The sequence below is a fragment of the Phyllobates terribilis genome, unplaced genomic scaffold (genome assembly GCF_046119375.1).
Source record: "Phyllobates terribilis strain yellow unplaced genomic scaffold, ASM4611937v1 Scaffold_2__4_contigs__length_985480577, whole genome shotgun sequence".
Taxonomy (NCBI): domain Eukaryota; kingdom Metazoa; phylum Chordata; class Amphibia; order Anura; family Dendrobatidae; genus Phyllobates; species Phyllobates terribilis.
The window spans coordinates 408,950,438-409,094,616 of record NW_027362762.1 but is presented as its reverse complement, the minus strand read 5'-3'; positions in this window follow the sequence as shown (position 1 = coordinate 409,094,616).

Below are 144,179 nucleotides of genomic sequence, written 5' to 3'. Positions count from 1 at the left end.
ATATTTCTAAGCATGTATTTCGCATTGTTCAGATGTGCTAACTTTGTTTTTATAACTGTAAATTTGGAGGTGGTGACTGCTTCCCTCTCATTTATAAACTTGTTCCTATCTGTCCAAGCAGAGGCGCAACTATGTGTCTGGTCCCCCCAAAAATCAGGCCATTTTTTTTTAGCAGTGCAGGTAACCAATCATTACTTCCTATGTCGTTCACAGTTGAGTGCATGAAAGACTTCACTGCGTGGGAGTGTCTGATGGGAGGTAAGATGAGTTTTTTTCTTGTGTTTTTTTTCAATTCAGCGGACACAGTGTGGCTAATATTATACTCAGGGGTCACAGTGGCGACCAAGATTACATCCAGGGGGCACAATGGCACAGTGGTGCCAAATATTATACTCAAATGGCACAATGGCAGCTAAAATTATATTCAAAGGTAAAGTTGAGCAGATCTTTTGAAATTCAAATTCTCTGGCCTTGCCAAATTTTACCTCAAAATTTGCTTTGCTGCAAATAAAGTCACACAAATCTCAATACTGGGAAACTTAGAATTGCTCGGAAAATACAAGTGGGGGAGAGGAGAGAGAGAACAAGAGAATGAGAGAGAGATAACGAGAGATAGAGTGAGAACAAGAGAGAGAAAGAAATTTAGCATGGCTAAATATATAAGCTATCTGACATATATTGATAGATTTTAAACTGAAAAGAGAAATACTAGTTCAAAGCAATAAGGTTTTATTTAAAGTCTCTAAAAGTGTGTTGCATTTGATCAATAGTGTCCATTAAAGTGAGAGTTCACATACTCTGCTGTATTAAGTGCATTGATTTATGCAGCTATGTAGGTTTGGTCAATGTCACCATTGCTAGACTAATGCTATCTTTCTCGTAAGTTCCTTTGTTCTACTGACATGCCTTCAATTCAGCAGTCCTTTTTCACAGACATGTTAAAAGCAAATTAGAGACAAAACCTAATAGAATAAATCAGAAAACTATGAATTATTTTGGTATAAAATATGAGAAATAAAAACATTACCTTGGGAACAAAACAAAAATTGCTTAGTGTGTATGTCTATGACGGACATCATTTTGATTTTTTATCTAATTAAGTAAAAAATTTGTGTAGATTAAAATTTAATAATATATCAATTAAATGCTTTACAATCTCTATATCCAGATCAGCAACTAACCAGGGATTCGGGTTAATAAGTAGGTGATATCGGGTCCAGCGGGGTAGATGTATGGTGCTGGGGGTTGGAGGAGAGAATTGAAAGTGTTGAATAGCTGTTTAGGGTTGTGAGACAGGGAGGATATGAGAGATGAAAAGTAGGTTTATCCTGCTGCAGTGAATGTGGACTTGAAAGTAGTGATGGACTGTTTGAATGTGATGCAAGGCTCATTGGAGTGGGATCTTTTTCATCTCCGCTCAGCAATCCTGGAAGCCCGCCTCAGTTGTTTAATCAGGCTGGTGTGCCAGGGTTGCCTGTTGTGCGATTTTTGGTATGTGTGAAGGGGGTGACCAATTCGAGAGCTGCAGCTGTTGTGGTATTATATAAAGTGGCAGCAGCATCTGCATTGTGTATGGAACTTATGTTTGCGAGAGGGAGAAGGGATTAAGAGAGAGAATGTAGATCAAAGTGTTTAAGATTTCTGCAGCAGTGAGGAGGAGAAAAGAAAGTGTTAGTTGGGAGCAGAAGAGGGCATGAGGTGGCTGTCTGTGTTTGGAGACACAGGATTGTATGTTGAGGAACAGATCCAGTGAGATGGATGGGGAGGATGGAGGGAGCGATGACCAGTTCATTACTAGGTGTAGGAATTAGGATACGTCATTTTTATCTAATTAGGTAAAAAAAATTGTGTAGATTAAAATGTAATAAATAATACAGGTGCATCTCACTAGATTAGAATATCATCAAAAAGTTAATTTATTTCAGTTCTTCAATACAAAAAGTGAAACTCGTATATTATATAGTCATTACAAACAGTGATCTATTTCAAGTGTTTATTTCTGCTAATGTTGATGATTATGGCTTACAGCCAATGAAAACATAAAAGTCATTATCTCAGTAAATTAAAATAATTAACAAAAAACACCTGCAAAGGCTTCCTAAGCTTTTAAAAAGGCCCCTTAGTCTGTTTCAGTAGGCTCCACAATCATGGGGAAGACTGCTGACTTGACAGATGTCCAGAAGGCAGTTATTGACACACTTCACAAGGTCCCAGAGTTCCAATCTTCATTTGGAAATCAAGGTCACAGACTCTGGAGGAAGAGAGGCACACAATCCAAGCTGCTTGAGGTCTAGTGTGAAGTTTTCACAATCAGTGATGGTTTGGGGAGCCATGTCATCTGCTGGTGTAGGTCCACTGTGTTTTATCAAGACAGCGCAGCCGTCTACCAGGAAATTTTAGAGCACTCCATGCTTCCCTCTGCCGACAAGCTTTTTGGAGATGGAAATTTCATTCTTCAGCAGGACTTGGCACCTTTCTGCACTGCCAAAAGTACCAATACCTGATTTAAAAACAACATTATCACTGTGCTTGATTGGCCAGCAAACTCGCCTGACCTTAACCCCATAGAGAATCTATGGGGTATTGTCAAGAGGAAGATGAGAGACACCAGACCCAACAATGCAGACGAGCTGAAGGCTGCTATCAAAGCAACCTGGACTTCCATAAAACCTCAGCAGTGCCACAGTCTGATCGCCGCCATGCCATGCCACATTAATGCAGTAATTGATGCTAAAGGAGTCCCAACCAAGTATTGAGAGCATTTACTGAAGATACATTTCAGTAGGCCAACATTTCGGATTTTAAAACATTTTTCAAACTGGTGTTATAAAGTATTCTAATTTACTGAGATAATGACTTTTGTGTTTTCATTGGCTGTAAGCCATAATCATCAACATTAACAGAAATTATCAGATCACTCTGTTTGTAATGGCTCTATATAATATTTGAGTTTCACTTTTTGTATTGAAGAACAGAAATAAATTAACTTTTTGATGATTTTCTAATTTTGTGAGAAGCACCTGTATATCAATGAATGCATTACAATCTCTATATCCAGATCAGCAACTTTTTTTAATTAGTTGCTGTTGCATAGTGTGCATATATACATCTATATAAAAAGTTGAAGACCTTATTTCAAATATTACTATTGGTGTTTGGTGCCATGGGTAGGTCAGATGTAATAGACAGACGCTCTGGATCTGGCTGTAGAAGGTCACTGCACTTGGCATTGCAGACACCTTTCTAATACTTCTTCCTTTAAGACCCAGCGGTGACCTCCCTCCTACTGCTGACTGACACATCCTTGCATGGGAGTTAAAAACTCTAAGTTTGCTCCAGGCAATTGCTGGTGAAACTTCTTTGTTCCTTTGTGCATTCTTGGAGCACTAGCTGTTGGCTGGCTTCTTCTCTGGTGCCCTTGGAGGACAGTTGGCGTTACTCCTCTGGTGTCTGCTCAAGGTAAGTTAATCCCCTTTGTTTGTCTACCTTGTTGTCTTTAGTTTGTAGTGGGGCCTGACCAGTGCTCATCCCTCACCCTCCCTATCTAGAGCTAAGCTCTAGGGATATACAGAGTTTAGGGTTTAGCGTCCTGCTTGACAATTGGTGTGGAACCAATATAGGGATGGTAGGGTAGGCAAGTGTTATTATCACCGGCCGTACATTAACAAAAAAAAAACAACTGACACATGGTTTTATTTGTGTGTGTTTTTTTTTCTTTTCCCTTGGTTCATAGATTCTGTTGCAGAGCAGGCAGAGCAGCTGCGCAGGCTGTCTCTGGAGATGACTGACCTCCACTATGAGATTCAGCAGTAGCAACAGCATCTGCAGGTTTCTAATGTAGGGGTCTCTGCGGGCAACCCAAAGTTGCCCTCTGGAAAGGTTTTCAGGAGGTAAGGACAAGTTTTTTGTGCTCGAGGAAGCTTGCAAACTGTATTTTAAAAGTCGTCCTTACTCCTCTGGAGAGGAGGAACAGCGAGTGGGAATTGTGATCTCACTACTGAAAGGAGATCCTCAATCCTATGCTTTCTCTTTGCCACAGGATTTGGTTTGTCTCCAGTCTGTAGTGTGTTTTTTTGGGGCTCAAGCCCTCATCTATGATTACCCTGACCGAATCTCCTTGGCTGATTCCAGGCTGCTTCACCTTCAGCAGGGAAATAGGTCAGTAGAGATGTACAGCTCTGAATTCCGTAGATGGGCAACTGATACAAAATGGAATGACCCAGCACTCAGAAGCCAATTTTGTCAGGGCCTTACTAAAAGGTTGAAAGATGCTTTGGCAGTGTATGAAACCCTTGGAGGCTACCATGTCTTTAGCCATACATGTTGATAGACGCCTTCGGGATAGGTGGGTTATTAGATCTGCCTAAGGGTCTCCACTTCCCCTTTCCCTAGTGTTTGGGCTTCCTCACCCTCTTGCCTTCATCTTACACTTAGTCTTTCCCACACCTTGCGTGACATTTTGCATGCCTATGTGACCTTTGGGTATGTGCACACGTTCAGGATTTGAAGCAGAAATTTCCTGAGCATTTTTGCATCTCCCTGGCAGAAAAAAATGCATGCGGATTTGTGGCACCCCAGGGCTCTGGTTACCACAGTAATAGCAATATTACGTCTGTGAGCAGGTGGGAGGTCTCCTGGTCAGGAATCCTAAGCATGCCACACCTCCTGCCCAGTCCTGGGAGGGGAAGAACTTCCCCTATATAAACTGGGGCTGAGGTGGGGTTAGAAAAAGAAAGAACACAGACAGAGACAGAGACACAGTCTGGTCTGGTGTGGATCAGTTACAGGGAAAATAAGAACAGGAGCTCTGTGGGAGCAGTGATAAAAGGAGTCCGGGACTGGAAGCTGTAGAGCTCGTCCGGACTGAAGAGATCTCACCGGACACGGAGTCCGAGGCTGTGGGGACTGTTCCATACCCAGCAGCAGAAACCGACCGGCAGGGGATTTCAGGTCCTCTGGCCAAGAAACCCGAAGGCACAGTCACACGCAAGGGACCAGCACCGCCGTCGTGGAGCAGAGGCTACCAGAAGGCCCCGAGTCACCGGCCATACGGGTGAGCACCACACGGTACACTCAGGGATGTGGGCTACTTTTACCCGCTTCTAGCAAGGTAGCCAAGAAGAGTACAGTTAGTTGGGGAGGCCTACAACTCCGCCTGGCCAGGGGAGATCCTGTCTGCTCACGGACTGACCAGACCCCGATCGCTAGCCAGTACTCCCGGGAGGGTCTACCTTTGCCACCAGTAAAGATCCTGAACTACACCGCACCGTCTCTGAGTGGTTCCTGGTGCCTGCGAGCAATTCTACTATCCCCATCATCCACGTCCGCTGCCCTGAGGCCATACCCCTCCCGTTGGGGGTTATACTACCCACGCTGCACAACTGTACCACCGGCCTCAGCGGTCTGCCCTGCAGCGGCGGTTTCGTAACCGCATTCAACGGGTGGCGTAGTCGAACAATATCACATCTGCCACTAAAAACATCGCCACTTAGTTTGACACCCTGGGCACGGACCGGGTCACCGCCACGAGGACTACCACCCCCAACAGATCCGGCTCCGGGTATTCCCCAAACATGGCCCAGGGGGCGCGTCAACTTTTGGCGTAGTCGGCAGGATTTCGTGCCCGCAACCACCGGGTACTGCGTGCCTGAAAAAGACTGTTAAACTTACCTGTGGTGAAGATTCCCGCCATCCGACGCCATCTTTTGCCTTCTTTCCGCCATCCGTGGAGTTTTCCCGCCATCCGACGCCATCTTTTGCCTTCTTCCCGCCATCCGTGGAGTTTTCCCGCCGTTGGATGCCATCTCGAGGACACCGCGCGGGAAGAAGAGGGGCGTGGACTCCGAAAGCGCGCGAGAACAGAAGCCCCGCCTCACGTCCGGACGTTGCGTAAGGTCCTGGAAGGAGCCCAGCAGACGCCGACGTCACAGGAGCGCGACGGAAGGTCCTCTACCCTGACGATCCACTGCGGAGCCGCGGTCTACGGAAGAGGATCATCGCAAGGTAGGCCACGGTCCACTAGGGGGGAGGAGGATGTCGGATACGGAGGAGAGCTTCACTGCCACAGCCACCGCCAGCACCACCGCTGCTGCGGTCATGCCTTTCACCATGCCCTACATCCCGGGGGCAGCCTGGCTACCCCAGTACTCAGGGGAGTCCCATACCCTAAATGACTTCAGAGAAAGGCTGGATAGCCTCTTCCAGGTGTACCCCCTCACAGAAGAGCAAAAAGTGAGCATCCTGGTGGCTCAATTAACAGGGGCAGCCCAAAGGGAGGTAAAGTCCTGGCCACTTGGGAGGAGGAGGACTGTCGCAGAGATACTAGCCCGGCTGAAGGACACCTTTGATACCCGTACCTCAGCCGAGATCAAGCTTAGATTCTACGGGTGCAAGCAGCGAGCACATGAGAATATAAGGGACTATGCACTAAACCTACAAGAGGCCCTGAGAGCCATTAAGCAGGCCGACCCTGACGGCGTGGGAAACGAAGACAAGCTGTTGACTGAACAATTTATAGAGGGTCTACATTGCAATGCCCACCGAACCCAGTTGCGAGCAATGGCCTTACAGGACCCTCATCTGGACTTTGCACAGTTCAAGGACAGAGCCATCCGGGTGCTCCGAGAACCGGCACCAGGTGCCGCTGTGACCCACAAACGCCCTGCTACCATTTACCACCAGGAGACGGCGCCCTTGTCGGCAGGGCCTGTGGGAGCTGATGCGCAGGCTTTAAACAATGACCCGGCTACAGACCTGCACCGTCAGGTCCAAGAGCTAACTAAAAGCGTTGCCGCGCTAACCTGAACTGTGCAGTCTTTACAGGTTTCTACTCCAGGGAAGATCCAGCTGGCATCCGGACCGGAGGATATCCCGTGGCGCCGACCAAGGAGGACCCCACCGGCCAGAGGAAGACCCAGCGACCGATACAACGAGGACGGACAACCCATCTGCCGCCGCTGCAATCAACCCGGACATATGGCAAGGTACTGTCCTTTAAACTGGCACAACCTGGGGTAGAGGGCCAACCCCTAGGAATAAGATCACCAGGCCCATCGAACTGGCGTGACAAATACGTGGAAGGACGTCCAGTCTTGCCTGTAGTACTGGATGGCATTCCTATGAGTGCCCTACTTGACACCAGGTCACAGGTCACCACCATCCCGTACGTGCTCTTCAAGCAGTACTGGAATGATTCGGATATAACCCGCTACCCAGACGACGACTTGAGTATCATCACCAGCAATGGTCAGCCCGTGCCACAGATCGGATTTAAAGAGATGACCATTAAAATCGGTAAAGTCGAACTGGCAGCACAGGGACTGATCATTGTGGACATTGACAAGCGCGAGAGTCACCCAAAGATAACTCTAGGAACTAAAGTGATTGAAAATTGTCTTGCAGAGGTGATTCTTATTTTACAGCAGGTTGCCAAGAACGCCAGCTCCGGCCAGCAGCGAGTGCTCCAAAAAGAGATCCGGGCACTGATGCGACGGCAACAGGTGGAACTCTCCGGTGGTGAGATTGGTAGCGTGAGGATGTGTGACCCTTTCCCTATTGCCATGCCCCCAAGAAGTGAAATGATGATTTGGTGCCGGGCAGCTATTGGTCTGAGAGGTAGAGATTACCAGGCAATATTAGAACCAGTCTACTCAGATAGTAGGCCCACCATTTTGACGGCACGGGGGGTGGTTGATGTACGCCATGGGAGGGTGCCCGTTCGCATAATAAATATCGGGAAGAGGGAAGTGTACCTGCCCCGGTATGCTACGCTAGCCAAATTGTATACCATCAACCAAAATTCTGTACAGTCCGTGGAACCCTTGCCTCCATCTCCTCCAGAGGAAGGTAACGGCTCTAAACAACAAATGGAGGACTGGTGTCAGCAACTGCATTTGGGTACTGACTCCACACCTGCTCACCAAAAGCAGGGAGTCTACCGGGTGCTCCAGGAATACGAGAGAGTGTTCAGTAAACACCCGCTAGACTTCGGGCGAGTGAAGGGAGTGGAACATCACATCCCCACGGGAGACCATCCTCCCATAAAGGAGAGGTATCGTCCCGTACCCCCTGCACACTACCAACACGCCAAGGGGATGCTTAGAGACATGAAGGAGGCTGGGGTAATCAGGGATAGCTGTAGCCCCTGGGCAGCTCCACTAGTCTTGGTTAAAAAGAAAGACAACACCATGAGAATGTGTGTAGATTACCGGAAAATCAACCGTATCACACAAAAAGATGCGTACCCCTTACCAAGGATAGAGGAGTCTTTGGCTGCTTTAAAATCTGCTAACTTCTTCTCCACTTTGGATCTCACTAGCGGGTACTGGCAGGTTCCTGTAGCAGAGGCAGACCGGGAGAAGACCGCATTCACCACCCCGATGGGACTTAGCGAGTTTACCTGCATGCCGCTCGGACTCTGCAACGCACCAGGAACCTTCCAACGATTGATGGAATGCTGTCTGGGACACCGGAACTTTGAGACGGTCCTGCTGTACCTGGATGATGTTATAGTTTATTCCAAAACCTACGAGGACCACCTGAAACACCTAGCGGAGGTGTTTGAAGCCCTGGCAAACCACGGTCTGAAGGTGAAACCGTCGAAGTGTCACCTGCTAAAACCAAAAGTGCAGTACCTGGGACACGTGGTGAGTGCTGACGGAGTGGCCCCCGACCCTGATAAGATCACCGCGATTAAGGAATGGCCAAGACCCTCCAGCGTAAAGGAAGTGCGGCAGTTCCTCGGGTTGGTAGGCTACTACCGAAGGTTCATTCCCGGTTTCACCAAAAAGGCAGCTCCTATGCAGGACCTCCTGATAGGCCAGTCCAGGAAGGCCAAGAACCAGAAGCCGCCCTTCAGATGGGAGAAGCTGGAAGAAGAGTCCTTCCGCCAGCTGAAGATGGCCCTCACGGGGGATGAAATCCTGGCGTACCCTGATTACAGCCAGCCCTTTATCCTCTACACCGACGCAAGTAACATCGGGCTAGGAGCCGTACTGTCCCAGATCCAGCAGGGGAGAGAACGGGTAATTGCTTACGCCAGCCGAAAACTGCGACCCACCGAAAGAAACCCTGAGAATTACAGCTCATTCAAGCTAGAGTTCCTGGCAGTGGTGTGGGCAGTCACCGAACGCTTTAAGCACTACCTCGCCTCTTCCCGGTTCACCATGTACACGGATAACAACCCGTTGACACACCTGGACACTGCAACACTCGGTGCCCTGGAGCAGAGATGGATGGCCCGCCTGTCCAACTATGAGTTCACGATTAAATACCGGGCAGGACGCTCCAATACCAACGCGGATGCCTTGTCCAGAATGCCAAACCTACCGGACGTAGGGGAAGATCCAGAGGAACTGGAAGAGGTTGAACTCCCCACGTTCCACCGTCATGGGACTACCCAGTATTCCCACCGTGTAAGGGGTAAGCAATCCACTACGTTCAACCCCTTACCTCATTACAACTGGGCGGAAACGCAAGACAGTGACCCCGCCGTCCGACTGGTGAAGGAGATGCTGACTCAGCCAGATGCCCGCCTTGACCCAGACGCTCCGGAGGAGACCAAGCAAGTGTGGGCTGAGAAGAGTCGACTGTTCCTTTACAAGGGGAAGTTGTGCCGCAGAATGGTTAACTCCCGGACGCATGAACTGGTCTGGCAAGTAGTGGTGCCAAGAAGAGACGCGGCAATGGTACTGGAGGCATACCACGACGGAGCTGGGCACTTCGGATGGAAGAAGCTGGAGTTCCTGCTGCGCGGGTGGTTCCACTGGGTAGGCATGAGAGGGACCATCGAGAGGTGGTGCAGAGACTGTGGCCCATGCAACCTAAGAAGGAAGGACCGTGCCAGCCAGAAGACTCCCCTGCAGTCCATCGTCACCAGGCAGCCGTTGGAACTGGTAGCCTTGGACCATGTAAAACTGACCCCCAGCAGAAGTGGCTACGTCTATGCGTTAACCATCGTGGATCACTACTCCCGGTTCTTGGTTGTAGTCCCCGTCAAGGACTTAACGGCTCAAACAGCAGCTAGAGCCTTCCAGCAGCACTTCTGTCGTCCACACGGATACCCAGAGCAGGTGCTGACGGACGAAGGACCTGCCTTTGAAGCAGAAGTCTTCCAGGAATTCTGCACTCTGTATGGCTGCCGGAAGATAAGAACAACACCCTATCATCCGCAAACCAATGGACTCTGCGAGAAGATGAACCAGGTGGTGATAGACCTTCTGAAAACATTGCCCCTGGAAGAACGCAGTCTGTGGCCTGAGAAACTGCCTGATCTGGTGGACCTATACAACCACATCCCTGTAGGTTCTACCAACTGTACCCCGGCTTACCTAATGAGAGCAAGACCTGGTAAGCTGCCTGTTGATCTGGATATGGGAGTCCTGACACCCGAGGACACTTCACCAGAAGCAGACTGGGACACAGAGAGGCAGCAGCAGTACCGGAAAGTACAGGAGAGCGTTGAGCGAAGTCTCCGTCAAGCAAGAGAAAGACAGGAGAAGACTTACAACCAGTGTGCTCCCGCTGTTCCCCTGGTACCTGGAGAGCAGGTCTTGAAGAGGAAAAGACGGCTCCACAAGTTGGACGACCAGTGGGAGAAGGACCCGTACACCGTACTGCCATCAAGCCATGAAAACCCAAAAATCTGCACAATCAGTAAGGATGGAGGAGAAACCACAGCCATTGTCTCCCGAGATCACCTGAAGAAGTGTCCCAAGCAGCTACGAAACCCTGAAGAAGATCAAGAAAACCCTCGACCCGCAGAGGAAAGGGAAGAGATGGTCAGTACTGTACTCGGAGACTTCCCTCGGTCTTGGACACAGGTAAATGGCGCTGTTGTGGTACCCATCCTCACCTTCCTCCAGCCAGCATCCCAAGTGCCTACGGAAAAACAGGTAGAGCTGGAAGAGCAGCCGGTCCAGGAGGCAGAAGACCCCACACAAGCAGACCAGGAGAATCGACCCTCTGCTTATAGTGAGCCTGCCGTGCCCCTAGTGAGCCAAAGAGTCCGTAGACAGTTGCCCAGCTTACCTTTGACAGCTCCTACACCCTGTAGTGCAGGACCAGTTAGTGAGCTCTGTAGGTCCACTAGAGCCACTAGAGGCCAGTTGCCCGTACGTTGGAGGATTTAAAGTGATTTAGACTGTTTTATTGGTATTTACCTGTTTACTGTTGATTGTAAATAATTATGTTTTTCCAGTTATTTTATAGGTATCTTTTGTGGATTTACTAGAACTCTATTGTATATATGTTTGGAGCGTAACCCAGGAATGGACTAAAGACTGTTAAAGACTCGGGGCAGGACAGACCTCTACCTGGTTACGGCTCCCTGTTCTTTGGTGAAATGGACACCCTGTTGCTTCAAAAATTGCACCCGGTTGCGGACACGCCGTGACCACTTTAACATGTTTTCCCTTATTGTATTGTTCCTGTTTATACCCTGTTATGTTTTCAAAAATATGTTTAGTCCCGGAGTACTAAATTTTACTAGGGGGGAATGTGGCACCCCAGGGCTCTGGTTACCACAGTAATAGCAATATTACGTCTGTGAGCAGGTGGGAGGTCTCCTGGTCAGGAATCCTAAGCATGCCACACCTCCTGCCCAGTCCTGGGAGGGGAAGAACTTCCCCTATATAAACTGGGGCTGAGGTGGGGTTAGAAAAAGAAAGAACACAGACAGAGACAGAGACACAGTCTGGTCTGGTGTGGATCAGTTGCAGGGAAAATAAGAACAGGAGCTCTGTGGGAGCAGTGATAATAGGAGTCCGGGACTGGAAGCTGTAGAGCTCGTCCGGACTGAAGAGATCTCACCGGACACGGAGTCCGAGGCTGTGGGGACTGTTCCATACCCAGCAGCAGAAACCGACCGGCAGGGGATTTCAGGTCCTCTGGCCAAGAAACCCGAAGGCACGGTCACACGCAAGGGACCAGCACCGCCGTCGTGGAGCGGAGGCTGCCAGAAGGCCCCGAGGCACCGGCCATACGGGTGAGCACCACACGGTACACTCAGGGACGTGGGCTACTTTTACCCGCTTCTAGCAAGGTAGCCAAGAAGAGTACAGTTAGTTGGGGAGGCCTACAACTCCGCCTGGCCAGGGGAGATCCTGTCTGCTCACGGACTGACCAGACCCCGATCGCTAGCCAGTACTCCCGGGAGGGTCTACCTTTGCCACCAGTAAAGACCCTGAACTACACCGCACCGTCTCTGAGTGGTTCCTGGTGCCTGCGAGCAATTCTACTATCCCCATCATCCACGTCCGCTGCCCTGAGGCCATACCCCTCCCGTTGGGGGTTATACTACCCACGCTGCACAACTGTACCACCGGCCTCAGCGGTCTGCCCTGCAGCGGTGGTTTCGTAACCGCATTCAACGGGTGGCGTAGTCGAACAATATCACATCTGCCACTAAAAACATCGCCACTTAGTTTGACACCCTGGGCACGGACCAGGTCACCGCCACGAGGACTACCACCCCCAACAGATCCGGCTCCGGGTATTCCCCAAACATGGCCCAGGGGGCGCGTCAGATTTACATGCGTTTTTCACTTATTTTTACATATGATTTTACATGTGTTTTTTGAAGCGTTTTTGTACATCAATGAATGCTTTTTGGAGCTTGACCATCTGATGTCACGGATCAGCTGATGGTCGCATGACCATCAGGTGATCAGTGCTGGCAACAATCAGCTGTGCAGTGTATTGCTGGCTGCCGGACAGACAGCATCATCGCCGGGGATTAGGAAGACTCCTGGGGCCGCCGGAGAGGTGAGTATAATGGTTTACTTTTTTATTCTTTTTTTTACTACCGCGGGCACGCGGGCTGGGAAGAGCAGACTGCCTTTCATTAAATTCTCAAGTGCTGTTTTCACAAAGTTTAACTGATATAAGGAGTGTCAACATTTTGAAACACTTGCAATTCTAGATAAGCCCTACAGTTAAAAGCTATGTGCACACGATTCAGTTTTAATTCGGTTTATCTGCCACGTAAACAGATTAAAACCGCTTGTTAATAATTCTGCCATGTACAGCAATGGTAATCCGCATGTGCTATGCACATCATGCGGAAATTTCCGCTTCGGATTACCAATGTGACAAAAACCGCAGCAGGACCATTTCTAGTGTGATTCCATGCGTCCATTGACTTGCAGTGAATCACAGCAAACCAGCATGCATAATATCTATACATGCGGATTTGTTGCATTTCAATCACAGTCAATAGGCGCAAATCCGCAGCGGAATCACGCTGCGGGTGGTTCCCCGGTCGGGAGAGGAGACTGCTACTCCTCTCATCTGACCGCTGCTCTGGCTGATAACAGCGCTGAGACAGGAGAGGTGGTACTGTGCAGTGTGTATATATATACAGGACATATATAATTCCACGTGTTAATTCATAGTTTTGATGCCTTTAGTGTGAATGTACAATTTTCATAGTCATGAAAATACAAAAAAATCTTTAAATGAGAAGGTGTGTCCAAACTTTTGGTCTGTACTGTATACAGGACAGGAGGAGTAGTACTGTGCAGTGTATGCATACAGGACAGGAGGAGTGGTACTGTGCAGTGTATACACACAGGACAGGAGGAGTGGTGCTGAGAGTAGCACCTGCCTCCTGAGCTCAAGCACTTCCAGGAGGAGGGTCGTCGTCTGCCTCTCTTCTCCCCAGGGAGAGGCAGGCCTACTGGGAGGCCGGCATGGGTTCCCAGCCTCCTATCCCCCGGTCTATGCCGGCGAGGGAGAAGGAGCCTCAACAACCGGCCCAGGAGGGAGTGAGGAGATCGGGAAGGGTGAGGAAGAGTACATCCACCGGCTCCAACCCCGAGACTGTTCACCGCCCACCCAGAGAGGGAGACCGGGGCACCCCAGGCCCCAGGAACAAGAGCTCAGCAAGATCCTGGGGGAAGATGAGCTCCAGCGAGTCCACAAGTTCCTTCTCCTCCCGAGTGGTCGCCAAGTTGCGAGAGTACAAGGACACCGGCAAAGCACTAACCCAGCTGAAAGAGGAGCTGAGGGAGGCCCGGGTCCTGAACACCCGGGCGTCCAACAAGGACAGACCCGCGACCTCCCAGAGGTTTAAAGCCCTCAGAGACGAGGTGGTCAGGTTAGTGCTCCTCCGGGAGGGGATTGAGAAAAGCACAGGTCCCTTCCTGGAGAGTTTTAAGAACCAGCGGCGGTTCTCAGAAATGAAGGGGTTAAACACCTCAGGAGAACCGCCAGCCGGCGTCCTTAGTGAAGAGAAGGAGGAGGATGACTGGAGTTTCAGTTGCTGGAGCCAGTGAGGGGCAGAGCTGGAGCCCAAGTGGTCTCCCTGCAGGGCAGGACTCCGACAGCAGAGGCTGGAGTGTCGGGGGAGGAGGAGGAAGGAGGATTGCTGAGGGAGATCCGACTGCTGGAGTCTCCAGTGGGCCTGATGCGGTTTTCCTTCGGTGAGGACAAACCAGTGGAGGAGACCAAGAGGAGGAAGAGGAGGTGGTAAGTTACAAGCATGTACCAATGTCTGATGTTGCGCCTGCCACCTTCTGTTCAAACCCCACCAAACCTAAAGGCACGGGCTCTGCAGTGGGCTCGAGGCAGAGGCAAGGTGGGGAGAGGAGAAGGACGTCCGGCGATGCTGCCATCTGTGCGGGGAACAGTGCAGGGGGCGAGGCTGTGGAGGTACTCACAGCGCCGGACATAGGAAGTTCTGTGGAGTTTCCCTCCCTGCCCTCTGCGGCTAAGCCGGTTATCACCGGGTTTTGGGGGGCTAGGAGGGATGTGAAAAACACATCTGCGAGGAACACTGGGCACACTGCTGCGACAGGGGGGCAGTGTGCCCCAGCGCTCAAAAAGGACACTAAGACCCCAAAGTCTGTGGGTGCAGGGAGGGTAGCAGTGCCCAACAAACATTCTGCCCAGCACAAGGACCAAAATGCTGCAGTAGGGGGGCGGGGCGCTCCAGGAGACGACGTGCAGAAAGCCAGCAGCAACCAAAGTGAAACGGGTGTGGTGCTGCAGGGAGAGGCGTCTCTGGAAGTGCTCCCCTCCCCCGGCCCAGCAGGTGTGAGTGCAGAGACACCAGACACAAGGGAGGAAGGAATGGAGGTGACTGTGGAAGGTGCAGAGAACAGAAGAGGTAGTGGGGTGACAAGTAAAGGGAATGGAAGTAGTGGTGCAGTGAATGATGGGAGTAGTGGTGGAGCAGATGGTGGGAGTAATGGTGGAGCAGATGGTGGGAGTAGTGGTGGAGTGAATGGTGGGAGTAGTAGTGGAGTGAATGATGGGAGTAGTGGTGCAGTGAATGATGGGAGAAGTAGTGGAGTGAATGATGGGAGTAGTGGTGGAGCAAATGGTGGGAGTAGTGGTGCAGCGAATGGTGGGAGCAGTGGTGCAGCGAATGGTGGGGGTAGTAGTGGAGTGAATGGTGGGAGTAGTAGTGGAGTGAATGATGGGAGTAGTGGTGCAGCGAATGGTGGGAATAGTAGTGGAGTGAATGATGGGAGTAGTGGTGGAGCAAATGGTGGGAGTAGTGGTGCCGCGAAGGGTGGGAGTAGTGGTGCAGCGAATGGTGGGAGTAGTAGTGGAGTGAATGGTGGGAGTAGTGGTGCAGCGAATGGTGGGAGTAGTAGTGGAGTGAATGGTGGGAGTAGTGGTGCAGCGAATGGTGGGAGTAGTAGTGGAGTGAATGGTGGGAGCAGCACTGGTGTTGGTGGGAGGGAAGTAGGCGATGGTCCCGCTGCCCCCCCAGCAGTGGCTGGGGCTTCAGCCCAAAGCTATTCAGGAGCTGTCAGTGCTGGGGGTAGTAATGCGCCCTCGTCTGGGGGCCTGGGGATGGTGACTTGCAGCAGCAGCTCCTGGATGCCCTGAGGAGAGGGGAGAGCTCCATCACTGTAGAGGGGAGGGAGGTTGATCTGTCTTTCTGGATAGAGAGACATGGTCTTTCAGCCTTCCGAGATAGAGGGGCAGAGACTGTCTAGTCTCTGCCGACAACAGGGCAGAGGAGTAACTGTAGGAACGTGGCCCGTCTCCAGTGGGTGAGCAAGGATGCCTGTCCTGATAGGGCGAAGGTGGTTGAGCTCCTGCTGGGGATGGGCTTTGCGGCATATGACTTCTTTGCCTTGATCCATCCCTATGGGACCTCCTACTTCGATGTCAGCTTCGTGAGACCGGAGGACCTTGAGCTTTTCTGGTCTCGCCATGAGCTGGCTCGGAGTGGCCCCGAATGGCATGGTCTCTTTCCCCTGGCAATAACCCGCCAAAATTCAGTCAGGAAGGTGACCGTTTTGACTAGTAACGAGTCGCTTTCCTGTATGGACATTACGACCTGGGTGAGTCGATATGGAGAGGTCACCAATATTCCCAAATAGAATCTGGATGACAATGGTATCTGGTCAGGGGCCTGGACCTTCATGGTGAGATTGAAGGTTTCGGGAAACACTGTTACCCATATCCCCTCCTCAACCTTTTTGGGGAGGGATAGGATCTTGATTTTCTACCGGGGGCAGCCTAAGGTCTGTCACAGGTGCGGTAGCCCCACACACTTCAGTGCACAGTGTACCACCCAGAAATGAGCACTGTGTGGGGACCTTGAACATCTTGCTGCTGCCTGTCGCAGGATTAGGTGTAACTTGTGTGGTGACCTCGGTCATCCGTTCAGTCGCTGTCCGCGTTCCTTTGCCAATGCGGTCCTGAAAGCGGCGAGTGCGGGACAGGCGAAAGCCGGGACTAATTTTGCCGGTGAAGGGACCAATAGGGCTGGGGGAGGCAGGGAACCGGTGAGGAGCAAGCTGCCGCCATCCACCATCAGGCGGCAGGAGCAGCGCCGTGGGGACAGGGGGCAGGGAGTAATGTCCCTAAACTCTGACCCAGGTACTTCACTTGCAGCTGAGGATCCTAAAGACAGCGAATTGAGCGAGGAGGTCAAGAGACTTGAAAGGGAAGAGCGAGAGGACGCCACGTCTTCCCAGGAACCCTCTTCTGGTGACAGTCTAGATGAGGGAGAGGGGGAGTGGTCACCGAAAAATAAAAAGGGTAACAGGAAAACGGCCAGAGGTAGGAGGGGGACCAGGTCTCGAGCTGCCTCTTTGGAGTGCGACCCCTCTGACTCTCTGGCCGTGATCCAAGAGCCATTGGAGAGTTCAGCCGCCCCCCCTCTGGTGGATCTCTCCAACAGGTTCGGGGCTCTCCAGGACCTCCCTCTGGAGGGGGGAAATGGGGACCCAGGGCCGGAGGTTGCGGACAAGGTGGTTGGGGCTCAGAAGATGGCTGGGTCTTCCTCTCGGGGTGAAAATACAAAGCCCTCTGGGGGTACGACTAACCCAGGACCACCAGACGAGGGCAAGAATGTATGTAAGGAGAGAATGGACGAGTCTGTTTGTCTTAAGCGCACTAAAAAACCGTCATTATCGGAGGAAGAGGTTGGGACTGTCAGTGATGGGAAGAAAAAGGCTATCTAATTCAATCATTCATGATGGCGGCACCCACCCCGTTGACGCTGGCTACTATTAATGTTTGCAGCATAAAGTCAGATGCGGCAAGGTACACGGCCTTTCATTTTCTCGGCCAACTTGACGCCGACATTTTGTTTTTCAGGAGACCAGGTTGACTGATATATCAACCTTGCATAAAGCAAGGCGGGAGTGGAGGCATGGTCTCTTGCGGCCGAGCCGTATAGCGGGGTGGCGGTCCTTTTTAAGACCACAGCGGTTGAATGCAGATGAGTGATCGAATTAGAAATGGGGAGATGCTTGATCCTAGATGTCTCCATGGGGGACAAGAGCTTCGGCTCATTAACATCTATGGTCCCCAGTCCAAGTGGGACCGCAAATGTCTCTTCCTGCAGATCAAACCTTTTTTATTTTCGAGTCGGCAGGTGGTCTTCGGAGGGGATTTCAACAATGTCACGAGATCCTGTGATAGAGGAGGTTCCGGAGACCGGCTGGCTTATGACTGCTTCGCGTTAAACAGGATAGTGAGTGAGGCTCGCCTGGTGGATGTCCACATCCGGCACAACCCGGGCGACACGGGATTCACCTGTTTTAGAGGTAGTCAGTGCAGGTCTAGGCTAGACAGGTTTTATTTAAAGGAGGCGGCCGTCTCTTCACCGTTGTCGGTTGTGGAGGTGGAGTTCTCCGATCACTGTTTGATTATGTTTTCTCTGAACGTTGCAGAGACTCCTTGGATGGGAAGAGGTTATTGGAAGCTGAATTCGTCACTCCTTGAGGAAGAAGCTGTAAGACGGTCTTTTGAGGAATTCCTTCAGAGCCAGGTACCATTGCTGGGCCTAAGTAACACTAAGTCAGAGTGGTGGGAGATGTTCAAACATCGGGTGGCGAGATTCTTCCGGCAGCTCTCGAATCTCAGAAGCCTGAACAGGGATCGCTTGTATCAGAGCCTGAGGAGGAAACTCGAGCATCTTGTCTCTACTGGAGGTAGCCGCGAGGAGATCTCCAGAGTGAAGTTCTTGCTGAAGAGGTGTCAGTACGATAGGCACGCATCTTTGGTTTTTGAGAGGGACTACGGGAAGCACTGCTTGCCCGACCCTTACAGAAACTGTAAGATGTCAGTAAATAGTAAGATAGTGACGGGGCTGATGGACAGTACGGGGTCCCTGAGAAGGTCCAGATCAGGGATCTTGGAGGTTGTCAGTTCCTACTACTCGCACCTCTTGGGAAGGAGGGAGCTTGATCGTGACGGGATGTCAGCTTTCCTGGCTGAATCTGTTCCTGAGCCAGGGGCTGACCCATAGCACTTCTCAATGTGGACAGGAAGATTTTGGCTAAGATACTTTTCAACAGGCAGGTGAAGTTTGCACCCCGGCTCCTTTCGGAGGTTCAGCACTGTTGAGTTCCTGGCCGTAGCACTTTTAGTGCTGTTCTAGGTGTCCGAGAGGCTGTGGAGCAAGGCAGGGCGGGCCTTTGGAAGGGGTTCTTGCTGACCCTGGATCAGGCAAAAGCCTTTGATCGGGTTAACCACGAGTACCTCTGGTCCACTCTTTTGAGGTATGGTCTGCCTGGAGGGTTTGTGGACTGGCTTAAGACCTTGTATGCAGGGGCTGAGACTTTCCCTCTGGTGAATGGGTGGATTGGACGACCTTTCGGGGTAGGATCCGGTGTCCGTCAGGGCTGTCCTCTTAGCCCTTTGCTTTACGCGTTTGCAATCGATCCCTTCCTCAGAAGGATCGATTGTGGACCGTTGGCGGGGGTGCGGATGGGCGGGGCGGCGCCAGAGGCTACCCTGAGGGTGGTGGCCTACGCGGACGATGTCACCATCTTTGTTTCTTCGCAAGAGGAGGCAGTGGTGGTGATGTCAGAAGTGGAGCACTACTCGGAGGCATCCGGGTCCAAGGTCAACCAGGATAAGTGTGAGAGTCTCTGGCTGGGAGGCGGAGATCCCGGGTTTGATCTTCCGGACACCCTCCCCGAACCCCAAGAACATGCCAAAGTACTGGGCATCGAATTCGGCCAGGGTGATTACCCCACGAAAAACTGGGAAGGCAGAATCAAAGGTGTCGCCCAAAGAGTGGACCAATGGAGGGGTTGGTCTTTGACCCTGAGGGAAAGGGTTGGCCTGTGCAAAGCTTTCCTGCTCCCCTTGCTAATCTACCTGGGCAGCGTCTGTGTCTTGCCAGAGCCTCTCTGGACACGGGTCTAGTCTGTTCTTCCAGATGTTATGGGGGAACAGACTGAACCTAGTCAAGCGGGAGGTCACTTACCGCACGTTGAGACTAGGGGGTTTGAATATGGTGAACCCCGTGGTGTTCCTAGTGAACACCTTCTTGAAAGTGAACGTGGCAAACCTCTGGAAAGAGAGGGCTCTTCCGTGGGTATTCTCCTGCAAGGGATGGTTTCAGCCTTTCTTCCAGGAATGGAAGACAGGGGGAAGATTGAAGGATCTTCGCACACCACAAGGGCATCTCCCGGCTTATGTTACCCCAGTTCTGAAAATGATCCGCCGGTGGGGTCTGGGAATGTGGGAGGTGAGGTCCCTCCTGAAGAAACTCCTCGATATGATGGTCTTGCTTTCTCATTTTCAGAGTCCATTGGCCCTCAAAGACTGCCCAAGTCTGGATCTGGAGGTTGGGTTGAGTTTGTTAAATTCTAGCAGGATCCCCGAGAAGTACTGGGACTTGACTTGACGCTGCTTCCATGGTAAGCTGTATGAGAGGGACAATTTGAAGTACAGGAGCTCCGAGGACAGGAATTGCCCCCGTGAGGCTTGTGCTAACGTGCTGGAAAGCATGGAGCACTTCCTGCTTCATTGTCCCTTTAATACAGAGGTGTACAACAGGGTGGGGGCTTCCATTGCTTGGCCGCGGCTGGCTACTCTGTCCTACGCCGGGTGGGCCTATGGAGCGTTCGGAGACCTTGGGAGAAGGGACCGATACACTTTATTCATAGTCAGCGCAGTGGTCAGTATTTCATGTGGAACGCACAAGTTTTAGTCTCGAAGCAGAGTAAAATCCTCCATGTAGATGAAGCCTGTAGGAACATCCTAGGTGACCTGGTGAAGGTACGTTTTCTGGAGTATGAAAGATTGGGTGCCCGGAGGGCAGCCCGTCTCTGAAGGGGCTTTTCCTTCAGGGTGCCTTAGTCTGATAGTACTCCTATATCCTGGTGGTGGGCTGATGTCTTTTCACCCTAGATTTTTGTTTTGTATTCCTGTCTCCTGAATAGAAGGTTTGCAGGCATCGCACTTGAGCCTTGGATGGTGAGTGTGTAGGTTGTGTTCTGTATATATTGTATATAATGTCTAATTGGGGCTTTAGTTAGGTTGGGTAGGGGGATTTGGGGGGGTTCTTCACCAGCGGTGATAAGAGGACTGATCTGGCCTGGTCCAGGCCCCGCCTGGGGAAAAACTTTGGGGCCTGATTCTAGCTCGGAGTAATCCTGAACTTTGTGGCCAGAGCTGGATCAGGGGTGGCGGGATAGTTAGTGTAGGTGTGTGTTTTATATATATATATATATATATATATATATATATATATAAAAATTGCAATATATATATATATATATATATATATATATATAAAAAATATCCCAAAAAAAAGTTTTTGTTCATGTCACTATTGTATATATTGTTATTTTTGGTTTGCTGTGGTGTGAATGAGGTGCGGTAGTGGTGTGACTGTAAGGTCAGGCAGTGGGACCAGTTGGTTAGTATTAGTTTCCGGTTGTATATATACGTTATATTAGGTTTAGTGTTTTGTGTTTTATTGTATATAATCTTGTATATAGGACGGTGTTTTATGTGTATATAGGACAGTGTGAGCGTTGTGTGGGATTGTATATAGTAGTATGAATGAAGCTGGGCCGGTGGTTTTATAGGTTTTATAATATTTATTTCTTATATATGTATATATTCCTGTGGTGATTTATTTTGTTTCTATTTTCTGTGATTTGTCGGGTTTTGTCGTCTTGTTTTGTTCATATGTTTGGTGTCCTGTAATGTATCATTGTTCTGTCATGTAGTGTACTTATTCTATAAATAAAAAACAGACCTGCAGCGTATATATACAGGACAGGAGAAGTGGTACTGTGCGGTGTATATATACAGGACAGGAGAAGTGGTACTGTGCAGTGTATATATACAGGACAAGAGAAGTGGTACTGTTCAATGTACATATACAGGACAGGAGAAGTGTACTGTGCTGTGTATATATATACAAGACAGGAGAAGTGTACTGTGCTGTGTATATATATACAGGACAGGAGAAGTGTACTGTGCTGTGTATATATATACAGGACAGGAGAAGTGTACTGTGCTGTGTATATATATACAGGACAGGAGAAGTGTACTGTGCTGTGTATATATATACAGGACAGGAGAAGTGTACTGTGCTGTGTATATATATACAGGACAGGAGAAGTGTACTGTGCTGTGTATATATATATACAGGACAGGAGAAGTGGTACTGTGCAGTGTATATATACAGGACAGGAGGAGTCATACTGTGCCGTGTGTATATACAGGACAGGAGAAGTTGCACTGTGCAGTGTATATATGCAGGAAAGAAGGAGTGGTACTCTGCAGTGTATATATACAGGACAGGAGAAGCAGTACTGTGCAGTGTATATATACAGGAAAGAAGGAGTGGTACTCTGCAGTGTATATATACAGGACAGGAGAAGTGGTACTGTGCGGTGTATATATACAGGACAGTAGAAGTGGTACTGTGCAGTGTATATATACAGGACAAGAGAAGTGGTACCGTTCAATGTACATATACAGGACAGGAGAAGTGTACTGTGCTGTGTATATATATACAGGACAGGAGAAGTGGTACTTTGCTGTGTATATATACAGGACAGGAGAAGTGGTACTGTGCAGTTTATATATACAGGACAGGAGGAGTCGTACTGTGCCGTGTGTAAATACAGGACAGGAGAAGTGGTACTGTTCAGTGTATATATACAGGAAAGACGGAGTGTTACTCTGCAGTGTATATATACAGGACAGGAAAAGTGGTACTGTGCTGTATATATATATATACAGGACAGGAGAAGTGATACTGTGCAGTGTGTATATACAGGACAGGAGAAGTGGTACTGAACAGTGTACATATACAGGATAGATGAAGTTGTACTGTGCAGTGTATATATACAGGACAGGAGAAGCAGTACTGTGCAGTGTATATATACAGGAAAGACGGAGTGGTACTCTGCAGTGTATATATACAGGACAGGAGAAGTGGTATTGTGCCGTGTATATATACAGGACAGGAGAAGTGATACTGTGCAGTGTATATATACAGCAGGAATGGTACTGTGCAGTGTATATATACATGGCAGGAGAAGTGCTACTATGCAGTGTATATATACAGGACAGGAGAAGTGGCACTGTGCAGTGTATATACAGTTAGGTCCATATATATTTGAACAGAGACAGCATTTTTCTAATTTTGGTTCTAGACATTACCACAATGAATTTTAAACAAAACAATTCAGATGCAGTTAAAGTTTAGACTTTCAGCTTTCATTTGAGGGTATCCACATTAAAATTGGATGAAGGGTTTAGGAGTTTCAGCTCCTTAAAATGTGTCACCCTGTTTTTAAAGGGAGCTAAAGTAATTGGACAATTGACTCCAAGGCTATTTCATGGACAGGTGTGGGCAATCCCTTCGTTATGTCATTCTCAATTAAGCAGATAAAAGGCCTGGAGTTGATTTGAGGTGTGGTGCTTGCATTTGGAAGGTTTTGCTGTGAAGTAAACATGCGGTCAAAGGAGCTCTCCATGCCGGTGAAACAAGCCATCCTTAAGCTGCAAAAACAGAAAAAACCCATCCGAGAAATTGCTACAATATTAGGAGTGTCAAAATCTACAGTTTGGTACATCCTGAGAAAGAAAGAAAGCACTGGTGAACTCATCAATGCAAAAAGACCTGGGCGCCCACGGAAGGCAACAGTGGTGGATGATCGCAGAATAATCTCCATGGTGAAGAGAAACCCCTTCACAACAGCCAACCAAGTGAACAACACTCTCCAGGAGGTAGGTGTATCAATATCCAAATCTACCATAAAGAGAAGACTGCATGAAAGTAAATACAGAGGGTTCACTGCACGGTGCAAGCCACTCATAAGCATCAAGAATAAAAAGGCTAGACTGAACTTTGCTAAAAAACATCTAAAAAAGCCATCACAGTTCTGGAAGAACATTCTTTGGACAGATGAAACCAAGATCAACCTCTACCATAATGATGGAAGGAGAAAAGTATTGCGAAGGCGTAGTACAGCTCATGATCCAAAGCATACCACATCATCTGTAAAACACGGAGGAGGCAGTGTGATGGCTTAGGCATGCATGGCTGCCAGTGGCACTGGGTCACTAGTGTTTATTGATGATGTGACATAGGACAGAAGCAGCCGAATGAATTCTGATGCATTCAGAGCCATACTGTGTGCTCAGATCCAGCCAAATGCAGCCAAACTGATTGGTCGTCGCTTCATACTACAGATGGACAATGATGCAAAACATAAAGCCAAAGCAACCCAGGAGTTTATTAAAGCAAAGAAGTGGAATATTCTTGAATGGCCAAGTCAGTCACCTGATCTCAACCCAATTGAGCATGCATTTCCCTTGTTAAAGACTAAACTTCAGACAGAATGGCCCACAAACAAACAGAAACTGAAAACCACCGCAGTGAAGGCCTGGCAGAGCATCAAAAAGGAGGAAACACAGCGTCTGGTGATGTCCATGAGTTCAAGACTTCAGACAGTCATTGCCAACAAAGGGTTTTCAACCAAGTACTAGAAATGAACATTTTATTTACAATAATTTAATCTGTCCAATTACTTTTGGTCCCTTTAAAAAAGGGTGGCACAGGTTAAGGAGCTGAAACTTCTAAACCCTTCATCCAATTTTAATGTGGATACCATCAAATGAAAGCTGAAAGTCTGAACTTCAACTGTATCTGAATTGTTTTGTTTAAAATTCATTGTGGTAATATCTAGAACCAAAATTAGAAAAATGTTGTCTCTGTCCAAATATATATGAACCTAACTGTATACAGGACAGGAGAAGTGGTACTATGCATTGTTTATATGCAGGGCAGGAGAAGTAGTACTCTGCAGTGTATATACACAGGACAGGAGAAGTGGTACTGCGCAGTGTATGTATACAGGACAAGAGAAGTGGTACTGCTCAGTGTATATAAACAGGGCAGGAGAAGTGGTACTGTGCAGTGTATATATACATGACAGGAGAAGTGGTACTGTGCAGGGTGTGTATATACAGATACTTAGATTTGCACGGTCTCAGCCCAGCACCTTGTCACTTCTGGAACCCTTGCCTCCTTAACATAGCCCAGCTCTGCTTCATGAACACTGTCTTTGTGTAAATACATTAGTATTTTTCCAGTGAATACTGAAGGAATGGTACCTGTGTGAATGACTGTTCTGACAATGACAAACTCTTCAGAGCAAACTCTGGTGTTAGAGGCATTAGAAGCTATTAATTAGTGCACAATATACAAGACCAGCTTTTTAAACTCAAATCTGTTTCTCGATTGCCCATCCTAAACTCTTAGATATTTGAGTTGTACAGTCATTTGTTTATTTACCTACTATAAAGATAAGTAGATAAGCAGATAGCCTCAGACTCCACACAGAATGCATGACTCACTGATACACAATGGTACACTGACAACAGTAGCCAGGCAGCCCATTTTATGACCTAACAGACCAGCCCACCAGGCATCTGGACGATAAGGCAGATTAGCAGTCCGGAATTATAGCTCCTGACAATAATGCTGATAGAAGGCAATATATACACTTCTCAATATTTTACCTGCAGCAACAAGAAGAAAAATTCACAGGATCAATAGACATATTGATGATGTGATGTGTGATGTGTGTGATGAAAAAACTTGCAGAAATACACGCCTTTGCATGTAATCAATGAGGTTATTATTGGCTGTCTGAGGAATGTTCTGCCACGCTGAATGCACTTGAGTGGCCAAATTATCATGGTCCACTGCTAGTAGCTCAGTTTGCAGTTGCTGACCACTGACATCTCAGATGTCCTCAATGTGAGAAGTCTGGAGATGTTGCAGGCCCTTGTTGCACATTTAGGCCACGCTGGCTGCTCACAGTAGCACAAGCAACATGTGGCCTGGTGTTTTTGTTTTGAAAACAGCTTTCGGAAACACTTTGAAGAAATGGTCGTACCGCTGGTTTCATGGCCAAATCAATGTAAAGTTGAGCTGTTAGTGTACTTGCAATGAGGACTTATGGGTTCGGTAAACCTACATTATGCCACCCCACAACATAATCTTGTAAATAGACCCAGTGTGATGTTCTTTTGTGAAGGCCTCCTTATGACATTACACATGTAGTCTTGTCAGATTCAAGGAATGGTGCATAGTGATCCATTTTATAGTGCAAGTAAAATTAGACATCACATTCCAAAAACCATCAGCAGGCGTTTGAGCAACATTAGACTGTGAGCCAGATGTCCAGCTACATGGGTTTCATTGTCCAAGATATCATTTTGCAGAGCAAGACAGCACTGCAGGCTGGAATGTAGGTCTATCATCTTCAGTTATGCATCCTGATCTTAGATACGTTAGCCAAAGATTCGTCTGGAGACCCCGTGGACAACACTATGATGAGGCCTCCATAAAGAAATGTGAAAGTGTCCCATGTGTCATTATTCAAAATGACAATGTAGGTGGCATGTTGCTGGTGCTACTGTGAGCTGCCTGCATTGTCTAAGAACATGCTACCATGGCCTGCGGCATTTCCATCCTTGTCTCCCATTGAGCACATTTGAGATGCTATTGGTCAGCAATTTCAAAGGGAGCTGCCAGTTGCAGATCTTGATGATTTATGTGACTTAGTGCATTCAGCGTGGCAGAACATTCTTCAAGCAACCAATAATAACCTTATTAACAGCATGCTAAGATGTGATAGAGTGTATATTTCTGAGCTTGGTGCTCATACTCAATACTGAATAAATCAAGAGGCTTTGTAAATTTTGCTTCCATTTTTTATCATTTGTATGTCATTAACATATCTATTGAGCCTATGATTTTATAATTGCATGACTTTTCCTTCTTGGTGTTACCATTTCAATGTTGAGGAGTGTGTGCCATTGTATTTGGGTAGAAGAGAGAAAAAAGCAGCACCAGTTGTATATGTAAAAAAAGAGCAAATGGGAGTGCAAAGCTTAGGCATAGGCCTAACCTGAATAGTAGAAGCAAAAAATACAAGCAGCAATCCACAATATAGTGCAAATTATAGGATTTTATTGGCCCATGTTGAGATGTTTTGTTTCTTAGTGTAAAACTTTTACACTATGATCATTAATGTCACCACATGGGCCATTATCATCCCATAATTTGCACTATTTTTGGAGTGCTGCTTCCACTTTTTGTTTCTGCCACTGTACATGTATACAGTGGCATATGTCACCATTAGGCTCCCTTTATGCTGCACTCTATTTATTTTTTCATGGTACTCTATATAGGAAAGTCCATTCAGCAGATGGAAAACTTAGGACCAACTTTTCGTCTCAGTCAGATAAATGGAGCTTTGTGGATACATTTAAACTAGGGCTATTACTTAATGTGCACAGAAACTATTGTGATCATACACATCATACAGTAGTTTGATGGTTGAATGCTCATCTGGTATACAATCATTGTTCAAATGCAACCATACACATTTAATCCACATCGACATTAAAGTCATTCAACTTGGCCATAAGTATTTAATGACATCAATTAATGAGCAATATTTCTTCTTTAACTCAAGATTGTATGCAGATCAAAGATCTTTTGTTTAACAGTCTGCGATTGTTTGGCTTAAATGCTAATTTGTTCTTAAGCTTTTCTGGTAAATGATTGTTTTGATTTCTATAATTAGTTTTCATTAGCTAAAGGATAATGTCTTTAAATACTTTAAACAAGTATTACCAAGTTGTCTCTTGAGTAGCTTATAGCTATGCAGTCTCCTTACGATCTCTTTCATTTCCAGGTTTCTGTCCCAGTGGTGGTTGAGTAACAGTTTTGGTGAGCAGCAGAGCTATAGCATCAGTACAACTATAAAGCTCAGCACAAGTTCTGCTGCATCACATTCAGGTACCCGTGGTTTGTTCTGAAGTGTGCACAGCTATAACTGTATTTACATATAGAGATAACAGTTCATTTAAACAAGCACATGGGTTAGGAAAGTAATAGCTGAGAGCTATGAATTGGAGAACAGCTATGGGAGAAGCAATTCTGCAGCTGGTGATTTTGTAAGTTTTACAACTGCAGCTTTGTCAGTAGCTGAGAGAGAGGAGGAGAGAGGTGAGAAGCTAACTGCTAAATAGACTGTAATGCAGATGGGTGTGGACCCACTGCACCATGGACTAGACTTACCATGGAGGGGCGTGACTAAGTGTCTACCGGGTATTCACTAGAGCCTCTGATGGTGAGGATGGGCTGGGCCACCAGTAGACACCAGATGCCACTCCAAGGCAATCCTCAGGACAGCAGAAGCTGACTGGAAGGTCAGATACTCATATACGGAGTACATGTGGGTGAGACAAAAGTGAGGTCAGACAATTTGAGACCACAGCAGGCAGCACAGGTTCAGAATTCGTAGACAAGTTCAGGGGCGGAGAGATCGGGATAAACAAGAAAGTAAGCCAGGTCGATAACAGGGGAGACAAAGCAGGAATAAGCCATTACAGGAACTAAAGACAGAGCTACTAAGAACCTAAGTTCAGTCGAGGAATGGAGGGCGGAGTCTCCTGATATGTCACCTGCTGGCAGGTGATAGGTGTTAGGCCGGGAAGCAGATCTCTGCAGGACAGAATGGATACAATTTCTGCAAAGTTTGGCCACATCCCCATATGACGCACAAATAGCCGAACTGGAAGATAGCACAAAGCAGCTCAGACTGATGGACAGATACAGGGTGGAGCAAAGCAAAACATGCAGTGAGTGGGATGGCGCTTAGAAGTCATGTGAGTATTTGGTGTAGCAGTAATCAGTGGGATGGACAGAGCTGACTGGTACTCCTCTCCTGGAATGTAACTATGGTGCACACTCAGCCAGAGTCTTGGCAGGCAATAGTGGTCAAGCTCCATGGAAACTAGTTGTACACCATGAAAGATAAAAGGTGTCGTCAGCAGATGGAAAAGCATGTCAATAGAAAACTTGCTTATTTTCATGCCTTCTAACTAATTACAGCAATTTAATAACTTGAGAATACCACTTTAAGGTTTAAGAAATCTAGCAAAAACTTTAAGGTTGTCTGTGTATGCCTACCTTACCTTCAGCTATTAGTGAATAAACAGTGCATCGTTTCTTAAGGATCCAACTACTGAATATCTTTGTTCAAATTATATCATGCAATTCTCTTCCAAGGCAGATATGAAAAAAATGCAGTGAATTAAATTGCCCATTTGTATTCATTAATAGGACATTTTTATATCTTTGCAAAAGAAAATAGGCACTTTTAACATCACATTGTTTTAAAACTCACAAACATAAAAGTAGTAATTCTCAAAGAAGACAAGTAGCAGCCATATAAAATGATACATGGCCGTGTGATTTCATCTACATTTTGTCATGTGAAACATATGAGTGTTTCATGACATGGCACATTTCGCTGCAAGTTTGATACAAATGAAAAATAAGAACTCAAAGTGTATCCTGATAATAATATGGTTCAATACAGTAATTCATACTGCAGGGATTTGCCACAAATATGTAGACAGTCACCACCTCTGCTAGTATACTACTGCTATATTGTATATAGTTACAGAAATGAGTATCGCTGGTGCTTGAGCAGCATGCTTGAGTCCCCGCCCTGCATGTTTTGCGGCTATTAGACAATAGACATGCGGGATTACCTGTCATACACGCTAATGCCGTAGCCATACTGACTACTGGCATTATTGTGAATGGCGTCATTAGGTCTTATATAAGACCAGGTGACGCGATGCTCAGCACACTCTCCTCTGGAAGCAGTTCAGAGAAAGTTGATCTAGGGGGGAGAACTTAGATTATAGCAGTACAGGCATATAGGCAGTGTTTAATTGCTATTGCAGTACTTGTATACTGCTGGTGCACGGTTAAAACAAAAGTCCTTTTCAGGGCTACATACTGTCCTTTCTCTAGTAAAACTGCTGTTACCTGCATTCAGTGTAGGGTTAGCTGGTGGAGGAGGGATAGTTTTGGATTAGAGGCATATATGCAGGGTTTATTGCCTTATAGTCCTTCTATAGGTATACTGCTGCGGGTATCTAAAAACAAAGTCCCTTTCAGGGCTGCATATTCTCTTTTCCATACTAATACCAGAAAGTTTGCAGGCATATATTAGATACCTCATTTAAAATGTGCAAGGCGTGCGTTAAGGGACGTGGCTGCTGACACAGAGGCCGATTCTGGGGGCCAGGTGAAACTATGCCTGCTGTGGGAGCAAACAAACATGCTCATCCACGAGACATAGCTTCCTGTCCCACTCTGCAGTGGGGCGCAGAACACCACTCTTGAAGCCAGAACAGTGCAAGCAGGTAGTAGGTTGGACGGCAGATAATGCTTCCAATATGTTTTCCAGCACCAACCTGTCGTCCACATGGTCCAGTCTCACTAGCCAAATGTCTAGACCACATAATCCTCTCACTGATCCTCCTTCCTCCCACCATGGTGAGCCCCAGGAGACAAGTGATCCCACACTCGGACACTATGAGGCGCTCTTTACATTTTCTGAGTGTAATAGGCGACCCTCGCTCAGAATTTTTAGAGGATCATCATGAGGCCCTCAATCATGGGCATACAGCCTTATCAGTGACTACTGGTGGATGTAGTTTTATTTCCCCCTCTACTATGTCATCTACTGTAGTCATAGCCGTACGAGCATCTGAATTGCTCGATTCGAGTACTGAGCACTCAAGCATTTTAGTGCTTGATCATCACAATCTTGCACCTGTTCTCACTTGCTTTATTCTGTTCAGAAGTGCTAGTCAGGGTTTTTTGTAGCATATTGTTGGAGGTGGTGATTGCCTCCGTATTTGGCTGAGCTCTCCTCCCATCAGCCTAAGGGCAGGTGCAGATTAAGGAGTATTTTCTCATCCAAAAGAATCGGGTTGATTATGCAAATCACACTCTGATCAGAGTTTGATTAGAGTGTGTCCATAGTTTGATCCAGTTCTCTTGGATGAGGAGAAGATGGAAGAAAAATGTCTCCATCCTCTCTATTCTGTCAGTCCGTGGAAATTGGACTGCACTCATGTCATGCGTGTGCAGTCCGGTGTTTTTGATGGACTCATTGACTTGCATGGCTGAGTGCGATCCAAGGAAACAATCTGATATGTGCACTATCCGGGTGCAACCCGATATTTTGTTGGATTGCACTTGGACTGATAATGCGGTTGTCTGCATCTGCTCTAAGGCTGTTTTTAATAAGTGCTGGATCTTAACTGCCCTGTAAATATCTAAGCTTTTAGCCTGGTAGAGGTAAATTTGATAAAAATTAGGTTTAGAGTCACATCAAAGAAGGGCACCTTGTTGCAGCTGGCGGACTCTCATGAATTGGCCAATTTATGCATTTAGTACCTTCATTGTTATAACTATATTCTATATTGCAGTAATGCAGTCCAAATTTCATATGTTCAATTTTTGCATACTTCTTTGCGCTTTCAGAGAGATGCTGTATTTCTTTTCTTCGTATATTTTGCAGTCATACTAGCTTGCACCCGTTCACACTTGTTTTATTCTATTCTGAGGTGCTGGTTTGTTTTCTGTTTATTTTATGTAGTACTAGCTTTTACCCGCTGCTTCGCTCGCGTGGAATTTGGTCTGCCACATTAAGTTTCGTGACAGATCATTTTAATAGTAAAAAAAAAGAATCTTAATAGTAAAAAAAAAGAATCTTAATAGTAAAAAAATAATCTTATTTAGTTACTTGTACATCCAAAATTTCAGATGTCTAACTTCAAAACTGACGGATTCCATACAATCTTTGAACCCCTATAATATGAACAGGGAAACTCTTGAGGGTGGAATTATCAAAATTCCTTTCTTAGTGCTCATTTAAGCTATAATAGAACCTATCTGCAAATTTCAAGATGCTAAGTTCAGTGGTTTCGGCTGTGCGTTGACCGCTAGGTGTGTCAGTCAATCAGGTTCACAGTTTTATATAATCTTCGTCTGTAAGGTGTGTTTATAAAAAGTAGCCCTATGTCCTTCCCCAGGCTTGAAATTATCCATATCAAATTTCATCACAAACGGATTACTAAACACTGATTAATAAACAGGACGGACTGAAGTTACTTGCGTTTAATATTGTTCGTGTTAGTAAAGAATTAGTATGTAATTGGAATAATGGACATCTGCAGGTAATTTATCTATGTGTTTTTACTGCAATATACTCCTGTAAACTATGTTATTAGATTTCTTTTGTTCAGCAAAAATATGTAGATTTTGCGATTTAGAAACACGTGAGCAAGCTACGTATAGCTGACCGTGGGAAAAACAGGGCGTGCCTAAATGTATCCCCGCTACCTTCAAAGTTTGCCCTTGCGATTTATTGATGGTCATTGAAAATGCAACTTTAAGTGGGAACTGCAAACGTTTGAAATTAAAGGGTAAGTTATTGGGTATTATTGGGATGCGTGGTATAAGAATATTTTCACCCTTAGCTTCTCCAGTTAAAATTGTGGCCTTTACAATGTGCCTGCCTAGTTCAGTGACTCGCAATCTAGTGCCATTACATAATCTCGGGGCGTCCAAGTTGCGCATTAACAAAACGGGTATACCGACCTTTAATTCGAGCTTATGAGATGGGACCCCGGATAGCTCCAAAGAGATAAGAAGCTCCACGGGATAGCTCGTACAGTCTTCAGATGACATGACTGTGTCGATGGAGTTGCATCGCTGGTTACTTGGTCCAAGATAATTTTATTGATTTTCGCAACTGTTTCATTTCTTGGTGCTAGTATAGTTCTTTCACATAGCCAATTTTCATCGTGGATGTTTTGTTGCAAATTTGGAAAAACTTGAGCAATAAGTGCGTCTTCCGAATCCACAACATGACAAAATTGGGTAGTGAATAGAACCATACCTTCTTCGTCAGTTTCGATTCGACCTTCACCTATCTCGAGCAGTTTCTCAGCGTACGCGCCCGACTCTAGATCACTGAATAACTGGACACGCTTGTTGGTGGTGAGGTGCAGCTTTTCAACTTTGGTCCATAAATATGAGGATTTCAGACATGCGTTAATTAAGTCTGCTGCAGTGCCTCTCTCGATGACAGGCAAAGTTTGCCTAAAGTCCCCAGCCAATAAAACAACCACACCACCCATTATTGTTTGTTTACTGTGTAAGTCTTGTAGACAACGATCAAGAGCTTCGATGGCGCATTTGTGTGACATTGTGCACTCGTCCCACACGATTAGTTTGCACTGTTGCAACAGGGGGCCACGGGCGCTGATCTTGCTGATATTACACGATGGGGTTTCTTCGTTCACCAGATTAAGAGGTAATTTAAAGACTGAATGTGCCATCCGTCCACCGCTTAGCAATGTTGCAGCAATTCCAGAGGAAGCCACAGCTAATGCAACGTTATGACCGCTACGAATTTTTGCTAAAAGTAAATTAAGCAAGAAAGTTTTTCTTGTACCACCCGGGGCATCAAGGAAAAAAAGTCCACCTTCACCATTCTCAACTCGTCCTACTATTTTGTGATAAATCTCTCTTTGATCAGGTAGCAAACGTGAGCGTCTAACTGGTTGGTATCATAGCTTAGCTCTTTTATCAACTCGTTCGACAGCTCTCCTCTACGCCGCGGTGAGGGTAGACCAAAATCGGACAATTTCTTTCTAGAAATTATTAATATTTTGTCCTCGATAAGCCCCAACGCCTCATTGAAACAGAGATCATCATTAGCGTGATCCATTCTTTCAAATCTGTGCATGATATCCTCTGATAATGCAGTTTTATACTTGTGCCAGAGTTGTAGAGGATTGGATAAACCGCAAGTGCATATCAGTATGGCAAACAGCTCTCTTATTTGCGCCGGGGAGCGACATAGCACGGCCTCTTCTAAGGTGGTATCCCAGTGGTTATCATCTTCCAACAACCCCATCTTCTCACACACCTGCCGAAAAGTTGCAAGTTCTTGACCTTCAAATGTTTTTAAATCCGAGAAGTTGGTTGGACCCCTTATTACATTCAGCAGCATACGCAAGCAATAACATTCAAAATTGCTAATGTGCACCGTGTAAATGCGACCTAGAGCGTCTCCTGCCTTCACACCTGGCCAGCCATCGACAGGTGTTCCTTGTAAACGATGTTTCCATTGCTTCCGTGCCACATTCCAAGTATAGTAGCGAGGCACGTCAATGTAAAGTAATGTTTTTGCAAACGTATCACTTTGGCACAACAGGAAAAATGCAGTTAGTGTAGCTTTAGGTGGTGCTTCTAATCTCTCTCTAAAATTATTTTCCGTAAAGTAAACCCTCTCGCCATTGGGTAAATGAATCGCGAGATGAGTGACGGTTGGGTGTCTCTCGTGCAGAGGCAGATCTAAGATCCGCCACGCTGCTTCGTTACTACTAACATATCGGCCGGTTTTAAAGGTCTGCACCTCATCTCTTGGGTCAATGTTAACATTCCCTTGCTGGCGGATGTTAAAAATAGCCTGGTCGCTACCCTTATTAATATATTTACAAATATATTTTATTGCCTGTACCGTATTACAGAACTCTACATTTAAATGAGAATTAAAGATTTTTGATAAGAGTGGAGAATATGGGACCACCCAGCTATTGTCCACCAATATTTCCTGTGTTCCTCTACGGGTTTTTATAATCGTCGTGCGTCCACCATTCTCTGGTGCTCTGCACCTGTACAAAGGATAACCTTTGTCATTGGTTTGAGTATCTTTTATAAGCTTCCTCGGATATTTTTTGGTACATTTTCCTTCCTTCATGCATGGCAATGAAGAATTGAATGTATCACATGGCCCGTGAATCATATTCTTTGTCACTGTATCATAGAGCTTTTGATCGGTTTCTGGGTTTGGTATCTCAGCACATAAGATTTCGTCAATTTGGTTAGGATGCAATTTTTCCTTTAACCACAGCAGTAAGTGCACATGAGGCAAACCTTGCTTTTGCCACTCGATCGAGTACATGAAGCATTGCATATCACCAAATATGTTACCTTTTGTAAGTAGAGCTACCAACTTCTGTACTTTTATTCTAAATACTCGAGCTGTTAAGTCATGTCTGTCCGTTGAATTTTGACCAGCCATAAGCTCTTTGGTGATTTCTGGCCAAGCGGGGTTGCAAGTCATTGTAATAAATAATTCAGGCCTCCCATAATTACGTACGTATGTGAACGCATCTTGTGTGTATTCGTGTAGGTATCTCGGGCTATTTACAAATGATGACGGGAGAATCACCATCTGACCTAAGTTATTTGCATCCAAATCCGCATAATTTCTTATTGCATCTTGCAAGTGAATATAATTTTCTGCGCGCAGTTTTTTTTTTATTTAAAGAAATGAACCTTAAACGCTAACTTTCTATCTTTACAAACATGTCGACCAGAAACTGATGAAGTAGGAGCCTACACTTAAGCATCAAATTAAAATCGCTGCGACGGACCATCAAGTGAAAGCCATAAAAATCTTTGCAGGACACCTTTTTGCTTGGCATTGCTTGTTTGCTAATTGGATTTATCTGAGGAATATCAATGTTGTACCCCTCTTGTCCTTTCCAAAAAATTATTGGGTACTCGAGAGCGTCATAGAATCTATGTGTATCGGGAACCCTAGTGAGCATGCCATCGCGCGGCTGCACAACGATGTCCCGAGACATAGTTTGTTCGCTACTAACTATTACAGCAGCTATTTCATTTGTAGTAGGGGCATTGAATCGTCTCTCATGTTGACCACGTGGTACACGGTCTGGGTGAATCACTACTTTGAAATGATCGTCATTGATCATTCTGTCTCTAGCCGTTTTAAATTCATGCACCAAAATGTTGTGGTCGTGAAGTACTCGTTGTAATTTTTTAACTATGTTTCTATCTACACTTTGCACGCACTCAGTACGCCTGTTGATTTGTTCTTCTTCGTCACCTATGAAATAAACTTGTAAAAATTGTGGTTGCGAAATGGACGTAGGAATTAAAGAACCGATACGGTGGTATACTTGTCCTTGTATTGTAAAGGTCGGGCAAAACCCTGGCATTGAGACAATTTGATCTGCTCCAAAAGACATCATATGGAAGCACATGTTGTATTTTCTTATATTATTTAGAAAAAGGCGAGATTCATCAGTTTCATTAGAGAAAAGCTCTTTTAAAGGTTGAACTGGCTCGTCTATATAAGGAAGAGCTACTTTCCCGCCCAAACAACACATACCTGCTGCTTCCTCTTTCCACTTAAGAGCTCCGCAATATTTGCAATCTATGGTCATTGCTTCTATTTTTATAAGCTTGTGAGTTTCATAATCAAGAGTCTCGTCATACTCAAATGCAGCTTTATTAAACAATATCCATGTATTTCTTGTAAATGTTTGACGTCGCTGTGCTGCCCTTTCAGCAACAGTGTGTCTGCGAGATTCGGCCATTTCATAAGTTTCAGTGGCTCTTTGGGACGCCATGTAAGTCGCTTGCTGCTGACGTCGAGCTTGGGACTGTTCTGGAGTTTCAGCAGCCCGTTGAGACGCCAGATACTCCGCATGCTGTTCACGTCGGGCTTGGGACTGTTCTTGAGTTTCAGCAGCCCGTTGAGATGCCAAAAACTCCGCATTCCGTTCACGTCGGGCTTGGGATTGTTTTGGAGTCTCTGCAGCTCTATGTGCCGCACAACGCACCGCCTGCTCAAGCCTTCGTTGCTCGGCTTGTTGAGACGTCTCATCACGTCTAATTATTTTCATAGCTCGGGCTTTATTAGAGCTTTGCGAAATGTTAGACTTACGCTTTCGCGGCATTTTTATAAGTACTAATTACAAAACAGGTACTTAGTAAAGTTCGAACAAAATAGTAAAACAATCTAATTAGTTATATTACGATCGCTGTACAGACGATATCAGTTGTATATGACTGGTCTATGAGGAGCAGCTGTGGCGCGGTTACCCATAGCAACCATTCCCAGTGCTCTGTGGGACTTGAGAGCAGCCTGCTGGTGCTGTGGGTGACATGCTGCGCTGCACACACACAGGGCTGTGCTGCACACAGGAGGGGAGAACGCCATTTGTGTAGCGCTGCTGCCGGTGCTGTCAGGCTGCAGTGTGTGCATCCTCCATGGAGCCGCGCTCAGGTTACTGCCCCTCCCCGTGTGTGAGTCACTTCCCCTCTGCCCAGGTGAGGCGCTCGGAACTTTCCCGGCTGCAGCAGCTGGCGCAGGTGAGCGCATGTTTTATTATACGGTGTTATGTGGAGGGACAATGGCGGCGGGGACCCCCTGTGTGAGGACAATGACGACCCGATGCCCCCGGGCAACCTGCAGGAGGAAGCCTCACACTCCCCCCGGGCTGTGGGCGCGGGCAGGCCGTGCTGGGACGTGTAGTTCCCTAGTAACCTGTTCCTGACATATGGGCTGTTTTTTGTATTTTTTTTTTTTTAAGTCTGAGAAAATGTCATAAATTATCCTTCTCCCTTCAGCTGTTTCCAGAGTGTAATGTATCAGGGTGAGCTCATGACTGACAGCTGCCAAAGTTTCTAGGAAATGTCAGTCCCTGGGGGTCGTGTGTGAACCCCCTGTGCCACACTTGTACCTGGCCACGGTATATGATCACCCCTGTATTCTGACTGTGGACAGGCGGCAACTGTGACTACACTATACAATGATCCACTATGGGCAAATTATTGTATTATCAATCTCTTCTGACTGCTGTAAATCAGCCATTTAAATATCACCTGTGTATGTGTGTATATAAGAGAGCTCTCAGAGGCCAGATTTTTTTCCGACTTAATTGACATGTATCGTTATATTACGACCAAAATGACATAAAATCATTATAAATTGTAGCCTATATGTTATTCCGATGTATAATCTATATTACTGTAAAGTTTCATGCAAATCCGTCCAGTAGTTTTTTCATGAAAGAGTAACAAACATACATACTCACAAACTTTCGCATTTATAATATTAGTAGTATGCCATTGATGTAGCATGCCTACCTGCCCTTTAAATTTGAAGTCTTTTAGCTTGGGAGAGATATGTTTAACAGATAAATAAGTAGGAGATAGATAGAAATAAATTGAATTGAATTCTACTCAAATTGTACAAAAATCTACATTCCGAGAGGGTCCCACACATACTCGTCAAGGGTCACAGCGCATGTCGTGATGTCAAGATGCCATGTCCTTTCATGCACTTGCACAGGGGTTTCAGGACAAGCTGTGGGGGATTAGAAGATGCAGTGAGGACTGGAGGTGTGGCAGTGAGTAGTGGAGGGGTCGAGGAAGTGAGCGGTAAGTAATTGGTTTTTTTACATATTACGTTTATTATGCTCTGGGGTCAGGTGAGACCCTAGCGCATAATAAGGGACATTAAATTAATGGAGAATAACTTTTCTCAAATTGAATTTTCCGGTGAAAACTGTGCCAACAAGCAAATTTAAATTTTGCTTGATCTGCTCAACTCTAATAGATAGATTTCTAAGGGGGTATTTTGTTTCAGCACAGAGATTTGTATCCTAAGGATTATTGCTTTAGCCTAGTGAGTCGAAACTTGCAACTAAAATGTGTTTCCTAAAATAAATAATAGCCACTATCACATTATCACACCATTATACAGCAAATAAATATTATAATTTTTATTCTCTTTTCCTTTCTAAAATCTTTTTAGAAATTCAAGCATCAGCATAAATATGTTCAGAAAAACTCCTTCTTACTATTTAGAAATATATTTTTTATCTTCTGATAATAAAACATTTATTTGGTTACATTTTCCTAATAAATTTGGAGGATGGAGCAAGTTTGCTTGATTCAGACCTCCACTGAGATAGCCAGTTAATTTGATTTTGCATAATAAGTGGAAATTTAATATGACATTTATTTTAAGACAGTCATGCTTGCAATGTGTTTTCTATGCTGGTATATTAATTACTCCATTTTATGTTTTAACAGCATAAATAGTGAAGCATATGATTGAAATTTAAAGTCGATGAAAATGGCTGCCCTTGTTAATAAATTACTGGAATTGGCAATTGTTGCTAGGTGAGGTGGCAAGAGCAACTCCGTGTATTGAAAGGAATAAAAGCATATTTTACTCTAGGGTATTTTTACCTTCTTTGCATTACGCTTTGGACTGGTTATAAAAGAAGTCCCTCAAGGTATTTCTATTCTTATATTCAAATTCATGCCAGCAAAAGAACATTAAGAATATGTCACATTCAGATGTTTCTATTTTATTTTTCTGTACATTTTTTCTACAATTGACAAAGACTGATGAGACGTATTTTAGGCTTGAGCTATTCTAGCAATCAGGAATAAACTTGAATTTATAACACTGTTGTACATATTTTCAAACGTTGTCAGGTTCAGTTATGAAATGAGCCATTTCTTAATGATTTTTACCTCCTGAATTAAAGTCTGAAAATGAGAATGTTTAGTTGGCTCTTGTTTCTATGTTTCTAGGCTATCAAAGAGTTTTCCTGTTTTACCAAGGAGGGATGTATCTAAGCGGCTACCTAGTGTTCACTGGAGCTCCTGATGGTGGAGCCGGCAGATACCACTCCTAGGCAGTCCCTGGTACTGCAGTTTCTGAGGGTTAGGTTTGCAGACACAGACACGAACTCGGGCTCCGTTCAGACTACATCAGTTCTGGATTCTGACACAGAGTCACAGACAGAGCTGAATTCAGATACTGGTATTACAGTACTAGGATAGGTACACACTCAGACAAACGGGTCTCGGGAACTGGTTCAGGTACCACTGGAGAGGCTTCAGGGTTCAGGTACCACCGATGCAGTTTCTGAGTCGGGCCCTGGCCACAAAAAGATCAGGGGTTCGGGTTCAGGACCTGGCCACGCAAGGGCCAGGAGTTCAGTTACTGACTACACGAGAGACCTGGCAACATACAGTTGTACACACTCTACTCAAGAAACTATATGGGTTGCTCAGGCACCTTTCAGTCATTATTGTTTGAGCTAATTTATTTAGTTGGTATTACAAAGGCTGTTGTAAAAAGCTGGCTTTTAGTACAATTAGCATATTATCAAACAACATTGTTCACCTAACCAAGAGGAGACAGCAATCAGGGTTAGACAAATACTGGTCTGACCTTTAGAAATACACAAACATATACAAGTCAATTTATACACAATAGTGTATCTCTCATGACTTAACAAATCTAATCGTCTGGCTAATTAAGATTATAAGCTGTATCGTCACACTTCCTAAGCATTTAAAAAGGTCCTTTAGTCTGTTTCAGTAGGTTCCACAATCATGGGGAAGACTGCTGACTTGCCAGATGTTTAGAAGGCAGTCATTGACACACTCCACAGGGTCTCCGAGTTCCAATTTTTGGAGATGGAAATTTCATTCTCCAGCAGGACTTGGTAGCTGTCCACACTGCCAAAAGTACCAATACCTGGTTTATAAACAACAGTATCACTGTGCTTGATTGGCCAGCAAACTCGCCTGACCTTAACCCCATAGAGAATCTATTGGGTATTGTCAAGAGGAAAATGAGAGACACCAGACCTAACAATGCAGACGAGCTGAAGGCTGCTATCAAAGCAACCTGGGCTTCCATAACACCTCAGCAGTGCCACAGGCTGATCGCCTCCATGCCACGCCACATTTATGCAGTAATTGATGCAAAAGGAGTCCCGACCAAGTATTGAGGGCATTTACTGAACATAAATTTCAGTAGGCCAACATTTCGGATTTTAAAAACATTTTACAAGCTGTTGTTATAAATTATTCTAATTTGGTGAGATAATGATTTTTGTGTTTTCATTGGCTGTAAGCCAAAATCATCAACATTAACAGAAATAAACACTTGAAATAGCGCACTCTGTTTTTAATGACTCTATATAATTGTCTCCAAAGTCGCTTCTGTTCTATCCCAGGCCGGCGGAGAAGGAAGGGTGAGACTGTGTAATGTTGTACCATCTTGGGTATTTGCTGGGACTGTTCTGTGTGTTTATTGTCCACTTTGTGTTTCAATAAAGTATTTCCACGCTGTTTTACCCTCACCCTGTGTTGTCTGAATAGAGTTACGCTCATGGAAGACCCAAGGTCTTCACAGGAAGCCTTTGCAGGTGTTTTTTGTTAATTATTTTAATTTACTGAGATAATGACTTTTGTGTTTTCATTGGCTGTAAGCCATAATCAGCAACATTAACAGAAATAAACACTTGAAATAGATCACTCCATTTATAATGACTCAATATAACATATGAGTTTCACTTTTGGTATTGAAGAACTGAAATAAATTAACTTTTTGATGATATTCTAATTTAGTGAGATGCACCAGTATATGCAAACAAGCAGAGATAGAATAATTGACAGATCTGAATATATGGGCGCAAAATAAAATAAAACAAAAATGACCTGCAAAATCAGCCTGTTCACATCAATTGACATTCTGTCATACTGTGACATCTTTTTTGGGTTCAAAACAGCTGATTGTCTTCTTGACCTCTAAAAAAAAACTAAAAAAGACTGTATTGATACCTTACACAGTGCTTGCGAAAGTATTCAACCCCATGTCTTTTTAATATTTTGTTTACACACTGCAACCTGTCTTTACACATTTTCCTAAAATATTTGTGTGTGAGATGTAGTCGGTGAAGTGCCTAAAATGTTTATATAATTACAGTGGGGAAAAAAGTATTCAGTCAGCCACCAATTGTGCAAGTTCTCCCACTTTAAAAGATGAGAGAGGCCTGTAATTGACATCAGAGGTAGACCTCATCAATAAGAGACAAAATGATAAAACAAATCCTGAAAATCACATTGCCTGATTTGTAAAGAATTTTTTTTTCAAATTTTGGTAGAAAATAAGTATTTGGTCAATTACAAACAAGCAAGATTTCTAGCTCTCACAGACCTGTAATTTCTTCTTTTAGATGCTCCTCTGTCCTCCACTCATTACCTGTAGTTCTGGCACCTGTTTGAACTTGTTATCAGTATAAAAGACACCTGTCCACAACCTTAAACAGTCACACTCCAAACTCCACTATGGTGAAGACCAAAGAGCTGTCGAAGGACACCAGAAACAAAATTGTAGCCCTGCACCAGGCTGGGAAGACTGAATCTGCTATAGGCAAGCAGCTTAGTGTGAAGAAATCAACTGTGGGAGCAATAATTAGAAAATGGAAAACATACAAGACCACTGAAAATCTCCCTCGATCTAGACCTCCCCACAAGATCTCACCCCGTGGGGTCAAAATGATCTCAAGAATGGTGAATAAAAATCCCAGAACCACACGGGGGGACCTAGTGAATGACCTGCAGAGAGCTGGGACCAATGTAGTAAGCTGGCAGGCTCTGGCTGTTCTGTGATAATTGAGATAGAGCCTGTGACAGAAATGATAACGCAGGATGGTGTTGCCACCTTGTGGCCAGAGATTGCACCTGCGCAGGATGTGATGACAGAGGAAAAGACTGAGTCTCCTGTGTCCCTCCCTGGAGAGTCACGTGAGCAAAGTGGAAAAAAGCGCGCGGGAAGTCGGAGGTGGTCTGTCAAAGAGAACCAGGACGGTGTGCAGGTCCTCGTGTGTGCCGTAGAGGATACTCTCAACGTGGTTTCTGTTATCTGACACCTTATCCTCAGAGTTTTCCCCAGCTTCCATACTGTTGAAGGATTCAGCTGTTACACTCCCCGCTACTGGAGTGTGAACCACATAAAGGAATCCACAAGAGCTACTACCCGGATCAGAGAGACTGTAAGCGGGACCTCTGGAGAGAGGCCGAAGTATTCCTTCCTTTCAGTGAAGTCTGCTGTTCTTGTTTTCTTCAGCTGGGACACCTTCCTGCAAAGACAGACAGGCCTGAGACGGGGGACACATCCTTCTGGAGTAAAGGACTGGTAACGTGTGAGTAGGGACAGTGAGGGTCAGCTTATAAGTACACGTTATTGCTGTGAACATTTACGGTTGTCATTTACTGTGTTCTGCTGTGTTAAAAATGTATACAAGTAAAGATACGGTTATCAAGGTAGAGTCTGTGTGTGGGGATCTTGCTGGGCCAGATCATGGATATCAACGCGCGGCCTTGCCCGCTGTCACTTCATCTGGCATAGTCGGCAGGATCTGTGACCAGCAAGATTCCCACCCAGGCCACGTGTACAGTCAGAAAGCCCCGCCGGTGTCTATTGTGAATCAGGTCAGGAAATTTGGCGGACGAAATTACCCTGTACCAGAGTGGGCGGAACAAGTCTGGATACTGGGGGAAATGTATAATATTGACCCTAAGACCTTCGCAGAAATGGCGGTACTGACGCTAGAAGGGGAGGCATGGACGACAGTCAGACTGGAGATGGTCAGGGGCCAGCGTACAGTGGATGATTTGGTGCGGGTGCTGGAGAACACCTATGGGCCGACCACATACCCGGGAATACTGCGACACATGTTCTTTAGACGGACGCAGCTTGAATGGGAGGATATTCCCCAATATGCGAACGCCCTTCAGGTACTCCTTGAACAAGCCTGTGGAAAAGGGGAACAACTAGCTGGTATGGGTCCTCGTGACTTGGTACTGAGAGACCAATTTGTAATAGGACTGAGAGACCAGTATCTTAACCGCACGTTACAGGACTTGATCCGGATGATGCCGACTCTTACTTTTGCTGAAGTCAAACAGGAAGCCATAGAACGTTCAAGGGGACCCGTCATGGATGTGAGGATTCAAGGTGCTGCGTGCAGATCCATATCTGACTTTAAAAATCCGAACAGTGACACGGAAGACCTGAAACAGATGGTAGCAGACTTACAGAAACAGATATTACAGTTAACATTAGACCGACAGGGAGACAAGCGAAGACAGCCTAGCAGTCTCGTGGGACAGTGTTTGTCATGCGGTGATCCTCGCCATAGGGCAAATCGTTGTCCTCAACACTTCCCTCCGCAAAAACCTCCGTCGCACCAACGAACAAACCCTCAGTCACCCCAGCAAAGGGAATTTCGATCAGACCAGCGAATGGAACCCCAGCCATATCCACAAGCAGAGCTACCATGCCGGGCCTCACCACAATGGCCGTCGTTAAACTTGACACCCCTGCAGTTGAGGCTCGCACAGCAGGGGAGGCTAAAGAGAGGGGTGTGGAAAAACAGAGCCGATGGCGGAGTGTTCTTGCCTCGAGTAGCCCGACACTTGAAGTTGTCCTGGAAGGAATTGCCGTACAGGGACTGATGGACACTGGGTCACAAGTGACCACGATCTCTGAACAGTTTTACGAAAATTACCTCAAACCAAGAACTGCTTGTGACCAAGACACCGCCATTAAGATTATTGCGGCTAATAATCTACCTATTTCAGTGACCGGAGTTGCTTGGATGGACACAAAGGCCTGCGGACAGGACTTAGGGAAACGAGGGATCGTCATCGTCAAGGAGGGTTTCGGCTCCGAGACCCCAGTGATAGTTGGAATGAACATCTTGAAAGACCTGGATCTTATGCTGTTGACAAAAGGACCCAAATACTGGCAGAAAGTCACCAAACATAAGCCGACTCGTCTGGCGTTCCAGCGCGTAATCCGGACCGTTGGACTTCAACAGAAGGCAGAGGAACAACTACCCCTAGCCGCCATTACGGTGCCACGCCGTACCCGGATTACTTTGCCCGCCGAAAAAGAGACAGTCATTTCCTTACTCCTTAACACCCACCGACAACTTGAGGGGTTGAAGTGTTGATCGAGCCGAGGACCCCAAGTGGGGGCAAGCTAAACCCACTATTTGCACACACTCTGGCCATCGTGAGGAATGGGAGAGTCCCTGTCAGGCTAAACAACACCGCAGACGTAGGCCTAGCCCTTGAAGCCGGCACTCAACTTGCCCGGGTATATGCTCTACCCACAGAAGTGAATCCCATTGGACCCCTAAAATTCACCCCGTCTACAGAAGGCGACTGGACGTTAACCGTCTCAGCCATAAACGCTCAAGTAGACGATGAAGACATTGGGCAAAAACTACGGGAAAAAGTACAGCTAGACACGTCTCAATACACCAAACAGGAAGTGTCTCAAGTGGAAGAACTCCTACGGGAACACCAAGACTCCTTTGCAAAGCATGACACAGACTTTGGGTGTACCACCAGTATCCAGCACGAGATACCCACGGGCGATACCCCCCCTATCCGCGAGAGGTACCGGCAGATACCACCTCAACAATACCAGGAGGTGAAAAGCCTATTAGAATCCATGCTACATGCCGGAGTGGTACGTGAAAGCCAGAGCCCGTGGGCTGCACCCGTGGTGATAGTCAAAAAGAAAGATGGTTCCCTGAGATTTTGCGTAGACTACCGTAGGCTGAACGCTTGCACTATCCGGGACTCATATCCACTTCCCCGGATCGAAGAGTCACTGACCGCCCTGAAGAAGGCCAAATATTTTTCATCCCTAGACCTGGCCAGTGGATATTGACAGGTTCCAATGAGTGAGAAGGACAGGGAAAAGACCGCCTTCATCCTTCCCATGGGCCTGTATGAGTTCGACTGGATGCCGTTTGGCTTGAATAAAGCACCAGGGACCTTTCAGAGACTGATGGAACGCTGTCTGGGAGACTTCAACTTTGAGTTTACGCTGATATACCTTGACGATATCGTGGTATACTCTGCCACCTTTGAGGATCATCTTCACAAGCTTGGCCAAGTGTTCCAGCGCTTGAGGGGACACGGCTTGAAGTTGAAGCCCAGCAAGTGCCGTCTGTTCCAGCAGGAAATCGACTACTTGGGTCACCGGATCTCGGCCGAAGGTGTCCAGCCCTCTCCGGAGAAGATAGCAGCCGTTCAAGAGTGGCCGCAGCCAACTACCGTCAAAGAAGTCCGGGCTTTTCTGGGGCTGGCAGGCTACTACCATCGGTTTGTCAAGGACTTTGCTCGGCTTGCTGAACCACTGCATGAGGTTCTCCGAGGGACCGCGAATAGTGTTGAGCCACCCCCGTAGTGTTCGAGTTCGGTTCGGTTCGTCGAACACCCGTGTGTTCGCCGAACTGTTCGTCGAACTGTTCGTCGAACACCTTCGAACACCGTTAAAACCAATGGCAGGCAAACAAAAACACATAGAAACACATAGAAAACACCTTTAAAGGTGTCCAAAAGCTGACAAACTGCTCAGAAGACACAACTAACACATGGAAAAGTGACAAGTACATATAGTCATGCGAAAAGAAAAGAGGTGGAGGAGTAAAAGGAGGGGGAGACACAGATATAGGCATGTCATGCCCTTCTAAAATACAAAAAGTGAGAAGCCGAGACGGCCAGTCCGCTCCTGCCCGTGCCACCTCCGTGTCGCCGGGTTTGTGCCAGAGCCGCGGTGAACCCTGACGGTCAGCCCCCCTCTCCCAATACTGGTGCCTGTCCGCTGGTGGGTCGAGAGAGCCCCCCTGTGGTGGAGGCAGCTCTAAGCTTTTTAATTTAAATTGTCCCTCTAATTTGAATGAATACACTTTAAATCCATTTACAAGGATCTATTGGAGGGCAAGTCTCATGCCAGCAGCCGCGTAATTCCAGCTCCAGTAGCGTCCACTAAAGCTGCTGCAGTTAAAAAGCTTTTATAAGGATCGAGCTCGGCTGTCCACCGCAAGGCATCCTAGTGCCAGTCCCAGCCCCTATGCCTTGGGGTGCCTCCTGATGCTCTTCACTAAGTATCCCGTGGTCCCGAAGCATTTCCTTTGAAAAAATTAAGTGTCCAAACTACAGGTGGTGTAGCTTGCTTAACAGCCGGGATAATCCGCTGACTAGCAGACACTGCTACTAGGCACAAAGTATTTCCTGGGCTAGATGCAGTTAAAAATTTGTAAGTAGATACTCTCGTTGGATGCTGAGAAAGCATTCCATAGAGTCTCCTGGCACGCCATATATGATTCTCTTAAAAAGCTTGGGGTAGGGGTCTAGGGGACCCTTTTATAGCCAAAATCACGGCCCTGTATCACAATACGTCACCTAGGCTGAAGATAAATGGAACTGTAGCACCGAGGGCTCGGTTGCTACAGACGTATTGCACCTCACCCAGAGGTGTGATATCTCACTCTCAGATAAGGATGGAGTGTGGATCAGGACCCGACACCTGCATGCATTACACCACATTGCCGTGGGGCAGGGCGACCAATATGCCCCTGAGATGGGCACGACAGTCCCTGTCCCTGGCTGGAGTGGGGGGAGGGAACACTGAGGAAGGGGAACCCTGCAGTGCAGGAGCAGGGAGGAAGCAGTTCCTGGGTGCATTGAGAAGGGAGTATAAAAGGTGGGCACCATCTTAGTTCAGTGCAGAGAAGTCTGAGCAGAAGTGGCAGGGAGCAGGGGCTCTGCATGAGCTCTGCTCCGGAGGCGGGCCTAGTAACAGAGGCCCAGGCCTGCAAGAGGGAGAAGGAAGGAAGAGGAGCGGAGAAGGCTCCAGGAACGAGGAATGAAGGGATCCCAGGGGTGCGGACGGGCGAGTCGCCACCGCACGCCCGAATCCACCTGCGTGGAGGGGTCAGGCCAAAGGGGGAGACCGGTCCCCGAACTAGTGGAGGCAGGAAACGACCCTCAGCTAGAAACCGGAGGCTCTGACATTTTATGTGGCGCAGCCCCTTGCTCCACCCGCTAGGAAGGCACCACATAGGGTCAGGGAAACTGGCGCCAAGTTTACCAAGAGGAGGCCCGAGGCAGCCGGACAGAAGCGTTGGTAAGAAAGGCCAGACAAAGGACACACAAAGGGGGTCCTGTGAAGCGCTCCTAAGTTATCTGGGAGTTGTCTGAGCCCCTCACCTGGTGAGCACAGTACGACGTGGGCAGCCGTTACCTGCAGACGTGGTCTGGATAATAAGAACTGTGAGTAAAGGCCCTGAACTGCATCACTGACTCCGTGTCGTTACTGCTGCTGCCCTGCACCATCACCCCCATCCTCCGCATACACTGCCCTGAGGCTATACTCCTCCCGTGGGGAGTTATGCTACGCTCTGCTGCACCCACAACACCAGCCTTAGCGGTCTGCCCTGTAGCGGCGGTTCACTCTGACCGCAATCCACGGGTGGCGTAGTCGGACATTTAAACATCAAAACCACATAAATAGTTCCGCCACTGGTTTGACCGCCCTGAGCCACGGAACCGGATCGCCGCCACGAAGACTACAACCACCAGCATCCACCAAAAAGGGTCCGGCTCCGGGTGTCCCAAGGCCCAGGGGGTGCGTCAGAACATTTTCATCACCTTTCACAATCACCAATGGGACAAGGCAGGGATGTCCTCTGTCCCCTCTCTTATACATCCTAGTGACGGAGCACCTGCTCTCATCAATTCGCCATAACCCCAATATTAGGTGGATTGAGGTGGGAGGCACCGAGTACAAGTGCTCTCTATTTGCTGATGATGTCCTAGTATATATCACTCAATCACATATATCCATCCCTGCTGTTATGGCTGAAATAGATCACTTTGTTACATGGTAAAATTTTAAAATCAATGCAGCGAAGTCTGAGGCCCTCGATGTCTCCCTCCCTAAATTCATATAGGATTCCATCCAGTCCAACTTTCCCTTTGCCTGGCCCTCACAGGGTATCAAATACTTAGGAATTCCTATTCATAGAGACCTCTCCCATCTATGTTATCTTAATTTTGGGCCCTTTATTGAACAATTCCATACAGACCACGGTTGGCAAGTTGGAACTGTGAGATTCACTACGTGCACCACTGGTATTTTGTGGAAAAGCACATGTAAGATTCTGCAACAGTCTCTGCTGATACTCCTGCATGCGTGCATCCCTTTCTATGGCAGGAATAATTTCTGCAAATTTACTTTTGTACCGGGGATCTAACAGTGTGGCAACCCAGTAGTCAGGATTATTTCTAATTCTCACAATTCGAGGGTCATGTTGCAGGTAGTGCAGCAAGAAGGCACTCATGTGTGTTGCGCATCCAGGAGCACCAAGTCCCTGTTGTGTTGGTGGCGAGGTAACAATCATGCTTCCTTCCTCTGTCCTCTCCCCAAAACCTCGCACAACAGAAATGTGATCAAGGTCTCCCTCATCTGATGAGTCTTCCATCAGTTCGTCCTCCACTTCTTCCTGGGCTCCTGCACCTTCCTCACTAGTTTGGCTGCTACCATGCACCCTGGTAAAATCATCTCCCCCACCCTCACATGCCTGCCGCCCTGGTGCTGCCGACCGTCTGGACCTTGCAGATGTTAGCCCTTCCGCATACAACTCCTCCTCCTCTACTTCCTCCACCTCCTCTTGTGCCACCACCTGACTCCGAATTCTGTTTAACATGTGCTCCAGCATGTAAATCACCGGAATAGTCATGCTGATAATGGCATCGTCAGCACTAAACATCTTCGCCGCCATTTCAAAACTGTGCAGAAGGGTGCATAGGTCCCTGTTCTGAGACCACTCCTCCAGCGTGATTTGCCCCACCTCTGAATCTCGTTGGCCCAGGCTATACGTCAGAACGTATTGCACCAGGGCTTGTCGGTGCTGCCACAGTCGCTGCAACATGTGCAGAGTTGAATTCCACCGGGTAGGCACATCGCATTTTAGCCGGTGAAGTGGCAGGCCCAACGACTTCTGTAGAGATGTAAGTCGCTGAGCTGCGGGATGCGAACGGCGGAAGTGAGCACACAGCGACCGTGCCCTCTGCAGAAGGCCATCTAGTCTGGGATAGTGGGCTAAAAATTGCTGGACAACCAGGTTCAACACGTGAGCCATACAAGGCACGTGTGTGACATTGCCCCGGCGAAGGGCCGCACCCAGGTTTGCAGCATTGTCGCACACGGCCTTCCCTGGTTTCAGGTCCAGTGGAGACAACCATTCATGAAATTGGTTCTCCAGAGCTGACCACAACTCCTCAGCTGTGTGACTCACATTTCCCAGACATTTCAATGTAAAAACCGCCTGATGACGTTGAGCCCTACTGCCAGCATAGTAAGGAGGTGTGCAGGATCCCTTCTGCGCAGTTAGAAAGCTTGTGGCATGACCAGACAGGCTTTGGGTGCAGGTGGAAGACCGAGAGGAGGTTGAGGAGGCAGAAGCAGTGGAGGAAAAATGACATAAAGAGGATTGACGCACAACTCGTGGGGACGGCAAGACTTGGACAGCAGCCCCTTGTCCTGCTGTCACCATAGTTACCCAGTGCCCAGTCAGCGACATGTAACGCCCCTGTCCATGCCTACTCGTCCAAGTGTCTGTGGTGAAATGCACCCTGTCACACACAGAGTTTCTCAAAGAAGCGGTGATGTTGTGTGCGACATGCTGGTGGAGCGCAGGCACACCTTTCTTTGAGAAGTAGTGCCGACTGGGCATCTGGTACTGGGGCACTGCGACGGACATAAGGTCTCGAAAATCCTCTGTGTCCACCAGGCGGAAAGGCAGCATTTCTGTAGCCAAGAGCTTGCAGATGGTGAAATTCAACCTCTTAGCTTTCTCATGGCTAGGAGGAAATGGTCTTTTACTTGTCCACATCTGAGGGACCGAGGGCTGGCTATTGTGCTTAGACGGGGTTGATAAGGGTGTCCCCGGCAAACTGCCGGTCTGTGAGGAAGATGCAGGCGGACATGTTAGGTTGCCTTCATCCAAAGGTGGTGCTATCGATGTCGGACAGCGCTCAAGACCAGCTGGTGTTACCACCTCCAAAGAAAATGATGACCTGCCAATCACGCTGGCTGTTGCGGGTAAAGAGGTGGCAGGTCTGCGCCCCAAAACAGGTGTGACTGCTGTCCCCCCAGTCACAGAGGATGAAGAGGCCACGGATGCACAAGATATGGCAGACGGTGGTTGGCCCGGCCGGCTAGACCGCATTGTAGCACACTGAGCTTCCCACTGCAACTTATGCTTCATGTCCATGTGCCGGTTCATGCATGAAGTACTCAAACTATGTATTTTTTGGCCTCTACTTAGCTTTTGCTGACAAATGTTACAGATAACACGAGTTGGGTCATCTTTATCGATCTGAAAAAATGCCCAGGCTATGCAAGGCTTAGCACCCATGCGACCTGAAGAGCCACCACGACTTGTGGTGAGAGGCAGAGTTGTGTTTGAGGATGCAGTTGTTGACGTGCTTCCAGTACTACGTCTCTGTCCAGGAAGGCGCAACCTGACCTCGTCGTCACTAGCATCTTCCTCCACCTCCTCTGCTGACCTCATCTCTTGGCTGACTGTGGGTTGACAGTAAGTGGGATCTCCGACCTCATCATCATCACCCTGTGCGTTATCACACCCATCGTCCTCAGAGCCAACCTGTTCCTGCCCTGACAAAAAACTAAAGTTGTCGCTCCAATCAGGTATTTGAGTCTTATCATCGTCTTCCTCATTGTCTCCACCAACAGGAGTTACAGTTTGGGAATGAGGGTCTACATTATGGTCAGAACCTTCTGCGTCTGGTCCTGGATCCGACTCATAAAGATTCTGGGCATCAGTGCAGATCATTTCCTCGTCTGGATTCACAGAAGCGCTGGAGTCGACCTCTGATTCCCAGGCTATAGTATGAGTAAACAGCTCTGCAGACTCAACCATCTGTTCTACCTCATACTCAGACGGGCAGCTGGAGATTTGGGAGCTGTGAGGAAGCAAGTGCGATTTGGGTGACACCTTTGAGGACTGGAGTATTTGTGATGTTGAAGTTGATGTGGAGGAGAGCCCACTTAAAGGAGCACTTGATATCCGTTGAAGCACCTGCTGTTTTTGTGCCTCATCTGGAATTTGTAGCGATTGGCGTGGCCGTAAGAAAGGGATCTTATCACATTGTCCGCTAAAAGAAGTAGACATTTTAGTTTGGCTGGAAGATGGTCTTTCTTCTGCACCTACCCCACGGACACAACCTTTTTTCCCCTTCCCAACACGCCTATTCCCCTTTCCACCAGCAGCAGGCCTTTTTCCACTCATTTTGGTGGTTAACTAATTCACAACTCTGGAGTTGTTTGCACAAAAAAACAATGGATGGTAACCGAGCAGAGCTGAGTGGCCAAACTGTGGTATTAGGCCAAAACTATTGGCTGGGTTAGATGCAGAAAAAAATTATTTTTAATTTGCAACCTGATGGAGGTCAGTATAGATGGACTAATAGACCAAGTCCCACACACCGCTAGAAGCCCAAATATTTTTTCAGAGCTAGATGCAGAAAATTTTTTTATTCAATTTGCAACCTGATGGAGGTCAGTATAGATGGACTAATAGACCAAGTCCCACACACTGCTAGAAGCCCAAATATTTTTTCAGAGCTAGATGCAGAAAAAAATTATTTTTAATTTGCAACCTGATTGGGGTCAGTATAGATGGACTAATAGACCAAGTCCCACACACCGCTAGAAGCCCAAATATTTTTTCAGAGCTAGATGCAGAAAAAAATTATATTCAATTTGCAACCTGCTGGACGTCAGTATAGAAGGACTAATAGAACAAGTCCCACACACTGCTAGAAGCCCAAATATTTTTTCAGAGCTAAATGAAGAAAAAAATTATTTTTAATTTGCAACATGATGGAGGTCAGTATAGATCGACTAATAGACCAAGTCCCACACACTGCTAGAAGCCCAAATATTTTTTCAGAGCTAGATGCAGAAAAAAATTATTTTTAATTTGCAACCTGATGGAGGTCAGTATAGATGGACTAATAGACCAAGTCCCACACACCGCTAGAAGCCCAAATATTTTTTCAGAGCTAGATGCAGAAAAAAATTATTTTTAATTTGCAACCTGATGGAGGTCAGTATAGATGGACTAATAGACCAAGTCCCACACACCGCTAGAAGCCCAAATATTTTTTCAGAGCTAGATGCAGAAAAAAATTATATTCAATTTGCAACCTGCTGGAGGTCAGTATAGAAGGACTAATAGAACAAGTCCCACACACTGCTAGAAGCCCAAATATTTTTTCAGAGCTAAATGAAGAAAAAAATTATTTTTAATTTGCAACCTGATGGAGGTCAGTATAGATGGACTAATAGACCAAGTCCCACACACTGCTAGAAGCCCAAATATTTTTTCAGAGCTAGATGCAGAAAAAAATTATTTTTAATTTGCAACCTGATGGAGGTCAGTATAGATGGACTAATAGACCAAGTCCCACACACCGCTAGAAGCCCAAATATTTTTTCAGAGCTAGATGCAGAAAAATTTTTTATTCAATTTGCAACCTGATGGAGGTCAGTATAGATGGACTAATAGACCAAGTCCCACACACTGCTAGAAGCCCAAATATTTTTTCAGAGCTAGATGCAGAAAAAAATTATTTTTAATTTGCAACCTGATGGAGGTCAGTATAGATGGACTAATAGACCAAGTCCCACACACTGCTAGAAGCCCAAATATTTTTTCAGAGCTAGATGCAGAAAAAAAATATTTTTAATTTGCAACCTGATGGAGGTCAGTATAGATGGACTAATAGAACAAGTCCCACACGCTGCTAGAAGCCCAAATATTTTTTCAGAGATAAATGAAGAAAAAAATTATTTTTAATTTGCAACCTGATGGAGGTCAGTATAGATGGACTAATAGACCAAGTCCCACACACTGCTAGAAGCCCAAATATTTTTTCAGAGCTAGATGCAGAAAAAAATTATTTTTAATTTGCAACCTGATGGAGGTCAGTATAGATGGACTAATAGACCAAGTCCCACACACCGCTAGAAGCCCAAATATTTTTTCAGAGCTAGATGCAAAAAAAAATTATATTCAATTTGCAACCTGCTGGAGGTCAGTATAGAAGGACTAATAGAACAAGTCCCACACACTGCTAGAAGCCCAAATATTTTTTCAGAGCTAAATGAAGAAAAAAATTATTTTTAATTTGCAACCTGATGGAGGTCAGTATAGATGGACTAATAGACCAAGTCCCACACACTGCTAGAAGCCCAAATATTTTTTCAGAGCTAGATGCAGAAAAAAATTATATTCAGTTTGCAACCTGATGGAGGTCAGTATAGATGGACTAATAGAATGATGCTATGCCCAAAAGATTTTACTTCACTAGGTGCAGTAAAAAAATTGGTATTCTATACACAGGTGGTATATCTTGCAACACAGATAGGCTACTCCACTGACTAACACACTCTGCAATAGGCCAAAAAGGATTAGCTTTGCTAGATTCAGCCAAATGCTGTGAAAAAAACTTGCACAGCACTGGCACAGACCTGCCTGGCAAAAACTGATAGGAACTGATGTAACCTAGTCCTGAAAAGGACTCCAATTACAATTAGTCTTTACTCCCACAATCTATCTATTTAAGAGCACAGACCTGCCTGATAAAAGTCGTAGGAAATGCTGTAACCTAGTCCTTAAAAGGACTGCAATCACAACTATTCCCTACTCCCAAGCTATCTGTATATTTGTGCGAAAATTGGCTTGAAATTAACAAGGTATAGCGCACACAGCAACAGCGGTGCCGTCTAACACGCAGCTGCAGCAGTGAGAAAATGGTGGCGACGGGGAAAATGGCTTGGTCTTATAGGGCAAGGACATGTGACATACACTGCCAATCACACATGCCCTTGCTTGTGTGAAAAAAAGCACTTCGCTCCATGTGTGCGCTGCTGATAGGCTGACAGATTGCACCTCCCCACTGCAAATGCGGGAAAGAGAAAAAAAAATGGAGATCTTCATTGTTCCTGCAGAGATCCATCCCCTGCCCCTCCCCCCGCCCCGCTGTACACTCAAACTGCGTATTAACATTAATTTTCATCATTACTGAGAAAAAATCCAGTTATGATTTTGGTGCACGAACAGTTATCGAACATAACCTCGAACAGCCGAATTTTTCTCAAATTGTTCGTGTTCGCCGACCGGCTCGAACACCGCCCAAAACAGCTCGAATTTGAGATTGGCGAACAGTTCGAGTAGAACAACGCTCATCTCTAACCGCGAACAGTCCCAGAGTACGACGCATCAGTTGGGAGCCTGACCAAGAAAAATCCTTTCAGGCACTTAAGGCTGCTCTAACATCACCCCCTGTTCTGGCGTATGCAGATTACACATTACCGTTCCAGTTGCACACCGACGCCAGCCTTCAAGGTCTAGGGGCGGTCCTCTCTCAAGTTCAAGATAATAAAGAACGCGTAATAGCCTATGCCAGTAGGTCTCTCCGTGACACCGAAAAGAATCCCGTCAACTACAGCTCCTTCCGCTTGGAACTCTTGGCTCTGACTTGGCTATGACGGAGAAATTTGCTGGCTATCTGACAGGAGCGGAGGTGCTGGTCATGACGGACAACAATCCTCTCGCCCACCTAGAGAATGCCAAACTTGGGGCAATGGAACAGCACTGGATGGCCAGGCTCTCTAGATTCCAGTACAAAATTAAATACAGAGCGGGGAATGAGAATCAGAATGCTGACAGCCTGTCTAGAGTGACATCATCCCCGCCAGTGGGGGACCGGGATGAAGAGTTGGAGGAAGATGAGATGCCTGACTTTGCCTGGCTCGCAAAGCAAATAGAAGATAGCTGCCAGTATGCTGTAGGAGGGATTGAAGCCGTAGTGGGATCTCCCCTGTCCCAGCAAGAATGGGCCAAGCTTCAAGATCGAGATCCCGAGCACGTCTTACTGAAACAGTATGTGAATAAACAAGAGAAACCGCCCTCCGAAGTGAGAGCCCGACTATCGACCGGAGCCTTGACTCTGCTTGCCCAATGGGATCGTCTGATCATGAAAGATGGAGTCCTGTATCGCAGGGCCCTTTTATCCCATATGCTGGAGGAGTGTTTGCAGATTGTCGTCCCGGTGCAGTTGGCCCATGAGATGGTGGGCGAAGCTCACAGGAGGAACGGTCACTTCAGCATAGACAAGACCCTCCGGTGGACCCAGCAGTTCATTTTTTGTCTGGGGCGCCGTAATCTGGTTGAAAACGTCTGTCAAGAATGCCGTACTTGTGAATTCCACAAGTCCGCTGAGCAGCGTGCACCCGTCCAGACTATTAGGACGTCGAGGCCCCTCGAGCTGTTGATGGTGGACTATCTGTTGATCGGAACGGCGAATAGTGGCTACCAGTACTGTCTGGTGATGGTGGACCACTTCATGAAATTCGCCGTCGCTGTTGCTACCAAGGATCAGACTGCCAAACCAGCTGAACAGGCCATCTGTCAACAGTTCGTTCGGGTCTACGGATGTCCGGAGCGGCTGCACTCTGATCAGGGGGCTTGTTTCGAAGGGCGAGTCATTGAAGAACTCCAACGGATGTATGGAATCAAGAAGTCCTGGACCACCCCTTACCATCCACAAGGGAATGGCGCGTGTGAACGCTTTAACCGGACCCTCTTACAACTGATCTGGACACTGGCTGAAGACAAAAAGCCCGACTGGCCTCGATTCCTCCCAGAACTGCTGTGGGCCTATAAAAATCAGGTCCATTCCGTCACCGGATACACCCCATACACCCTTCTCTTTGGCCGTCCAGGCAAAGACATCCATGAGTTGCAACTGTCTAACTCCGAAGAAGATACCTGTGGTACCTATCCTTCCTGGCTACAAACACACTGCCAGAGAATGGAGACTGTCTACCGGCTAGTAGGCCGACAAATCCAGGATCAAGTGCACGCTGACCCACTTCCGGTACAAGAGGACTCACTGAATGTAGGTCAACTGGTCCTAGTCCGTATAAAGAAACCGCAAGGGAAACTCCGGCCCAAGTGGGAGACCGAAGTCTATCGAGTAATTGGACACCCGTACCCCGGTGGCCCCGTCTATCGAGTGCAGGGCGAAGACAGCGGCAGCATCCGTAATTTGCACCGTAATATGTTGCGCCCCTGTCACTCCCAGCCTGACTCCCCTACTGTGATACCTAGAGAGTTGGATATCACTAATACTGTCGGAGACACTGACCCCGGGGATGTAGAGATTGAATGCATGCCTACCCCTGTCCGTCTGACTGACGCACTTGAACCGATTACCTCCTCTACTGACATGTCGACTGGGAAAGAGAGTGGGGTGACTGATCGGAGAGAGGGGATCCAACCCGTTAGGCGGACAACGAGGACCACTGCAGGGGTACCTCCAGGACAGTCCTACAGAGACCAATATGTGTGGCCCTCTTCCCAGCCGCCCCCTGTAACATCCACAGCCATCGCCACCCTGGAGCCGGTCGTTGGCAGGGACTGCCAACCTTTGAGCGGGGGGGCGTGTAGTGAGCTGGCAGGCTCTGGCTGTTCTGTGATAATTGAGATAGAGCCTGTGACAGAAATGATAACGCAGGATGGTGTTGCCACCTTGTGGCCAGAGGTTGCACCTGCGCTGGATGTGATGACAGAGGAAAAGACTGAGTCTCCTGTGTCCCTCCCTGGAGAGTCACGTGAGCAAAGTGGAAAAAAGCGCGCGGGAAGTCGGAGGTGGTCTGTAAAAGAGAACCAGGACGGTGTGCAGGTCCTCGTGTGTGCCGTAGAGGATACTCTCAACGTGGTTTCTGTTATCTGACACCTTATCCTCAGAGTTTTCCCCAGCTTCTGCACTGCTGAAGGATTCAGCTGTTACACTCCCCGCTACTGGAGTGTGAACCACATAAGGGAATCCACAAGAGCTACTACCCGGATCAGAGAGACTGTAAGCGGTATTCCTTCCTTTCAGCGAAGTCTGCTGTTCCTGTTTTCTTCGGCTGGGACACCTTCCTGCAAAGACAGACAGGCCTGCGACGGGGGACACATCCTTCTGGAGTAAAGGACTGGTAACGTGTGAGTAGGGACAGTGAGGGTCAGCTTATAAGTACACGTTATTGCTGTGAACATTTACGGTTGTCATTTACTGTGTTCTGCTGTGTTAAAAATGTATGCAAGTAAAGATACGGTTATCAAGGTAGAGTCTGTGTGTGGGGATCTTGCTGGGCCAGATCATGGATATCAACGCGCGGTCACTTCAGCAACATTACACAGGCTACCATCATTAACACACTATGCCGCCTGGGACTCAGATCCTGCAGTGCCAGACGTGTCCCCCTGCTTAAGCCATTACATGTCTGGGCCTGTCTGAAGTTTGCTACAGAGCATTTGGATGATCCAGAAGAGTATTGGGAGAATGTCATATGGTCAGATGAAACCAAATTAGAACTGTTTGGTAGAAACACAACTCGTCGTATTTGGAGGAGAAAGAATGCTGAGTTGCATCCAAAGAACACCTTACCTACTGTGAAGCATGGGGATGGCAACATCATGCTTTTGGGTTGTTTCTCTGCCAAGGGACCAGGATGAATGATCCGTGTACATGAAAGATGAATGGGCCATGTATCGTGAGGTTTTGAGTGCAAACCTCCTTCCATTAGCAAGGACATTGAAGAAGAAACGTGGCTGGGTCTTTCAGAATGACAATGATCCCAAGGACACCGCCAGCGCAACGAAGGAGTGGCTTCGCAAGAAGTATTTCAAGGTCCTGGAGTGGCCTAGCCAGTCTCCAGATCTAAACCCTATAGAAAACCTTTGGAGGGAGTTGAAAGTCCGTGTTGCCAAGCAACAGGCCCAAAACATCACTGCTCTAGAAAAGATCTGCATGGAGGAATGGGCCAACATACCAGCAACAGTGTGTGCCAACCTTGTGAAGACTTACAGAAAACATTTGACCTCTGTCATTGCCAACACAGGATATATAACAAAGTATTGAGATGAACTTTTGTAATTGACCAAATACTTATTTTCCACCAAAATTTGAAAAAAATTTCTTTCCAAATCAGACAATGTGATTTTCAGGATTTGTTTTCTCATTTTGTCTTTCATAGTTGAGGTCTACCTATGATGTCAATTACAGGCCTCTCTCATCTTTTTATGTGGGAGAACTTGTACAATTGGTGGCTGACTAAATACTTTTTTTTCCCCACTGTACATTAAGTATGGTATACAATACATAGAAAGTTGCATCTGTATAGTTCTTCACCCATTTTGCTTTGTTGCCCTTAAAAAATTTAGATGCAATCAGTGACTTATCCAAAGTGACTTGCAGCTATCATTGCTGCAAAAGGAGGCTCTACAAAGTACTGACTTTAGGGGGGTGAATAGTTATGCACATTTAAGTTTGCAGTTATTTTGTCTGATTTGTTGCTTGCTTCACAATAAGAAAAACAAAATTTTCACAGTTGTAGGTATGTTATTTATAAGAACTGATGTAAACCTTACAAAAAAAGGTAAAATGCATGATTTTTTTTTATAAAGCCACTGGATGTTTTATTAATAATTTAGTTTAAAAACAAAATTACGTGGGGTCCCCCTATTTTTGACTACCAGCCAGGGTAAAGCTGACTACTGGGGGCTGGTATATTAGGCTGGTAAGGATCCAATATCCATGAACTTACCAGCCTGACAATACCAGGCCGCAGATGTCTGCTTACCTTGGAGGGTTAGCAAAAATAAGGGGATCCCACTAAAAAAAATGATGTGAGGTCCCCCTATTTTTGTTAACCAGCCAATGATAAAGCAGACAGCTGTGGTCTGGTATTATCAGGCTGGGGATGCCCATGGATATTGGACATCTCCAGCCTAAAAAAAACAGTCTGCAGCTGCCCCGCAATTGGCACATTCATAGATGTGCCAATTATGGCACTGTACCCTACTCTTCCACCGCACCAGGGCAAGCAGGAAGAGTAGGGTACAGTGACACAATATAATATAGGGTTGATGTCAGCTATTTTATGATGTCAGCTTGGTTATGATAGTGAACAAGCCATAACCCTAACAGGCTAATTAATATCTGAAACCTTGGTCAAAGTTATCTGAGCTCACAAATTTCCAAGGGTGCCCAAGCTTTTGCATAGGCCCATTTTACTTTTTGTAATTTTTAAAATGAAAAAAATGACAATATACAGTGGGTATGGAAAGTATTCAGACCCCTTTAAATGTTTCAGTCTTTGTTTCATTGCAGCCATTTCGTAAATTCTAAAAAGTTCATTTTTTTTCTCATTAAAGTACACTCTTCACCCCATCTTGACTGAAGTAAAACAGAAATGTAGAAATTTTTGAAAATATATTAAAAAAGAAATGTAAAATATTACATGGTCATAAGTATTCAGACCCTTTGCTCAGTACTGAGTAGAAGCACCCTTTTGAGCTAGTACAGCCATGAGTCTTCTTGGGAATCATGCAACAAGTTTTTCACACCTGGATTTGGGGATCCTCTACCATTCTTCTGTGCAGATCCTCTCCAGTTCCATCAGGTTGGATGGTGAACGTTGGTGGACAGCCATTTTCAGGTCTCTCCAGAGATGCTCAATTGGGTTTAGGTCAGGGCTCTGGTTGGGCCAGTCAAGAATGGTCACACAGTTGTTCTGAAGCCACTCCTTTGTTATTTTAGCAGTGTGCTTAGGGTCATTGTCTTGTTGGAAGGTGAACCTTTGGCCAAGTCTGAGGTCCAGAGCACTCTGGAAGAGGTTTTCATCCAGGATATCTCTGTACTTGGCCGCATTCATTACTTCAATTGCAACTAGTCGTCCTGTCCCTGCAGCTGAAAAATATGTCCATAGCATGATGCTGCCACCACCATGTTTCACTGTTGGAATTGTATTGGGCAGGTGATGAGCAGTACCTGGTTTTCTCTACACATACCACTTAGAATTATCACCAAAATGTTCTATCTTCATCTCATCAGACCAGAGAATCTTATTTCTCATAGTCTGGGAGTCCTTCATGTGTTTTTGGGCAAACTCTATGCGGACTTTCATATGTCTTGCAATGAGATGAGGCTTCCATCGGGCCACTCTGCCATAAAATCCCAGCTTGTGAAGGGCTGCAGTGATAGTTAACTTAGTGGAACTTTCTTTCATCTCCCTACTGCATCTCTGGAGCTCAGCCACAGTGATCTTGGGGTTCTTATTTACCTCTCACCAAGGCTCTTCTCTCATGATTGCTCAGTTTGGCTGGACGGCCAGGTCTTGGAAGACTTCTGGTGGTCCCAAACTTCTTCCATTTAAGGATTATGAAGGCCACTGAGCTCTAATGAACCTTGAGTAATGCAGAAATTCTTTTGTAACCTTGGTCAGATCTGTGTCTTGCCACAATTCTGTCCCTGAGCTCATTGGGCACTTCCTTTGAGCTCATGATTCTCATTTGGTCTGACATGCACTGTGAGCTGTGAGGTCTTATATTGACAAGTGTGTGTCTTTCCAAATCAAGTCTGATAAGTTTAATTAAACACAGCTGGACTCCAATGAAGGAGTAGAACCATCTCAAGGAGGATTACAATGAAATGGACAGCATGTGACTTAAATATGAGTGTCTGAGCAAAGGGTCTGAATACTTACGACCATGTGATATTTCAGTTTTTCATTTCAAATAAATTTGCAAAAATTTCTAAATTTCTGTTTTTTTTTCAGAAAGATGGGGTGCAGAGTGTACTTTAATGAGAAAAAAATGAACTTTTGAGAATTTACTAAATGGCTGCAATGAAACAAAGAGTGAAAATTTTTAAGGGGTCTGAATACTTTCCGTACCCACTGTATATTTTTTTGCTTAAAAAACAAAGGAAATGTGTCATCTTTAACTTTAGCCCCTTTAGAGATCATTTTATCTTCAACTTGCTTAACTGTTCATAAGTTAAAGACATTTTGGGCAATTTTATGCTTCCAACTTTGTAGGATCAAATTGGGAAAGTCCCTTTATTTACCCTATGTGAAGTGACTGGACTCCAGTTCATAAGGAAAAATCTGTAAAGGCATATTTGGGTGAATTTGGTGTGGAAGAACTTGACTGGTCTGCTAACAGCTCTATCCTCAACCTCATCAAACACCTTTGGGATGAACTAGAATGGAGATTGTCAGTCAGGGCCTCTCGTCCAACATTGATGTCAGACCTAGCAAATGATCTTCTCTATGAATGGGCAAAAAATTCCTACATATACACGTAAAAATCTTATAGAAAGCCTTCTCAGAAGAGTGGAAGCTGTTATAGTTGCTTGGGGAACGGTGACGGAGAGGGACAACTCCATATTAATGCTTATGAATTTGTAATGCCATAAAAGCTACTAAGGGTGTAATGTGCAGATGTCTAGGTTTCCAAATACTTTTGCCCAAACAATGTGTTTGTGTATAGGCCAATGTGCTATCAGTTTTATTGCACGTGTCTTTAATTTGTGGGCAGAAGAAAAAAATCATAATGCCTTCACTTTAGTGAAGAGAATAAATGGACATTGGCTCAGTAATAATATTTCTATGATTTCTTTTATCAGATTGGCATGTCATACAACATTGTACATTATACTCATCCAATCATGTTTTGCATCTGACGCGCCCCCTGGGCCAGTGTTGTTTGGGGGATACCCGGAGCCGGATCAGATGGGGGTTGTAGTCTCCGAGTGGCGGTGACCCGGTCCGTGCCCAGGGTGTCAAGCTCAGTGTGTGGCAGTCCTACAGATGTTGCTGGATGTTCTTTAGTGTCGACTACGCCACCCGTTGATTTGCGGTCAATACGGCCGCCGCTGCAGCAGGGTCCGCTGAGGCTGGTGGTGTGTGTGCAGCTTCTGGTAGTATAACCCCCAATGGGAGGGGTATAGCCTCAGGGGGTCAGTTGTAGAGGGTGGTGGTTGTGGTGGTGCAGTGAGGGTGGTAATAAGTAGAGATGAGCGTTGTTCTACTCGAACTGTTCGCCAATCTCAAATTCGAGCTGTTTTGGGCGGTGTTCGAGCCGGTCGGCGAACACGAACAATTTGAGAAAAATTCGGCTGTTCGAGGTTATGTTCGATAACTGTTCGTGCACCAAAATCATAACTGGATTTTTTCTCAGTAATGATGAAAATTAATGTTAATACGCAGTTTGAGTGTACAGCGGGGCGGGGGGAGGGGCAGGGGATGGATCTCTGCAGGAACAATGAAGATCTCCATTTTTTTTTTCTCTTTCCCGCATTTGCAGTGGGGAGGTGCAATCTGTCAGCCTATCAGCAGCGCACACACGGAGCGAAGTGCTTTTTTTCACACAAGCAAGGGCATGTGTGATTGGCAGTGTATGTCACATGTCCTTGCCCTATAAGACCAAGCCATTTTCCCCGTCGCCACCATTTTCTCACTGCTGCAGCTGCGTGTTAGACGGCACCGCTGTTGCTGTGTGCGCTATACCTTGTTAATTTCAAGCCAATTTTCGCACAAATATACAGATAGCTTGGGAGTAGGGAATAGTTGTGATTGCAGTCCTTTTAAGGACTAGGTTACAGCATTTCCTACGACTTTTATCAGGCAGGTCTGTGCTCTTAAATAGATAGATTGTGGGAGTAAAGACTAATTGTAATTGGAGTCCTTTTCAGGACTAGGTTACATCAGTTCCTATCAGTTTTTGCCAGGCAGGTCTGTGCCAGTGCTGTGCAAGTTTTTTTCACAGCATTTGGCTGAATCTAGCAAAGCTAATCCTTTTTGGCCTATTGCAGAGTGTGTTAGTCAGTGGAGTAGCCTATCTGTGTTGCAAGATATACCACCTGTGTATAGAATACCAATTTTTTTACTGCACCTAGTGAAGTAAAATCTTTTGGGCATAGCATCATTCTATTAGTCCATCTATACTGACCTCCATCAGGTTGCAAACTGAATATAATTTTTTTCTGCATCTAGCTCTGAAAAAATATTTGGGCTTCTAGCAGTGTGTGGGACTTGGTCTATTAGTCCATCTATACTGACCTCCATCAGGTTGCAAATTAAAAATAATTTTTTTCTTCATTTAGCTCTGAAAAAATATTTGGGCTTCTAGCAGTGTGTGGGACTTGTTCTATTAGTCCTTCTATACTGACCTCCAGCAGGTTGCAAATTGAATATAATTTTTTTCTGCATCTAGCTCTGAAAAAATATTTGGGCTTCTAGCGGTGTGTGGGACTTGGTCTATTAGTCCATCTATACTGACCTCCATCAGGTTGCAAATTAAAAATAATTTTTTTCTGCATCTAGCTCTGAAAAAATATTTGGGCTTCTAGCAGTGTGTGGGAGTTGGTCTATTAGTCCATCTATACTGACCTCCATCAGGTTGCAAATTAAAAATAATTTTTTTCTTCATTTATCTCTGAAAAAATATTTGGGCTTCTAGCAGCGTGTGGGACTTGTTCTATTAGTCCATCTATACTGACCTCCATCAGGTTGCAAATTAAAAATAATTTTTTTCTGCATCTAGCTCTGAAAAAATATTTGGGCTTCTAGCAGTGTGTGGGACTTGGTCTATTAGTCCATCTATACTGACCTCCATCAGGTTGCAAATTAAAAATAATTTTTTTCTGCATCTAGCTCTGAAAAAATATTTGGGCTTCTAGCAGTGTGTGGGACTTGGTCTATTAGTCCATCTATACTGACCTCCATCAGGTTGCAAATTGAATAAAAAAATTTTCTGCATCTAGCTCTGAAAAAATATTTGGGCTTCTAGCGGTGTGTGGGACTTGGTCTATTAGTCCATCTATACTGACCTCCATCAGGTTGCAAATTAAAAATAATTTTTTTCTGCATCTAACCCAGCCAATAGTTTTGGCCTAATACCACAGTTTGGCCACTCAGCTCTGCTCGGTTACCATCCATTGTTTTTTTGTGCAAACAACTCCAGAGTTGTGAATTAGTTAACCACCAAAATGAGTGGAAAAAGGCCTGCTGCTGGTGGAAAGGGGAATAGGCGTGTTGGGAAGGGGAAAAAAGGTTGTGTCCGTGGGGTAGGTGCAGAAGAAAGACCATCTTCCAGCCAAACTAAAATGTCTACTTCTTTTAGCGGACAATGTGATAAGATCCCTTTCTTACGGCCACGCCAATCGCTACAAATTCCAGATGAGGCACAAAAACAGCAGGTGCTTCAACGGATATCAAGTGCTCCTTTAAGTGGGCTCTCCTCCACATCAACTTCAACATCACAAATACTCCAGTCGTCAAAGGTGTCACCCAAATCGCACTTGCTTCCTCACAGCTCCCAAATCTCCAGCTGCCCGTCTGAGTATGAGGTAGAACAGATGGTTGAGTCTGCAGAGCTGTTTACTCATACTATAGCCTGGGAATCAGAGGTCGACTCTAGCGCTTCTGTGAATCCAGACGATGAAATGATCTGCACTGATGCCCAGAATCTTTATGAGTCGGATCCAGGACCAGACGCAGAAGGTTCTGACCATAATGTAGACCCTCATTCCCAAACTGTAACTCCTGTTGGTGGAGACAATGAGGAAGACGATGATAAGACTCAAATACCTGATTGGAGCGACAACTTTAGTTTTTTGTCAGGGCAGGAACAGGTTGGCTCTGAGGACGACGGGTGTGATAACGCACAGGGTGATGATGATGAGGTCGGAGATCCCACTTACTGTCAACCCACAGTCAGCCAAGAGATGAGGTCAGCAGAGGAGGTGGAGGAAGATGCTAGTGACGACGAGGTCAGGTTGCGCCTTCCTGGACAGAGACGTAGTACTGGAAGCACGTCAACAACTGCATCCTCAAACACAACTCTGCCTCTCACCACAAGTCGTGGTGGCTCTTCAGGTCGCATGGGTGCTAAGCCTTGCATAGCCTGGGCATTTTTTCAGATCGATAAAGATGACCCAACTCGTGTTATCTGTAACATTTGTCAGCAAAAGCTAAGTAGAGGCCAAAAAATACATAGTTTGAGTACTTCATGCATGAACCGGCACATGGACATGAAGCATAAGTTGCAGTGGGAAGCTCAGTGTGCTACAATGCGGTCTAGCCGGCCGGGCCAACCACCGTCTGCCATATCTTGTGCATCCGCGGCCTCTTCATCCTCTGTGACTGGGGGGACAGCAGTCACACCTGTTTTGGGGCGCAGACCTGCCACCTCTTTACCCGCAACAGCCAGCGTGATTGGCAGGTCATCATTTTCTTTGGAGGTGGTAACACCAGCTGGTCTTGAGCGCTGTCCGACATCGATAGCACCACCTTTGGATCAAGGCAACCTAACATGTCCGCCTGCATCTTCCTCACAGACCGGCAGTTTGCCGGGGACACCCTTATCAACCCCGTCTAAGCACAATAGCCAGCCCTCGGTCCCTCAGATGTGGACAAGTAAAAGACCATTTCCTCCTAGCCATGAGAAAGCTAAGAGGTTGAATTTCACCATCTGCAAGCTCTTGGCTACAGAAATGCTGCCTTTCCGCCTGGTGGACACAGAGGATTTTCGAGACCTTATGTCCGTCGCAGTGCCCCAGTACCAGATGCCCAGTCGGCACTACTTCTCAAAGAAAGGTGTGCCTGCGCTCCACCAGCATGTCGCACACAACATCACCGCTTCTTTGAGAAACTCTGTGTGTGACAGGGTGCATTTCACCACAGACACTTGGACGAGTAGGCATGGACAGGGGCGTTACATGTCGCTGACTGGGCACTGGGTAACTATGGTGACAGCAGGACAAGGGGCTGCTGTCCAAGTCTTGACGTCCCCACGAGTTGTGCGTCAATCCTCTTTATGTCATTTTTCCTCCACTGCTTCTGCCTCCTCAACCTCCTCTCGGTCTTCCACCTGCACCCAAAGCCTGTCTGGTCATGCCACAAGCTTTCTTACTGCGCAGAAGGGATCCTGCACACCTCCTTACTATGCTGGCAGTAGGGCTCAACGTCATCAGGCGGTTTTTACATTGAAATGTCTGGGAAATGTGAGTCACACAGCTGAGGAGTTGTGGTCAGCTCTGGAGAACCAATTTCATGAATGGTTGTCTCCACTGGACCTGAAACCAGGGAAGGCCGTGTGCGACAATGCTGCAAACCTGGGTGCGGCCCTTCGCCGGGGCAATGTCACACACGTGCCTTGTATGGCTCACGTGTTGAACCTGGTTGTCCAGCAATTTTTAGCCCACTATCCCAGACTAGATGGCCTTCTGCAGAGGGCACGGTCGCTGTGTGCTCACTTCCGCCGTTCGCATCCCGCAGCTCAGCGACTTACATCTCTACAGAAGTCGTTGGGCCTGCCACTTCACCGGCTAAAATGCGATGTGCCTACCCGGTGGAATTCAACTTTGCACATGTTGCAGCGACTGTGGCAGCACCGACAAGCCCTGGTGCAATACGTTCTGACGTATAGCCTGGGCCAACGAGATTCAGAGGTGGGGCAAATCACGCTGGAGGAGTGGTCTCAGATCAGGGACCTATGCACCCTTCTGCACAGTTTTGAAATGGCGACGAAGATGTTTAGTGCTGACGATGCCATTATCAGCATGACTATTCCGGTGATTTACATGCTGGAGCACATGTTAAACAGAATTCGGAGTCAGGTGGTGGCACAAGAGGAGGTGGAGGAAGTAGAGGAGGAGGAGTTGTATGCGGAAGGGCTAACATCTGCAAGGTCCAGACGGTCGGCAGCACCAGGGCGGCAGGCATGTGAGGGTGGGGGAGATGATTTTACCAGGGCGCATGGTAGCAGCCAAACTAGTGAGGAAGGTGCAGGAGCCCAGGAAGAAGTGGAGGACGAACTGATGGAAGACTCATCAGATGAGGGAGACCTTGATCACATTTCTGTTGTGCGAGGTTGGGGGGAGAGGACAGAGGAAGGAAGCATGATTGTTACCTCGCCACCAACACAACAGGGACTTGGTGCTCCTGGATGCGCAACACACATGAGTGCCTTCTTGCTGCACTACCTGCAACATGACCCTCGAATTGTGAGAATTAGAAATAATCCTGACAACTGGGTTGCCACACTGTTAGATCCCCGGTACAAAAGTAAATTTGCAGAAATTATTCCTGCCATAGAAAGGGATGCACGCATGCAGGAGTATCAGCAGAGACTGTTGCAGAATCTTACATGTGCTTTTCCACAAAATACCAGTGGTGCACGTAGTGAATCTCACAGTTCCAACTTGCCAACCGTGGTCTGTATGGAATTGTTCAATAAAGGGCCCAAAATTAAGATAACATAGATGGGAGAGGTCTCTATGAATAGGAATTCCTAAGTATTTGATACCCTGTGAGGGCCAGGCAAAGGGAAAGTTGGACTGGATGGAATCCTATATGGATTTAGGGAGGGAGACATCGAGGGCCTCAGACTTCGCTGCATTGATTTTAAAATTTTACCATGTAACAAAGTGATCTATTTCAGCCATAACAGCAGGGATGGATATATGTGATTGAGTGATATATACTAGGACATCATCAGCAAATAGAGAGCACTTGTACTCGGTGCCTCCCACCTCAATCCACCTAATATTGGGGTTATGGCGAATTGATGAGAGCAGGTGCTCCGTCACTAGGATGTATAAGAGAGGGGACAGAGGACATCCCTGCCTTGTCCCATTGGTGATTGTGAAAGGTGATGAAAATGTTCTGACGCACCCCCTGGGCCTTGGGACACCCGGAACCGGACCCTTTTTGGTGGATGCTGGTGGTTGTAGTCTTCGTGGCGGCGATCCGGTTCCGTGGCTCAGGGCGGTCAAACCAGTGGCGGAACTATTTATGTGGTTTTGATGTTTAAATGTCCGACTACGCCACCCGTGGATTGCGGTCAGAGTGAACCGCCGCTACAGGGCAGACCGCTAAGGCTGGTGTTGTGGGTGCAGCAGAGCGTAGCATAACTCCCCACGGGAGGAGTATAGCCTCAGGGCAGTGTATGCGAAGGATGGGGGTGATGGTGCAGGGCAGCAGCAGTAACGACACGGAGTCAGTGATGCAGTTCAGGGCCTTTACTCACAGTTCTTATTATCCAGACCACGTCTGCAGGTAACGGCTGCCCACGTCGTACTGTGCTCACCAGGTGAGGGGCTCAGACAACTCCTAGATAACTTTGGAGCGCTTCACAGGACCCCCTTTGTGTGTCCTTTGTCTGGCCTTTCTTACCAACACTTCTGTCCGGCTGCCTCGGGCCTCCTCTTGGTAAACTTGGCGCCAGTTTCCCTGACCCTATGTGGTGCCTTCCTAGCGGGTGGAGCAAGGGGCTGCGCCACATAAAATGTCAGAGCCTCCGGTTTCTAGCTGAGGGTCATTTCCTGCCTCCACTAGTTCGGGGACCGGTCTCCCCCTTTGGCCTGACCCCTCCACGCAGGTGGATTCGGGCGTGCGGTGGCGACTCGCCCGTCCGCACCCCTGGGATCCCTTCATTCCTCGTTCCTGGAGCCTTCTCCGCTCCTCTTCCTTCCTTCTCCCTCTTGCAGGCCTGGGCCTCTGTTACTAGGCCCGCCTCCGGAGCAGAGCTCATGCAGAGCCCCTGCTCCCTGCCACTTCTGCTCAGACTTCTCTGCACTGAACTAAGATGGTGCCCACCTTTTATACTCCCTTCTCAATGCACCCAGGAACTGCTTCCTCCCTGCTCCTGCACTGCAGGGTTCCCCTTCCTCAGTGTTCCCTCCCCCCACTCCAGCCAGGGACAGGGACTGTCGTGCCCATCTCAGGGGCATATTGGTCGCCCTGCCCCACGGCAATGTGGTGTAATGCATGCAGGTGTCGGGTCCTGATCCACACTCCATCCTTATCTGAGAGTGAGATATCACACCTCTGGGTGAGGTGCAATACGTCTGTAGCAACCGAGCCCTCGGTGCTACAGTTCCATTTATCTTCAGCCTAGGTGACGTATTGTGATACAGGGCCGTGATTTTGGCTATAAAAGGGTCCCCTAGACCCCTACCCCAAGCTTTTTAAGAGAATCATATATGGCGTGCCAGGAGACTCTATGGAATGCTTTCTCAGCATCCAACGAGAGTATCTACTTACAAATTTTTAACTGCATCTAGCCCAGGAAATACTTTGTGCCTAGTAGCAGTGTCTGCTAGTCAGCGGATTATCCCGGCTGTTAAGCAAGCTACACCACCTGTAGTTTGGACACTTAATTTTTTCAAAGGAAATGCTTCGGGACCACGGGATACTTAGTGAAGAGCATCAGGAGGCACCCCAAGGCATAGGGGCTGGTACTGGCACTAGGATGCCTTGCGGTGGACAGCCGAGCTCGATCCTTATAAAAGCTTTTTAACTGCAGCAGCTTTAGTGGACGCTACTGGAGCTGGAATTACGCGGCTGCTGGCATGAGACTTGCCCTCCAATAGATCCTTGTAAATGGATTTAAAGTGTATTCATTCAAATTAGAGGGACAATTTAAATTAAAAAGCTTAGAGCTGCCTCCACCACAGGGGGGCTCTCTCGACCCACCAGCGGACAGGCACCAGTATTGGGAGAGGGGGGCTGGCCGTCAGGGTTCACCGCGGCTCTGGCACAAACCCGGCGACACGGAGGTGGCACGGGCAGGAGCGGACTGGCCGTCTCGGCTTCTCACTTTTTGGATTTTAGAAGGGCATGACATGCCTATATCTGTGTCTCCCCCTCCTTTTACTCCTCCACCTCTTTTCTTTTCGCATGACTATATGTACTTGTCACTTTTCCATGTGTTAGTTGTGTCTTCTGAGCAGTTTGTCAGCTTTTGGACACCTTTGAAGGTGTTTTCTATGTGTTTCTATGTGTTTTTGTTTGCCTGCCATTGGTTTTAACGGTGTTCGAAGGTGTTCGACGAACAGTTCGACGAACAGTTCGGCGAACACACGGGTGTTCGACGAACCGAACCGAACTCAAACACTACGGGGGTGGCTCAACACTAGTAATAAGACTCAGAGTCGGGCTGTGCAGTTCAGGGTTTTTACTTACTGCTGTTGTGCTGGTCACTCCGGCCTTGAGTGACCGCCCGAGCCGTGCTGCGTCCACCAGGTCCTGGACTCGGCCAACCCCCAGGTAATTCTGGAGCGTGATCCTGAGCTCCCTCTCTGACGTTCCTTTTCTCTGGCCTTCCCCACCAGGGATCCACTCATGTCCGGCTCCCTCGGGCTTCTTGTTGGTAAAACCCTTGTCTCTGGGTTCCCTGACTCTATACTTGGTGTGCCTTCGCAGTGGATTTAGTGGGGGGTCGTGGCAGATCCTGCCCACAACCTCCGGTCTCTGGCTGAGGATTAGTGCCCTCCACCAGCTTGGGATTCGGTACCCTTGTGCCAACCCTTCACCCTTCTGGTTGTATTTGGGCTCTTGGGGTTCCCTCTTCTTCCCCTCTGGGTCCTTTTCTTCTCCTCTCTCTCTTCTTTCAGGACTGCTTGACCCTCTACAAAAGACTGACTGGTAACTGTCTGCCTGTCTGACCCTGATCTAAGATGCTTCCCACCTTATATACTCCCTCTATGTGTGAGCTCAGGTGACCAGCACCCAATGAGCTCCTAGCATTACCCAGACTGCTCCCCCTATCTGCCCCTACACTACTGGGATGTTCCACCCCCCTCCCACTCCAGCCAGGGACAGACACTGTCGTACCTGCACATATACCTAGTGGGAGTACCATTGATCTGTCCCCCGGAAATGGGATGTATGTAGTGCATGCAGCCTACTGAGCTCAGTTCCACACTCCATCCTTACCCGGGAGTGGAATATCACACCTCTGGCTTGAGGTGCAATACCCCTGTAGCAGCCGAATCCTCAGGGTGCTACATTCCCCCCTGGTAAATCACAGCACGTCCTCGGGCTGTAAGAGAATAAAAACATCAAACATACAAATTTTCATAACAACAATAACATATAAAACATTATATATATATCAATATTCTTGTTAACACTCTTGCTCCTCTGGCCACGGTGCGACTTGTGACCGGGTAAAGTGCGACAGTCTCTTGTAGAAAAACGGTTTCCTTATAAAACCAGTAGGGGGCGCCTTAGAAAGCGCAACTATATACAGGGGGAAAGTGGCCGCTCTCAGTCCTCGGCCAGGTATAAGGAAGGAATGACCGCTCTCAGTCCTCGGTCAGTGGGATTAAGGGACACACGGGTTAACAGTTCACACTTGTCCCAACGGGGACATATTTAAAGCAGCAACAGTTCACTGTACCCCGACGGGTAACTATTTACAGTCTCTTTACCGCACTTTAACGACGGCGTCCTCCTGCTCCTTCTTTGTCTTCAGACCCGTCCGGGTCCTCTTGCTCCTCCTCACACCGCAGCTCCTCCTCCGTCAGGCGATGCACATGGAGGGCGTAGGGTCCTTTGGCACACTTGTGCCGGGTGAACGTGACCTCGTCCCCTACGTACAGGTCACGACCTCTGTGTCCCTCCGGCAGATGGCTTTCTACGTCTCTGCGGGTTACAAAGACGTCGCCGGGGGTATGATGGTCTCTTATGAAGCCCCACCCATGCTGCAGGTTGAATTTAATCACAGTCCCGGTGGTACGGGGACCATGAGCTGCACGGGGGTTCCTCCTGGTCCAGCTCTTCTGCCCTGCGCTCTGTTCCTGCAGCCGCTGCTCACGGATCCGCCTCTCTTTCCGCTCTTGCTCGAAGGCTGCCAACTGCTGGCGGCAGCACTCCACTCGCTCTGCTGCGGCTGCCCGCGTTTCTTGAGTGAACCCCATGAGGTCTCCTCCGGTGGGGTCCCACTCGAATTGTGCTTCTTCTAGCGGGAGCGGGGTTCTCCTGACGGGCTTCGGAGCCGGAATCAGGGGCTCGCACAGGGGCCTTGCTCTTTGGAGTTCCAGTTGGTAGTACTCCTGGGGCCATACAAAGGGCTGCCCATCCGGGCACGTGTGCTGGGCAAATAGATCTTCGCCCAGGTGCGGCACTCGAGATGTTGAGGGCGCGTTGATGGTAGCGGCGCCCGGGTTGACCAGGCCTTGCGACCAGGCTTGGGGCACCCTAAAGGTAAAGGGCACCGTAAGGACGGCGGCGCCCGGGGGTACTCGGCCCTGCGACCAGGCCGGTGGCTCCGCGGAGGTAGGGGGCGCTGTTGGAATTGCGGCGCCCGGAGGTACTAGACCTTGCGACCAGGCCGATGGTATTTCCTGTTTGGTCGCGCTCAGGGTCGAGGCGTGTGACGTCACAGGGGTCGCGGCCGCGGCTTCTACTTGAGGCCTAGTCCGGCACGGTGACGATGCAGCGACGGGCACGGCAGGGGGATTTTCGGGCTCTGCGACGGGGAGCTGGGGCAGGCTCACGGTTTCTCGGCTCGGGGTAGTGACGTCCCCTTTACCCGCCTCCAGTTGTCCAGCTCCCTTCTCGGCGCCGTCTCCGGCCTTCACTCCTCCTGCACCATCCTCAGAGGCGGTCTGTCTCCTCGTCTCGGGTGGCGTGCTCCGCTGACGGATTCCGGTCTGCTGGGCCATCTCACGGCTCCACTCCGTCAGCGTGTCTTGCTGCACCTGGGCCATCCTCCGTGCGAGGCCCTCCAGCGCGGTCTGTGCACACTCCCGGTCTCGGGGGAGCTGTGCTAGGATCTCCACTAAGCCTAGTGGGGTTGTTGCTTGCAGCAGGCTCCTGACCACTGAGTCGGTGCTGCCTGTCTGACCCTCCATCTCCGGGTACGCTTTCTCTGGACTCCTCTCCAGACTTCTTGTCTCCGGGTTCGCTCTCTCCAGACTCCTCCAGGCTGCACCCATCTTCGCTCTCTTGTTCCGTCTCCGCCCACATTGAGGGTGGTCCCGGGGCAACTTTGTGATTGTCAGTTCCAGGGGCAGTTCTCTCACGGTGATGGATACTTCCAGCATCACAGTCTCTGTTGGTGGGCGCGGTTTCCGCTTTTGGCGCCATTCTTCGACCTGGCCCACGATGGGAGGTGGCCTTTTGCCACCCTCTGGCACGCCCATAATGGCGTCCGCTCTTCCAAGGCGGGAAATCTTTGGAAATGGCGGGAATCGTCTCCCAGTGGCGGGAAACTCCATGGATGGCGGGAAAAAGCTGCAAATGGCGGACAACCGGCGGGAAACGACCTGTGATGGGGTCCGTTGGCGGGGACCCTCCGGAACCGGCGGGAGACTTCTTTTTGAGGTAACGGTGAACTTTTCTTCAGGCACGCAGTACCCGGTTGTTGCGGGCACTTTATCCTGCCGACTACGCCAAAGTTGACGCGCCCCCTGGGCCAGTGTTGTTTGGGGGATACCCGGAGCCGGATCAGATGGGGGTTGTAGTCTCCGAGTGGCGGTGACCCGGTCCGTGCCCAGGGTGTCAAGCTCAGTGTGTGGCAGTCCTACAGATGTTGCTGGATGTTCTTTAGTGTCGACTACGCCACCCGTTGATTTGCGGTCAATACGGCCGCCGCTGCAGCAGGGTCCGCTGAGGCTGGTGGTGTGTGTGCAGCTTCTGGTAGTATAACCCCCAACGGGAGGGGTATAGCCTCAGGGGGTCAGTTGTAGAGGGTGGTGGTTGTGGTGGTGCAGTGAGGGTGGTAATAAGACTCAGAGTCGGGCTGTGCAGTTCAGGGTTTTTACTTACTGCTGTTGTGCTGGTCACTCCGGCCTTGAGTGACCGCCCGAGCCGTGCTGCGTCCACCAGGTCCTGGACTCGGCCAACCCCCAGGTAATTCTGGAGCGTGATCCTGAGCTCCCTCTCTGACGTTCCTTTTCTCTGGCCTTCCCCACCAGGGATCCACTCATGTCCGGCTCCCTCGGGCCTCTTGTTGGTAAAACCCTTGTCTCTGGGTTCCCTGACCCTATACTTGGTGTGCCTTCGCAGTGGATTTAGTGGGGGGTCGTGGCAGATCCTGCCCACAACCTCCGATCTCTGGCTGAGGATTAGTGCCCTCCACCAGCTTGGGATCCGGTACCCTTGTGCCAACCCTTCACCCTTCTGGTTGTATTTGGGCTCTTGGGGTTCCCTCTTCTTCCCCTCTGGGTCCTTTTCTTCTCCTCTCTCTCTTCTTTCAGGACTGCTTGACCCTCTACAAAAGACTGACTGGTAACTGTCTGCCTGTCTGACCCTGATCTAAGATGGTTCCCACCTTATATACTCCCTCTATGTGTGAGCTCAGGTGACCAGCACCCAATGAGCTCCTAGCATTACCCAGACTGCTCCCCCTATCTGCCCCTACACTACTGGGATGTTCCACCCCCCTCCCACTCCAGCCAGGGACAGACACTGTCGTACCTGCACATATACCTAGTGGGAGTACCATTGATCTGTCCCCCGGAAATGGGATGTATGTAGTGCATGCAGCCTACTGAGCTCAGTTCCACACTCCATCCTTACCCGGGAGTGGAATATCACACCTCTGGCTTGAGGTGCAATACCCCTGTAGCAGCCGAATCCTCAGGGTGCTACACATCCTCTTCAGTCTAATCTATACAATCCCTCTTTAACACGAGTACTTGACTAATGACATTACAAGCTTTGCCAAAAGATTGATTTAGTGCCTGTGGCTCTCTTAAGATTCCGCTTTCAAATGTATTTTTTCCAATTATATTTAATGTATGATTATAGCTTTTATCTATAAGTCAACTTTTGCAGGCACAAAATTACAGACAGACTTATAATTACAGTACAGTATCAAGCTGATACCAGGAACAAAAGACACCCTGAGAAATCATATATCTGGCAACATCTACATAAAGATTCAGACAAGTAGACAGGAGAACATGTGGTTTTTCACAAATACTTGGCCTGTGACCTGATGAGGTAGCCGCACTCATACTTTGTGCACTATAATTGATGAAGGAGCAATAGCTGCAATGCTGCATGCTGGCTCTTCTCTATTGAAACTGTCAGAACTCTCCTGTTAGGTTTTTTCTATTTTGCTGGTCACATGACCTTTTTGCTTATTTAATCCTGCTCCGCCCTTCTGGCCATGCTGGACTTCATTGTAATGTCTACTGTTAAGCTAGCCAGGTGATTTGTAACCTTTCTCAGTCAGTTTAGCTAGGTCTTTTTGACCTTTATGTTCTATGTTGTGTGTTTGTCTTTTTACTGCTACAATTTCTGCTAGGAGGTGTCCATCTTTCTCCCAGTCCCTAGTTCTTGTAGGGATCCCTCCCTCATATCTATAGGTCTTCGTTCAGACTAGCTGAGGACTTTAGCGGGTCTGATCGCAGGATCAGGTTCCCCGTTACATCGTAGGGATCTAGCTTAGTTCTATTGTAGGGACAGATCTCCTGTCTTTCCTTAGTGCTTGTAGCTTATCATAACAGTAAGTCCAGCCCAAAAATATCTCTAAGGAAAGACCTCCAGTTTCCATCATGGTGTCGGTTCAGGATTTGGCTCAACGCCTGCAGGGACTCTCTCTGGAGGTGGCCGAGCTCCAACAACACGTGAGTAGCTGTTCTGGAGCGCATTTTGTAGAGCCAAAGGTACGATTGCCTGATTTATTTTTTGGTGAACAACAAGATTTTTTTTCCTTAAAAAATGCTTGTTTATTGTATTTTCGTTTGAGACCCAGATCCTCTGGGGATGAATCACAGCGCATAGGGTTCATAATGTCACTTTTGCGCAAAGAACCTCAGGGATGGGCCTTTTCTCTCCAACCTAGTGATCCGTGCTTTAGATCAGTGGATAGTTTTTTTTTCTGCTTTGGGGTTGTTGTATGATGATCCTGATCGTGTCTCATCAGCTGAGACGGAATTGAGACTTTTGAGACAGGGATCAGGTAATGTGGAAAATTATTGTACTCACTTCCATCGGTGGTCTGCTCAGGTGGGGTGGAACGATTCAGCTCTGAAAAGTTTGTTTCTTGCTGGGCTAGGTGAAAGGGTTAAGGATCTGCTTATTGCTTATCCTACACCTGGGAACTTGCAGGAGGCAATGCAATTAGCTATACGGCGTGCAAGGGTTAATGAGAGTAAATCCTTTGCCATGTCAGCTCCTAGTCTTGAGAGGGTCTGTACTGACATTGGAGAGCCGATGGAGATTGGGGCGATGTCACCCCGCTCTCAGGAAAAAGACCGCAGGTTTTCTGAAGGTTTGTGCTTTTATTGCGGAAACTCTGACCACTTTATTAAGAACTATGAGCTTCGTTTGAACAAAGAAAAAAAAAAGGTCAGTTACGCCTGTATTGCCTGTTTAAATTCTAAGGATGTATTTCTTTCTGGAAGCACCTCATTCCAGGAGGAATTGATTGAATTTCGGGTATTTGTGGATTGTGGTTCTACACTCAATGTGATTGACAAGGGATTTTTGGAAAAACTTAAATTAAAACCCAAACCTTTGTCATCCCCTATTGCCGTGGTTTCTGTCGATGGCTCTCCTTTGAAATGTGTTACTCACAAGGTTTATGAATTTCCCTTCACTATTAATGGTATTCACCAAGAAAATTTGGATTTGGTAGTATTAAATAATTTGCCTTCTCCAGTAATTTTGGGGTTACCCTGGTTAAAATTGCACAATCCTGTACTGGATTGGTCTACTAATGAAATTAAGTCCTAGAGCCCTAAGTGTTATAACAAGTGTTGTAACGGGCGCATTGCTGCTGTCGATAAAGGGGAATTACCTGTACCTATTGAGGATTTTTGGAAAGTTTTTTCTGAGGAGGAGTCGCAAATTTTGCCTCCCCATAGAGACTATGTTTGTACCATTGAATTTGTCCCTGGAGCGACTCTTCCTAAAAGTCGTTTATTTAATCTTACTATTCCTGAGAGAAAGGCTTTGGAGGAATACATACAGACGAGCTTGGCCGCCGGACATATCAGACCCTCTAAGTCACCTGTGGCTGTTGGATTTTTTTTTGTTAAAAAAAGGACGGCGGTTTACGTCCTTGTCTGGACTTTCGCGAGATTAATAAAATTACTGTACGTAATCCCTGCCCACTGCCATTGATTCCTGATTTGTTTAACCAGTTAGTGGGGGCCAAGTGGTTCTCTAAAATTGATCTCCGGGGGGCATACAATTTGTTGCGCATGAAGGAGGGTGATGAATAGAAGACTGCTTTTAACACTCCTGTGGGTCATTTTGAGAATCTGGTTATGCCTTTTGGTCTTACCAATGCACCAGCATTTTTTCAGAATCTTATTAATGACATCCTTAGACCTTTGATCTGCAAAAATGTGGTTGTATATTTGGATGACATTTTGATTTATTCGCCTGATCTGGAGTCTCATTGGCGGAGCGTACGTGAGGTATTACAGTTATTAATTGACAATTCGCTTTTTGCTAAGCTAGAGAAATGTGAGTTCGCTGTACAGAGAATTAGTTTTTTGGGCTACATTATCTCCAGTGAGGGCTTTGAGATGGACCCTGTGAAAGTTCAAGCTGTGCAGGAATGGCCTAGGTCTATTGGTTTGAAATCGATACAGAGGTTTTTGGGTTTCGCCAATTATTACAGAAAATTCATTACAAATTTTTCTATTATTGTTAAACCACTGACCGATCTCACCAGGAAAGGTGCTAATACGGTTCAGTGGACTACTGAGGCCATTGAGGCGTTTGTGTTTCTAAAGGAGAGGTTCAGCTCTGCCCCCATCCTTATGCAGCCTGATGTGACTAAGCCGTTTTTGGTTGAGGTTGATGCTTCTTCTGTGGGGGTCGGTGCGGTGTTGTCTCAGGAAAACAAGGATGGAGTACATCCCTGTGCCTTTTTTTCAAAAAAATTTTCTGAGACTGAACTTAATTACGATATTGGTAATCGGGAATTGCTGGCTATTAAACTCGCATTTGAACACTGGCGTCATCTCTTGGAAGGTGCTGAATTTCCCATTCAGGTTTTCACTGATCATAAAAATCTGATCTATCTTGATGCTGCCAAGCGCTTGAACGCCCGTCAGGCTAGGTGGGCACTTTTTTTTTCGCGGTTTAATTTTTCCGTTACTTACATCCCGGGTACCAAGAATGTTAAAGCTGATGCGTTGTCTCGCAGCTTTTCTCCCATGGTCGGTGCTGAGGAGGAGAGCATTTTACAAGAAGGTGTTGTGATTGCTGCATTGGACTCCGTTTTGGAAGATGAGATTCTTAAAGCACAGGAGAATGCCCCATCTAACACTCCCCATGGGAGGTTGTTTGTGCCTAGGACCTTTAGGAGAGATTTGTTTGTTGAGTGTCATGAGTCTCGGTTGGCAGGTCATCCAGGAATTTCTGAGACCAAGAGACTTGTGGGTCGCAGTTTTTGGTGGCCTGGATGGCAGAAGGAAGTCATTAAGTGGGTGCGTCAATGTACTGTGTGTGCTAGATCTCAGTCTTCTCATACTCCTGCTGCGGGGTTGCTTTGCCCTCTGGAGGTTCCTAGTGCACCTTGGACACATCTGGCTATGGACTTTATTACTGACCTTCCCCCCTCTGAGGGTTTCACGGTCATCTGGGTGGTCGTGGACCGTTTTAGCAAGATGTGTCACTTGGTTCCCTTCATCAAACTGCCCTGCGCCAAGACACTTGCTAAGGCCTTTGTCAAGGAAATTGTCAGACTCCATGGTGTTCCTACTGACATTGTTTCTGATTGGGGACCTCGGTTCGTGGCTCGTTTTTGGCGTGCCTTTTGTGACAGGTTGGGAGTTCATTTGTCGTTTTCATCTGGATATCATCCTGAGTCTAATGGCCAGACAGAAAGGAAGAATGAGGATGTTGAGCAGTTCTTGCGTTGTTTTGTGGCAGACAATCAAGAGGGGTGGTCTGAGTTTCTGCCGCTTGCTGAATTTGCTCTTTACAACCATACATCCTCTTCTGCTGGGTGTTCGTCTGGGTTGTTCTGGGAGACATCCGTCTTTTGGGTCATTCTCCAAATTGGTATCGGCTGTGCCTGAAGAGGAGAGTTTTTCCGGTGATTTGGAGAGAGTTTGGACGGATGTGCGTGGTAATCTTCAGGAGGCTAACAAAAAATCTAAGAGGTACTTTGACAGGAAACGTCAAGAGGTTTTGTTTACGGTTGGTGACATGGTTTGGTTGTCCTCTAAGAATCTGCGGTTGAGGATTCCTTCTGAAAAATTGGGTCCCAAGTTTGTAGGGCCCTTTATGGTGCTTCAGGTAGTTAACCAATCTGCTGTTAGGTTGGAGGTTCCTACCTCCTGGAAGATTAATCCGGTGTTTCATGTGTATCTATTGAAAAAAGCTGATGTATCAGATAGAGACGCCACTGCCACTGTTCCTCCGGTGGTGGAGGACGGGGAATATGAAATTTCCAGCATCCTTAATTCTAGACGGTATAGGGGGAGTTTGCAGTATCTCGTCGCTTGGAAGGGTTTCGGTCCCGAGGATAACTCATAGATGAGGGCGGATGATGTTTCTGCTTCCAGACTTGACAGAGCGTTTCACAAGAGGTTTCCTGATAAGCCTGGTCCTAGGGGATCCGGAGGATCCTCTTAGAAGAGGGGGTACTGTTAGAACTCTCCTGTTAGGTTTTTTCTATTTTGCTGGTCACATGACCTTTTTGCCTATTTTATCCTGCTCCGCCCTTCTGGCCATGCTGGACTTCATTGTAATTTCTACTCTTAAGCTAGCCAGGTGCTTTGTAACCTTTCTCAGTCAGTTTAGCTAGGTCTTTTTGACCTTTATGTTCTATGTTGTGTGTTTGTCTTTTTACTGCTACAATTTCTGCTAGGAGGTGTCCATCTTTCTCCCAGTCCCTAGTTCTTGTAGGGATCCCTCCCTCACATCTATAGGTCTTCGTTCAGACTAGCTGAGGACTTTAGCGGGTCTGATCGCAGGATCAGGTTCCCCGTTACATCGTAGGGATCTAGCTTAGTTCTATTCTAGGGACAGATCTCCTGTCTTTCCTTAGTGCTTGTAGCCTATCATAACAGAAACCTTATGTTTTGTTTTAATATTAATTTTTAATATGTATTTGTATCAGAAATTTTTATGGAAGAGCAAAGTAAAATAAGTAAGTATACTTTTCATATAATGTTATTTAGTGATTTCTTGGGCAAAGGATCCACTCATATATTAAGCATAAAATGAAAGATAAACTCATCTATAAACATAAATATAGAATTTATTCACTATATAGTGTAAAAATAAATATTCAGCATCCATTAATGGAAAAATATTCAACATCTAAATCATGTGTGCCTAACAAAGGAAAGCAGTAATTATATTCTTACTGTCATTAACTGTCAGTAGCCATATTGTTTTTTGCGTTCCAGCTCAAACAAGAATAATTGACTTTTCAGCTGGATCATATTTTTCGCCTTTAATATCCAGATACTTAGAGTATTATTATAAATGATCTGGTTGAAAGTTATATGTGAAAGCATAATTATTAGGGTAGTGCAACAAATTGCAGCTCTCAAACAACAAAAGCACAAGTGACACAATGAGTGCCATTAGTGCCTACTTCATCAAGTTCTGGCATAAATTAACTAAATCTGCCAAGGTCTGTATCAAGTTCCAGCAATGTTGAAAATGTTTCAAATGTTACATTTTCATTGGAAAATATCAAGAAATTTACTTTACATGGGGTTATGACTTTGACTTACAATTGTAATAAATCTGTTAAACATAAGTTATATATTTCAGCAGATACCACTGAATTTTGATGGACCCCTTAGTTTTATAATGGGGACAATTTGATTTTTGAGAGGGTTTTAGTATTTTTGACAGCAGAAGAATATAATTTATTTTACTTACTTACAGTATATACAGTTGTGCTCAAAAGTTTACATACCCCGGCAGAATTTTTTGCTTTCTTGACCTTATTTCAGAGAATATGAATGATAACAAAAAACTTTATCTCCACTCAGGTTATTGGTTGAGTGAAGTCATTTATTGTCAACCTACTGTGTTTCCTCTTTTTAAATCAAAATGACCCTGATCAAAAGTTCACATACCCTGGTGATTTTGGCCTGATAACATGCACAGAATTTGACATAAATGGGTTTGAATGGCTACGAAAGGTAACATCTTCACCTGTGACCTTTTTGCTTGTAATCAGTGTGTGTGCATAAAAAACTGAGTGAGTTTCTGGGATCCAGACTGACTCTTGCATCTATAATCCAGCCACTGATGTTTCTGGATTGGGAGTCATGGGGAAAGCAAAAGAATTGTCGAAGGATCTATGGGGAAAGGGTAGTTGAACTGTCTTACACAGGAAAGGGATACAAAAAAAATAATTGATAATGCCAGTCAACAGTTTTCAAACTGTGATTAACAAATGGAAAATCAGGGGCTCTGTAAAAACCAAACCACGGTCAGGTAGACCAACAAAAATTTCGACCACAACTGCCAGGAAAATTATTTGGGATGCAAAGAAAGGCCTATGATGAAAGGAACACCATTCCTACTGTGAAGCACGGAAGTGGATCGCTGATGTTTTGGGGATGTGTGAGCTACAGAGGCACAGGAAACTTGGTAAAAGTTGAAGGAAAGATGAATGCAGCACGTTATCAGCAAATACTAGAGGCAAATTTGCACTCATCAGCGCTTGGAAGCTGCACATGGGACGTACATGGACGTTCCAACATGACAACGATCCAAAACACAAGGCCAAGTCGACCTGTCATTGGCTACAGCAGAACAAAGTGAAGGTTCTGGAGTGGCCATCTCAGTCTCCTGACCTAAATATCATTGAGCCACTCTGGGGAGATCTCAAGCACGCAGTTCATGCTAGACAGCCCAGGAATTTACAGGAACTGGAGGTTTTTTGCCAAAAAGAATGGGCAGCTTTACCATCTGAGAAAAAAAAGAACCCCAGCCACAACTACCACAAAAAACTTCAAGCTGTCATTGATGTTAGAGGGAACAATACACGGTATTAAGAACTTGGGAATGTGAACTTTTGATCAGGGTTAGTGTTGAGCGAGCATGCTCGACACTGCTCGGTACTCGCCCGAGCATCACGCTACTCGGGATGTTCGGCGAGCACCGAGCATTTCCGGGTTACTCGGGCAGGAGCTCGGATCTCCGTCCTGCATGTTTGGCGCTCTTTACACAGCCAATAAACATGCAGGGATTAACAGCCAGTCACTGTAATGCCACAGCCATGCTGTTTGTGGGCATTAAAGTGATTGGCTAGCCGCACAGCGTCACCTCGAGTATTTAAAACCGGGCGCCGCCATCTTGGACCCAGTCGCTCCAGATCAGACAGTGTAGGGACAGCGCTACTGATTTAGGGAGAGATATATCCTGCAAAATAGTTAGTGTAGGGTCTGTAAAGGCTGCCAGATCAAACAAACAGTCCTTCTCAGGACTAATATCCATCCCAGATATCAGGCAGGCAGGCAGGCTATATAGGAGACGCAGAGGTTATACCAGCAAATGCTGCATTACAGTCCTGTGTGCTCCTGTTGCTGAAATTGCTGGACTTAGCTCCAGGTCTCGGGGGCCAGGAAAAATCCTTTTTTTTCATCTAAATCCTCTTTCTTTTTTTCCTCCTTCACACTGTTCAAATACCCGTCTTATTAACCTTTTGGTGTCCCCCCCCCCCCCCCCCCAACAAAAAAAGTGTGTCTCTGATTTTTCAGACACAAATATATCTGTTGAAAATAGTCTGGTGTAGGCTAGATAAATAGAAGTGTGGTTTTGCAGTTCCGCGCTTCAAACCTCTGTATTATCCAGTTTTGGGCCATTTGTATCTAAAAAAAACAGGTCGAGTGTGTCGCTCACTGTTCAGCCACAAATGTATATATTTAAAAAAGTCTGGTATACACCAGTAAATTATAACTGTGGTTATGCTGTTCCACAGTAAAAAATCTCTATTATCCTGCTTTTGGCATTTTTTGCCATAAAGAAAAACAGTAGTAGTGTTTCCTGATTGTTCAGACACAAATATATCTGTTGAAAATAGTCTGGTATACACCAGTAAATTATTGTAGTGCCGGCGTCCCTGCCCTCTGCTAGGCAGGGACGCTGCTCCCCTCACCGCTCTGCCCCGTGCCCGGCGTCCCTCTCCCGCTCTGCTGTCAGCGCGCGCTCCTTCCCGGCGTCCTCCTCCCGCTCTGCTCTCAGCGCGCGCTCCTTCCCGGCCCCTGTGCTTAGGGCGCGCGCGCGCTCCCCTCCTCTTAAAGGGGCCGCGCGCGCCGTCCTAAGGAGTCCCCGGCCAATGGCCGGAGGACTTCATCATATATAAGGCACCTCCTCCAAAATGGAGGTGCCCGAGCAATGTTGTTTGCACCTGTGTCTCACCTGTGCTTCAGCCCTCAGGTCCCGTTGCCAGTTACCTGCCAGTTACCTGTCAGATTCCTGCCTGATTACTTGCTACCTGTCTGCTAGTCTGAGGTCCGACGGTCTGCCTTACTACTCCTGTCAGTCTGTCTAAGGACCAGCCTGCCCGCTCACCTGGGAGCGCACCTCAGCTACCTGCCTGCTTGCCTGAGGTCCGACGGTCTGCCTTACAACTCCGGTCAGTCTGTCTATGGACCAGCTTGCCCGCTCACCTGGGAGCGCTTCTCCGTTACCTGCCTGCTTGCCAGCCCGGAGGCTCCGCTGTCACGTGCTGTGACCACCAGCTACTCCAGACTCTTGCCCGCTCACCTGGGAGCGCTTCTCCGCTACCTGCCTGCTTACCTGCCCGGAGGCTCCGCTGTCACGTGCTGTGACCACCAGCTACTCCAGACTCTTGCCCGCTCACCTGGGAGCGCTTCTCCGCTACCTGCCTGCTTGCCTGCCCGGAGGCTCTGCTGTCACGTGCTGTGACCACCAGCTATTCCTGAGACTCTTGCCCGCTCACCTGGGAGCGCTTCTCCGTTACCTGCCTGCTTGCCTACCTGGAGGCTCCGCCGTCACGTGCTGTGACCACCTGCTATTCCAGAGACTCCTGCTTGCTCACCTGGGAGCACACATTCTCCATCTGCCTCGCTAGCCTACCTGGAGGTTCAGCCATCACAGGTCGTACCTACCCTTTATCCAGAGACTGCCCCGATCACTTGCCGTGTCCTCCTGCCCGTACACCCAGAGACTGTCCTGGTCACCTCCTGTGACTACCTGCCTGGTCGCCACCCGCTCCCTTACAAGGACCGCCCCCTTGTATTGTAGCCCAGAGGTTCCGCCTCCCAGACCCGTTACAGTTTGCTCGGGCCATGGAACCCGGTGGCACCCAAGCTCCCTCGCTCTCGGACCTCTGTCTTGAACTGTCCCGTCAGAGGTCCCAACAGGAGTCCATCCTGGGTCACCTGCGGAATGTCAATACTCGCCTGAACACTCTGTCTGATCCACCAACAACCTCCGCCAGTGCCATATCTTGCAATCCGGCAGCTCCGCTGCCCACTAATACCATGGTATCCTACCCCGGACCCCGGCTTTCTGCACCTCCTCGCTTCGGAGGCGACTCCGTCCAGGCTCGGGGCTTCTTAAATCAGTGCACCCTGCACTTTGAACTTTTGTCCCACCAGTTTAACTCCGACCGGGCCAAAATTGCCTTCATCATGTCCCATCTCACCGGGGATGCCCTGGCCTGGCTAAATCCTCTATGGGAGAGAGGAGACCCCCTGGTGTCCAACTTGCCTGCTTTTCTCACGGCTTTCCGGAAAGTCTTCGACGAACCCGGACGGAAGACCTCATCTGCATCATCGTTGCTACGCCTCCGTCAGGAGAGTCTCACCGTGGGCCAATATGCCATACGGTTCCGTACCCTTGCCTCGGAGCTGGCCTGGGATAACGACGCTCTGGTTTCCGTCTTCTGGGAGGGTCTGTCCGGCCGTATTAAAGATGAACTAGCCGGTCGGGACATTCCTACCACTCTCGATGACTTAATAACTCTTGCCACCCGGATTGACCTACGGTTCCAGGAGCGTGCCAGAGAGGTCACCCGTGAGAGGAGGTTACCACGTCTAGCTCCTACTTTTCAGAAACCCGTCACTCCTACTGTCTCTAACCAGGTACACCCTCCTGAGCCTATGCAGGTCGACCAGACCAAGATGGTCAAGACCCGTCAGGACTTACGCCGTGCCGAGGGGACCTGCTTCTACTGTGGCAGTAAGGAGCACCGGATCCGTGCCTGCCCGGAGAGGTCGGGAAACGCCTGTGTCTAGGTTCGCTCAGAGAGGTCCACCTAGACAAGAATAAATCCTCTCCATCCCTGCTGTTGTCAGTTTCAATCGTCTACGGGGAGAACCGTTATTTCGAACTAGCCCAACTGGACTCTGGAGCAGCCGGGAATCTTATTTCACAGTCCCTGGTAGAGAAATACCGCATCCCCACCAAACCTCTGGCTGTACCCTTGTCTGTGGCTGCCGTGGATGGGGGGCTCTTACCACGCCCCATCCAACTCATCACCGAATCCATTACTCTGCAGGTGGGAATGCTGCATTCTGAAAGTATCTCCTTTCATGTTCTGCCTGGACTCTCTCACGCCCTCTTGCTAGGTCTGCCTTGGCTCCAGAAACATGCACCCGTGCTTGACTGGCAAACCGGAGAAGTCCTTCGCTGGGGACAAGACTGTCATAAGACCTGCCTGGTTCCCGTCCATCCCGTCCGTCCCTCTCCTACCTCAGCTAATCTACCTGGACTTCCAATTCCTTATTGGTCTTATGCTGATGTCTTTAATAAAAAGGAGGCAGAGACATTACCCCCTCATAGACCATACGACTGTCCCATCGACCTGTTACCCGGTATTACTCCTCCCCGTGGGCGTATTTATCCTTTATCCGCTGCTGAGACCCGGTCGATGTCCGAATATATTGAGGAGAATCTGGCCAGGGGATTCATCCGGAAATCTACCTCCCCGGCGGGAGCAGGCTTCATTTTCGTCAAAAAGAAGGACGGCTCTCTCCGTCCCTGTATAGACTATAGAGGCCTAAACCAGATCACGGTGAAGAATAAGTACCCCCTTCCGCTCATTCCAGAATTATTTGATCGTCTGAGGGGGGCTAGAATCTTCACCAAACTAGACCTCCGTGGGGCGTACAACCTGGTTCGTATCCGTCAAGGGGATGAATGGAAGACGGCATTCAACACCCGGGACGGCCACTATGAATACCTGGTAATGCCCTTTGGTCTCTGTAACGCTCCTGCCGTCTTTCAAGAGTTGGTCAATGACATCTTCCGAGACCTTCTCTACTCCTGCGTAGTGGTGTACCTGGACGACATCTTGGTCTTCTCTCCGGATCTCCAGACTCACCGGAGGGACGTTCGTCAGGTCCTGCTCAGGCTCAGGCAGAATCACCTCTTCGCTAAATACGAGAAGTGCCTCTTTGAGCAGACCTCGCTTCCGTTTTTGGGCTACATTATTTCTCAGACCGGCCTACGAATGGATCCAGAGAAACTGTCTGCCATCGAGAAATGGCCCCGACCGGAGGGGTTGAAGGCCATTCAGCGGTTCCTGGGCTTCGCCAACTACTACCGCCTCTTCATACCACACTTCTCTTCCCGGACTGCCCCAATTTCCGCGCTCACCCGTAAGGGTACTAATCCCAAAGAGTGGCCGCCCGAAGCAGAAGAAGCCTTTCTTTCCTTAAAACAGGCCTTCTCTTCCACCCCGGTGCTGCATCGCCCGGATGGCAACAAGCAGTTCTTCCTGGAAGTGGACGCCTCCTCCTCTGGAGCTGGAGCGGTACTTACTCAAAAATCTTCTTCCGGGAGGATGGTAACTTGCGGCTTCTTCTCTAAACTCTTCTCCTCCTCTGAGCGCAATTATTCCATAGGAGATCGAGAGTTATTGGCCATCAAACTGGCATTGGAGGAGTGGCGTTACCTGCTTGAGGGGGCTCTTCACCCGGTAATAATTTACACTGACCACAAGAACTTGGCTTACCTCCAGCATGCCCAGAGACTTAACCCGCGCCAAGCCCGGTGGTCCTTGTTTTTTGCTCGTTTTGATTTTGTCCTTCATTTTCGCCCGGCTGACAAAAACGTCAAGGCGGACGCCTTGTCTCGATCCTTTCTGGTATCTGATCTCGAGGAAGATCCGAAACACATCATCGATCCCGCCAGAGTAATGCAGGTGGCTCCCGTGAGTCTAAATCGTCTCCCTCCCGGAAAGACGTTCGTATCAGTACCTGATCGGGAGAAGATCCTTCACTGGGGTCACTCGTCTAAACTGGCTGGCCACGCTGGTCAGAAGAAGACCCTCCAGCTTATTTCCCGGCACTACTGGTGGCCTACCCTGCACAAGGATGTAATAGACTTTGTTTCTGCCTGTGTGTCCTGCGCCCGCAACAAGGTTCCGAGACATCTGCCAGCCGGTCGCCTCCTTCCGCTCCCAGTACCTGCTGCCCCCTGGCAGCATATTGCAATGGACTTCATAACTGACCTCCCACTCTCTGCCGGTTGTACGGTCATTTGGGTGGTCGCTGACCGCTTCTCCAAGATGGCTCATTTCGTTCCCCTGCCAGGCCTCCCGTCTGCACCCGAGCTAGCTAGAGACTTTATTCGTCACATCTTCCGTCTTCATGGCCTGCCCCTCCACATTGTGTCGGATCGTGGGGTACAGTTCACCTCACGCTTCTGGAGAGCCACTTGTAAACTACTAGACGTCACCCTGGACTTCTCTTCCGCTTACCACCCACAGTCCAATGGTCAAGTGGAGCGGATCAATCAGAACCTGACCAGTTACCTCCGGCACTTCGTTAATGCCCACCATTCTGACTGGGTGGATCTCCTACCATGGGCCGAGTTCTCTTACAATAATCACGAGAGCGAATCCTCCTCCAAATCCCCGTTTTTTGTAGTCTTTGGTCAGCATCCTCGGATTCCTTTTCCTGTCTCCACCTCGGTGGACAACCCGGCTGCGGAATCTCTCGTTAGCAAATTTTCCTCCATTTGGGAGAGTACCCGATCCGCACTCCTTCAGTCGTCCGAGCGGATGAAAAGACACGCTGACAAAAAACGCCTGGATCCTCCTCAATTTCGTCCAGGAGATAAGGTCTGGCTCTCATCTAAATATGTTCGACTCAAGATACCCTCTTACAAGTTAGGGCCTCGGTTCATCGGACCTCTGGAGGTCACCAGTCAGATCAACCCGGTGGCCTATAAATTGAAACTCCCGGCCAACTTACGGATCCCTAACTCCTTCCATGTATCTCTCCTCTAGTGTTGAGCCACCCCCGTAGTGTTCGAGTTCGGTTCGGTTCGTCGAACACCCGTGTGTTCGCCGAACTGTTCGTCGAACTGTTCGTCGAACACCTTCGAACACCGTTAAAACCAATGGCAGGCAAACAAAAACACATAGAAACACATAGAAAACACCTTCAAAGGTGTCCAAAAGCTGACAAACTGCTCAGAAGACACAACTAACACATGGAAAAGTGACAAGTACATATAGTCATGCGAAAAGAAAAGAGGTGGAGGAGTAAAAGGAGGGGGAGACACAGATATAGGCATGTCATGCCCTTCTAAAATCCAAAAAGTGAGAAGCCGAGACGGCCAGTCCGCTCCTGCCCGTGCCACCTCCGTGTCGCCGGGTTTGTGCCAGAGCCGCGGTGAACCCTGACGGCCAGCCCCCCTCTCCCAATACTGGTGCCTGTCCGCTGGTGGGTCGAGAGAGCCCCCCTGTGGTGGAGGCAGCTCTAAGCTTTTTAATTTAAATTGTCCCTCTAATTTGAATGAATACACTTTAAATCCATTTACAAGGATCTATTGGAGGGCAAGTCTCATGCCAGCAGCCGCGTAATTCCAGCTCCAGTAGCGTCCACTAAAGCTGCTGCAGTTAAAAAGCTTTTATAAGGATCGAGCTCGGCTGTCCACCGCAAGGCATCCTAGTGCCACTCCCAGCCCCTATGCCTTGGGGTGCCTCCTGATGCTCTTCACTAAGTATCCCGTGGTCCCGAAGCATTTCCTTTGAAAAAATTAAGTGTCCAAACTACAGGTGGTGTAGCTTGCTTAACAGCCGGGATAATCCGCTGACTAGCAGACACTGCTACTAGGCACAAAGTATTTCCTGGGCTAGATGCAGTTAAAAATTTGTAAGTAGATACTCTCGTTGGATGCTGAGAAAGCATTCCATAGAGTCTCCTGGCACGACATATATGATTCTCTTAAAAAGCTTGGGGTAGGGGTCTAGGGGACCCTTTTATAGCCAAAATCACGGCCCTGTATCACAATACGTCACCTAGGCTGAAGATAAATGGAACTGTAGCACCGAGGGCTCGGTTGCTACAGACGTATTGCACCTCACCCAGAGGTGTGATATCTCACTCTCAGATAAGGATGGAGTGTGGATCAGGACCCGACACCTGCATGCATTACACCACATTGCCGTGGGGCAGGGCGACCAATATGCCCCTGAGATGGGCACGACAGTCCCTGTCCCTGGCTGGAGTGGGGGGAGGGAACACTGAGGAAGGGGAACCCTGCAGTGCAGGAGCAGGGAGGAAGCAGTTCCTGGGTGCATTGAGAAGGGAGTATAAAAGGTGGGCACCATCTTAGTTCAGTGCAGAGAAGTCTGAGCAGAAGTGGCAGGGAGCAGGGGCTCTGCATGAGCTCTGCTCCGGAGGCGGGCCTAGTAACAGAGGCCCAGGCCTGCAAGAGGGAGAAGGAAGGAAGAGGAGCGGAGAAGGCTCCAGGAACGAGGAATGAAGGGATCCCAGGGGTGCGGACGGGCGAGTCGCCACCGCACGCCCGAATCCACCTGCGTGGAGGGGTCAGGCCAAAGGGGTAGACCGGTCCCCGAACTAGTGGAGGCAGGAAACGACCCTCAGCTAGAAACCGGAGGCTCTGACATTTTATGTGGCGCAGCCCCTTGCTCCACCCGCTAGGAAGGCACCACATAGGGTCAGGGAAACTGGCGCCAAGTTTACCAAGAGGAGGCCCGAGGCAGCCGGACAGAAGTGTTGGTAAGAAAGGCCAGACAAAGGACACACAAAGGGGGTCCTGTGAAGCGCTCCAAAGTTATCTGGGAGTTGTCTGAGCCCCTCACCTGGTGAGCACAGTATGACGTGGGCAGCCGTTACCTGCAGACGTGGTCTGGATAATAAGAACTGTGAGTAAAGGCCCTGAACTGCATCACTGACTCCGTGTCGTTACTGCTGCTGCCCTGCACCATCACCCCCATCCTCCGCATACACTGCCCTGAGGCTATACTCCTCCCGTGGGGAGTTATGCTACGCTCTGCTGCACCCACAACACCAGCCTTAGCGGTCTGCCCTGTAGCGGCGGTTCACTCTGACCGCAATCCACGGGTGGCGTAGTCGGACATTTAAACATCAAAACCACATAAATAGTTCCGCCACTGGTTTGACCGCCCTGAGCCACGGAACCGGATCGCCGCCACGAAGACTACAACCACCAGCATCCACCAAAAAGGGTCCGGCTCCGGGTGTCCCAAGGCCCAGGGGGTGCGTCAGAACATTTTCATCACCTTTCACAATCACCAATGGGACAAGGCAGGGATGTCCTCTGTCCCCTCTCTTATACATCCTAGTGACGGAGCACCTGCTCTCATCAATTCGCCATAACCCCAATATTAGGTGGATTGAGGTGGGAGGCACCGAGTACAAGTGCTCTCTATTTGCTGATGATGTCCTAGTATATATCACTCAATCACATATATCCATCCCTGCTGTTATGGCTGAAATAGATCACTTTGTTACATGGTAAAATTTTAAAATCAATGCAGCGAAGTCTGAGGCCCTCGATGTCTCCCTCCCTAAATCCATATAGGATTCCATCCAGTCCAACTTTCCCTTTGCCTGGCCCTCACAGGGTATCAAATACTTAGGAATTCCTATTCATAGAGACCTCTCCCATCTATGTTATCTTAATTTTGGGCCCTTTATGGAACAATTCCATACAGACCACGGTTGGCAAGTTGGAACTGTGAGATTCACTACGTGCACCACTGGTATTTTGTGGAAAAGCACATGTAAGATTCTGCAACAGTCTCTGCTGATACTCCTGCATGCGTGCATCCCTTTCTATGGCAGGAATAATTTCTGCAAATTTACTTTTGTACCGGGGATCTAACAGTGTGGCAACCCAGTAGTCAGGATTATTTCTAATTCTCACAATTCGAGGGTCATGTTGCAGGTAGTGCAGCAAGAAGGCACTCATGTGTGTTGCGCATCCAGGAGCACCAAGTCCCTGTTGTGTTGGTGGCGAGGTAACAATCATGCTTCCTTCCTCTGTCCTCTCCCCCCAACCTCGCACAACAGAAATGTGATCAAGGTCTCCCTCATCTGATGAGTCTTCCATCAGTTCGTCCTCCACTTCTTCCTGGGCTCCTGCACCTTCCTCACTAGTTTGGCTGCTACCATGCGCCCTGGTAAAATCACCTCCCCCACCCTCACATGCCTGCCGCCCTGGTGCTGCCGACCGTCTGGACCTTGCAGATGTTAGCCCTTCCGCATACAACTCCTCCTCCTCTACTTCCTCCACCTCCTCTTGTGCCACCACCTGACTCCGAATTCTGTTTAACATGTGCTCCAGCATGTAAATCACCGGAATAGTCATGCTGATAATGGCATCGTCAGCACTAAACATCTTCGTCGCCATTTCAAAACTGTGCAGAAGGGTGCATAGGTCCCTAATCTGAGACCACTCCTCCAGCGTGATTTGCCCCACCTCTGAATCTCGTTGGCCCAGGCTATACGTCAGAACGTATTGCACCAGGGCTTGTCGGTGCTGCCACAGTCGCTGCAACATGTGCAGAGTTGAATTCCACCGGGTAGGCACATCGCATTTTAGCCGGTGAAGTGGCAGGCCCAACGACTTCTGTAGAGATGTAAGTCGCTGAGCTGCGGGATGCGAACGGCGGAAGTGAGCACACAGCGACCGTGCCCTCTGCAGAAGGCCATCTAGTCTGGGACAGTGGGCTAAAAATTGCTGGACAACCAGGTTCAACACGTGAGCCATACAAGGCACGTGTGTGACATTGCCCCGGCGAAGGGCCGCACCCAGGTTTGCAGCATTGTCGCACACGGCCTTCCCTGGTTTCAGGTCCAGTGGAGACAACCATTCATGAAATTGGTTCTCCAGAGCTGACCACAACTCCTCAGCTGTGTGACTCACATTTCCCAGACATTTCAATGTAAAAACCGCCTGATGACGTTGAGCCCTACTGCCAGCATAGTAAGGAGGTGTGCAGGATCCCTTCTGCGCAGTTAGAAAGCTTGTGGCATGACCAGACAGGCTTTGGGTGCAGGTGGAAGACCGAGAGGAGGTTGAGGAGGCAGAATCAGTGGAGGAAAAATGACATAAAGAGGATTGACGCACAACTCGTGGGGACGGCAAGACTTGGACAGCAGCCCCTTGTCCTGCTGTCACCATAGTTACCCAGTGCCCAGTCAGCGACATGTAACGCCCCTGTCCATGCCTTCTCGTCCAAGTGTCTGTGGTGAAATGCACCCTGTCACACACAGAGTTTCTCAAAGAAGCGGTGATGTTGTGTGCGACATGCTGGTGGAGCGCAGGCACACCTTTCTTTGAGAAGTAGTGCCGACTGGGCATCTGGTACTGGGGCACTGCGACGGACATAAGGTCTCGAAAATCCTCTGTGTCCACCAGGCGGAAAGGCAGCATTTCTGTAGCCAAGAGCTTGCAGATGGTGAAATTCAACCTCTTAGCTTTCTCATGGCTAGGAGGAAATGGTCTTTTACTTGTCCACATCTGAGGGACCGAGGGCTGGCTATTGTGCTTAGACGGGGTTGATAAGGGTGTCCCCGGCAAACTGCCGGTCTGTGAGGAAGATGCAGGCGGACATGTTAGGTTGCCTTGATCCAAAGGTGGTGCTATCGATGTCGGACAGCGCTCAAGACCAGCTGGTGTTACCACCTCCAAAGAAAATGATGACCTGCCAATCACGCTGGCTGTTGCGGGTAAAGAGGTGGCAGGTCTGCGCCCCAAAACAGGTGTGACTGCTGTCCCCCCAGTCACAGAGGATGAAGAGGCCGCGGATGCACAAGATATGGCAGACGGTGGTTGGCCCGGCCGGCTAGACCGCATTGTAGCACACTGAGCTTCCCACTGCAACTTATGCTTCATGTCCATGTGCCGGTTCATGCATGAAGTACTCAAACTATGTATTTTTTGGCCTCTACTTAGCTTTTGCTGACAAATGTTACAGATAACACGAGTTGGGTCATCTTTATCGATCTGAAAAAATGCCCAGGCTATGCAAGGCTTAGCACCCATGCGACCTGAAGAGCCACCACGACTTGTGGTGAGAGGCAGAGTTGTGTTTGAGGATGCAGCTGTTGACGTGCTTCCAGTACTACGTCTCTGTCCAGGAAGGCGCAACCTGACCTCGTCGTCACTAGCATCTTCCTCCACCTCCTCTGCTGACCTCATCTCTTGGCTGACTGTGGGTTGACAGTAAGTGGGATCTCCGACCTCATCATCATCACCCTGTGCGTTATCACACCCGTCGTCCTCAGAGCCAACCTGTTCCTGCCCTGACAAAAAACTAAAGTTGTCGCTCCAATCAGGTATTTGAGTCTTATCATCGTCTTCCTCATTGTCTCCACCAACAGAAGTTACAGTTTGGGAATGAGGGTCTACATTATGGTCAGAACCTTCTGCGTCTGGTCCTGGATCCGACTCATAAAGATTCTGGGCATCAGTGCAGATCATTTCCTCGTCTGGATTCACAGAAGCGCTGGAGTCGACCTCTGATTCCCAGGCTATAGTATGAGTAAACAGCTCTGCAGACTCAACCATCTGTTCTACCTCATACTCAGACGGGCAGCTGGAGATTTGGGAGCTGTGAGGAAGCAAGTGCGATTTGGGTGACACCTTTGAGGACTGGAGTATTTGTGATGTTGAAGTTGATGTGGAGGAGAGCCCACTTAAAGGAGCACTTGATATCCGTTGAAGCACCTGCTGTTTTTGTGCCTCATCTGGAATTTGTAGCGATTGGCGTGGCCGTAAGAAAGGGATCTTATCACATTGTCCGCTAAAAGAAGTAGACATTTTAGTTTGGCTGGAAGATGGTCTTTCTTCTGCACCTACCCCACGGACACAACCTTTTTTCCCCTTCCCAACACGCCTATTCCCCTTTCCACCAGCAGCAGGCCTTTTTCCACTCATTTTGGTGGTTAACTAATTCACAACTCTGGAGTTGTTTGCACAAAAAAACAATGGATGGTAACCGAGCAGAGCTGAGTGGCCAAACTGTGGTATTAGGCCAAAACTATTGGCTGGGTTAGATGCAGAAAAAAATTATTTTTAATTTGCAACCTGATGGAGGTCAGTATAGATGGACTAATAGACCAAGTCCCACACACCGCTAGAAGCCCAAATATTTTTTCAGAGCTAGATGCAGAAAATTTTTTTATTCAATTTGCAACCTGATGGAGGTCAGTATAGATGGACTAATAGACCAAGTCCCACACACTGCTAGAAGCCCAAATATTTTTTCAGAGCTAGATGCAGAAAAAAATTATTTTTAATTTGCAACCTGATGGAGGTCAGTATAGATGGACTAATAGACCAAGTCCCACACACTGCTAGAAGCCCAAATATTTTTTCAGAGCTAGATGCAGAAAAAAATTATTTTTAATTTGCAACCTGATGGAGGTCAGTATAGATGGACTAATAGACCAAGTCCCACACACCGCTAGAAGCCCAAATATTTTTTCAGAGCTAGATGCAGAAAAAAATTATATTCAATTTGCAACCTGCTGGAGGTCAGTATAGAAGGACTAATAGAACAAGTCCCACACACTGCTAGAAGCCCAAATATTTTTTCAGAGCTAAATGAAGAAAAAAATTATTTTTAATTTGCAACCTGATGGAGGTCAGTATAGATGGACTAATAGACCAAGTCCCACACACTGCTAGAAGCCCAAATATTTTTTCAGAGCTAGATGCAGAAAAAAATTATATTCAGTTTGCAACCTGATGGAGGTCAGTATAGATGGACTAATAGAATGATGCTATGCCCAAAAGATTTTACTTCACTAGGTGCAGTAAAAAAATTGGTATTCTATACACAGGTGGTATATCTTGCAACACAGATAGGCTACTCCACTGACTAACACACTCTGCAATAGGCCAAAAAGGATTAGCTTTGCTAGATTCAGCCAAATGCTGTGAAAAAAACTTGCACAGCACTGGCACAGACCTGCCTGGCAAAAACTGATAGGAACTGATGTAACCTAGTCCTGAAAAGGACTCCAATTACAATTAGTCTTTACTCCCACAATCTATCTATTTAAGAGCACAGACCTGCCTGATAAAAGTCGTAGGAAATGCTGTAACCTAGTCCTTAAAAGGACTGCAATCACAACTATTCCCTACTCCCAAGCTATCTGTATATTTGTGCGAAAATTGGCTTGAAATTAACAAGGTATAGCGCACACAGCAACAGCGGTGCCGTCTAACACGCAGCTGCAGCAGTGAGAAAATGGTGGCGACGGGGAAAATGGCTTGGTCTTATAGGGCAAGGACATGTGACATACACTGCCAATCACACATGCCTTTGCTTGTGTGAAAAAAAGCACTTCGCTCCGTGTGTGCGCTGCTGATAGGCTGACAGATTGCACCTCCCCACTGCAAATGCGGGAAAGAGAAAAAAAAATGGAGATCTTCATTGTTCCTGCAGAGATCCATCCCCTGCCCCTCCCCCCGCCCCGCTGTACACTCAAACTGCGTATTAACATTAATTTTCATCATTACTGAGAAAAAATCCAGTTATGATTTTGGTGCACGAACAGTTATCGAACATAACCTCGAACAGCCGAATTTTTCTCAAATTGTTCGTGTTCGCCGACCGGCTCGAACACCGCCCAAAACAGCTCGAATTTGAGATTGGCGAACAGTTCGAGTAGAACAACGCTCATCTCTACTCTCCTCAAACCTGTGGTACTTAACTCTTTTTCCAAGTCTACAGGTACGCCTCCTGCTCCGGTTTCTGCTGAGGACGAGTTTGAGGTAGAGAACATTCTTGCCACCAAAAGGGTAAGAGGAAAGACCTTTTTTCTGGTAGATTGGAAGGGGTTTGGTCCTGAGGAGAGAACGTGGGAGCCCCGGGAGAACATCCATGCCCCTCTCATCCTAGCTAAATTTCTGTCTGGCCTAAAAAAGGGGGGGCCTAAAGGGGGGGGTACTGTAGTGCCGGCGTCCCTGCCCTCTGCTAGGCAGGGACGCTGCTCCCCTCACCGCTGTGCCCCGTGCCCGGCGTCCCTCTCCCGCTCTGCTGTCAGCGCGCGCTCCTTCCCGGCGTCCTCCTCCCGCTCTGCTCTCAGCGCGCGCTCCTTCCCGGCCCCTGTGCTTAGGGCGCGCGCGCGCGCGCTCCCCTCCTCTTAAAGGGGCCGCGCGCGCCGTCCTAAGGAGTCCCCGGCCAATGGCCGGAGGACTTCATCATATATAAGGCACCTCCTCCAAAATGGAGGTGCCCGAGCAATGTTGTTTGCACCTGTGTCTCACCTGTGCTTCAGCCCTCAGGTCCCGTTGCCAGTTACCTGCCAGTTACCTGTCAGATTCCTGCCTGATTACTTGCTACCTGTCTGCTAGTCTGAGGTCCGACGGTCTGCCTTACTACTCCTGTCAGTCTGTCTAAGGACCAGCCTGCCCGCTCACCTGGGAGCGCACCTCAGCTACCTGCCTGCTTGCCTGAGGTCCGACGGTCTGCCTTACAACTCCGGTCAGTCTGTCTATGGACCAGCTTGCCCGCTCACCTGGGAGCGCTTCTCCGTTACCTGCCTGCTTGCCAGCCCGGAGGCTCCGCTGTCACGTGCTGTGACCACCAGCTACTCCAGACTCTTGCCCGCTCACCTGGGAGCGCTTCTCCGCTACCTGCCTGCTTACCTGCCCGGAGGCTCCGCTGTCACGTGCTGTGACCACCAGCTACTCCAGACTCTTGCCCGCTCACCTGGGAGCGCTTCTCCGCTACCTGCCTGCTTGCCTGCCTGGAGGCTCCGCTGTCACGTGCTGTGACCACCAGCTATTCCTGAGACTCTTGCCCGCTCACCTGGGAGCGCTTCTCCGTTACCTGCCTGCTTGCCTACCTGGAGGCTCCGCTGTCACGTGCTGTGACCACCTGCTATTCCAGAGACTCTCGCTTGCTCACCTGGGAGCACACATTCTCCATCTGCCTCGCTAGCCTACCTGGAGGTTCAGCCATCACAGGTCGTACCTACCCTTTATCCAGAGACTGCCCCGATCACTTGCCGTGTCCTCCTGCCCGTACACCCAGAGACTGTCCTGGTCACCTCCTGTGACTACCTGCCTGGTCGCCACCCGCTCCCTTACAAGGACCGCCCCCTTGTATTGTAGCCCAGAGGTTCCGCCTCCCAGACCCGTTACAATTATAACTGTGGTTTTGCTGTTCCACGGTAAAAAATCTCTATTATCCTGCTTTTGCCATTTTTTGCCGTAAAGAAAAACAGTAGTAGTGTCTCCTGATTATTCAGACACAAATATATCTGTTGAAAATAGTCTGGTGTAGGCCCGAGAAATACAAGTGTGGTTTTGCAGTTCCACGGGTCAAATCTCTGTATTATCCTGCTTTTTTGCATTTTTTGCTGTAAAGAAAAACAGTAGTGTCTCATGATTGTTCAGACACAAATATATCTGTTGAAAATAGTCTGGTGTAGGCCCGAGAAATACAAGTGTGGTTTTGCAGTTCCACGGGTCAAATCTCTGTATTATCCACTTTTGGGCCATTTTTACCTAAAAAAAAACAGTTTGAGTGTGTCGCTCACTGTTCAGCTGCAAATATATCTATTTAAAATTTTCTGGTATACCCCAGTAAACAATAACTGTGGATTTGCCATTCCAGGGTAAAAAATCTCTATTATTCAGCTTTTGGTATTTTTTCTGTAAAGAAAAACAGTAATAGTTTCTCCCATTATTGTTCAGATTGTTTAAAAGAGTCGGGTGTAGGCCAGAGAAATAGAACTGTGGTTTCCTCTTCCATGGTTCTAATCTACTTTATATTACCCTTTTTTCATTGATAGTGCGAGTGTAAGCTATTTTACTTCCTTTACAATGGGCAAGGCGCGTGGCAAGGGACGAGGAACTGGACTTTCTGGTGATGGTGCGTGCAGAGGACGGGGCCGTGGCAAGGTGAAAATGTGCCACAACAAACAGCCACATCTTCTCACTCCCACTTCTTTACCGAATTACTAGGGAAGCACAGAACAACATCAGTATTGCGAACTGATCAATGTGAACAGGTTATTAATTGGATAGCAGATAATACTTCCAGTTACCTGGGCACCACCACCTCCGGTCAGTCTTCCACACGGTCAACTCTTAGTAGCCGTGAGTCTCGACCACATACTCCTCCCCACCCTGATGCTCCTTCCTCTCACCATGCCGAGTGTTGTCAGACAGCAACTGATCCCACACTTGGACACTCTGAAGAGCTGTTCACTGGTCCATTTCCAGATTTGTGCCCCTCGCCTGCTCCGCTTGAAGTGGTGGAAGAGGAGATCCCATGTAGCGATGCCCAAATATTTGGACAGCCACGGCCACAGGAAGTCGACGCTGGCAAGTTGTAACAAGAGGTGGGCCATGACGAGACACAATTGCCAGGAAGTGAGGAGGAGGATCGTGGTGCGCAAGTGGAAGAGGAGGAGGTGGTGGATGATCTAGTAACTGACCCAATGTGGCAGGAGGACATGCAGAGCGAGGCTAGCAGCACACAGGGTGAGGGAGGCAGAGTATTCCAACAGGCAGGAAGAAGCAGTGTGGTGGCCACACACAGAAGGCTGGCAACAGTTCCCCGTAACACCAACATGAGGGACGTTGCTGTAACATACCTGGCGGCGTCCTTGCATAGTGGTCCATCTCCCACTGTGCAAGAGCGCGCACTTGATCTCCAGTCCAGACTGCCACTTTGGCTTCTTTCCATGTTGTCTGCTTTGCTTTGCTCTTGCTGTTTAGGGCGACGCCCGCCGAACTTCCTGATTCTTGTAGCTGATGCAGACACACCCCTAATGCGTCCTCAGCCTATTGCTGTCTGTCACCTGGTATTTAACCCAGCTCCTCCCTGGAATCCATGCCTGAGCATCTTATTCTGTCAGTTGGCTTTTGGTCGCTGACATGCCAGGTCCTGTCTATGTTTCCTGCCTTACGGTATCAGTTCCCGTGTCTGAACTGTGTCCTGTCTGTGCACTCTAGCCAGCAGTCTCTCTGCCTTCCTGGAGGCTGTATTTCCAGGCCTGTCTGAACACGCTCCTAGCCTGTTTGTCTCGCCCTCTGGGGGCCGTATACCCAGACTCGCTCCTGTATTTGTTGCAGTACAGTTCCTGTCTGAACTGTCTCCTAGCTTCTTGCCTGTTTTGTCTTTATGTCCATTTGCTCCCTTTTTCTGTAGAGTCTGAAACTGCACCTAACTTCTACTCGTTGTCATTGTACATCTGTTAGTGAGTTGGAGTCCTTTCGCTACTTCTTTGCAAGTACCTTGCGTGTATCTGGTTCTACTTTTCTTTTCCAGTCTGTTCCGTGTGAACAGAGCCCTATCCCTTTTGCTTTGTCTTTGTTTACCTCTTCGGCGATTTATCTCAGCCTTGTCCACCGCGTCTGCGGTTTTGCTCTGCTCAGCCTTGTCCACCACGTCTGCGGTTTCGCTCTGCTCAGCCTTGTCCACAGCGTCTGCGGTTTCGCTCTGCTCAGCCCTGTCCACCGCGTCTGCGGTTTCGCTCTGCTCAGCCCTGTCCACCGCGTCTGTGGTTTCGCTCTGCTCAGCCTTGTCCACCGCGTCTGCGGTTTCGCTCTGCTCAGCCCTGTCCACCGCGTCTGCGGTTTCGCTCTGCTCAGCCCTGTCCACCACGTCTGCGGTTTCGCTCTGCTCAGCCTTGTTCACCGCGTCTGCAGTTTCGCTCTGCTCAGCCTTGTCCACCGCGTCTGTGGTTTCGCTCTGCTCAGCCTTGTCCACCGCGTCTGCGGTTTCGCTCTGGTCAGTCCTGTCCACCGCGTCTGCGGTTTCGCTCTGCTCAGCCCTGTCCACCACGTCTGCGGTTTCGCTCTGCTCAGCCTTGTCCACCGCGTCTGCGGTTTCACTCTGCTCAGCCTTGTCCACCACATCTGTGGTTTCGCTCTGCTCAGCCTTGTCCACCGCGTCTGCGGTTTCGCTCTGCTCAGCCTTGTCTACCGCGTCTGCGGTTTCGCTCTGCTCAGCCTTGTCTACCGCATCTGTGGTTTCGCTCTGCTCAGCCTTGTCTACCGCACCTGTGGTTTCGCTTTACTCTGTTTGTTTACCGCATCTGTGGCTCTGAACTCGTCTCCCAGTCTGTACTGGACCCTACCCAGCCTGCGCTCTAGTCTGCCTGTTCCTGTATTCCCCGGTGTGGGTCAACAGCCATGTCCGGAGTCTGACCTGGAGTAGACCCTGGTCCCTCTGCTCGGTTCCTCCCTGGTGCACTGGCGTCGTATGCCGTCGTGCGACCTTGGTCGGATCGGGCAGATACTTAGTTACGCCCCTCCAGGCACTCTCCGGTTCATGGCACAGTGGAACCACTAAACACGCACACGCCAGTCAGTCCGGGCGTGTGCATTACAGCATGCTCAGGCCATGGTTCCCGTTGAGCCCCACGGCCTTCGCTCTCTGAGACGTTTTTCAGCGAATAGGTGCATCTAGAAGAAATTTATTTATTTATTTATTTATTTTTTTGCTACCAGCTGTGTTCCAGGCGAATTACGCACCCGTCCAGATGGATCTATCTGCACTCGTTCCTGTGGACCCGCCACGGTACTATGGGGATCCAAGACTGAGTCGTGCATTTGTGGAGCAATGCTTGCTACACTTCAAGTTCTACCCTCTTTGTTTTCCCACCGATCGGGTTAAGGTGGGATTCATGATGTCTAAACTAGCGGGTGATGCCTTGGAATGGATCAACCCCCTATGGGAAACACAGGATCCTATCCTCCTGGACCTTCAGGCCTTCCTGGTGGCCTTTCTAATGGTCTTTGATGACCCTAACCCAGAGGCTCCTGCTGAAGCTTCACTTCCCAATATCCCTGAGCAGCCCTGATGGGTAATGTGTGTGGGTAGCGCACTAGTCCTCCTGCCCGAAGAGACTACTGCCCACCCAGAATCCACACAGAATGACTACGCTCTCCGGAATACTTCTCCCAACCTCAAGAGGCAGTCCAGATGTGCTAGGCGTAGAGGCAAGCCGTCACGCCAGCGTCTGTCCTCCCAAAGACCTCCTGACCCCAACCTTGAAGTCCCTGCTGAAGCTTCACTTCCCCGTATCCCGAAGCAGTCCCGATGGGTAATGTGCCTGGGTAGCGCACCAGTTCTCTTACCTGAAGAGACTGCTGCCCACCCAGAATCCACACAGGAGAACTTCTTGCACCCGGTATCTGATACTTCACCCACTTTAACCGGTGAGCCTGTCCAAGGGTACTCCGAAGCAGTGATTACCTCCGAGTCTCTACACCCCTCCGACCAGGCGGAGGACCTCCAGTTATCTCCTGAACCCTTCGGGGTGCTACCTGGTAGCAAATGGACAGAGACTTTCCTATACTCTGCACCTGATACCTCGCCCGCTTCGTCCAGTGAGTCCGACCTAGTGTACTCCGAAGCAGAGGTTACCCCCGAGTCTCTACACCCCTCCGACCAGGCGGAGGTCCTCCAGTTGTCTCCTGAACCCTTCGGGGTGCTACCTGGTAGCGAATGGACAAAGACTTTCCTATACTCTGCACCTGATACCTCGCCCGCTTCGTCCAGTGAGTCCGACCAAGTGTACTCCAAAGCAGAGGTTACTCCCGAGTCTCTTCACCCCTCCGACCAGGCGGAGGACCTCCTGTTGTCTCCTGAACCCTTCGGGGTGCTACCTGGTAGTGAATGGACAGAGACTTTCCTATACTCTGCACCTGATACCTCGCCCGCTTCATCCAGTGAGTCCGACCTAGTGTACTCCGAAGTAGAGGTTACCCTTGAGTCTCTACACCCCTCCAACCAGGCAGAGGACCTCCAGTTGTCTCCTGAACCCTTCGGGGTGCTACCTGGTAGCGAATGGACAGAGACTTTCCTATACTCGGTACCTGATGCCTCGCCTGCTTCGTCCAGTGAGTCTGACCTAGTGTACTCCGAAGCAGAGGTTACCCCTGAATCTCTACACCCCTCCGACCTGGCTGAGGACCTCCTGCTGTCTCCTGAACCCTTTGGGGTGCTACCTGGTAGCGAATGGACAGAGACTTTCCTATACTCTGTACATGATACCTCGCCCGCTTCGTCCAGTGAGTCCGACCTAGTGTACTCTGAAGCAGAGGTTACCCCCGAGACTCTGCACTCCCCCAACCTGGCGGAGGACCTCTAGTTGTTTCCTGAATCCTCCGGAGTACCACCAGATAACAAAGGGACAGTGACTTTTCTACACCTTGTACCTGATACCTCGCCTATTTCATCCTGTGAGCTTGACAAGATGTACCCCGAAGCAGAGGTTTCCCCCGAGTCTCTGCACCCCTCCAACCCGGCGGAGGACTTCCAGTTGTCTCCTGAACCCTCTGGGGTGCTACTTGATAATGAGTGGAGAGAGACTTCCTTGTGTGCTGTTCCTGGTATTCCATCAGTTGCGTCTGGTGTTGAGGATGGCTGGATAGGAGGTAGCATCCTAGCTACCCAGATGAGACCAGTTTTTCCTGTGGACAGTAGAAGTAATCTACTTGAAGAGAAGGATTGGCCCTCAAATTCCCTGCGGAAGATTCTGGCAGGCCTGAAGAAGAGGGGCCGTAAGGGTGGGGGGTACTGTAACATACCTGGTGGCGTCCTTGCATAGTGGTCCTTCTCCCACTGTGCAAGAGCGCGCACTTGATCTCCAGTCCAGACTGCCACTTTGGCTTCTTTCCATGTTGTCTGCTTTGCTTTGCTCTTGCTGTTTAGGGCGACGCCCGCCGAACTTCCTGATTCTTGTAGCTGCTGCAGACACACCCCTAATGCGTCCTCAGCCTATTGCTGTCTGTCATCTGGTATTTAACCCAGCTCCTCCCTGGAATCCATGCCTGAGCATCTTATTCTGTCAGTTGGCTTTTGGTCGCTGACATGCCAGGTCCTGTCTATGTTTCCTGCCTTACGGTATCAGTTCCCGTGTCTGAACTGTGTCCTGTCTGTGCACTCTAGCCAGCTGTCTCTCTGCCTTCCTGGAGGCTGTATTTCCATGCCTGTCTCAACACGCTCCTAGCCTGTTGTCTCACCCTCTGGGGGAAGTATACCCAGACTTGCTCCTGTGTTCCTGTCTGAACTGTCTCCTAGCTTCTTACCTGTTTTGTCTTTATGTCTGTTTGCTCCCTTTTTCTGTAGAGTCTGAACCTGCACCTAACTTCTACTCGTTGTCATTGTACTTCCGCTTGTGAGTTGGAGTCCTTTCGCTACTTCTTTGCAAGTACCTTGTGTGTATCTGGTTCTGCTTTTCTTTTCCAGTCTGTTCCATGTGAACAGAGCCCTATCCCTTTTGCTTTGTCTTTGTTTACCTCTTCGGCGATTTATCTCAGCCTTGTCCACCGCGTCTGCGGTTTCGCTCTGCTCAGCCTTGTCCACCGCGTCTGCGGTTTCGCTCTGCTCAGCCTTGTCCACCGCGTCTGCGGTTTTGCTCTGCTCAGCCTTGTCCACCGCAGCTGCGGTTTCGCTCTGCTCAGCCTTGTCTACCGCGTCTGCGGTTTCGCTCTTCTCAGCCTTGTCTACCGCGTCTGCGGTTTCGCTCTGCTCAGCCTTGTCTATCGCGTCTGCGGTTTCGCTCTGCTCAGCTTTGTCTACCGCGTCTGCGGTTTCGCTCTGCTCAGCCTTGTCTACCGCACCTGCGGTTTTGCTTTACTCTGTTTGTTTACCGCATCTGCGGCTCTGAACTCGTCTCACAGTCTGTACTGGACCCTACCCAGCCTGCGCTCTAGTCTGCCTGTTCCTGTATTCCCCGGTTTTGGTCAACAGCCGGGTCTGGAGTCTGACCTGGAGTAGACCCTGGTCCCTCTGCTCGATTCCTCCCTGGTGCACTGGCGTTGTATGCCGTCGTGCGACCTTGGTCGGATTGGGCAGATACTTAGTTATGCCCCTCCAGGCACTCTCCGGTTCATGGCACAGTGGAACCACTAAACACGCACACGCCAGTCAGTCCGGGCGTGTGCATTACACTTGCCAGTACAACCCGTAGGTCTTCCAGAGTCTGGAATTTTTTTAAAGAATCTGCTGATAACCCCAAAAAGGCCATTTGTACCACCTGCCATGCCAGCATCAGCAGGGGTGACAAAACTACCAGCCTGACCACCACCAGTATGATCAGGCACATGGCAGCAAAGCACCCGACTTTGTGGGGCAAACCCCAGGGTCCACGACCAGTGTCAGCGGGTGTCACCACTGCTTCTTCCACTGTTGTGCGTGCAATAGAACCCCCTGTTGTGTGTGCAAGGCAATCCCCTGTCCATACTGCATGCAAAGATGCCCCCTCCTCTCAGTCTTCACTTGTTATGGCAGTTTCTCAAGAAACAGCATCAACGTCCAAGTCCACATCCCACCACAACGTTTAATTGTCCATATCCCAGACCTTTGAACGAAAGCGGAAATTCGCAACTAACGCCCCACAGGCCACAGTCCTAAATTCGCACATTTCACGACTGCTTGCGGTGGAAATGCTGCTTTTTAGGCTGGTGGAGACGGAATCCTACCGCAACCTTACGGCGGTGGCCGTCCCTCGGTACTCGGTCCCCAGCTGACACTATTTTGCCCGGTGTGCAATCACCGCACTACACAATCACGTGTCCCAAAACATCTGCCGTGCCCAAAACAACGCAGTTACTGGGAGAGTCCACCTGACAACGGACACGTGAACAAGTGCTTGTGGCCAGGGACGGTACATCTCCCTGACGGCACACTGGGTAAACATAGTGGATGCCGGGACCCAGTCGGACCTTGGGACGGAACACATCCTCCCCACACCGAGGATTGCGGGCCCTATGTCAGTCAGAGTTGCCCCCACAGTGTACAGCTCCTGCGCATCATCCTCCTCCTCCTCATGTTCAGCCTCCATCTCAGATATCACATCAGTTACAAGCTGGAAGCATAGCAGTACTTCCTCTGCCAAGTGGCATCAGTCTGTGCTGAAACTCATAAGCTTAGGTGAGAAACCTCATACTGCTTGTGAGTTGTGGACAGCTGTGAAAGAGCAGGCAGATCTGTGGCTGAGACCGCTGAACCTACATCCAGGCATGGTCGTGTGTGACAATGGCCGTAACCTGGTGGTGGCTCTGAGGCGAGACGAGATTACACACGTACCATGCCTGGCTCATGTGCTTAACCTCGTGGTTCAGCGGTTTCTTAAATCGTACCCCGAGTTGCCAGATCTGCTCATCAAAGTACGCCGCCTGTCAGCTCATTTTCGGAAGACGGCTACAGCTTCCGCCGCCCTTGCTGTGTTGAAGCAGCGTTTGCAGCTTCCGTCACACCGACTGGTGTGTGATGTCCCCACACGTTGGAACTCTACCCTCCACATGTTGCAAAGGATTTGTGAGCAGAAGAGAGCAGTTGTGGAGTACCAGCTGCAACAAGGCCGTCGATATTCAGGTCAGACTCCACACATAAGACCTCAGGAGTGAACCTTGATGTCTGACATATGTACCATCTTGACAAACTTTGAGGAGTCCACCAAGATGGTGAGTGGCGATGACGCCATCATTAGGGTTAGCATTCCACTTGTCTGTCTTTTGCAACGCGCTCTGCAGAGAATTAAAGAGGAGGCATTGCAGCCAGAGTATGATGAGATGGATGAAGAAGCCGTAGCGGTCGATTACACACAGCCCAGCATCATCTCATCCCAATGTGCATTGGGGGACAATGAGGGAGAGAAGGAGGAGGAGGAGGAAGAACAGGAGCTTGTATCATGCGCTGTAGACGGTAGTACCTGTACAACTGTCATACCGTCGGTTCAGCGTGGGTGGCCTGAGGACAGGGGGAAGGAGGAGGAGGATGAGGAGAGCATAGTCAGTCGACTTCTTGGTGAGGACACGGAATTCTTGCCCTTTACCAGTCTGGCACGCATGGCTGACTTTATGTTACGCTGCCTTAACCGTGACCCTCAAGTTGTCAAAATGTTGGGTGACAGTCATTACTGGTTGGTGACACTTTTAGACCCCCGCAACAAGGAGAACTTTCAATCTCTTATTCCTGAGGTGGAGAGGTCTACAAAAATGGGGCAGTACCAGAAGGCCCTTGATGCAGAACTGTTAAAAAAATTCCCATCTGAACATGCTAGCGGCAGAGGTCACAGTTAATTGACCAACCAAGGCGTACAAGCGAGAGAGAGGCAACTCCAATCCAGCAGAGCCCGGTGAACACTGTCAACGTTCTGGGACAGTTTTCAGAGACCCACCCAGCTTACAGGCCCTGAGGCACGGGGTACTCTCACAAGGAGTGGAAAGTTTCAAAAGATGGTGAGGGAGTACCTTGCCGACTGTACCAGCGTCCTCCGTGATTCCTCTGTGCCTTTTAATTATTGGGTATCCAAGCTGGACACTTGGAATGAACTCGCTCTGTACGCCTTGGAGGTCCTGGCCTGCCCTGCCGCTAGCGTATTATCGGAGCGTGTTTATAGTGCTGCAGGGGGAATTATAACTGATAAGCGCAGTCACCTGTCAACTGACAATGCTGACAAACTGACCCTTATCAAAATGAACAAGGGCTGGATTGGGCCAGACTTCTCATCCCCACCAAATGGCAGCAGAGTAACATAAAGTCAAATCCACTGTGTTATTTCGGGAGGTGTATTCACATGCACCGCTTCACACCCACTCATTTCGGCTGTTTTATGTTCTTCTCTTTATCCTCAGCCTCCACCACCACTATACCACCAGGGTGACCGTGGTCCGTGTTGCCATTATTGAAAGTTCCTCCGTCCTTATTTTTGTCAGCTTTTGCTTGGAAGGCATAAGCAAAGACTGTGGGAGACCCACTCCCCATTAATGGGAATAATATTTTTAAGATGCTGTACTGTATGGCTCTTGGAAGGGGCAATAAAACCATCTTGTTAAGCTACTTTGACCTCCACGTCTCTTCCAAGGGGCATTCAAACCGTCTTGTTAAGCTACTGGGACCTCCACGTCTTTTCCGAGGGGCATTAAAACCGTCTTGTTAAGCTACTGTGACCTCCACGTCTCTTCAAAGGGGCATTAAAAGCGTCTTCTTAAGCCACTCTGAACTCCACAGCTCTTACAAGGGGTATTGAAATGTTGTTTTTAATGACCTCTAACCTCCATGACTCTTCCAACGGGCATTGCATTTCCTCCTAATTTTAGTCAGCTTTTGCTTTTCAATGCAAAGGCGAAAACTAAGGGAGACCCACTCCCCAATAATGGGTAGAAGGTTTTTAGTACACTGTAATCCACGTCTGTTTCAAGGGGCATTGCAGTTCCTCATAATTTTTGGAAAGCCTTCCATTCACTGCTTAGGCCAACAGAGTACAAGAGACCTAGTTGCTATAAATGGAAAAAACGGTTTAGTTAAGGCCCTCTGACCTCCATGTCATTTCCAAGGGGCATTGGAGTGCCTCAAATTTTTTGGTAGGCATTGCACTCACTGTATGCCCTATAACTGTGTAGCCGAACCGTTCCTTTTGTTACAGAAACATATCCTACAAGACATATGTGGTTGACTGGCCTGATATTTATGTGAATGGTCTCTGTTCCTCCTGCTCTTTCTCCTTTTTGGTTATTTATTTTACCTTATACACAAGTCTTTACCCTGGAAAGGATGTTCCTTAACATATTTCACAGGAAAGCAGTTTCAGTTTTGTTTTTGAACGTTTTATTGTGAGCCCTTAAAAGTGGCTTAATACCTCTGACCACGTTGTTGACAGCAGTGACCTGGGGGTCAGAAATGCTTCCTGGGGCGATCCCCATGCTGTCCCCATGTCATTTGAGCACTGTCACTATCGTTTTGGGCACTTGTTAGGCTTTTAAAAGACTGCCGGGGCTGCCGCTGCAAAAATACTTGGGTCTCCCATAGACTAACTTTGGGCTCGTTGCTCGGGTCGAGCACCTGAGTATCACGGTGAGCTCGGCCAGAGCTTCGAGCACCCGAGCATTTTAGTGCACACTCAACACTAATCAGGGTCATTTGGATGTTTTTGGTTGTTATTAAGATTGAAAAAGAGAAAACACAGTAGTTTGAAATAAATGGTTTCAACAAACCAATAACCATGAGTGGAGAAAAAGTTTTTTGTTATCATTCACATTCTCTGAAAGAAGGCCAAGAAAGCAAAAATTCTTCCAGGGTACGTAAACTTTTGAGCACAACTGTACCACCATCATATTATGCAGTGCTTTATTGACTCCATTATCCATGTTCTAATGGGGCTGATAATCTAAATTCCCTCTCAGTATGTCTTTAGGTTGTGGGAGGAAAACAAAGCACTGGATGAAACCTACAAACTCTTTGAAGATGTTAATTTTGGTGGGATTTGAACCCGGGAACCCAGTGCTGAGCCACCTAGCTGACTGTATTATTGTCATAATCAAAACATACTAGGAACACATGACAAGTTGGTACAAATACCCATGTAGAAGTTCTACCTGTTCTGTTTTTTCTTTTTTATATATATATTTAGAACAGGAATGCACAACTTATTCTGCTCTGTGGTCCTCTTTGTTTTATTTACAAAGTCCTATAGGCTACAATAAAACATAAAAGGGTATTGCTTTTTGAGAAATTGATGGCATATATAAAGTTTATGCCATAAATATATGATAGGTGAAAATTGACTTCCCAGGATTCCCATCTATTGTAGAATGGGTGTTCTCCATTAAACCACATGACTAGAAAGTCCAGACATGAAGAAGACACTCTGCTCTCCAGTTTATTTAAAGTAAATCTGTCACCACATTTGACCTATCTAAACTACAGTGCTGGTCACCATTGTTGTCACCCCTTCATTTTTTTCATAGACTCTACTTCTTCAGAAATAAATGGAAACGTACCAAAGTTATATCCTCATGGAAACACAATGGGAAATAGGGTTAGGGAGAGTCAGCTCACCGGTGAGTTAATCTTCCTTGGAGAGTCATCACACGGAACCGCCCTGGTACGTGTCGAGCATATGCACAGCAGGAAAAGAAGATCTGTCCAGCGTTGATGTTGTTATTAAAAATCAATTTCTCTTTATTGAATAAAATGTAAAAGATAATCCAGTGGATACAATCAAGAGCAACTACCATGCACCCTTCATGGGGATCCAGATCGACGCGTTTCGACTCAATAGGTCTTAGTCATGATCTAGGTTGCTCTTGATTGTATCCACTGGATTATCTTTTAAATGTTTTTCAATAAAGAGAAATGGATTTTTATTAACAATATCATCGCAGGACAGATCTTCTTCTTTTCCTGCTGTGCAAAGTTATATCCTCAGGATTTTTTAATTAGCGGTGCAAAGTAATACAACAATAAAACACTGTTTTTCAACTTCCATATTACAATTTAAAAAAAGAAACAGAATAAACAGCATGTGCAGCAATTAAGGCACCCCTAATTAATACTTGATTGCCCACCCTTTGGCATTGCCAACAGCCTCCAAGCATTTCTTGTAGACATCTATAAGCTTCTTGCACTTCTCAGCTGCAATTTTCTTCCACTCTTCCTTTGCAGTTTGTTTAAACTCTTGAATGTTTGCAGGGTTCTTTTTCCCAATGGCAGATTTCAGCTCACCTCAAAGATTTTCACTGGGATTGAGGTCAGGAGTCATTGCTGGCCATTTTAAAACAGTCAATTTTTTCTTTTTCAACCATCCCTGTGTACTTTTGGATGTGTGCTTTGGGTCATTGTCTTGCTGGAGGACCCATGATCTTCAACTCAAACCAAGTTTTCTTACACTGGAAAGGACATGTTTCTCTAAAATCTCTTGATAATTCTCTGATTTCTTGATTCCTGTGATAAGGCCTCACAGTACCAGATGCAGCAACTGCTGGTAAGGTGTTCTTTTCCATATAAGCTTCATTGCGCCGTCTGCAATCAAACAGTTGCTTTGTGTTATGGATCCGGGTGGTGGAACCTCTGTGCTGCGGTGCAAGGAGGGACCAGAGGGGCGTAACTAGCTATCAACTCGGACTGACCAAGGTCATTTGGTGGCTCAATCGACTCCGTGACCAGGGAAGGACCGAGCAGAGGGACCAGGTGCTATTCTGGGACCGACCTTGTATGAGAGCAGGTGACTCCCACGCGTCAGAAGGCAGGGACTGATTGGTACAGCAGATGAGCACGGCAGGCAGGCTGACGAGTGGTCCAGGTAGACGGACTGCCAGACACGGCAGGCAACAAGCAGGGGCCTCCAGGTAGGCTGGCTGGTAGGCACGGCAGGTAACGGGCAGGTGCTTCCAAGAAAGCAGGCTGGCAGACACGGCAGGTAACAGGCAGGTGCTTTCAGGTAAGCAGGCGGGGAAGGCCCATAGACAGACTGGCGGACTGTATTGTAGACAGGCTGTCGGGCTGGAGAGTAGACAAGCTGGCGGACAGGACTGGTAGTCAGGCTGGCGGACAGGACTGGTAGTCAGGCTGGCGGACTAGGTTGATAGTCAGGCTCGTGGACTGGACTTGCAGTCAGGCTGGCGGACTGGATTTGTAATCAGGCTGGCGGACTGGACTTGCAATCAGGCTGGCGGACTGGACTTGAAGTCAGGCTGGCGGACTGGACTTGTAATCAGGCTGGCGGACTGGACTTGTAATCAGGCTGGTGGACTGGACTTGTAGTCAGACTGGCAGCGGGACCTGAGGGCTGAAGCAGAGTTTAACACACAAAGCTACAACCTTGCACGGGCACCTCCATTTTGGAGGAGGTGCCTTTTATATGATATGTCCTCCGGCCATTGGCCAGGGACTCCTTAGGACGGCGCGTGCAGCCCCTTTAAAAGGGAGGGAGCGCGCGCGCTCCCAAAGCACAGTGCCCGGGAAGCTGCGCGCGCCGGAAGCAGCAGAAGCAGGAGCGCCGGAGGACACCGGTCGGGGAGCGCGGCGGTAAGAGGGATGATGTCTCTGCCTGTCAGGGGGCAGAGACGCCGATACTACACTTTGCATTGCCAAAAAGCTGTATTTTCATTTAATTTGTCCAAAGAACATTTTGCCAGAAGGATTGTGGTTTGTCAAGGTACTCTGTCGTTAATTTTTATGTCTTTTCTTTATCAATGGTTTCTTCCTTGGCCTTCGCCCATAAATCTCTGCTTGGTTTAGTGTGTGGCGTATGGTACTTGTTGAAACCATGACCGCAGACTGTTCCAAGTTGGCCTTCAGGTCTTTGGATGTTTGACGTGGTGTTTATTTCACCATTCGCACCATCCTTCGAAGACATCTCTTGTCAATTTTCCTCTTTCCCCCATGTTCAGTAAGGTTTTTGACAGTTCAATGTTTGGCAAACTTCTTAACATCATTGCGCTGTTAGGGTGAACACTTTGTTATATTCACTAGTTGCCTGCTCCTGGTCTAATGGATATGATCAAGTGCATGCAAGAAAGAATAACATCAGACACACACAGTCGGATGTAAGCTCTCCTTGATCAGCTATGGCACAGCTCCAAGTGTGTTTATTCAACCCGAACATAGACTTATGTGGACTGTAAATAGGGGCTCGGTTAACCCTAGAATGGGAGTAACCAGATGTATTCATTGGTTAGTCCATGGGCAGATCCATGAGGTCATCAAGGTGGGTTGGTCCATGAGGTCATCAGGGGGTGTAGTCCATGAGGTCATCAAGGTGGGTTGGTCCATGCGATGTGTCGCTCTGTGGTTGGTTAGTCCTTCTATAGAATGCAGCTTCCTCCCAGAACAGAGCATGGTGTGATGAAACATGAAATGGCAGCCATCTTTTGATCTAAACAACCTTACGTAAGGTGAAATAATACACTTCTTTTCTTTCAATCTCCTATGTCTTGAGGTTAATTAAGTATTTGAGCCTATGGCTCTCCTCAACAGCGCATTGTTAAAACTGGGATACCAAGGTCTTTAGAGATGGCCTTATACCCTTTGAAAGTCTTATATTTGCTAAAAATAGCAGTTTTGATGTCCTCAGATAGCTCCTTTGTCTTCACCAGTGTGACAAAGGGACAGGGCCTACCATGAGGCTTTTTAAAATTCTGAAGTCATCATTCATTGGCTAATTCATGTCGCATGGGTGCCAACAATTTATCACAGAATATTTTTTGTGATTTACCACAGACGAGTAAAAATGTGTTTCCATGCTAAATTAATGTAAAGGGTGCAATTACCAGTGTCACAGCAAGCTTTAGGTTTTTCTATTTTTCCCTCCCATTGTTTTTGCCTTTAAATTATTAATTATCATTTGCTCTTTTAGATTTAACACTAGTGATGATCGAGCACTAAAATGCTCGGGTACTCGTTGTTTGAGTCGAGCAAATTGCAATGCTCGAGTGCTCGGTCCGAGTAACGAGACCAATTTAAGTCTATGGGAAACTCGAGCATTTTTCCGGCGGCTCCCCCTCAGCTGTCTGCAGTGGGCCTAAAATTGCCCAAATTGATGGGAACAATGTTCAAATGGCATGGGAACAGCATGGGGAAGACCCCTGGAAGCATTTCTGACTTCCAGGTCTCTGCGGTCAACAATGTTGTCAGAGGTATTACGCCACTTTTACGGACTCACAATAAAACATACAAAAACGAAACCAAAATGGATTTTCCTTTGAAATATGTTAAGGGACATACTTTCCTGGGTAATGACCTGTATATAAGGCAAAATAAATAACCAAAAACAAAATTGCTACTCCGCACCTTGGGTTATGTTCACATATAGCATTTTTGATGCGTTTTTGCACTTTTGCATTGCTTTCAACCAAGACAAATAAGGGGCTGTGTCCTCGAAACGTGTCTAGTTGTTCCCCTCCTTAGGGACATGTTGTGATTTTTATTTTTGGAATAAAAGGATTTATCGCATGTGGCACCGGATTTTACCTTCTTTATATATCCTTGCAAGTGTATGCTGGACACTAATCCGTGAGCCTGGGATTCCTGTGAGTATCAGGTGATATGAGCTAATTATCTCTTTTTTTAGTCTAAATGCATTCATTCACCAGGAAATGTCATTTTAACATTTTACAACAACCTTATCTGGCCATGTGGTGTGTGACATGGGAACAGCATGGGGAAGACCCCTGGAAGCATCTCTGACTCCCAGGGCACTGCCTAAAACTGTGGTCATTTCATCAGACGTGATCCTATATTACTGCGGTAAAAATAGACATTTTTGGCAATGTGACAAACCTTAAACTCCATTTAAAATGGGCAAGGTGTGTGTCAAGAGACATGGAAGTGGACATTATGGTGATGGTGATAGTGCGCGCAGAGGCCATGGGCTGAAACTGTGCCTGCTGAGGCACCCACGTCATGTCGAACTACCTTCCTGTCCCAATTTCTAGGGGGCCACGGAACACCATTATTGAAGCCAGAGCAGTGTGAAAAGGTTGGTTGGATAGCAGATAAAGATTCCAGTCAGTTTGCCACCACCACCACCTTGTGTTCCACATGGTCCAATCTCAGTAGATGTGAGTCTGGATCACATTATTATTATTATTTTATCGCCATTTATTCCATGGCGCTTTACATGTGAAAAAGGGGTATACATCGCAAAAACAGTTACAATAATCTTGAAAAAAAATGTGACAGCGACTGGTACAGGAGAGGAAAGGACCCTGCCCGCAAGGGCTCACAGTCTACAAGGCATGGGTGAGGTTACAGTAGCTGAGGATAGAGCTGGTCTTGCAGCGGTAATGTGGAGCGAATGTTACTGCAGGTTGTACGCATGTCGCAAGAGGTGGCTCTTCAGCTTCCTTTTAAAGGTTTCAACAGTAGGCGAGAGTCGGAAATGGTGGGGTAGAGAGTTCCAGAGTAGGGGGGATGCACAGGAGAAATCTTGTTTGCGATTGTGGGAAGAGGAGATAAGAGGGGAGTAGAGAAGGATCGGAGGTTGCGTGCAGGTAAGTACCGGGAGACTAGGTCACAAATGTATTGAGAGACAGGTTGTGGATAGCTTTGCATGCCAAGGTTAGGGTTTTGAACAGGAGCCAGTAAAGGGATTGACAGAGAGGAGAGGCCAGAGAATAGCGAGGGGACAGGTTGATTAGTCGGGCAACAGAGTTTAGGATAGATTGGAGGAATGTGAGAATGTTAGAAGGGAGGCTACAGAGCAGGAGGTTGCAGTCGTTGCGAAGGGAGCGCGTGCACTAGTGTTTTTGTAGATTCGTGTTTGAGGATTGTGCAGATCTGGGAGGTTTTTTTTACTTGGAGTTGGCATCTTCCTCACCCTGATCCTCCTTCCTCCCACCATTCCGAGTGCCCTGAGACAACTGATCCCACACTTGGACACTCCGAAGAGCTGTTTTGTTCATCTTTCCATTTATAGATTCTGGCCTCTCGCTCGGTCCGCTCGGAAGTAGAAAGAGCTTGGATATTTGGTTTGAAGGAGAGATTAGAGCCCAGGGTTACTCTAAGAGCTGTTCAATTTTCCATTGATAAATATGGGCCTCTCGACCGGCCAACTTCGAGCAGGGAAACAGAAAATTGCATGTAGAGATTTGAGGAGCCATGGTCGCCCGAAGGTGACGGTAGGAAAGTGCAAATACTGTCGCAAGAGGTGGATGATTATGAGACACATTTGCCAGAAAGTCAGGAAGAGGACCAGGGTGCGGAAGTAGAAGATGAGGTCGTGGACGTTAAAGTCATTGACCCAACCTGGCAAGGTGACATGCAGAGCGAGGACAGTAGCAAACAGGGAGAGGGAGGCGTAACACCACAACAGGCAAGAACAAGCAGTGTGGCGGCCACAGACACAAAGCTGGCAACTAGTCCCCGGAACATCAACACGACGGAAGTTGCCAGTACAACTGTTAGGCCTCCCCGAGTCTGGTTCTTTTTTAAAGACTGTTTATATAACCCCAAAAAGGCCACTTGCAACATCTGCCAGGCCAGCATCAGCAAGAGCACCAAAACTACCAGCCTGACCACCACCTGCATGCTCAGGCACAGGACAGCAAAGCACCTGACAAGCTGGGGTGAACTCCAAGGTCCAGAAACAGTGTCTGCGGGTGACACCACTGCTTCTTCCGCTGTTGTGCATGCATGCCAATCCCCTGTCTATGGCGCATGCCAAGATGACTCCCACCCTGCACCTGTCATTGCAGACTTGCAACTGTCACCGTTCACATTCTTGTCCCTCTGCAGTGTTCAGTTGTCCCTACCACAGTCCTTGGAGTGCAAGCACAAGTATGCAGCCAGCCACCCACCCATCCACAGGCCGCAATACTAAACTGCCACATTTTTGGACAGCTGCTTGCACTTGAAATGTTGCCTTTTAGGCTCATGGAGGCGGAAGCTTTTCACAACCTCATGGCGGCAGCAGCTGGGTATCCATACTCAGTCCCCTGCCGCCACTATTTCTCTCGGTGTTGTCCCCACCTCCAACAAGCACGGATCCCAGTGAATGTGGCAAGGGACGGTACGGAGCCAGTCCACAGTAAAAAAAACAGCCATAGAGTGTCCGGGAACCTTTCCACACTCTTTTATTGGCCAGGGCTGCTTCTCGGCAGGGTTGGATGATTCTCCGGTGGGCCCTGGCTTCTCCATCAGGAGAATTCAAAGCGCAAACCTTTCAGGTTGTGATGATGATGAGGCCATCCATCTCCTTAGTTTTCTGTTACTTGGAATGCAAGCACAAGTATGCATCCAAAACAGGCCGCAATACTATACTTCCACATTTTTGAACAGCTGCTTGCACTTGAAATGTGGCCTTTTAGGCTCGTGGAGGCGGAAGCTTTTCACAACCTCACGGCGGCGGTGGCCGCGTGTCCATACTCGGTCCCCTGCCGCCACTATTTCTCCCGGTGTCGTCTCCGCTTCCACAAGCACGGGTCCCGGAGCATTACTGCTGGTACTTTTCTGTGGGAATCTGCTTGCCTCCTAACAGCCTGGAATATTTCCAGTAAACTTGGTACGATGCCATGGTATTAGCACTGCCCCTAGTACCAGTAGCAAAGCCATCCCCAATTTCCTTCTCAGGAATTTAATTTGGTAGACTGAGTGGCTGCCCAAATACAGTAGTTTCTCACAAAGGAGATGAAGATACAGAGTGGCAGTAGGTACAAGTTTCTCCAGGCTGTTAGATATCAGAGGGTGAACGGCAGCACAGTGGCTCAGTGGTTAGCACTGAAGCCTTGAATCGCTGGGATCCTGGGTTCAAATCACAGCAAGGACAGCATTTGCAAGGATTTTTTATGTTTTCCCAGTGTTTGCGTGGGTTTACCCCTCAGCAAAAAAGCAGCCATAGAGTGTCCAGGAACCTCCCCACACAATTTTCTTAGCCAGGGCTTCTTCTCGGCAGAATTGGACCAGCCCACCAGAGAGCCTGAGAATCCCCCTGTGGGCCCTGGCTTCTCCATCAGGAAAGTTCATAGCTCAAACCTTTCAGGATGTGATGATGATGAGGCCATACATCTCCTTAGTTTTCTGTTACTTGGAATGCAAGCACAAGTATGTAGCCAGCCACCCACCCACAGGCCGCATTACTATACTGTCACATTTTTGGACAGCTGCCTGCACTTGAAATGTTGCCTTTTAGGCTCGTGGAGGAGGAAGCTTTTCACAACCTCATGGCGGCGGCCAGGTCTCCATACACGGTCCCCAGCAGCCACTATTTTTCCCGGTGTCATCCCTGCCTCCCACAAGGACGGGTCCCAGTGAATGTGGCCATAGACGGTACGGAGCCAGTCCACAGTAATAAAAAAACAGCTATAGAGTGTCCGGGAACCTTCCCACACACTTTTCTTAGCCAGGGCTGCTTCTCGGCATGGATGGATGGACCCACCAGAAAACCGGAGACTCCTCCAGTGGGCCCTGGCTTCTCTTTCAGCAGAGTTCATAGTGCTGAGGTGAGGTCGTGATGATGATAGAGGCCACCATCTGCTTAGTTTTCTGTTGCTTGGAATGCAAGCGCAAGTATGCTGCCAGGCAACCAACCCACCCACAGGCCGCAATACTAAACTGCCAGATTTCTGGGCAGCTGCTTGCACTTGAAATGTTGCTTTTTAGGCTTGTGTAGGCGCAAGCTTTCCACAACCTCATGGCGGTGGTGGCCGGGTGTCCATACTCAGTCCCCAGCCGCCACTATTTCTCTGGCATCGTCTCCACCTTACACAAGTGCGGGTCCCAGAACTTTACCTGTGCCCTTCCCAGTGCAATTAAGTGGGAAGGACTGCCTAACCACAAACACGTGGACAAGTGAATGTGGCCAGGGATGGCACATCTCACTGACGCATTCCACTGGGTTAAAATTGTGGAAGCCGGGACCCAGTGAGACCCTGGGACGGAACACGTCCTCCCGACACAGAGGATTGCCGGCCCTGGGTCAATCAAGGTTACCCCTACATTCTACAGCTCCTGCACCACCTCCTCCTCTTCAGCCTCCATCTCCATCACTTGATTATTTTTTTCAAGACATATTCCAGATTATTTACTTACACTTTGTGTGTGCCAATTACAATAAGCAGGACTGTATGCTTAGGTGACAAACCGCACACCATTGCAGAGTTGTTGAAAGCTGTATCAGAGAACCTGTGTCAGCTCTGAAGCTAGTCAAGCTCGCACATGCACCATGCCTGGTCCATGCGCTCAACTTAGTGGTTCTGCAGTTTCTCAAAATCTACACAGATCTGCCAGAGCTGTTGTGAAAGTACGACACGAGTGTGCCCATTTCAGAAAATCAGCTGCAGCTTCCACAGCCATGACAGGGCTTCAGCAGCGTTTGCAGCTTCCAGCTCACTAACTGTTGTGCTATGTGACTATCAATGTTGCAGATGTTTGGAATGATTTTGAGCAGCAGAGAGCGGTTGTTGAGTACCAGCTTCAACACATCCGTCGGCATTCAGGTAAGCCTCCGCACATAAGAGCTGATGAGTGGGCATGGATGTCTGACATCTGTGCTGTCCTCCAAAACTTTGAGGACTCTACCAAGATGGTAAGCGGCGATGACGTCATAATTAGTGTCACCATTCCCCTTCTCTGTCTACTGAAATGCTCGCTGCTCACAATTAAAGAGGAGGCATTGCAGACGGAGCAAGGAACTATACAGGGTGATGTTACCCAGCCCAGCCTCATCTCAACACTGATTGGGTGATAATGAGGAGGAATAGGAAGAGAACATAGACAGTCATACTCTTGGTGAGAACAGGAAAGTCTTGGCTGTTGGCAGTCTGGCACACAAGGCCGACTTTATGTTCCCCTCCCTTTACCGTGAGCATCGCATTGTACGCATTTTGGGCATTACAGAAAATTGGCATGGCACGAGAGAATTCTTGGAGACGGAGGTGTGAGGTTCTGATTAAGGAGGATGTCTGTCCTAGATCAATTGCAGAATGGAGAGCACAAGAGGGGTGATACACAGAAATGAGGGAAGAGATATATCCTGGTGCAGAACTGTAGACAGCTTGGTGGGTGAGAGAGATGAGTTTATATTGTATTCTGTAGTGATTGTTTAACCTAACCCGTGCAATGACTGACAAAGAGTAGAGGCGACGGTGAAGTGGCTTGATAAAAATAAGAACCTGGCTGCTGCATTCAGAAGGGATTGGAGAGGAGACAGCTGGTTTAGAGGGAGACCAATAAGAAGAGAGTTGCACTAGTGAATAAGAGCGACAGCAAGAGTTTTTGCATTATCAAAGGTGAGAAAAGGTCGACTTCTGGAGAAGTTATTAAGGTGCAGATGTTATGAGCGAGTGAGAGATTTTCCACGTTGAATAAAGGAAAGTTGTATGTCAAATATGACTCCAAGATAGCAGGCGTGCCTAGTGGGAGTTATGGTGGCAGCACATAAAGGAAATTGCAAAGTCAGGTATAGGTAAGTTAGTAGAGGAGGAAACTGAAGGAGTTGATTTTTGGAGATATTAAGTACAAGCTCTTGTTGAAGAATTCTAACCAAAAAAAAAATTCCCATCTGACAATGCTGGCGGCAGAGGTCACAGTCAGACCGTTCATTGGACAACCAAGGAGTACAAGTGAGGAAGACACAAACCAGATGTGGCAGAGGCATCGCTGTCAAAGGTCTGGGACAGTTTTCTCAGACCCTCTAAGCGACCAGGCACTGATTCGCGGGGTACTCTGACAAGGAGGGAAAAGTTTTGGAAAATACAAGCTGGACACGTGGCATGAACTGCCTTTCTATGCCTTGGAGGTCCTGACCACTAGCGTTTTGGGAGGGATAGTTTTTAGTGTCGCCGGGGACATTATAACTGATAAAACTGATAGGCACATCCGCCTGTCAACTGAAAAGGCTGACAGGCTTACTCTTATAAAAATGAACAAGGGCTGAATTGGGCCAGACTTCTCAACACCACCAGATGATAGCATCAAACATAAACTCAAATCCAGTGGTTATTTTTTGGGGGGGTCTATTCCCATGCACCCCTTCACACCCAGACATGGGTATACCCTTCAGGAATTATTCTATTTTATGTCGCCATCCTCCTTCTCCTCATCCTCCACCACTATATCACAAGGGAAACCGTGATGCAACACCCACATAATTTTTTTAAGGGTGTTTATGATTAGAGACGAGAAAAAATTTCAATATTCGTTTCGGATTACAATTGCCGTTTTTGCAATAGTCGCCAATGTAATTGTCGAATATTCGCCGAACATTGCCAAACGCCATTGGATTCAATGGGTGTCAAAACCAAACGTATACACAACACCTTCAAACGGGACCAAAAGCTGCCAAAACACATTAATTTAGGGGCAATCACCAGGAAAGTGCCATCAATTGACCCAAAGTGCAAGTAGTATAATTATTATTATTTATTATTATAGCGCCATTTATTCCATTGCGCTTTACATGTGAAAAGAAGTCACTGACTGGTACAAGAGCAGAGAGGACCCTGCCCGTGAGTGCGCACAAACCGTCTATAAGGGATGGGTAAGGATACAGTAGGTGAGGGTACAGCTGGTCGTGCAGTGGTATGGTGGAGCGAGGATTACTGCAGGTTGTAGGCTTGTCAGAAGAGGTGGGTCTTCAGCATCCTTTCAAAGGTTTAAACAGAAGGCGAGAGTCTGAAATGTTCAGGTACACAGTTCAAGAGTAGAAGGGATGCACGGGAAAAATCTTGTATGCGATTGTGGGAAGGGTAGAGAAGACAGGAGTAGAGAAGGAGATCTTGTGAGGATCGGAAGTTGCGTGCAGGTATGTACCAGGAGACTAGGTCACAGATATAAGGAGCAGACAGGTTGTGGATGGCTTTGCATGTCATGGTTACAGTTTTGAACTGAAGTCTCTGGCCAATGGGGAGCCAGTGAAGGGATTATAGATTGCAATCTTATAGATTGCTGGAGGCAGGAGCCAGTCCACAGTAAAAAAGCAGCCATAGAGTGCCCAGAAACCTTCCCACACACTTTTCTTAGCTAGGGCTGCTTCTCGGCAGGGTTGGATGGTCCCAGTAGAGAATCCTCACATGGGCCCTGGCTTCTCCATCAAGAGAGTTCATGATAGCGCAAACTTTGCAGTTGCTATGGGGCTCTTGAGCGGGGGAGAAAGGTGAACCCTCAGAATCAAATCCTCTGGTGGGCCCAATGTTTTTCATTCAGACACTGCTTCTATGTGCGAGTTGTATTTCACCACAGCCATATTCTTTAGCTCAGTGAAAAAACTGGCATAGAGGGAAACCGTATCTACTCTGGCTGCCATTTCTCCGCCACCAGGTTCCGCCCATTGTCACACACGACCATGCCTGGCTGTATGTTCAGCGGTGAGAGCAACAGATTAGGCTGCTGTGTTACAGCTTTCAACAACTCTGCAGCGCTGGGCGGTTTGTCACCTAAGCATTAAGCATGTTATCTTCAGTACAGGCTGTTGCCGCTTGGCCAAGGCAGTGCTGCAGTGCTTTCAGCTTGTGACTGATGTGGTAATTTCAGAGACGGAGGCCGAACTGGAGGAAGAGGTGCAGGAGCTGAACAATGTGATTACATTGAGGTTACATTCGCAAGTCTGGTTTTTATAATGAAGAAAGATCCTACTGTGTTTTTAATGTTTTATTTATTTATTTTTTTTACTTCTTTTCAAATGTGTATTGGAGTGCGTCCTAATTTTTGGTAACGCTTGAAATTGTTGCATATGCAATAACAGTATAGGAGACACACTGCTTTATAATGGGAAGGACAATTCAAATAGATTCTATATTCTAGAATATTAACTGTCTTATCTGAAATTCTATTACGTATGAGGTATCACAGTATGGATAGCGTATTACTCCGGTCCTGCCAGGTATTATATTGCCTCATACTGCGTGCTGCTGGTGCTGCCCAAAAAAAATTAAAATCTATTCAATTCCCTATCGATAATGCTGTTAGATGCATTTACAATAGGAAAGGTGCTGCTGCTAGGTGGTATCATCACCAGCTACAGATGAGTGTTCATTCTGGTCACATGAATGTCTTCCACAGTCCATAATTTAATTTTTTTTTTTATTCTTTTGCCTAATATACAAGTCATTACCCTGGAAAGAATGTTTCTTAACATTTTTTCCATTTTAGCTTGTTTTTTATATGTTTTTTTGGCGTAATACTCTGACAACATTGTTCACAGATATGCTATTTGTCAGCGGCCAACTGAGAATAGGTTTGAACCCTCAACTGCAATACTTTAAATGGAGTGTAATATTTGACACGTTCACAATAATTGCTGGATTATTAGGGCAATCATATGAGATAACGTCTGATGGCCCGGTTTCAGACAGTGGCCTAATAGTATGGTATTTGTCAGCATCCAAGTGTCAATTGCTTCAACAAAACACAGGTGGCTGAATTTAACCCCTTAAGCCCCGCGGGTGGTTTGCACGTTAATGACCGGGCCAATTTTTACAATTCTGACCACTGTCACTTTATGAGGTAATTACTCTCGAACGCTTCAACGGATCCCCCTGATTCTGAGATTGTTTTTTTGTGACATATTGTACTTCATGATTGTGGAAAAATTTCTTCGATATCACTTGCGTTTATTTGTGAAAAAAACGGAAATTTGGCGAAAATTTTGAAAATTTTGCAATTTTCAAAATTTGAATTTTTAAGCCCTGAAATCAGAGCGATATGTCACACAAAAGAGTTAATAAATAACATTTCCCACATGTCTACTTTACATCAGCACAATTTTGGAACCAAAATTTTTTTTTGTTAGGGAGCTATAAGGGTTAAAAGTTGACCAGCGATTTCTCATTTTTCCAACAAAATTTACAAAACCATTTTTTTAGGGACCACATCACATTTGAAGTCACTTTGAGAGGTCTTTATGACAGAAAATACCCAAAAGTGACACCATTCTAAAAACTGCACCCCTCAAGGTGCTCAAAACCACATTCAAGAACTTTATTAACCCTTCAGGTGCTTCACAGGAATTTTTTGAATGTGGAAGAAAAAAATGAACATTTAACTTTTTTCACAAAAATGTTAATTTAGACCCAATTTTTTTTATTTTCACAGGGGTAACAAGAAAAAATGGACCCCAAAATTTGTTGTGCAATTTCCCCTAACAATTTGAGCCGATTTTCCATTTAATTTGTTAGCGGATACCATGTTGCATTTAGAGAGTCCCTGTGTGCCCAAACATTGGAGTTCCCCCACAAGTGACCCCATTTTGGAAACTAGACCCCCCAAGGCACCTATCTAGATTCATAGTGAGCACTTGGAACCCCAGGTGCTTCACAAATTGATTCATAAAAATGAAAAAGTGTTTTTTTTTTCACTTTTTCATTTTTACGAATCAATTTGTGAAGCACCTGGGGGTTCCAAGTGCTCACTATGCATCTAGAAAGGTGCCTTGGGGGGTCTAGTTTCCAAAATGGGGTCACTTGTGGGGGAGCTCCAAAGTTTGGGCACAGAGGGGCTCTCCAAACGCAATGTGGTGTCCGCTAACAATTTGAGCCGATTTTCCATTCAATTTGTTAGCGGACACCATGTCGCGTTTGGAGAGCCCGTGATGTGCCTAAACAGTGGAGCTCCCCCACAAGTGTCCCCATTTTGGAAACTATACCCCTCAAAGATTTTATTAAGGTGTATAGTGAACATTTTGAACCCAGAGGTACGGCACATTATTTGTTTACATTAGGTCATCATATTGAATAAGTTTTCATTATTCTTGAGCGCAAGTGCTCGCTACTTGAGTTTGCATCGGGTACTCAGGTATGCACCATGTACAGCGTGTGCTCGAGTGACATGCTCGAGTCCCTGCTCCGCATGTTTCACGGTTATTAGACACCCAAAAAAAAACATGCGGGGATCGCTCGTGCATGGCAGGCAATCCCCGTAAAGTTTTTTGGCCGCGAAGCATATGGGGCAGAGACTCGAGCATGTCACTCAAATACCCACGATACTAAATGCATACCAGAGCACCCGATGCAAACTCAAGTAGCGAGCACTTGCTCTCAACACTAGTCGCCATATCGTCATCTTTTTTTCTTACTTTTGAAAAAAATCCCAACCCCAGCCCTAACCCTAGCACAACCCTAGCCCCAGCACAACCCTAGCCCCAGCACAACCCTAGCCCCAGCACAACCCTAGCCCCAAACCCAGCCCTAACCCTAGCCCAATCCTAACTCAAGAGTTTATTTTTGACGCCGTTCCTTGTGCGGTATAAGTGATTAGACGACTTTATTCTTCGGGTCGGTGTGATTACAGCAATGCCAGAATCATATGGGGTTTTTATGACTGACAGCTGTCACACACTAAAAGACGCATTTTTTGTAAAATCTAGTTTTTGCATCGCCATATTTTGAGAGCTATAATTTTTCCAAATTTTGGCAGACAGTCATGTGACGGCTCGTTTTTTGCGGGATGACTTGACGTTGTTATTGGTGCCATTTTCAGGCACGTGACATTTTTTGATCGCTTTCTATTCCGATGTTTGGGAGGCAGAATAAACAAAAACCAACAATTCAGGAATTGTTTTTTTTTTTTTTTTTTATTCTGTTCCGCGTGTGGTAAAATTGATGAGGCAGCTTTACTCTTCGGGTCAGTACGTTTACAGCGGTACCACATTTGTATAATTTTTCTATGTTTTGGCGCTTATACACAATAAAAGCTATTTTATAGAAAAAAATATTTTTTAGTATCGCTTTATTCTGAGAGCTATAACTTTTTTATTTTTCGGCTGATGGAGCTATATTGCGGCTTGTTTTTTGCGGGACGAGATGACGTTTTCAGCGGTATCATTTTTATTTATATGCGTCTTTTTGATCGCGTGTTATTCCACTTTTTGTTTGGCGGTATGGTGATAAAGCATTGTTTTTTGCTTGTTTTTTTTTTTTTTTTTTTACCGTGTTCACTGAAGGGGTTAACTAGTGGGACAGTTTTATAGGTCAGGTTGTTCCGGACGCGGCGATACCAAATATGTGTACTTTTATTGTTTTTTTTTTATTTTTTTTATAATAATATTTATTGATGGGTACATTATATTTTTATTTTTGGTGTATTATTTTTTTTATTTTTTTATAATATTTTTGCACATTTTTTTTTTTTTTTTCCACTTTCACACAGTTTATACACTTTATTACTTTGTCCCACTCTGGGACTTTCACTTTTTTTTTTCTGATCGCCTGCATGGCACAGGAATGGAGCACCATCCCTATGCCATGAAGGCTGTCAGAAGTGCACAGTGTGAAGATTGCTTGGAGATGCACTGCGCATGTCCAAGCAATCTTCCTGCTCTCTGGTGACCCGGATGTTGTCATGACGACATCGGGTCGTCATGGCAACACCCGGGAAGCCTTTGCAGACTGCGCTGGAAGCCGGAAGAGGAGGTGAGTATCGGCGATCACCTCCCCTTGCCCCCGCAATGCCGCGATCGACTTCGATCGACTTCGATCGCAGCATCGCGGGGGTTAATGTGCTGGGAGCGGTGCGTGACCGCTCCCTGCACATAGTACCGGGTGTCAGCTATGACAATCAGCTGACACCCGGCGGCGATCGCGCCCGCACAGCCTGTGTGCGCGCGCGATCGCCATGACGTACTAATACGGGTCTGGCTCTTAAGTCCCAGGGCACAGACACGTATTAGTACGTCAGATGTTATTAAGGGGTTAAAAGGAGTGGAATATTTGGCACACTCCACAAAATTTCTGCATTATTACGTCAGTCATATGGATCACGTGTGTCTGATCATTGAAAAAATTTCCTCTTCTTCCACAATACAGTAATATAAATAAAACTAAAAAAATCTGGCTGTATTCTGTAAACAAGCAAATGGAGCTGTAAAATGGTGTTCACTGACACAATGCTACAATCAATAAATGGAGGACAATATTTTCCACGTTCACTAAAAATGTCTGGATTTGAACCGCAGTTATATTTGATACATCTGACAGAGAATCACGGTTTTAAATAGCAGGCCTGTAATTTACTAATATTATTCTACACAGAGACCTAGTGTGAATAGCTTGACTGACTCACTGCAACAGAATGGAAATGGAAGAAATGGCTGATTTTGGAACACTGTTATAGGTGATATGTCTGAAAGAGTACCACAGTTTTAAATAGCAGGCCTGTAATTAACTAAAACTATTATTCACAGACACCTAGTGTGAATAGCTTGACCGACACATTGCAACAAAATGAAAATGGAAGAAATGGCTGATTTTGGAACACTCTTGTAGGTGATATGTCTGACAGAGAACCACAGTTTTAAATAGCAGGCCTGTAATTTACTAATACTATTCTCCACAGACACCTAGTGTGAATAGCTTGACCGACATACTGCAACAGAATGGAAATGGAAGAAATGGCTGATTTTGGAACAGTCTTATAGGTGATATGTCTGACAGAGAACCACGGTTTTAAATAGCTGGCCTGTAATTTACTAATACTATTCTTCACAAACACCTAGTGTGAATAGCTTGACCGACACACTACAACAGAATGGAAAAGGAGGCCAATATTTTCCACGTTCAATTCAAATTTCTGGATTTTTATCGCTGAAATATGGAACAGGTCTGGCTTTATTCTGCAGTGCTAACAAGCAAATGGAGCAGAAAAATGGTGTACTCTGGATTGCTTTTTAACCAAATAACCAGGATTAAGATAAAAAAAAATTTTTTCCCTGGCCCTGATGTCTGGGGCTATGTCTACAAATATCTGTAATTATTACAGCAGCAGACAGGACGTTCAATGGACCCTCTTGTCCTGGATCATACACTGCAGTCTGCCACAAACACTGCCTGCCTGCGTGCCTAGCACTGATTATATGCAGCTGCATTAGTCTTAGAAGGACTGTTAGTTCAGATTGATATATACACCGCGTGCAGAATTATTAGGCAAATGCGTATTTTGATCACTTTGATACTTTTTATACATGTTGTCCTACTCCAAGCTGCATAGGCTTGAGAGCCAACTACCAATTAAGTAAATCTGGTGATGTGCATCTCCGTAATGAGGAGGGGTGTTGACTAATGACATCAACACCCTATATAAGGTGTGCTTAATTATTAGGCAACTTCCTTTCCTTTGGCAAAATGGGTCAGAAGAGAGATTTGACGGGCTCTGAAAAGTCCAAAATTGTGAGATGTCTTGCAGAGGGTTGCAGCAGTCTTGAAATTTCCACATTTTTGAAGCGTAATCACCGAACAATCAAGCATTTCATGGCAAATAGCCAACAGGGTCACAAGAAGCGTGTTGGCCAAAAAAGGCGTAAAATAACTGTCCATGAATTGAGGAAAATCAAGCGTGAAGCTGCCAAGATGCCATTCGCCACCAGTTTTGCCATATTTCAGAGCTGCAACGGTACTGGAGTATCAAAAAGCACAAGGTGTGCGATACTCAGGGACATGGCCAAGGTAAGGAAGGCTGAAAAACGACCACCTTTGAACAAGAAACATAAGATAAAACGTCAAGAATGGGTCAAGAAATATCTTAAGACTGATTTTTCAAAGGTTTTATGGACTGATGAAATGAGAGTGACTCTTGACGGGCCAGATGGATGGGCCAGAGGCTGGATAAATAAAGGGCAGAGAGCTCCACTCCGACTCAGACGCCAGCAAGGTGGAGGTGGGGTACTGGTATGGGCTGTTATCATCAAAGATGAACTTGTGGGACCTTTTTGGGTTAAGGATGGAGTTAAACTCAACTCCCAGACCTACTGCCAGTTTCTGGAAAACAACTTCTTCAAGCAGTAGTACGGGAAGAAGTCGGTATCATTCAAGAAAAACATGATTTTCATGCAGGACAATGCTCCATCACATGCATCCAACTACTCCACAGTGTGGCTGGCCTGTAAAGGTCTAAAAGAAGAAAAAATAATGACATGGCCCCCTTGTTCATCTGATCTGAACCCCATAGAGAACCTGTGGTCCATCATAAAATGTGAGATCTACAGGGAGGAAAAACAGTACACCTCTCGGAACAGTGTCTGGGAGGCTGTGGTGACTGCTGCACGCAATGTTGACTGAAAACAGATCAAGCAACTGACAGAATCTATGGATGGAAGGCTGTTGAGTGTCATCATAAAGAAAGGTGGCTATATTCATCACTAATTTTTGGGGTTTTTGTTTTTGCATGTCAGAAATGTTTATTTCTAAATTTTGTGCACTGATATTGGTTTACCTTGTGAAAATAGTAAGATGGGATTATATTTGGTTTTTATTAAGTTACCTAATAATTCTGCACAGTAATAGCTCCTGCACAAACAGATATCCTCCTAAGATAGCCAAATCTAAAAAAACAACACTCCAACTTCCAAAAATATTAAGCTTGGATATTTATGAGTCTTTTCGGTTGATTGAGAACATAGTTGTTGATCAATTATAAAAATAATCCTCTAAAATACAACTTGCCTAATAATTCTGCACACAGTGTATATGTTGTGGAATACCTATACTAACAGGACAATCAATGGACCCTCTTGTGCTATATCATGCACTGCAGTCTGCCACATACCCTGCCTGCCTAACTCCTGCTATCACCACTGAGTATATGCAGCTGGATTAGTCCTCAGAAGGACCATTAGTTCTGTTGTATATATATATATATATATATATATATATATATATATACATAGTACAGACCAAAAGTTTGGACACACCTTCTCATTTAAAGATTTTTCTGTATTTTCATGACTATGAAAATTGTACATTCACACTGAAGGCATCAAAACTATGAATTAACACATGTGGAATTATATACTTAACAAAAAAGTGTGAAACAACTGAAAATATGTCTTATAATCTAGGTTCTTCAAAGTAGCCACCTTTTGCTTTGATGACTGCTTTGCACACTCTTGGCATTCTCTTGATGAGCTTCAAGAGGTAGTCACCGGAAATGGTTTTCACTTCACAGGTGTGCCCTGCCAGGTTTAATAAGTGGGATTTTTTGCCTTATAAATGGGGTTGGAACCATCAGTTGTGTTGTGCAGAAGTCTGGTGGATACACAGCTGATAGTCCTACTGAATAGACTGTTAGAATTTGTATTTTTGCAAGAAAAAAGCAGCTAAGTAAAGAAAAACGAGTGGCCATCATTACTTTAAGAAATGAAGGTCAGTCAGTAAGAAAAATTGGGCAAACTTTGAAAGTGTCCCCAAGTGCAGTTGCAAATACCATCAAGCACTACAAAGAAACTGGCTCACATGAGGACCGCCCCAGGAAAGGAAGAACAAGAGTAACCTCTGCTTCTGAGGATAAGTTTATCCGAGTCACCAGCCTCAGAAATCGCAGGTTAACAGCAGCTCAGATTAGAGACCAAGTCAATGCCACACAGAGTTCTAGCAGCAGACACATCTCTTCAACAACTGTTAAGAGGAGACTTTGTGCAGCAGGCCTTCATGGTAAAATAGCTGCTAGGAAACCACTGCTAAGGACAGGCAACAAGCAGAAGAGACTTGTTTGGGCTAAAGAACACAAGGAATGGACATTAGACCACTGGAAATCTTTGCTTTGGTCTGATGAGTCCAAATTTGAGATCTTTGGTTCCAACCACCGTGTCTTTGTGCGATGCAGAAAAGGTGAACAGATGGACTCTACATGCCTGGTTCCCACCGTGAAGCATGGAGGAGGAGGTGTGATGGTGTGGGGGTGCTTTGCTGGTGACACTGTTGGGGATTTATTCAAAATTTAAGGCATACTGAACCAGCATGGCTACCACAGCATCTTGCAGCGGCATGCTATTCCATCCGGTTTGCGTTTAGTTGGACCATCATTTATTTTTCAACAGGACAATGACCCCAAACACACCTCCAGGCTGTGTAAGGGCTATTTGACCAAGAAGGAGAGTGATGGGGTGCTACGCCAGATGACCTGGCCTCCACAGTCTCCAGACCTGAACCCAATCGAGATGGTTTGGGGTGAGCTGGACCGCAGAGTGAAGGCAAAAGGGCCAACAAGTGCTAAGCATCTCTGGGAACTCCTTCAAGATTGTTGGAAGACCATTTCCGGTGACTACCTCTTGAAGCTCATCAAGAGAATGCCAAGAGTGTGCAAAGCAGTCATCAAAGCAAAAAGTAGCTACTTTGAAGAACCTAGAATATAAGACATATTTTTAGTTGTTTCACACTTTTTTGTTAAGTATATAATTCCACATGTGTTAATTCATAGTTTTGATGCTTTCAGTGTGAATGTACAATTTTCATAGTCATGAAAATACAGAAAAATCTTTAAATGAGAAGGTGTGTCCAAACTCTTGGTCTGTACTGTATATATACATATATATGTTGTTGAATACCTATACTAACTATAAACAAGCAAATCTCTCCCTGACTCAGCTGCACCTCTCCCTACTCTGCCTGATTCCGGGGTAGACTGTGACGAGAATAGCGGCACCATGTCTTATATAGACCTAATTACACTGTGCGACCAGCCAATCACTGTAATGCTCACAACCAACATGTCTACGGCATCTCAGTGCGTGGCAGGCAATCCCTGGCTGGGAGGGGACCCGAGTTTCCGCCCGAGCAACCCGGAAATACTCGCCGAGCGCTGAGCTTGTCGAGCCTAGTGTTGCTCGGGGGCGAGTACCGAGCAGTGACGAGCACTTTCGCTCATCACCATTTACCACAAGTGCTCTATACAAAAAGACTGTTTCACTTGATTTTTTTTTTTTCAGGAGATATTCCACATTATGTACTTAAACTTCTTATCGATGAGCAGGACTGTATTAGTATTATGGGCATACAGGTTATAGACAGCTGAAAAAAGTCACACCTGTATGTTTCATATCAGATGCCTTGTTGTTAATAAATCATCTTTTATCACTTTATGTAAATTACCTTTTACTCTGGGAAGGACGCTGCCTGGAAGATAACTCTGCCTCCAGAGCTTATTATACATGAAAGGGGAGCTGCTAGTGTGAGACAAGTAACTAATACAGAACAGGAGAAATTAACTTTGTCTTCTTGCAAACACATTTTTTATAGCTCTCTGAGTTCTGCTGTGTTGGAACAATATTACAGCCCTGTCTGCCTTTGAGATGGAAGCTGAAGCTGAGAGGAACCTGCAGATGTGTCAGGTATAATCACACAGCTCTGCAGTGAGATCAGGAAAGCAGAGAGCGGCTATTACACATCACACTACCAAATCCCCCTTCATGTAAAATAAGTTCTGGAGGCAGAGTTATCTTCCAGGCAGCATCCTCCCCAAAGCCTGGAAGAGGTCATTTACGTAAAGCAATAAAAGCTGATTTTTCAACAACAAGGCATCTGATATCAGGTATACAATTATCACTTTTTTCAGCAGTCAATAACCTGCATGCAGGACCAGCTACAGGTTTTCGTGAAAGAGTCTCAGTGGACCCCTTTAATACATACGTAGATTCATGATGATGCACAGATACGGCAGAGAAATATAGGTATAGTACAGTGCCAAAGATTTCACTTACTTCTTACAATAGCTCAGAAACCGCTGAATCCTCGCAGCGCACAGTGCGTGACCTGGGGTGAGTTAAAAGTTTTCATTTTAGACCAGACAGTATAGTCTTCCATACAGTATTATGGGCACACATAGTTCTCCATACAGTATAATGAGTCCCATATAATGCTTCATACAGAATAATGAGCCCCATATATTGCTTCATACAGAGTAATGGACTCCATATAATGCTCCATAAGGAATAATGGGTACCCATATAATGCTCCATACAGAATAATTGGCCCCATATAATGCTCCATACAGAAAAATGGGCCCCATGTAATGTTCCATACGGAGCAATGGACCCTATATAATGTTCCATACAGAATAATGGACTCCATATAATGCTCCATACAGTATAGGCCCCATATAATGCTCCATACAGAATAATAGGCCCCATATAGTGCTCCATGCTGAATGGGCCCCATATAATGCTCCATACAGAAAGTGCCCCATATAATGCTCCATATACTGAATGGGCCCCATATAATGCTTTATACAGAATGGGCCACATGTAATGCTCCATAGAGTATACTGAACCCTATATATTGCTCCATACAGAATGGGCCCAATTTAATGCTCCATAGAGAATAATGTGCCCATATAATGCTCCATAGAGAATAATGGACCCCATATAATGCTCTATACAGAATAATGAGCCCCATATAATGCTTAATGCAGAATAATGGACTCCATATAATGCACCATACATAATAATGGGCCTTATATAATGTTTCATACAGAATGGGCCCATATAATGCTCCATACAGCATGGGCCCCATATATTGCTCCATATACAGTATGGGCCCCATATATTGCTCCATACAGTATGGGCCCCATATAATGTTTCATACATTATGGGCTCCATATATTACTCCATACAGTATGGGCTCCATATATTGCTCCATATAGTATGGGCCCCATATATTGCTCCATACAGTATGGGCGCCATATATTGTTCCATACTATATGGCCCCAAATAATGCTTTATACAGTATGGGCCCCTTATAATGCTCCATACAGAATGGGCCCCATATATTGCTCCATACAGTATGGGCACCATATAATTCTCCAGACAGAATGGGCCCCATACCCCCATACAGTATGGGCCTCATATAATGCTCCATACAGTATTGGCCTCATATATTGCTCCATACATAAAAAAAATCAAATATTCTCACCTCTCCTCGCTGGCCGCTGTTCCGGACTCCTCAGCGTCTTCCGGCTTTTTGCGCTGTGACTACTCAGCACAGATGGTGTGCTGTATTGACGTCATTCTGCCCTCGGCCTTAAGACGTCACAGAATCAGAAGATGAGGAAGACATAGGAGCTGCGGTTTAACAGGGAGAGGTAAGTATTGCAATGCCAGGGCCCTAAGCAAATGGGGGTCCCACTTGCGGGCGCTGGCGCTGGGCTCCTCCAACTCATGGACTCCATAGCACGCTGGTGTCCTTGACGGAAAGTACGCCCGCCCACTTGCTCAGGGTGCTTGCACTTGTCCGGGTGCGCTGGCTGGTGACTCCGGCCCTGCCTGTATGCCCATATTAATAGTTTAGATAGGTCAAATGTGGTGACAGATTCCATTTAAGTTCCTTAAATAACAACACAACTACAATGAAGATAGTAACAATCATTGGCACCTTTGTGGAGTGCCAAGCTTTGCTGCTAAATAGTAAGCCCAAAGATGTCTACACAATGCTCTGGTAGTGCAGGGTGATTCAAAAGTAAAAGTCTGTAGTATTAGAAAATGGCCAGTAAATTAAAATAAAAGCAAAACTGGAGGAATTGTCCATACCAACTCATTAGCACAGCTTTAATATTTCAAGGGCTAAATATAAAATGTACTTATATTGTGACATATAATCGCAATGCCGAACAAAGACATGCATCTTGTGTGTTGGAATTTGCAAGAATGGGATTAGATGTGAGAGTACAGCAAAACTTTCATAATAAATTTGGCAAATGTGCTCTGTATAGAAACTGCATTTTGCCTCAGGTAGACATGGCTGGTATATAGACACCAGGGAAGTTACAGGCAGGCATGGCTAGTATACAGGCACAGCTGGTATATAGGCACGGCAGTTGCTGGCAGGCACGGCTGTTACACAGGGAGACACAGCAGGTGAAAGAGGGTACAGGTAGGAACAGGCATTGACAGGAAGGAACAGACAGGTACTGGCAAACAGGGGACCTGACAACTAGCAGGCGTGCAGACAAACTGACAGAACACATTGCTCAGGTACCTCCCAACAGGTGGAGGTGTCTTAAATAATGTGTCTCCCAGCCATTAGGATGGTGAGCGCTGTATCTTTAAGAGACCAGGAGCACACGTGTGCGTGCCCTAAGTTCAGTGCACGGGGATCTGCCAGACATGCGCAGACCCCGAAAAGCAGCAAGGGGAAGCATTGGCCAAGGGATGGGGGGGTGAGGGAGTCAGCGTCCCTGCCGGCAGAGAGGAGCATGGGAATCGCATATGGACGCCGATGCTACAAAAACACATTTCGGTGGTTTTACGAAAATGTCTGCATTGTAATACATGCAGATTACATCTTCAGGAGCTGAAACCAGACAGCAAATCAAAATGTCTGCACTTCTGCACTGACTTGCAGGGATGACTGGAAGATGAATTTGCTAACTTTCTGTGGAGTAACATCAAGGACTCAATGTATCTGCCCGCCCTGTCAAAGTTTTAAAAAACGTTTTTCATGTCTCCTAGACTGCTCGATCTATAAACTGAGCTTGGACCTATGCTATAAAGTTTTATTTAAACTTTTATTATATCTTTTTTTTTGTATGGATTCACAGACACTTTTATTTAGTTTAATGAAGACTTAATAATAGTGAAACATTTAACTGACAATTACAACTATAGTAATAGTAGTGGAGATATGAACATACTACTAACATACTGATATCTGCAGTTCATCTTTGTTTCAGAAACCTTTTTGCCATATCAGATAAATTTCAAGCATTGAATTCTGATCAGTTCTGATGTTGCCGGGAAATTGCTCGCAGCTATTTGCAGGCCATGTTGTGGTATATGAAATGGATGTCGATGCATTTTAGTGGTAAAGGAGTCAGTAAGTCCTGCTTGGTAATGCTTCTAATTGTAAAATATTTAGAAATCATTATTGGAGAATAAATATCAGTACGACAGCAGACGCATTTGTGGTCTATTTTGTTTTTAGTGGTTTGAGGAGTAAAAAACACTGCATTGACCAGAATAGAAGTGGATACAAGAAAGGCTAATAAATCAGTGTGAGTCCTATGTGTCATCTTATTCTCATAAGTAAGATCACATGGATATATGCAGGGCTGACTTAAAAGGGAGCAAACTGGGCATTGCCTAGTGTCTCAGTTCCTACAAGATACCTGAGAATCAGATGACTGAGAGCATCATGAAAATGCAACAAAAGAAAAGTAATTTTCAGTAGTCAAGAATAGAGTTCATCATGATGTACCCGACCAAAGAGTATACAATGTGGATGATACATTACAGCCACACAGTTTTCTCTATCTCTTGTTCTGTCCAGTTTAAGAAGAATTTTGTGGAGGAGAAAGGTGGAGAGTGAATATAATCCAATTAAAGGTCTTAAACTACAAGTCTGCAGTCACTCTATGTGACTGCACACTTGGAAATTCTGACAGAGCACACTCTGTGCACTGTGACGATTCTCTGGCATCATCAGCAGGCGGTCATGTTACCTCAAGTATGCGACTTGCTTACTTCTGGCCACATTTAGACTAGGCGGTATCCAGCATCACTTGAATTTAACAATGCCGGATACAGTCTAGTTGGCATGTGACCACATGCATGCATATCGTATACTTGTGTAGCACCCTGAGGATTCGGCTGCTACAGGGGTATTGCACCTCAACCCAGAGGTGTGATATTCCACTCCCGGGTAAGGATGGAGTGTGGATCTGAGCTCGGTAGGCTGCATGCACTACACACATCCCATTTCCGAGGAGCAGACCGACGGTACTCCCACTTAGAAATGTGCAGGTACGACCGAGTCTGTTCCTGGCTGGAGTGGGAGGGGGGTGGTACATCCCAAGTAGTGTAGGGGCAGATAGGGGGAGCAGCCTGGGTAAAGTTAGGAGCTCATTGGGTGCTGGTCACCTGAGCTCACACATAGAGGGTGTATATAAAGTGGGCACCAACTAAGAACAGGGTCAGATGCAGAGAACAAGTCAGGAGCAGAGGAGAAGGAAAGACCCAGAGTGAGAGAGGAGAGAGAGAGACCCAGAGGCACAGAAGAACAGGACTCTAAGATCCCAAATTAAAACCCCGGGTGAAGAGTCGGCATCAGGGTACCGGAACCCAAGCTGGTGGGGGTAAAAACATTCCCCAGCCAGAGACCGGAGACCGTGGGCAGCGTTTGCCACGGTCACCCACTACATCCACCCCGAAGGCACACCACATGAAGGGTCAGGGAACCCAAGGCCAAGGGTGTCCCAACAGAAGGCCCGAGGGAGCTGGACCTAGGTGGATCACTGGTGGGGACGGCCAGAGAACGGGACAGAAGGAGAGCTCAGGGCCACGCTCCGGACTTGTTTGGGGGTTGGCTGGATCCAGGACCTGGTGGACGCAGCACGGCTCGGGTGGTCACTCGGAGCTGGAGTGACCAGTACAACATCTGCAGTAAGTAAACACCCTTAACTGCATAACCCGACTCTGTCTTCACTGCCGTCTGCACTGCACCACCACAACCCCCATCCTCTGCACCTGTCCCCCCTGAGGCTATACCCCTCCCGTTGGGGGTTATCATCACAAGCTGCACCTGCATCATCAGCCTCAGCGGACCCTGCTGCAGCGGCGGCCACAGTGACCGCATCACAACGGGTGGCGTAGTCGACACAAAAGAACTCTTAATAACATCCGTAGGACTGCCACATAACACTGAGCTTGACGCCCTGGGCACGGGGCCGGGTCACAGCCGCTCGGAGACTACAACCCCCCATCTGATCCGGTGCCGGGTATTCCCCTCAAAAAGGAATATGTCCCAGGGGGCGCGTCACTTGCAGTCATGCCCCTTCATCTCCTAGCGCCGGCACCAGAGAATCCTCACAGTCCGCAGTGCGTGTCATGTGAGGATTAGTGATGAGTGAGCATCGTAGTGCTCAGGTATGCTTGTTACTTGATCAAGAATCGCAACTACTCGCGCGGCCTGCTCAAGTCCCCGCCTTTGAAAGATGAAGAAGTACCTTGCTGGCCGTACTAGCGCCCTCCGTGATCCCTCTATGCCGTACAACTATTGGGTATCCAACTGGACACGTGGCATGAACTGGCTTTCTATGCCTCGGAGGTGCTGGCCTGTCCTGACACTAGTGTTTTTTCAAGGCGGGTTTTTAGTGTTGCGGAGGGCATAATAACTGATAGACGCATCCGCTTGACAGCTGAAAATACTGACAGGCTGACTCTTATCAAAATGAACAAGACCTGGATTGGCTCAGGCTTCTCAACCCCATCAGATGACAGCAGTGGAACATAAAGCCAATTCAAAAGTTCTTTTTTTTCTGGTGTATTCCCATGCACCACTTCCCATCCAAAAAAGGGTAAACAATTCATTGCTTCTTTTTCTTGTCTTCCTCCTCCACCATATAAACTGTGTCGTTAGGCGACCCTCGCTCCAAATTTTTAGAGGGTCATCAGGCGACCCTCCCTCATAATTTCTAGAGGGTCATCATGCAGCACTCGCTTCAAATTTTTAGAGGGTCATCATGCGGCCCTCACTACAAATTTTTAAAGAGTCATCATGCAGCACTAACTCTAAATTTTTAGAGGGTCATCATGGAACTCTCACTGTTAATTTTTCCAGCGTGTGTATGTTGCCCTCCTTCATAATTCTTACAGGATGTATATAAAGCCTATCTGTAAAATTCTCTTACATACAGTATATATATGTATGCCCCCCTGGGTTAAATGTTTTTCAACATTTGCACTTAGTGCATACGCTGGAAAGTATGTTCCTTAACATATTTCAACGGAAAATCCATTTTGGTTTCATTTTTGTATGTTTTATTTTCAGTCTGTAAAAGTGGAGTAATACTCTGACAACATTGTTCCCATCAACGACCTGGGAGTCAGAGATGAATCCAGGCATCTTCCCCATGCTGTTACCATTCCATTTGAGTGCTATTTCTATCCATTTCAATGATTTTCCTGCCTCCTCAGCCCTCCTGTTAGGGTCTTCTGGAAAAATGCTTGAGTTTACCATTGACTTCCATTACACTCGGTACTCGAGACGAGCTGAACCGAGCATCTGACCTGATCGATTAGAGTACCGAGCATTCGAACATTTTAGTGTTCGATCATCACTACTGAGGAAGTTTTAATCTGAAGGCAACTGGATTGACTACCTCCAGTATCTCGTACTGGCCAATAAATTTAGGCGCCAACTTCGTCAATGGTACTTTCAGCTTAATACTTTTGGAGGATAACCAAACCTTATCCCCTACTTTGAAGACAGGACCTGCTGAATATTTTCTATCGGCCTTCCGTTTTTGATGAAGTTGAGCCACTCCAACATTCTTTTGAACCTCCCTCCAAGCATCACCAAATTTTTGTGTGGCTACCTGTACTACAGGACACCCAGAAACCATCCTAGAAAATTCACGAAAATGAGTATGAAAACCATAAAAGCAAAATAAAGGTGAGGTTCCAGTGGACTGATTGACCCAACTGTTAAAGGTGAAATAAGCAAGAGGTAAAAATGAAGATCAGTCCTTCTGCTGAGCCACAATAAAACATTTGAAAATTTGATCCAATGATTGATTTGTGCACTCCGTCTGACCATTGGTTTCAGGGTAGTAAGCAGATAAACATGACAAATTGATCCCCAATTTATTACAGAATGCTCTCCATAACTTGGAGACAAATTGCACCCCCCTATCAGATACAATATTCAAAGGAATACAATGCAATATCACCACATGATTCATAAACAACCTGGAAAGCGTTTCAGCATTAGGTAACCTTGATAATGGAACAAAGGGAGCTTTTTAACTGAATAGGTCAACTACCACTCAAATAAACAGTTTTCCCACTAGACAAAGGCAAATCAGTAATGAAATCTATGAACAAATGAGTCCACAGTCTTTCTGGAATTGGTAGTGGAGTCAATTTCCAGGCCGGAAGGTATGACAAACTTTAGCACATGCGCAAGTTTCACAAGCGTATACCAAATTCTTAAGATCATTATACATGGAAGACCACGCCAAAACCTAAGTCGGGGTTTGGTGTTGGCACCACATCCCACTACAGGTAACAGTAGATGTTTGTATATGCTTTCTTTATCATGGTCTACATATGTATGTCCTGCTGGGTCCTCTTATATTATGTTATTTCTTTTCATAATGTTAAATTGAACTAGTATGACACTAGCAGCTTGTTCTTGAATGTACTGAACCCATTAATTTGTCCATGCAGAGAATTTATCTGGCACGGTAATGTGTACATTTTTGTGTGTATTTGTGCCGTGACTGTGGACATACAAGTGACTCTCACTAAATTAGAATATTGTCAAAAAGTGAATTTATTTCAATTCTTCAATACAAAAATTGAAACTCATACAGTGGGGAAAAAAGTATTTAGTCAGCCACCAATTGTGCAAGTTCTCTCACTTAAAAAGATGAGAGAGGCCTGTAATTGACATCATAGGTAGACCTCATCAATAAGAGACAAAATGAGAAAACAAATCCTGAAAATCACATTGTCTGATTTGGAAAGAAATTTTTTTTAAATTTTGGTGGAAAATAAGTATTTGGTCACCTACAAAAGTTCATCTCAATACTTTGTTATATATCCTTTTTGGCAATGACAGAGGTCCAACATTTTCTGCAATTCTTCACAAGGTTGGCACACATTGTTGCTAGTATGTTGGCCCATTCCTCCATGCAGATCTCCTCTAGAGCAGTGATGTTTTGGGGCTGTCACTGGGCAACACGGACTTTCAACTCCCTCCAAAGGTTTTCTATAGGGTTTAGATCTGGAGACTGGCTAGGCCACTCCACGACCTTGAAATGCTTCTTATGAAGCCACTCCTTCATTGCCCTGGCAGTGTGCTTGGGATAATTGTCATGCTGAAAGACACAGCCACGTTTCATCTTCAAAGTCCTTGCTGATGGAAGGAGGTTTGCATTCAAAATATCACGATACATGGCCCCATTCATTCTTTCATGTACACGGATCAGTTGTCCTGGTCACTTAGCAGAGAAACAACCCAAAAGCATGATGTTGCCAGCCCCATGCTTCACAGTAGGTATGGTGTTCTTTGGATGCAACTCAGCATTCTTTTTCCTCCAAACACGACGAGTTGTGTTTCTACCAAACAGTTCTAATTTGGTTTCATCTGACCATATGACATTCTCCCAATACTCTTCTGGATCATCCAAATGCTCTCTAACAAACTTCAGACGGGCCCAGACATGTAATGGCTTAAGCAGGGGGACATGTCTGCCACTGCAGGATCTGAGTCCCTGACAGCGCAGTGTGTTACTGTTGGTAGCCTGTGTAACATTGGTCCCAGCTCTCTGCAGGTCATTCACTAGGTTCACCGTGTGTGGTTCTGGGATTTTTGCTCACCGTTCTTGAGATCATTTTGAGCCCATGGGGTGAGATCTTGTGTGGAGCCCCAGATCGAGGGAGATTATCAGTGGTCTTCTATGTCTTCCATTTTCTAATTTTTGCTCCCACACCATTTCTTCACACCAAGCTGTTTGCCTATTGCAGATTCAGTCTTCCCAGCCTGTTGCAGGGCTACAATTTTGTTTCTGGTGTCCTTCGACAGCTCTTTGGTCTTCACCATAGTGGAGTTTGGAGTGTGACTGTTTGAGGTTGCGGACAGGTGTCTTTTACACTGATAACAAGTTCAAACAGGTGCCAGTACTACAGGTAATGAGTGGAGTACAGATGAGCCTCTTAAAGAAGAAGTTACAGGTCTGTGAGAGCCAGAAATCTTGCTTGTTTGTAGGTGACCAAATACTTATTTTCCACCAAAATGTTAAAAAAATTCTTTCCAAATCAGACAATGTGATTTTTTGGATTTGTTTTCTCATTTTGTCTCTCATAGATAAGGTCTACCTATGATGTCAATTACAGGCCTCTCTCATCTTTTTAAGTGGGAGAACTTGCACAATAGGTAGCTGACTAAATCCTTTTTTTTACCCACTGTATATTATATAGAGTCATTACAAACAGAGTGATCTATTTCAAGTATTTATTTCTATTAATGTTGATGATTATGGCTTACAGCCAATGAAAACACAAAAGTCATTATGTCATTAAATTAGAATAATTAACAAAAAACACCTGCAAAGGATTCCTAAGCACTTAAATATGTCCCTTAGTCTGTTTCAGTAGGCTCCACAATCATGGGGAAGACTACTGACTTGACAGATATCCAGAAGGCAGTCATTGACACACTCCACAAGTAGGGCAAGCCACAAAAGGTAACTGCTAAAGAAGCTGGCTGTTCACAGAGTGCTGTATCCAAGCATATTAATGGAAAGTTGAGTGGAAGGAAAAAGTGTGGTAGAAAAAGGAGCACAAGCAACCAGGACACCCGCAGGCTAGAAAGGATTGATAAGAAAAGGTCATTCAAAAATTTGGGGGAGATTCATAAGGAGTGGACTGCTGCTGGAGTCATTGCTTCAAGATCCACCACACACAGGACATGGGCTACAAGTGTCGCATTCCTTGTGTCAAGCCACTTATGACCAATCGACAATGCCAGAAGCATCTTACCTGGGACAAGGAGAAAAAGACCTGTACTGATGCTCAGTGGTCCAAGGTGTTGTTTTCAGATGAAAGTAAATTTTGTATTTCATTTTGAAATCAAGGTCCCAGAGTCTGGAGGAAGAGTGTAGAGGCATACAATCCAAGCTGCTTGAGGTCTAGTGTGAAGTTTCCACAATCGGTGATGGTTTGGGGAGCCATGCTGTCTCCTGGTGTAGGTCCACTGTGTTTTATCAAGGCCGAAGTCAGCACACCTGTCTACCAGGAAATTTTAGAGCACTTCATGCTTCCCTCTGCCAACAAGCTTTTTTGAAGATGGAAATTTCATTCTCCAGCAGCACTTGGCACCTGTCCACACTGCCAAAAGTACCAATACCTGGTTTACTGAAAATACATTTCAGTAGGCCAACATTTCGGATTTTAAAAACATTTTTCAAGCTGTTGTTATAAAGTATTCTAATTTCATTGGCTGTAAGCCATAATCATCAAGATTATCAGAACACTTGAAAAAGATCACTCTGTTTGTAATGACTCTATATAATATATGAGTTTCACTTTTTGTATTGAAGAACTGAAATAAATTAACTTTTTGATGATATTCTAATTTTGTGTGAAGCACTTGTAATTGCTAACAATAGCTTTCCGTGTAGTAGTAACCCCTGGATAAAAATTCAAGATGGAATCATGAAACTCCTGCAATAGATGCAATCTTAGATACACTAGCACAAATAATTTGGAACCTGGACTAGTGGAAGGGGTCAACAGCTGGGGTGTGTAGATCTCTACATCCATCTCTGAGAATACCATAGAAACCACAAACCCTGAGGAAGAAAGGAGGATGAGGCTCTGGAGGAGAAACCGAATCAAGGCTGTGTGATAAAGCATTAGCCCTAACATTCTTGATTTGAAAGAATGAATCCAGAAAAAAATAAGGACCTTCTTGCCTGTCTTAGGGTTAAACATTTAGCTGATTCAATATAGGCTACATTTTTATGATTTGTCATAAAAGTCTGTGACTTGATGAACTGCCCGCTCACAAAAATGTCTCCATTCTTCAAAAGCTAAATGTAACCGTGAGCAGATCGCGATTCCCAAGATCATAATTTCTCTCAGCGAGGAAAAATTTCCTAGAGAAAAATGCAGAATCCATACAATGATTAAGGGCCATAAGGTCTGAAACGCGTCTGCACATCACCTCCTCCCGTGGGGGTTGTGACTCTTTCTGCACATGATTTTTAAAATACTTTTCCAATAAAGGATTATTGATTTTAAAGAAGAGTTTTGGATCCTGGATCAGTCCTTGTTTTTTCCTGTTAATCTCCCGGGACACTGCCGGCTGTTCCGTGCATCTGATGTCTGAGTAAGTTGAGCTGACTTTTTTCCTCTATTGTTTTAATACAGAACCTACTCTGACCTCTGAATCATCTTCCTCCACAATGAATGATTTCCGGACATTGGGTTGGAATAAAACTAGAACATGCATAAAATACTTTTTTAACTTATTAAATGCCCCGATAGAATTCAGCGACCAAAACTTAAGATCTGCCTCCTTACGTGTGATCAGTGAGAGGTTTAACAATCTGTGAAAAACCCCTAATAATTTTTTTGTAGTAGTTGGCAAATCCTAAAAAACATTGTAACTCTTTAAGGTCACAAGGTGGAAGCCAATCAATTATAGCCTGCAACTTCCCAGGATCCATTCTAAACCCTTCAGCCGATACAATGAAGCCAGGCATTATATCTCTTGGACAGAAAATATACATTTCTTAAGCTTAACCAATAAAGAATTTTCTCTAAGCTTTCAGAAAAAAAAAATGGACATGTTCATAGTGTGAATCCAGATCGGGAAAAAAATAGAATGTCATCAAAAGTATACCACAAAAAGTCTTCCAAAACAATCAATCAGAAAAGGGTCATGCTTTTGGGTTTGAACCCTTGAGCATGTGTTTTATGGTCGGCTTCTCTGTTCATCGAGCCACAGCAGACACACATTGTTTTCAGGTGTTTATTTTTTTTTTATTATCTTGACTGCAGTCTGTTTAGCATAACAGGTCTATTCATTAGTATTTTCTATCACCTTTTAGATGCCGCTTTATATTCTTTCCCCCTGCTGGCATTCTCAATTGGAAGCTCAGTTATTCCGTTTAAAGCCACTCAGTGACATTTATCTCTTTGCTGTTTCTGTTTCTTTACTCTGCAACTATCTTCTATTTATTTTTTGTGAAGTAGGTGGCATAATATTTAACTGTACGTACTTTATACTTTATTTTGTGTTTAGTGGTTTATTTTACTCACTCGTTCTTAATTGTTTTCAGCACACTTTCCCTTTTGTATGTAATTTACACTCTGCACTGCACTCCAGTTCTTTAGGAGGAACGTGAAGTGCTCAATGGCCTTTCAGGCAGCATAGGTCAGAGTTGTCATAGTCTAGACTGTGGTTCTCAACTCATGCAGGCACCATTTGGGACTGTAGGGTCAGGATCTCTAGTCTGTTCCGGAACTGACAGGGTCAGTTGCAGTTTTTAGCTTTACCTATTATCCTGAGTAAGTTGCTGCGCTAGCATAACAAAAAGATATCGTTTGTAAAATTTTTAAATAAATACTGCTGGTGCATTAGTTAACCAAAAAGGCTTGACAAGATTTTAAAATAGGCCCTCAGATGTTAAAAACGGAGTCTTCCACTCATCACTCTCACGGATGTGTATCAAATTATAAGCCACTCTAAGAAGCAGTTTAAAAAACATTTAATAAGCAGATTTTATAGGTCAGAGATGAGTGGAAGTGGGTAGGTATTTTTAACCGTAATTTTGTTTAATTCAAGGAAATCAAGGCAAGGAGGAAGGCCACCATCTTACTTTTTAACAAAGAAAAATGCAGCAGCCACTAGCGAGGAGGAAGGACGGATTTGAACCTTCCATAAACTATCATTTACATATTTTTTCATGCCAGTATGTTCAGATCCCAACAAATTATGCAGGCAAGCTTTAGATAATTTGGTATTAGGGACAAGATCAAGCACAATCATAAGGATGATTAGGAGGTAAAATCTCTGCCTCTTTTTCCGAGAACACATCTCTAAAGTCTTTCAGGAACCCCGGCAGACCCTCTAGACTAGCGGAACAAATTTGTACAGAACTTAGACATTTCTTATGACAATTGGGGCTCCACTTAACAGTATATTTTCGACACTAATCAATAATGGGATTGTAAATACATAGCCATGGAAGCCCTAATACCAACCAAGCAGATAAATTGTCCAACACATAATAGGAGATGGACTCAGAGTGAAGTGTTTCCACTCTAAGTGTGAATTCCACTGATACCAGCTGGACAAGATTCCTGAGTAATGGTGTCTTGTCAATGGCAAAATTTTGAATGGGTCTGTCCAACCTATCTGTCCCTAACCCTAATTTTAGAATTTGTCCAGAATCAATGAAATCAATGAAGTTGGTGGCAGACCCATGAAAGCTCACACAGATAACCATTGGTTTTCAAAATGTAGTTCCACGTTTAGCAGTATTTTGTCTGAGAAGTCAAAATATACCTAGGAATCTGGGTGACCTCCTCAATAAAGACCCAGACTTAGGCATTTCCCATCGGCTTGCTTGCTTGAGGTGTGCTGAGCAGTCATTAAGGAAATGTCCAGTGCGACGACAATAGAGGCAGAGTCTGAGATCGCGCCGATGTCTCTTCTCAATGGCCCAAGAGCTGGCAGCTCCCTCCTTCATTGTTTCCACCTCAGGTACATGGATGCACTTGTGAATAA